The sequence below is a fragment of the Podarcis muralis genome, chromosome 8 (genome assembly GCF_964188315.1).
Source record: "Podarcis muralis chromosome 8, rPodMur119.hap1.1, whole genome shotgun sequence".
In the NCBI taxonomy this organism is placed as follows: domain Eukaryota; kingdom Metazoa; phylum Chordata; class Lepidosauria; order Squamata; family Lacertidae; genus Podarcis; species Podarcis muralis.
Genome location: NC_135662.1, coordinates 91,782,353 through 91,926,531, shown reverse-complemented (window position 1 = coordinate 91,926,531; position 144,179 = coordinate 91,782,353). Strand labels below are relative to the sequence as shown.

The 144,179-nt window shown below is 48.5% G+C and overlaps 1 long non-coding RNA gene across 2 annotated transcripts in view; it reads left to right on the top strand.

Moving 5' to 3' along the window:
• Positions 1–141,565: 141,565 nt before the first annotated feature.
• LOC144328771 (uncharacterized) overlaps positions 141,566–144,179 on the top strand; it is a 12,011-nt gene continuing 9,397 nt past the window's right edge. Inside the window, exon 1 of one of the 2 annotated variants that reach the window (XR_013394081.1) lies at positions 141,566–141,677. This is a non-coding gene — a long non-coding RNA (uncharacterized LOC144328771). The other variant, XR_013394082.1, reaches the window with a different exon arrangement.

Sequence of the window (144,179 nt, the reverse complement as noted above, 5' to 3'; positions counted from 1 at the left end):
CTCTAAATACATTGCTTTGAGGTGTGGGCTGGTATTTTGGACTGCTATCCAGTGCAGATAATACAGAGCTACGGTGATATTGTTTGCAGCTAAATACAATTTGTTGGAGATTAGTTAGGCATCTTTGGGTCCTTTAAACTTACCAGTGCAGACAATACTGAACTACCGTGTTATTGCTCGGAGCTCACGCATATAATCCAAGCTAGTTGGCGTTGATTTTACAGAACCAGGATAATTAAGGGTATCAAACTATGTCTGCTCAAGAGAACCAGCAAAATGCCGCTATATCTGGGGTGGCACAAGGGAACCAGGAGGGGTCCCAAGCTTTGTAATGCCTGCTGTATCTGGGGGGGGGGGGTTAGGGGGGGCACAAGGGAACAAAGAGGGGCCTCAGGCTTTCGTAGTGCCTAGTAACCCACAGGCTTTGGCACAGTTTTTCAATGCTTTTTAGACATTTTATAGGCAATATAGGCCCGCAGACCAGGTGGCAGCGGCACCTCTGGCGCTCACCCAAGAATGCATCCCAGATACGCCACCTAACGTTGTGGACTGCCCCGGCACCTCCGCGGCCACTGCAGCAGTGCTGAGAGCAGCCAATGACTCAACAGTGGGTCCTTTGTCCAAGATGGGTCAGGGTAGCCTCCTGTGCCCTGAAACCCACAGGCCTAGTCAGTGTTTCCTCTGCTTTTGAAACCTTTTACCAGCAATTCAGGCCCATGGTCCCCAAATAGTTATTTCTTCCGTCCAGCAATGAGGAGCTCCCTTGCACTTTGGCCTCCTTATTTAGGGTTCCACATTCGGGTAGCAATCCATTTATGCATCCTCACACATAATTACAGTCTACGTGTCCCTGGGTTTCCAATGACAGATCCTCGGGAGGTAGGGCTCATGCTCACAATTATAACCTTTCTGCCTCTCAGTATACCCCAGACTTTCCCTGTATTCTACAGCATTCACAACCTCAGTCTTTACCGCGGAAGGTGGCTCCAAAACATCATCGGAGGAAGAGACGCAGGGACAACAGGAAGTGGCAAAGGCTGCAGAACAGCACCAGTCTCCAATGATGGGCAAGGGAGAAAGAAGTCTAAGTAAGAAGAAGCATTCGGCCAAGAAGAGCAAAAGAAGTAAGCCTTCTTGTCAGGGGTTCAGGAGCAGAGGCAAGGGCAAGGGAGGAAACAGAGAGCGAAGGGGAGGAGGCAGAAGAAAGGATGAGCGATGACGACGACCCGAGATCTCCGAGTCTCTCCAGTGAGTCGGAGGATTCACAGAAAGGAGCTCCAGTAGCCAAGGCAAGGGGGGAGTTTAGGGGGGCACCCCAGGGAGATAGAGCCAGAGGGGAATCAGAGGAGAGCAGTTGGAGATCGGGTCCAGCGTCACCGCCAGAGAGCAGGGAAGAGGAAAGGAGCCAGGGGGCAAGCGCTGGCAGCTCACAGCAGGAGGGAGGGCACGAGTCAGGGGTGGCCACACCTCCATCTGGGAGCGAAGAAACGGTTAGACGGAAGGTGGAAGGTTGGGCGCGCGCGCCAAGTTCAAATGCACAGGAAGGAGGCGCAGTAGGCAGCCCGGAAAGAGAGCCGGGTCCTAAAGCCCGGCGCAAGGAGACAGGAGAGTCCGGGGGGTCAGCGTCCGAAGAATCCCGGAAGGAAGAGACCCAGGGGGGCAGAGGGACCCAGAGAAGAACAGTCAGGCGGAAAAGGTGGAGCAGGGCTAGGATATTAAGTTGGTGTACGAGGGGCGGAGATTCAGACGGAGCTTCGCCGATCTAGCTACTAGACGTAGGGTTGCACGCAGCAGCTTGAGAATGGAAACTGTAACTCAATAAAGACTTTTACTTAATGACCGTTGGCTAGCGTGATCCTCTGTGAGCTAGAATCTTGAAGCAACCCTGACAGTAAGCTCCGTCCCCTGTATTGTGGGCATCTACAGCCTCGAGGAGAGGAGAGAAGCAGGTGCCTACTAGTGAGCTCACGAACGGCAGCCGACATGACGGCTGAACAGCAGATAGCGGAACTCAGAGAAGCAGTGTCACAGCTGAATGCCGAGGCTCTCGCATCCAGGAAGAGAGAGGAGGACGCAGCTGCCGCCTACAGGGATCTCCAGGTCAGGTTGGAAGTGCTTACGAAGCAAGGGCAACAGACACCCAAACCAGAGGGGATTGGGTTGGGGAGACGCACAGGCGGTCTGGTCTCTCACTTCGATGGGAACCTGCAACAGTATCCCAATTTTAAAGCAGACGTACTGTGTGCACTGCAACTGCTGAGTAAAGATTTTAGAGATGAGCAAGAGAAAGTGGGGTTCATCATGTCTTATTTGCATGGGGATGCCAGAGCATGGCTGCGCAATTTATGGAGGGATAACGATCCGGCGCTCCAAAATGCGAATGCCTTTATTAAAGCGATGGATGCGTGTTTTTTATCAAGCATTGACGTGGATCTTGCTCGGCAACAGATTCATGGACTGAAGCAGGGAAGGGCCAGCGTACGGCAGTACCATGCCCGCTTTTTCGCCTTGGCCAGTGCCCTAGAATGGGACAGAGATGCGACCCCTGTAAGAGACCTTTTCTGGGAGGGACTAAACAGCTCTGTAAAAGATGAGATTGCGAGGGGGGAGAGACCCCGGACCACCCAGGAGGTCGTGCAGAGGGCGCTGGCAGTGGGGGTACGGCTGGAAGGACGTCCGTGGAGCAGGGACGAAGGGCGTGGAGGGCGCGAACCAGCCAGGGGCTCCTCCTTCTTTCCCAGAGAAGCAGCACGTACGCAATCCACGCCTCCGCCAGGGGGAGGAGCTGAACCGATGGAGGTTGGAGGTGCCAGGGCTCAGTCAGCAACCAGAGCCCTAGCACCAGCAGCAGTGAAAGCGAAGCCTCCTAGAGGGAACAGGAAGTGTTACGTCTGTGAGGAGCCAGGGCATATGGCGAAAGAGTGTCCCCAGAGGCTCCACAAGCTCACTGCAGCCTCAGCAATGGCGACTGCAGCAACGCAGCAAGGAGAACCACAGCAGGGAAACGACGCTGTCTGGCTGGAGGAAGAGGCACTGGGGCCCAGCCAGACGTATTAATGATGCAGTCCCCAGAGATTTTACAACCCGTGAACCCCCTCCCGCCCAAACCAGTGGTGAGGCTCACCGCGTCGCTCCAGCTGCCCAATGGCATCACCATGGACGTGCCAATCACCATTGACTCAGGCAGCAATGCGGACTTTATGGGGCAGGACTTCGTCAACCAGCATGCTATACAGTTGCTGCCGGCCACACTGCCCCTGCAGGTGGTCACGGTGGATGGCAGGGAGCTGCTAGGAGGGCAAGTGGTGCAGCAGACGCCACCGATGGTGATGCGACTTGGGAATCACCAAGAAGTCATCAGCTTCAACGTCACTCAATTGTCGGACACGCCCATTGTGTTGGGCATGAGTTGGCTGGACAAACACAGCCCAACGCTGGCTTGGTACCAGAGGCAGCTGACCTTCGGCTCTTCCTTTTGTGCTGAACACTGCATCGTGCCCAGGCAGGAAGGAGAGGAAGAGGAGTCACAGCTACTGCTAGGCACGCTGCAAGCGATTCCCCACAAGTACGCAGAATTTTTGGAAGTTTTCTGCGAGAAGGAGGCAGACAGGCTACCCCCTCACAGGCCATATGACTGCAAGATTGACCTGCTGCCAGGGGCGGCGCTGCCTAAGGGGAGACTGTATTCCATGTCAGAGGACGAGCTGCAAGAACTCAAGGAGTTCATAGATCATAATTTGGAGCGCGGTTTCAAAAAACACATTGGGAATAGAAATAAGCTCAACCAAAGCTTATTTGTCTTCTTTCTTCACATATGGAAGCGAAAAGACGGTGTTTTGTTATTTTAGTCTCATTATATACACTTTGCGATTTCTAGGCTAATGTTGCATTTTCACCAATGAACACAACTTGAAATAAGTGAAATCCAAGATTCTTCTTTCTAAGTAGATTCCTCTTTCTAAGTAGATGAAACCCAAAACATCCTCTTTTGTCTAGTTTAGACTTATTACACTTTGCTTTGCTACTTGTGGGTGAGTGAACACCGAATAAAACAATCCAAGTTTATTCGTCCTCTTTTCATTGAGATGGAACTAAAACACCTATGCTTGATTTTGGCTTATAACATACACATCAGTTTGATTATTGGGTGAGTGTGCTTTCTAACCCCAAAAACAACAATTGGAAATAAGCCCAGAGCTGTATCATCTTCTTTTTTCTTCCATCTACAGATGGAACCCAAAACTCCTTTTTGCTTTGGTTGGAGGTGATTCTAGTGCACGCCCAAAAAACACCTTGCGAATAGAAATAAGCTCAATCAAAGCTAATTTGTCTTCTTTCTTCACATATGGAAGCAAAAAGACGGTGTTTGGTTATTTTCGTCTCATTACATACACTTTGCGATTTCTGGGCTAATGTTGCATTTTACCAAAGAACACGACTTGAAATAAGTGAAAGCCAAGATTCTTCTTTCTAAGTCGATGAAACCCAAAACATCCTCTTTTGCCTAGTTTAGACTTATTACACTTTGCTTTGCTACTTGTGGGTGAGTGAACACCGAATGAAACAATCCAAGTTTATTCGTCCTCTTTCGATTGAGATGGAACCAAAGCAGCTATGCTTGATTTGGGCTGCTAACAAACATTTAACTGCGATTTTTGGGCGAATGCATTCTAAGCCCAAAAACAGCAACGGGAAATAAACCCCATCACAGCTTTATCATCTTCTTCTTATGCAGATGGAACCGAAAACACCATTTTTATTTGATTAGGGGTGATTCTGCTGCACACCCAAGAAGCACCATGCGAATTGAAATAAGTTCAATCAAAGCTTATTTGTCTTCTTTCTTCACATATGGAAGCGAAAAGACGGTGTTTTGTTATTTTCGTCTCATTACATACAGTGCGATTTCTGGGCTAATGTTGCATTTTCACCAAAGAACACAACTTGAAATAAGTGAAATCCAAGATTCTTCTTTCTAAGTAAATGAATCCCAAAACATCCTCTTTTGCCTAGTTTAGACCTATTACACTTTGCTTTGTTATTATGTGTGAATGAACACGGAAAGAACAATTAAAGCTTATTCGTGCTCTTTCGATCGAGATGGAACCAAAGCAGCTATGCTTGATTTGGGCTGCTAACAAACATTTAACTGCGATTTTTGGGTGCATGCATTCTAACCCCAAAAACAGCAACGGGTAATAAACCCAATCACAGCTTTATCATCTTCTTCTTATGCAGATGGAACCCAAAAATCCTTTTTGCTTTGGTTGGAGGTGATTCTAGTGCACACCCAAAAAACACCTTGCGAATTGTAATAAGCTCAATCAAAGCTTATTTGTCTTCTTTCTTCACATATGGAAGCGAAAAGACGGTGTTTTGTTATTTTCGTCTCATTACATACACTTTGCGATTTCTGGGATAATTTGCATTTTCACCAAAGAACACAACTTGTAATGTGAAATCAAAGGTTCTTCTTTCTAAGTAAATGAATCCCAAAACATCCTCTTTTGCCTAGTTTAGACTTATTACACTTTGCTTTGCTAATTATGTGTGAATGAACACGGAAAGAACAATTAAAGCTTATTCGTGCTCTTTCGATTGTGATGGAACCAAAGCAGCTATGCTTGATTTGGGCTGCTAACAAACATTTAACCTCGATTTTTGGGTGCATGCATTCTAACCCCAAAAACAGCAACGGGAAATAAACCCCATCTTCTTCTTCTTCTTATGCAGATGGAACCGAAAACACCATTTTTATTTGGTTAGGGGTGATTCTGGTGCACACCCAAGAAGCACCATGCGAATTCAAATAAGTTCAATCAAAGCTTATTTGTGTTCTTTCTTCGCATATGGAAGCGAAAAGACGGTGTTTTGTTATTTTGGTCTCATTACATACACTGCGGCCGTGTTCATTCACAAACAAATAGCAAAGCAAATAAGTCTAAACGGAAAAAGAGGATGTTTTGAGTTCCAACTACATAGAAAGAAAAATCCTGGCTTTCGCTTATTTCAAATTGTGTTCTTTAGTGTTAATGCAACATTGACCCAGAAATCGCAAAGTGCATGTAATGAGACGAAAATAACAAAACACCGGCTTTTCGCTTCCATATGTGTAGAAAGAAGACGAATAAGCTTTGATTGGGCTTATTTCAATTCGCATGGTGTTTTATAGGTGTGCACCAGAATCACCCCTAACCTAATAAAAATGGTGTTTTCGGTTCCATATGCATAAGAAGAAGATGATAACTCTGTGATTGGGTTTATTTCCTGTTGCTGTTTTTGGGGTTAGAATGCATTCACCCAAAAATCGCAGTTAGCAGCCCAAATCAAGCATAGCTGCTTTGGTTCCATTTCAATCGAAAGAGCACGAATAAGCTTTAATTGTTATTTCCGTGTTCATTCACACACAATTAGCAAAGCAAAGTGTAATAAGTCTAAACTAGGCAAAAGAGGATGTTTTGGGTTTCATTTACTTAGAAAGAAGAATCTTGGATTTCACTTATTTCAAGTCGTTCTTTGGTGAAAATGCAACAATACCCCCAGAAATCGCAAAGTGTATGTAATGAGACCAAAATAACAAAACACCGTCTTTTCGCTTCCATATGTGAAGAAAGAAGACAAATAAGCTTTGATTGAGCTTATTTCTATTCGCAAGGTGTTTTTTGGGTGTGCACTAGAATCAAGCATACTTCAGTTTGATTTTTGGGTGAATGTGCTTTCTAACCCCAAAAACAACAATTGGAAATAAGCCCAATCAGAGCTGTATCATCTTCTTTTTTCTTCCATCTACAGATGGAACCCAAAACTCCTTTTTGCTTTGGAGGTGATTCTAGTGCACACCCAGAAAACACCTTGCGAATAGAAATAAGCTCAATCAAAGCTTATTTGTCTTCTTTCTTCACATATGGAAGCGAAAAGACGGTGTTTTGTTATTTTAGTCTCATTATATACACTGCGATTTCTGGGCTAATGTTGCATTTTCACCAATGAACACAACTTGAAAGTGAAATTAGAAAGATTCTTCTTTCTAAGTAGATTCCTCTTTCTAAGTAGATGAAACCCAAAACATCCTCTTTTGTCTAGTTTAGACTCATTACACTTTGCTTTGCTACTTCTGGGTGAGTGAACACCGAATAAAACAATCCAAGTTTATTCGTCCTCTTTTCATTGAGATGGAACTAAAACACCTATGCTTGATTTTTGGCTTATAACATACACTTCAGTTTGATTATTGGGTGAGTGTGCTTTCTAACCCCAAAAACAACAATTGGAAATAAGCCCAGAGCTGTATCATCTTCTTTTTTCTTCCATCTACAGATGGAACCCAAAACTCCTTTTTGCTTTGGTTGGAGGTGATTCTAGTGCACGCCCAAAAAACACCTTGCGAATAGAAATAAGCTCAATCAAAGCTAATTTGTCTTCTTTCTTCACATATGGAAGCAAAAAGACGGTGTTTGGTTATTTTCGTCTCATTACATACACTTTGCGATTTCTGGGCTAATGTTGCATTTTCACCAAAGAACACGACTTGAAATAAGTGAAAGCCAAGATTCTTCTTTCTAAGTAGATGAAACCCAAAACATCCTCTTTTGCCTAGTTTAGACTTATTACACTTTGCTTTGCTACTTGTGGGTGAGTGAACACCGAATGAAACAATCCAAGTTTATTCGTCCTCTTTCGATTGAGATGGAACCAAAGCAGCTATGCTTGATTTGGGCTGCTAACAAACATTTAACTGCGATTTTTGGGTGAATGCATTCTAACCCCAAAAACAGCAACGGGAAATAAACCCCATCACAGCTTTATCATCTTCTTCTTATGCAGATGGAACCGAAAACACCATTTTTATTTGATTAGGGGTGATTCTGCTGCACACCCAAGAAGCACCTTGCGAATTGAAATAAGTTCAATCAAAGCTTATTTGTCTTCTTTCTTCACATATGGAAGCGAAAAGACGGTGTTTTGTTATTTTGGTCTCATTACATACACTTTGCGATTTCTGGGCTAATGTTGCATTTTCACCAAAGAACACAACTTGAAATAAGTGAAATCCATGATTCTTCTTTCTAAGTAAATGAATCCCAAAACATCCTCTTTTGCCTAGTTTAGACTTATTACACTTTGCTTTGTTATTATGTGTGAATGAACACAGAAAGAACAATTAAAGCTTATTCGTGCTCTTTCGATCGAGATGGAACCAAAGCTGCTATGCTTGATTTGGGCTGCTAACAAACATTTAACTGCGATTTTTGGGTGCATGCATTCTAACCCCAAAAACAGCAACGGGTAATAAACCCAATCACAGCTTTATCATCTTCTTCTTATGCAGATGGAACCCAAAACTCCTTTTTGCTTTGGTTGGAGGTGATTCTAGTGCACACCCAAAAAATACCTTGCGAATTGTAATAAGCTCAATCAAAGCTTATTTGTCTTCTTTCTTCACATATGGAAGCGAAAAGACGGTGTTTTGTTATTTTGGTCTCATTACATACACTTTGCGATTTCTGGGCTAATGTTGCTGTCAGGGGTTCAGGAGCAGAGACAAGGGCAAGGGAGGAAACAGAGAGCGAAGGGGAGGAGGCAGAAGAAAAGATGAGTGATGACGACGACCCGACTGACAGTTGCATTTTCACCAAAGAACACAACTTGAAATAAGTGAAATCCAAGATTCTTCTTTCTAAGTCGATGAAACCCAAAACATCCTCTTTTGCCTAGTTTAGACTTATTACACTTTGCTTTGCTACTTGTGGCTGAGTGAACACCGAATGAAACAATCAAAGTTTATTCGTCCTCTTTTCATTGAGATGGAACTAAAACACCTATGCTTGATTTTGGCTTATAACATACACTTCAGTTTGATTTTTGGGTGAATGTGCTTTCTAACCCCAAAAACAACAATTGGAAATAAGCCCAATCAGAGCTTTATCATCTTCTGTTTATGTAGATGGAACCCAAAACTCATTACATACACTTTGCGATTTCTGGGCTAATGTTGCATTTTCACCAAAGAACACAACTTGTAATGTGAAATCAAAGGTTCTTCTTTCTAAGTAAATGAATCCCAAAACATCCTCTTGCCTAGTTTAGACTTATTACACTTTGCTATGCTAATTATGTGTGAATGAACACGGAAAGAACAATTAAAGCTTATTCCTTTTCTTTCGATTGTGATGGAACCAAAGCAGCTATGCTTGATTTGGGCTGCTAACAAACATTTAACTGCGATTTTTGGGTGCATGCATTCTAACCCCAAACAGCAACGGGAAATAAACCCAATCACAGCCTTATCATCTTCTTCTTATGCAGATGGAACCCAAAACTCCTTTTTGCTTTGGTGGGAGGTGATTCTAGTGCACACCCCAAAAAAACCATGCGAATTGAAATAAGCTCAATCAAAGTGTATTTGTCTTCTTTCTTCACATATGGAAGCGAAAAGACGGTGTTTTGTTATTTTCGTCTCATTACATCCACTTTGCGATTTCTGGGCTAATGTTGCATTTTCACCAAAGAACACAACTTGAAATAAGTGAAATCCAAGATTCTTCTTTCTAAGTAGATGAAACCCAAAACATCCTCTTTTGCCTAGTTTAGACTTATTCCACTTTGCTTTGCTACTTGTGGCTGAGTGAACACCGAATGAAACAATCCAAGTTTATTCGTCCTCTTTTCATTGAGATGGAACTAAAACACCTATGCTTGATTTTGGCTTGTAACATACACTTCAGTTTGATTTTTGGGTGAATGTGCTTTCTAACCCCAAAAACAACAATTGGAAATAAGCCCAATCAGAGCTTTATCATCTTCTTTTTATGTAGATGGAACCCAAAACTCCTTTTTGCTTTGGTTGGAGGTGATTCTAGTGCACACCCAAAAAACACCTTGCGAATTGTAATAAGCTCAATCAAAGCTTATTTGTCTTCTTTCTTCACATATGGAAGCGAAAAGACGGTGTTTTCTTATTTTCGTCTCATTACATACACTTTGCGATTTCTGGGATAATTTGCATTTTCACCAAAGAAGACAACTTGTAATGTGAAATCAAAGGTTCTTCTTTCTAAGTAAATGAATCCCAAAACATCCTCTTTTGCCTAGTTTAGACTTATTACACTTTGCTTTGCTAATTATGTGTGAATGAACACGGAAAGAACAATTAAAGCTTATTCGTGCTCTTTCGATTGTGATGGAACCAAAGCAGCTATGCTTGATTTGGGCTGCTAACAAACATTTAACCTCGATTTTTGGGTGCATGCATTCTAACCCCAAAAACAGCAACGGGAAATAAACCCCATCACAGTTTTATCATCTTCTTCTTATGCAGATGGAACCGAAAACACCATTTTTATTTGGTTAGGGTTGATTCTGGTGCACACCCAAGAAGCACCATGCGAATTCAAATAAGTTCAATTAAAGCTTATTTGTCTTCTTTCTTCGCATATGGAAGCGAAAAGACGGTGTTTTGTTATTTTGGTCTCATTACATACACTGCGGCCGTGTTCATTCACAAACAAATAGCAAAGCAAATAAGTCTAAACGGAAAAAGAGGATGTTTTGAGTTCCAACTACATAGAAAGAAAAATCCTGGCTTTCGCTTATTTCAAATTGTGTTCTTTAGTGTTAATTCAACATTGACCCAGAAATCGCAAAGTGCATGTAATGAGACGAAAATAACAAAACACCGGCTTTTCGCTTCCATATGTGTAGAAAGAAGACGAATAAGCTTTGATTGGGCTTATTTCAATTCGCATGGTGTTTTATAGGTGTGCACCAGAATCACCCCTAACCTAATAAAAATGGTGTTTTCGGTTCCATCTGCATAAGAAGAAGATGATAAAGCTGTGATTGGGTTTATTTCCTGTTGCTGTTTTTGGGGTTAGAATGCATTCACCCAAAAATCGCAGTTAGCAGCCCAAATCAAGCATAGCTGCTTTGGTTCCATCTCAATCGAAAGAGCACGAATAAGCTTTAATTGTTATTTCCGTGTTCATTCACACACAATTAGCAAAGCAAAGTGTAATAAGTCTAAACTAGGCAAAAGAGGATGTTTTGGGTTTCATTTACTTAGAAAGAAGAATCTTGGATTTCACTTATTTCAAGTCGTTCTTTGGTGAAAATGCAACAATACCCCAGAAATCGCAAAGTGTATGTAATGAGACCAAAATAACAAAACACCGTCTTTTCGCTTCCATATGTGAAGAAAGAAGACAAATAAGCTTTGATTGAGCTTATTTCTATTCGCAAGGTGTTTTTTGGGTGTGCACTAGAATCAAGCATACTTCAGTTTGATTTTTGGGTGAATGTGCTTTCTAACCCCAAAAACAACAATTGGAAATAAGCCCAATCAGAGCTGTATCATCTTCTTTTTTCTTCCATCTACAGATGGAACCCAAAACTCCTTTTTGCTTTGGAGGTGATTCTAGTGCACACCCAAAAAACACCTTGCGAATAGAAATAAGCTCAATCAAAGCTTATTTGTCTTCTTTCTTCACATATGGAAGCGAAAAGACGGTGTTTTGTTATTTTAGTCTCATTATATACACTTTGCGATTTCTGGGCTAATGTTGCATTTTCACCAATGAACACAACTTGAAAGTGAAATTAGAAAGATTCTTCTTTCTAAGTAGATTCCTCTTTCTAAGTAGATGAAACCCAAAACATCCTCTTTTGTCTAGTTTAGACTTATTACACTTTGCTTTGCTACTTGTGGGTGAGTGAACACCGAATAAAACAATCCAAGTTTATTCGTCCTCTTTTCATTGAGATGGAACTAAAACACCTATGCTTGATTTTGGCTTATAACATACACTTCAGTTTGATTATTGGGTGAGTGTGCTTTCTAACCCCAAAAACAACAATTGGAAATAAGCCCAGAGCTGTATCATCTTCTTTTTTCTTCCATCTACAGATGGAACCCAAAACTCCTTTTTGCTTTGGTTGGAGGTGATTCTAGTGCACGCCCAAAAAACACCTTGCGAATAGAAATAAGCTCAATCAAAGCTAATTTGTCTTCTTTCTTCACATATGGAAGCAAAAAGACGGTGTTTGGTTATTTTCGTCTCATTACATACACTTTGCGATTTCTGGGCTAATGTTGCATTTTCACCAAAGAACACGACTTGAAATAAGTGAAAGCCAAGATTCTTCTTTCTAAGTAGATGAAACCCAAAACATCCTCTTTTGCCTAGTTTAGACTTATTACACTTTGCTTTGCTACTTGTGGGTGAGTGAACACCGTCAAACAATCCAAGTTTATTCGTCCTCTTTCGATTGAGATGGAACCAAAGCAGCTATGCTTGATTTGGGCTGCTAACAAACATTTAACTGCGATTTTTGGGTGAATGCATTCTAACCCCCAAAACAGCAACGGGAAATAAACCCCATCACAGCTTTATCATCTTCTTCTTATGCAGATGGAACCGAAAACACCATTTTTATTTGATTAGGGGTGATTCTGCTGCACACCCAAGAAGCACCTTGCGAATTGAAATAAGTTCAATCAAAGCTTATTTGTCTTCTTTCTTCACATATGGAAGCGAAAAGACGGTGTTTTGTCATTTTGGTCTCATTACGTACAGTTTGCGATTTCTGGGCTAATGTTGCATTTTCACCAAAGAACACAACTTGAAATAAGTGAAATCCAAGATTCTTCTTTCTAAGTAAATGAATCCCAAAACATCCTCTTTTGCCTAGTTTAGACTTATTACACTTTGCTTTGTTATTATGTGTGAATGAACACGGAAAGAACAATTAAAGCTTATTCGTGCTCTTTCGATCGAGATGGAACCAAAGCAGCTATGCTTGATTTGGGCTGCTAACAAACATTTAACTGCGATTTTTGGGTGCATGCATTCTAACCCCAAAAACAGCAACGGGTAATAAACCCAATCACAGCTTTATCATCTTCTTCTTATGCAGATGGAACCCAAAACTCCTTTTTGCTTTGGTTGGAGGTGATTCTAGTGCACACACAAAAAAAAGCATGCGAATTGAAATAAGCTCAATCAAAGTGTATTTGTCTTCTTTCTTCACATATGGAAGCGAAAAGACGGTGTTTTGTTATTTTCGTCTCATTACATACTGTCAGGGGTTCAGGAGCAGAGGCAAGGGCAAGGGAGGAAACAGAGAGCGAAGGGGAGGAGGCAGAAGAAAGGATGAGCGATGACGACGACCCGAGATCTCCGAGTCTCTCCAGTGAGTCGGAGGATTCACAGAAAGGAGCACCAGTGGCCAAGGCAAGGGGGGAGTTTAGGGGGGGCACCCCAGGGAGATAGAGCCAGAGGGGAATCAGAGGAGAGCAGTTGGAGATCGGGTCCAGCGTCACCGCCAGAGAGCAGGGAAGAGGAAAGGAGCCAGGGGGCAAGCGCTGGCAGCTCACAGCAGGAGGGAGGGCACGAGTCAGGGGTGGCCACACCTCCATCTGGGAGCGAAGAAACGGTTAGACGGAAGGTGGAAGGTTGGGCGCGCGCGCCAAGTTCAAATGCACAGGAAGGAGGCGCAGTAGGCAGCCCGGAAAGAGAGCCGGGTCCTAAAGCCCGGCGCAAGGAGACAGGAGAGTCCGGGGGGTCAGCGTCCGAAGAATCCCGGAAGGAAGAGACCCAGGGGGGCAGAGGGACCCAGAGAAGAACAGTCAGGCGGAAAAGGTGGAGCAGGGCTAGGATATTAAGTTGGTGTACGAGGGGCGGAGATTCAGACGGAGCTTCGCCGATCTAGCTACTAGACGTAGGGTTGCACGCAGCAGCTTGAGAATGGAAACTGTAACTCAATAAAGACTTTTACTTAATGACCGTTGGCTAGCGTGATCCTCTGTGAGCTAGAATCTTGAAGCAACCCTGACAGTAAGCTCCGTCCCCTGTATTGTGGGCATCTACAGCCTCGAGGAGAGGAGAGAAGCAGGTGCCTACTAGTGAGCTCACGAACGGCAGCCGACATGACGGCTGAACAGCAGATAGCGGAACTCAGAGAAGCAGTGTCACAGCTGAATGCCGAGGCTCTCGCATCCAGGAAGAGAGAGGAGGACGCAGCTGCCGCCTACAGGGATCTCCAGGTCAGGTTGGAAGTGCTTACGAAGCAAGGGCAACAGACACCCAAACCAGAGGGGATTGGGTTGGGGAGACGCACAGGCGGTCTGGTCTCTCACTTCGATGGGAACCTGCAACAGTATCCCAATTTTAAAGCAGACGTACTGTGTGCACTGCAACTGCTGAGTAAAGATTTTAGAGATGAGCAAGAGAAAGTGGGGTTCATCATGTCTTATTTGCATGGGGATGCCAGAGCATGGCTGCGCAATTTATGGAGGGATAACGATCCGGCGCTCCAAAATGCGAATGCCTTTATTAAAGCGATGGATGCGTGTTTTTTATCAAGCATTGACGTGGATCTTGCTCGGCAACAGATTCATGGACTGAAGCAGGGAAGGGCCAGCGTACGGCAGTACCATGCCCGCTTTTTCGCCTTGGCCAGTGCCCTAGAATGGGACAGAGATGCGACCCCTGTAAGAGACCTTTTCTGGGAGGGACTAAACAGCTCTGTAAAAGATGAGATTGCGAGGGGGGAGAGACCCCGGACCACCCAGGAGGTCGTGCAGAGGGCGCTGGCAGTGGGGGTACGGCTGGAAGGACGTCCGTGGAGCAGGGACGAAGGGCGTGGAGGGCGCGAACCAGCCAGGGGCTCCTCCTTCTTTCCCAGAGAAGCAGCACGTACGCAATCCACGCCTCCGCCAGGGGGAGGAGCTGAACCGATGGAGGTTGGAGGTGCCAGGGCTCAGTCAGCAACCAGAGCCCTAGCACCAGCAGCAGTGAAAGCGAAGCCTCCTAGAGGGAACAGGAAGTGTTACGTCTGTGAGGAGCCAGGGCATATGGCGAAAGAGTGTCCCCAGAGGCTCCACAAGCTCACTGCAGCCTCAGCAATGGCGACTGCAGCAACGCAGCAAGGAGAACCACAGCAGGGAAACGACGCTGTCTGGCTGGAGGAAGAGGCACTGGGGCCCAGCCAGACGTATTAATGATGCAGTCCCCAGAGATTTTACAGCCCGTGAACCCCCTCCCGCCCAAACCAGTGGTGAGGCTCACCGCGTCGCTCCAGCTGCCCAATGGCATCACCATGGACGTGCCAATCACCATTGACTCAGGCAGCAATGCGGACTTTATGGGGCAGGACTTCGTCAACCAGCATGCTATACAGTTGCTGCCGGCCACACTGCCCCTGCAGGTGGTCACGGTGGATGGCAGGGAGCTGCTAGGAGGGCAAGTGGTGCAGCAGACGCCACCGATGGTGATGCGACTTGGGAATCACCAAGAAGTCATCAGCTTCAACGTCACTCAATTGTCGGACACGCCCATTGTGTTGGGCATGAGTTGGCTGGACAAACACAGCCCAACGCTGGCTTGGTACCAGAGGCAGCTGACCTTCGGCTCTTCCTTTTGTGCTGAACACTGCATCGTGCCCAGGCAGGAAGGAGAGGAAGAGGAGTCACAGCTACTGCTAGGCACGCTGCAAGCGATTCCCCACAAGTACGCAGAATTTTTGGAAGTTTTCTGCGAGAAGGAGGCAGACAGGCTACCCCCTCACAGGCCATATGACTGCAAGATTGACCTGCTGCCAGGGGCGGCGCTGCCTAAGGGGAGACTGTATTCCATGTCAGAGGACGAGCTGCAAGAACTCAAGGAGTTCATAGATCATAATTTGGAGCGCGGTTTCATCCGAGAGTCCAAGGCGGTGGGAGGCAGCCCGGTGTTCTTCGTTAAGAAGCGGGATACGCCCCAAAAGAGGCTCGTAGTGGATTACAGGATCTTGAACAGTGTGACTAAGCCGTCGGACTTCCCCATGCCCCGAATTGACGACCTCCTCGCAAAGGTGCGGAAGGGCAGAGTGTTCACCAAGTTGGACCTGCGAGGTGCGTACAACCTCATTCGCATGCGGGAGGGAGACGAGTGGAAAACAGCCATGTTCACGCCACTGGGGTCCTACGAATATAGAGTTATGCCTTTTGGATTGCAAAATGGCTCCCACGTTTTTCAAGCATTCATGCATCACGTGTTGGCGGGACTTCTCTACAAGACGTGCGTCTGTTTCTTAGATGACATCCTGATCTTTTCGGAGTCGCAACAGGAGCATGACAAACACGTCAAGGAAGTACTGAACAGGCTGAAGCACCATAGGCTCTACGCCAAGCTGGAGAAGTGCCAATTTGACGTGACGGAGGTGGATTTTCTGGGCTACAAGCTGTCTGACAAGGGGCTCGCCATGGACAGCGCCAAGGTTCGAGCGGTGTTGGATTGGAAGAGCCCGCGCAACCGGAAGGAGGTCCAACGGTTTGTCGGCTTTGCGAACTTCTATCGCAAGTTTATCAAGGGCTTCGCTATGCAGACGGCGGCCATCACTGACACGCTTAGCTCCAAGAAAAAGAAGTTCATTTGGACAGAGCAGGCGGAACAGTCCTTTCAGGCACTCAAGCGTCTCTTCGCGTCGGAAGAGCAGCTGCTTCATGTCAACCCCAGCAAGCCGATGAGGGTGGAGACTGACGCCTCGGACAGAGCCGTGGGGGCGGTCCTGCTGCAGAAAGACCCGCAGGGGGTGTGGCGACCGGGAGCGTTTTACTCCAGGAAGCTCAGCAAGTCCGAGCAGAACTACACCATATGGGACAGGGAGTTGCTGGCCATTCATGCAGCGTTCAAGGCGTGGAGGCACTTTCTGATCGGCGCCAAGCAAACGGTGCAGGTTTGCACGGACCACAAGAACCTAGAGCACTGGCGCAAGGCACAGTTCCTGAACCAGAGGCAGATACGTTGGGCTGAGTTCTTTGCGAACTTCGACTTCCGAATAGAGTATGTCCCGGGGGACACCAACATCATGGCGGACGCTCTCTCCCGCAAGCCACAGTATCTGGAGGAAGCAACGCCAGCGGCCGCCATGCACATCTTCGCACCAACAGTGTGGGCGTGCGCCGCGGCAACCGTGGATCTGGAGGCGGTGCGACGAGCGTTGCAAGGGGACTCCTTCGCGCAAGCAAAGATCTCAGAGGTGCAAAGGGGCAAAGCAGCGGCCGACGGTTTCCAGCTAAGAGATGGATTGCTCATCCGTAAAGGGGCCATCTACGTGCCGGGAGACGAACTTCGCGCCAAGGTGCTGCAGCAGCTGCACGACGCGCCCACTGCAGGGCACTTCGGCAAGGAGAAGACGGTGGAACTAGTAGCCAGGGATTTCTGGTGGCCTGGAATGAGAAGGGAGGTCGCGGACTACGTGGCGAGGTGTGACACCTGCCAGAGGGCGAAGCCAGTGCTTAGACCGCCGGCCGGACTGTTGGAACCGCTGCAAACTCCGGCCGAACCTTGGGAGAGGGTGGCCCTGGACTTTGTCACGGATCTGCCCAGCTCGAGGGGCAAGACGGCAGTGCTGGTGGTGGTGGACTTGTTCTCCAAGATGGCACATTTCATTCCGTGTGCGAAGGTGGCCACGGCGGAACAAACCGCCAAACTGTTCATAGACCACGTGTTCAAGGTTCACGGTCTGCCACGGTCTATTCTGTCCGACCGGGGGCGGCAGTTCATCTCAAATTTCTGGCAGCGGCTGATGGGCTTCCTGAACGTCAAGATCAACCTGGCGTCGGCGAGACACCCGCAAACCAACGGGCAAGCAGAACGGGTCAATGCCATCATGCAGCAGTACTTGAGGTGCTATGCAAATCAACAGCCTGCGACGTGGGTGGATTACCTGCCGCTCGCCGAGTTCGCTTACAACAACACGAAGCACGTGTCCACGGGGGTCACACCGTTCTTCGCCAACAACGGGAGGCACCCCAGAACCTTCCCGGGACTGGAAAGGCTGGGGGAAGGGGAGCCGCAGACGGCAGATGCGTTCGCGTCGGAACTGCAGGAAGTCCACGATCAGCTGAGGCGCCACCTGGAGCTGGCCAAGCACGCATACAAGGTACAAGCGGACAAACGCAGAAGGGTTGGCGAAGAGCTACACGTGGGGGACTGGGTCTGGTTAGCAGCCCACGCAGTGCCGGCCAGGTCGTTGGCCAAGAAGAAACTAGGGCATAAGCAACTGGGGCCCTATCAAGTCGAAGAGCAGGTCAACCCGGTGGCCTTCAGGCTGGCGCTTCCGGAGGGTTCCAGAATGCATCCGGTATTCCACAGATCGGTGCTCACTCCCTACAAGGCACCGCACAGGTTTCAGGAACCCGGAACGGCGCAGAGTCCGGCCAGAGACAGAACAGGGCACGCAGGAGTGGCACAGAAGGAGCGCATCAACGAAGTCACAGAGATTTTGGATTCCAGATGGGGGGAAGAAGGGGTAGAATACTTTCTCGCCAGGGAGGGCACCCCGGCCAGTGCGAACAGTTGGGTGCCGGACTACGCCTTGGACGAACCTCTGCTCAAAGACGAGTTTCATGCCCTCTTCCCACATAGACCGATGCCAGCAGACTTTTTCAACGACTGGCTTTTCACACCCACGCTTTCGGGCAGCACGTTCCGGGGGTTCGACTCGGACGAGGACCCGATACGAGACGTCCGTTCCCCGGAGGGGTCGCCCTCGGGATCTGCCTCAGAACCCTCGTATTGGTGGGACGACAAACCAGAGGAACAGTGGCGCAGGAAGTGGCAAGAAGGTCCAGGCCGAGCAACGCCGCCTGGAGGAAGCGAGGGAGAGACGGACATGGACATTTTCGGGGACGATCCAGGTTTCGAGCACGGCGGCACAGAGATGGAAGCAGAGGTGACCGTCGTCGACGAGAGAAGGGAGGAAGAACCGGAAGACTTCGGAGGGAGGCCAGCTACGGGAACCGAACGGTACCCGACATTCGTCTCCTTGACGCAGCAGCACCCAGCTCCAGCACCGGAAGGAGGGGAAGGGGGAGTGGGGGGCTTCGAGGGGGGGATGGATGTCAGGGGTTCAGGAGCAGAGGCAAGGGCAAGGGAGGAAACAGAGAGCGAAGGGGAGGAGGCAGAAGAAAGGATGAGCGATGACGACGACCCGAGATCTCCGAGTCTCTCCAGTGAGTCGGAGGATTCACAGAAAGGAGCACCAGTGGCCAAGGCAAGGGGGGAGTTTAGGGGGGCACCCCAGGGAGATAGAGCCAGAGGGGAATCAGAGGAGAGCAGTTGGAGATCGGGTCCAGCGTCACCGCCAGAGAGCAGGGAAGAGGAAAGGAGCCAGGGGGCAAGCGCTGGCAGCTCACAGCAGGAGGGAGGGCACGAGTCAGGGGTGGCCACACCTCCATCTGGGAGCGAAGAAACGGTTAGACGGAAGGTGGAAGGTTGGGCGCGCGCGCCAAGTTCAAATGCACAGGAAGGAGGCGCAGTAGGCAGCCCGGAAAGAGAGCCGGGTCCTAAAGCCCGGCGCAAGGAGACAGTAGAGTCCTGGGGGTCAGCGTCCGAAGAATCCCGGAAGGAAGAGACCCAGGGGGGCAGAGGGACCCAGAGAAGAACAGTCAGGCGGAAAAGGTGGAGCAGGGCTAGGATATTAAGTTGGTGTACGAGGGGCGGAGATTCAGACGGAGCTTCGCCGATCTAGCTACTAGACGTAGGGTTGCACGCAGCAGCTTGAGAATGGAAACTGTAACTCAATAAAGACTTTTACTTAATGACCGTTGGCTAGCGTGATCCTCTGTGAGCTAGGATCTTGAAGCAACCCTGACACATACACTTTGCGATTTCTGGGCTAATGTTGCATTTTCACCAAAGAACACAACTTGAAATAAGTGAAATCCAAGATTCTTCTTTCTAAGTCGATGAAACCCAAAACATCCTCTTTTGCCTAGTTTAGACTTATTACACTTTGCTTTGCTACTTGTGGCTGAGTGAACACCGAATGAAACAATCCAAGTTTATTTGTCCTCTTTTCATTGAGATGGAACTAAAACACCTATGCTTGATTTTGGCTTATAACATACACTTCAGTTTGATTTTTGGGTGAATGTGCTTTCTAACCCCAAAAACAACAATTGGAAATAAGCCCAATCAGAGCTTTATCATCTTCTTTTTATGTAGATGGAACCCAAAACTCCTTTTTGCTTTGGTTGGAGGTGATTCTAGTGCACACCCAAAAAACACCTTGCGAATTGTAATAAGCTCAATCAAAGCTTATTTGTCTTCTTTCTTCACATATGGAAGCGAAAAGACGGTGTTTTGTTATTTTCGTCTCATTACATACACTTTGCGATTTCTGGGCTAATGTTGCATTTTCACCAAAGAACACAACTTGTAATGTGAAATCAAAGGTTCTTCTTTCTAAGTAAATGAATCCCAAAACATCCTCTTTTGCCTAGTTTAGACTTATTACACTTTGCTTTGCTAATTATGTGTGAATGAACACGGAAAGAACAATTAAAGCTTATTCGTGCTCTTTCGATTGTGATGGAACCAAAGCAGCTATGCTTGATTTGGGCTGCTAACAAACATTTAACTGCGATTTTTGGGTGCATGCATTCTAACCCCAAAAACAGCAACGGGAAATAAACCCCATCACAGCTTTATCATCTTCTTCTTATGCAGATGGAACCGAAAACACCATTTTTATTTGGTTAGGGGTGATTCTGGTGCACACCCAAGAAGCACCATGCGAATTCAAATAAGTTCAATCAAAGCTTATTTGTCTTCTTTCTTCACATATGGAAGCGAAAAGACGGTGTTTTGTTATTTTGGTCTCATTACATACACTGCGATTTCTGGGTTAATGTTGCATTTTCACCAAAGAACACGACTTGAAATAAGTGCACGCCAAGATTCTTCTTTCTATGTAGTTGGAACCCAAAACATCATCTTTTTCCTAGTTTAGACTTATTTGCTTTGCTATTTGTTTGTGAATGAGCACGGAAAGAACAATTAAAGCTTATTCGTGCTCTTTCGATTGAGATGGAACCAAAGCCCACTCAGAGCTTTATCATCTTCTTTTTATGCAGATGGAACCCAAAACGCCATCTCTCTCGCTGCTCTACCTGGAGCTCCGGGCAGCTGAAGGGGAGATTGTGTGCGACTCCTCTCTGGAATGCTGTAATTTGTGTTTTGTATGCCTGCTGCTATCTGTTAACCTTATGCAAATAAAGCATTGCTTATTCTTCATCCACTGGCGTGCTTATTGGCTCCAGATCCAGAAATAACCCTGCCCTTGGCAGAACATATACAGTGCTTTTTTCGGGGGGGGGGGGGGACGCAGAGGAATGCATAAAACATTTTGTGAATGTACTTTTGTCCATTTACTGTATTTATTTTTCCCGGTTTGAACTATAAAATGGTGATTTTCTTGAGTCAAAATGAGAGTACCCCCAATCATTTTTTTTTAGAAAAGAAGCACTGCATATATACAAACACATATACATATAGCCATTTTATTTTTATATATTTACAAACGGACACCTATATCTAGGTATGTATATTCTTGCATATAAACTTCCGTGGCCCACCCGCACCATCCCTCCGCCAAGGTGCACGAGAGGAAGGCCACTGGGGGAGAAAGGCAGGTGAGGGCGGGGCGGGGGGCAGGGCTGCACCCTGGGGAGAGCGGGGTCGAGAGAGCAACGTCGCAGCGCCTCTTCCGCTCTTTCCCCTCCCCTTCCTGTCCTCTTGCCTCTCCTCCGCTGGCACCTCCTTCCGGTAATCCTACCCTCGCCAAACATGGCGGCAGCACAGCCTCTTCCGCCCTTTCTTCTCCCCTTCCTGTCCTCTTGCCTCTCCTCCGCTGGCACCTCCTTCCGGTAATCCTACCCTCGCCAAACATGGCGGCAGTACAGCCTCTTCCGCCCTTTCCTCTCCTTTTCCTGTCCTCTTGCCTCTCCTCCGCTGGCACCTCCTTCCGGTAATCCTACCCTCGCCAAACATGGCGGCAGCACAGCTTTTCCGCCCGTTTCCATCCCCTTCCTGTGCTCATGCCTCTCCTCCGGTGGCACGTCCTTCCGGTACCCCCTGCCCTCGCCCAACATGGCGGCAGCACAGCCTCTTCCGCCCTTCCGAACTAGGAGTGCAGAAAAAGGTGAAACTGCCATGAAAAGGAGAGGAGGAGTGTGTGAGAGTGAGAGTGAGACAGGGAGCATCCTAGTAGAGATGGAAGGGGAACCCAAGGGTCATCTAGTCCAACCCTCTGCAAAGAAGCTCAGAGCTACAAATCAAGGCCAAAGTCTGGCAAAATGTTTGCAGTAAAAACCGCATGTTTTGCAGTGCCCCCCAAACGGAGTGGTTCCTAGCACATCAGGAGGAAGAGTCAAGACAACCAAAAGTGGATAAATAGGTTGTATTTATTAAATATAACAACTTGAGGATCGGCAAAACTAGTCAGATTCGACCAATGTAACCAAATCAAATTGTCTGGGCAGGTGTGCTTGTTCACCTCCACCCACAAACACACAAGTGCTCAAACAGAGCTCTTTGCAGATCCTTAAGAACCCAACCCAAATCAGAAAGATGTCACAACCCAAATCAGAAAGATGCATACCACCAGGTCTATACAACTGTTGGGCACAGAACATAATTCTGCCATGAGGGATATAAGCACCCACATTTTCAAACACAAACATCGTTGTAGAATGATTAGCTTTGTGTCTTGCCCATCCACCTTCTTAGGAAGGCTGCCCCCACTCCATAAGCACCTCTACAACATTCCAAACCAAACTATGATAAGCTCAGGGATGAGGAAGCACAGCTGATTGAGATATTTAGTGATCTCAACTGAATTTACCTCACCAGATTGTTATCCCCAAGATGGACGACCAGAATGTCAGGGTTAGGGTTAGGGCTAGGGCAGGGGATAGGTGGACGTTCAGGGTTAGGGTTAGTGCCTGGGGGTTTTTTCCCCATGCTTTTTAAGCTTCTAATGATATTGCTTCATTTTTATGAGACTGGATAATTCCCAAAAGTAAGCAGACTACCTGAAACGTAGCAAAACTAAGAGAAATGTTGTCAGGGGCTCAGGAGCAGAGGCACAGGGGAGAGAGGAAATGGAGAGCGAAGGGGAGGAATCTGAGGGCAGCGGAGGGCAGAATGACAGTGACCCGAGAGATTCCATGAGCCTCTCCAGTGAATCAGAAGATTCCCAGAAGGGGGCGCCGATGGCCAGGGCAAGGGGGGTCCCAGGGGGGACACACCAGAAGCAGGGGGCCAGCGGAGACTCCCAGAGCAGTAGCTGGAAATCAGGACCAGCTTCCCCACCGGAGCGTAGTGGGGGGGAAGAGTCCCATAGGTCAGGGCCAACGTCTCCTCCAGCAAGCAGGGAGGAGGAGTCAAGCCCAGCTAGCATTCCCGAAGAGGGGAGCAGTGACAGGAGCAGCATAACGGTCAGAAGGAAGGTGGCAGGCTGGGCGCGCGCGCCATGTTCAAATGTGCAGGCGAGCGGGACAGCTCAATCAAAGCTTATTTGTCTTCTTTCTTCACATATGGAAGCGAAAAGACGGTGTTTTGTTATTTTGGTCTCATTACATACACTTTGCGATTTCTGGGGTATTGTTGCATTTTCACCAAAGAACACAACTTGTAATGTGAAATCAAAGGTTCTTCTTTCTAAGTAAATGAATCCCAAAACATCCTCTTGCCTAGTTTAGACTTATTACACTTTGCTATGCTAATTATGTGTGAATGAACACGGAAAGAACAATTAAAGCTTATTCCTTTTCTTTCGATTGTGATGGAACCAAAGCAGCTATGCTTGATTTGGGCTGCTAACAAACATTTAACTGCGATTTTTGGGTGCATGCATTCTAACCCCAAACAGCAACGGGAAATAAACCCAATCACAGCCTTATCATCTTCTTCTTATGCAGATGGAACCCAAAACTCCTTTTTGCTTTGGTGGGAGGTGATTCTAGTGCACACCCCAAAAAAACCATGCGAATTGAAATAAGCTCAATCAAAGTGTATTTGTCTTCTTTCTTCACATATGGAAGCGAAAAGACGGTGTTTTGTTATTTTCGTCTCATTACATCCACTTTGCGATTTCTGGGCTAATGTTGCATTTTCACCAAAGAACACAACTTGAAATAAGTGAAATCCAAGATTCTTCTTTCTAAGTAGATGAAACCCAAAACATCCTCTTTTGCCTAGTTTAGACTTATTCCACTTTGCTTTGCTACTTGTGGCTGAGTGAACACCGAATGAAACAATCCAAGTTTATTCGTCCTCTTTTCATTGAGATGGAACTAAAACACCTATGCTTGATTTTGGCTTGTAACATACACTTCAGTTTGATTTTTGGGTGAATGTGCTTTCTAACCCCAAAAACAACAATTGGAAATAAGCCCAATCAGAGCTTTATCATCTTCTTTTTATGTAGATGGAACCCAAAACTCCTTTTTGCTTTGGTTGGAGGTGATTCTAGTGCACACCCAAAAAACACCTTGCGAATTGTAATAAGCTCAATCAAAGCTTATTTGTCTTCTTTCTTCACATATGGAAGCGAAAAGACGGTGTTTTCTTATTTTCGTCTCATTACATACACTTTGCGATTTCTGGGATAATTTGCATTTTCACCAAAGAAGACAACTTGTAATGTGAAATCAAAGGTTCTTCTTTCTAAGTAAATGAATCCCAAAACATCCTCTTTTGCCTAGTTTAGACTTATTACACTTTGCTTTGCTAATTATGTGTGAATGAACACGGAAAGAACAATTAAAGCTTATTCGTGCTCTTTCGATTGTGATGGAACCAAAGCAGCTATGCTTGATTTGGGCTGCTAACAAACATTTAACCTCGATTTTTGGGTGCATGCATTCTAACCCCAAAAACAGCAACGGGAAATAAACCCCATCACAGTTTTATCATCTTCTTCTTATGCAGATGGAACCGAAAACACCATTTTTATTTGGTTAGGGTTGATTCTGGTGCACACCCAAGAAGCACCATGCGAATTCAAATAAGTTCAATTAAAGCTTATTTGTCTTCTTTCTTCGCATATGGAAGCGAAAAGACGGTGTTTTGTTATTTTGGTCTCATTACATACACTGCGGCCGTGTTCATTCACAAACAAATAGCAAAGCAAATAAGTCTAAACGGAAAAAGAGGATGTTTTGAGTTCCAACTACATAGAAAGAAAAATCCTGGCTTTCGCTTATTTCAAATTGTGTTCTTTAGTGTTAATTCAACATTGACCCAGAAATCGCAAAGTGCATGTAATGAGACGAAAATAACAAAACACCGGCTTTTCGCTTCCATATGTGTAGAAAGAAGACGAATAAGCTTTGATTGGGCTTATTTCAATTCGCATGGTGTTTTATAGGTGTGCACCAGAATCACCCCTAACCTAATAAAAATGGTGTTTTCGGTTCCATCTGCATAAGAAGAAGATGATAAAGCTGTGATTGGGTTTATTTCCTGTTGCTGTTTTTGGGGTTAGAATGCATTCACCCAAAAATCGCAGTTAGCAGCCCAAATCAAGCATAGCTGCTTTGGTTCCATCTCAATCGAAAGAGCACGAATAAGCTTTAATTGTTATTTCCGTGTTCATTCACACACAATTAGCAAAGCAAAGTGTAATAAGTCTAAACTAGGCAAAAGAGGATGTTTTGGGTTTCATTTACTTAGAAAGAAGAATCTTGGATTTCACTTATTTCAAGTCGTTCTTTGGTGAAAATGCAACAATACCCCAGAAATCGCAAAGTGTATGTAATGAGACCAAAATAACAAAACACCGTCTTTTCGCTTCCATATGTGAAGAAAGAAGACAAATAAGCTTTGATTGAGCTTATTTCTATTCGCAAGGTGTTTTTTGGGTGTGCACTAGAATCAAGCATACTTCAGTTTGATTTTTGGGTGAATGTGCTTTCTAACCCCAAAAACAACAATTGGAAATAAGCCCAATCAGAGCTGTATCATCTTCTTTTTTCTTCCATCTACAGATGGAACCCAAAACTCCTTTTTGCTTTGGAGGTGATTCTAGTGCACACCCAAAAAACACCTTGCGAATAGAAATAAGCTCAATCAAAGCTTATTTGTCTTCTTTCTTCACATATGGAAGCGAAAAGACGGTGTTTTGTTATTTTAGTCTCATTATATACACTTTGCGATTTCTGGGCTAATGTTGCATTTTCACCAATGAACACAACTTGAAAGTGAAATTAGAAAGATTCTTCTTTCTAAGTAGATTCCTCTTTCTAAGTAGATGAAACCCAAAACATCCTCTTTTGTCTAGTTTAGACTTATTACACTTTGCTTTGCTACTTGTGGGTGAGTGAACACCTGTCAGGGGTTCAGGAGCAGAGGCAAGGGCAAGGAAGGAAACAGAGAGCGAAGGGGAGGAGGCAGAAGAAAGGATGAGCGATGACGACGACCCGAGATCTCCGAGTCTCTCCAGTGAGTCGGAGGATTCACAGAAAGGAGCACCAGTGGCCAAGGCAAGGGGGGAGTTTAGGGGGGCACCCCAGGGAGATAGAGCCAGAGGGGAATCAGAGGAGAGCAGTTGGAGATCGGGTCCAGCGTCACCGCCAGAGAACAGGGAAGAGGAAAGGAGCCAGGGGGCAAGCGCTGGCAGCTCACAGCAGGAGGGAGGGCACGAGTCAGGGGTGGCCACACCTCCATCTGGGAGCGAAGAAACGGTTAGACGGAAGGTGGAAGGTTGGGCGCGCGCGCCAAGTTCAAATGCACAGGAAGGAGGCGCAGTAGGCAGCCCGGAAAGAGAGCCGGGTCCTAAAGCCCGGCGCAAGGAGACAGGAGAGTCCGGGGGGTCAGCGTCCGAAGAATCCCGGAAGGAAGAGACCCAGGGGGGCAGAGGGACCCAGAGAAGAACAGTCAGGCGGAAAAGGTGGAGCAGGGCTAGGATATTAAGTTGGTGTACGAGGGGCGGAGATTCAGACGGAGCTTCGCCGATCTAGCTACTAGACGTAGGGTTGCACGCAGCAGCTTGAGAATGGAAACTGTAACTCAATAAAGACTTTTACTTAATGACCGTTGGCTAGCGTGATCCTCTGTGAGCTAGGATCTTGAAGCAACCCTGACAGTAAGCTCCGTCTCACGTATTGTGGGCATCTACAGCCTCGAGGAGAGGAGAGAAGCAGGTGCCTACTAGTGAGCTCACGAACGGCAGCCGACATGACGGCTGAACAGCAGATAGCGGAACTCAGAGAAGCAGTGTCACAGCTGAATGCCGAGGCTCTCGCATCCAGGAAGAGAGAGGAGGAGGCAGCTGCCGCCTACAGGGATCTCCAGGTCAGGTTGGAAGTGCTTACGAAGCAAGGGCAACAGACACCCAAACCAGAGGGGATTGGGTTGGGGAGACGCACAGGCGGTCTGGTCTCTCACTTCGATGGGAACCTGCAACAGTATCCCAATTTTAAAGCAGACGTACTGTGTGCACTGCAACTGCTGAGTAAAGATTTTAGAGATGAGCAAGAGAAAGTGGGGTTCATCATGTCTTATTTGCATGGGGATGCCAGAGCATGGCTGCGCAATTTATGGAGGGATAACGATCCGGCGCTCCAAAATGCGAATGCCTTTATTAAAGCGATGGATGCGTGTTTTTTATCAAGCATTGACGTGGATCTTGCTCGGCAACAGATTCATGGACTGAAGCAGGGAAGGGCCAGCGTACGGCAGTACCATGCCCGCTTTTTCGCCTTGGCCAGTGCCCTAGAATGGGACAGAGATGCGACCCCTGTAAGAGACCTTTTCTGGGAGGGACTAAACAGCTCTGTAAAAGATGAGATTGCGAGGGGGGAGAGACCCCGGACCACCCAGGAGGTCGTGCAGAGGGCGCTGGCAGTGGGGGTACGGCTGGAAGGACGTCCGTGGAGCAGGGACGAAGGGCGTGGAGGGCGCGAACCAGCCAGGGGCTCCTCCTTCTTTCCCAGAGAAGCAGCACGTACGCAATCCACGCCTCCGCCAGGGGGAGGAGCTGAACCGATGGAGGTTGGAGGTGCCAGGGCTCAGTCAGCAACCAGAGCCCTAGCACCAGCAGCAGTGAAAGCGAAGCCTCCTAGAGGGAACAGGAAGTGTTACGTCTGTGAGGAGCCAGGGCATATGGCGAAAGAGTGTCCCCAGAGGCTCCACAAGCTCACTGCAGCCTCAGCAATGGCGACTGCAGCAACGCAGCAAGGAGAACCACAGCAGGGAAACGACGCTGTCTGGCTGGAGGAAGAGGCACTGGGGCCCAGCCAGACGTATTAATGATGCAGTCCCCAGAGATTTTACAGCCCGTGAACCCCCTCCCGCCCAAACCAGTGGTGAGGCTCACCGCGTCGCTCCAGCTGCCCAATGGCATCACCATGGACGTGCCAATCACCATTGACTCAGGCAGCAATGCGGACTTTATGGGGCAGGACTTTGTCAACCAGCATGCTATACAGTTGCTGCCGGCCACACTGCCCCTGCAGGTGGTCACGGTGGATGGCAGGGAGCTGCTAGGAGGGCAAGTGGTGCAGCAGACGCCACCGATGGTGATGCGACTTGGGAATCACCAAGAAGTCATCAGCTTCAACGTCACTCAATTGTCGGACACGCCCATTGTGTTGGGCATGAGTTGGCTGGACAAACACAGCCCAACGCTGGCTTGGTACCAGAGGCAGCTGACCTTCGGCTCTTCCTTTTGTGCTGAACACTGCATCGTGCCTAGGCAGGAAGGAGAGGAAGAGGAGTCACAGCTACTGCTAGGCACGCTGCAAGCGATTCCCCACAAGTACGCAGAATTTTTGGAAGTTTTCTGCGAGAAGGAGGCAGACAGGCTACCCCCTCACAGGCCATATGACTGCAAGATTGACCTGCTGCCAGGGGCGGCGCTGCCTAAGGGGAAACTGTATTCCATGTCAGAGGACGAGCTGCAAGAACTCAAGGAGTTCATAGATCATAATTTGGAGCGCGGTTTCATCCGAGAGTCCAAGGCGGTGGGAGGCAGCCCGGTGTTCTTCGTTAAGAAGCGGGATACGCCCCAAAAGAGGCTCGTAGTGGATTACAGGATCTTGAACAGTGTGACTAAGCCGTCGGACTTCCCCATGCCCCGAATTGACGACCTCCTCGCAAAGGTGCGGAAGGGCAGAGTGTTCACCAAATTGGATCTGCGAGGTGCGTACAACCTCATTCGCATGCGGGAGGGAGACGAGTGGAAAACAGCCATGTTCACGCCACTGGGGACCTACGAATATAGAGTTATGCCTTTTGGATTGCAAAATGGCTCCCACGTTTTTCAAGCATTCATGCATCACGTGTTGGCGGGACTTCTCTACAAGACGTGCGTCTGTTTCTTAGATGACATCCTGATCTTTTCGGAGTCGCAACAGGAGCATGACAAACACGTCAAGGAAGTACTGAACAGGCTGAAGCACCATAGGCTCTACGCCAAGCTGGAGAAGTGCCAATTTGACGTGACGGAGGTGGATTTTCTGGGCTACAAGCTGTCTGACAAGGGGCTCGCCATGGACAGCGCCAAGGTTCGAGCGGTGTTGGATTGGAAGAGCCCGCGCAACCGGAAGGAGGTCCAACGGTTTGTCGGCTTTGCGAACTTCTATCGCAAGTTTATCAAGGGCTTCGCTATGCAGACGGCGGCCATCACTGACACGCTTAGCTCCAAGAAAAAGAAGTTCATTTGGACAGAGCAGGCGGAACAGTCCTTTCAGGCACTCAAGCGTCTCTTCGCGTCGGAAGAGCAGCTGCTTCATGTCAACCCCAGCAAGCCGATGAGGGTGGAGACTGACGCCCTGGACAGAGCCGTGGGGGCGGTCCTGCTGCAGAAAGACCCGCAGGGGGTGTGGCGACCGGGAGCGTTTTACTCCAGGAAGCTCAGCAAGTCCGAGCAGAACTACACCATATGGGACAGGGAGTTGCTGGCCATTCATGCAGCGTTCAAGGCGTGGAGGCACTTTCTGATCGGCGCCAAGCACACGGTGCAGGTTTGCACGGACCACAAGAACCTAGAGCACTGGCGCACGGCACAGTTCCTGAACCAAAGGCAGATACGTTGGGCTGAGTTCTTTGCGAACTTCGACTTCCGAATAGAGTATGTCCCGGGGGACACCAACATCATGGCGGACGCTCTCTCCCGCAAGCCACAGTATCTGGAGGAAGCAACGCCAGCGGCCGCCATGCACATCTTCGCACCAACAGTGTGGGCGTGCGCCGCGGCAACCGTGGATCTGGAGGCGGTGCGACGAGCGTTGCAGGGGGACTCCTTCGCGCAAGCAAAGATCTCAGAGGTGCAAAGGGGCAAAGCAGCGGCCGACGGTTTCCAGCTAAGAGAGGGATTGCTCATCCGTAAAGGGGCCATCTACGTGCCGGGAGACGAACTTCGCGCCAAGGTGCTGCAGCAGATGCACGACGCGCCCACTGCAGGGCACTTCGGCAAGGAGAAGACGGTGGAACTAGTAGCCAGGGATTTCTGGTGGCCTGGAATGAGAAGGGAGGTCGCGGACTACGTGGCGAGGTGTGACACCTGCCAGAGGGCGAAGCCAGTGCTTAGACCGCCGGCCGGACTGTTGGAACCGCTGCAAACTCCGGCCGAACCTTGGGAGAGGGTGGCCCTGGACTTTGTCACGGATCTGCCCAGCTCGAGGGGCAAGACGGCAGTGCTGGTGGTGGTGGACTTGTTCTCCAAGATGGCACATTTCATTCCGTGTGCGAAGGTGGCCACGGCGGAACAAACCGCCAAACTGTTCATAGACCACGTGTTCAAGGTTCACGGTCTGCCACGGTCTATTCTGTCCGACCGGGGGCGGCAGTTCATCTCAAATTTCTGGCAGCGGCTGATGGGCTTCCTGAACGTCAAGATCAACCTGGCGTCGGCGAGACACCCGCAAACCAACGGGCAAGCAGAGCGGGTCAATGCCATCATGCAGCAGTACTTGAGGTGTTATGCAAATCAACAGCCTGCGACATGGGTGGATTACCTGCCGCTCGCCGAGTTCGCTTACAACAACACGAAGCACGTGTCCACGGGGGTCACACCGTTCTTCGCCAACAACGGGAGGCACCCCAGAACCTTCCCGGGACTGGAAAGGCTGGGGGAAGGGGAGCCGCAGACGGCAGATGCGTTCGCGTCGGAACTGCAGGAAGTCCACGATCAGCTGAGGCGCCACCTGGAACTGGCCAAGCACGCATACAAGGTACAAGCGGACAAACGCAGAAGGGTTGGCGAAGAGCTACACGTGGGGGACTGGGTCTGGTTAGCAGCCCACGCAGTGCCGGCCAGGTCGTTGGCCAAGAAGAAACTAGGGCATAAGCAACTGGGGCCCTATCAAGTCGAAGAGCAGGTCAACCCGGTGGCCTTCAGGCTGGCGCTTCCGGAGGGTTCCAGAATGCATCCGGTATTCCACAGATCGGTGCTCACTCCCTACAAGGCACCGCACAGGTTTCAGGAACCCGGAACGGCGCAGAGTCCGGCCAGAGACAGAACAGGGCACGCAGGAGTGGCACAGAGGGAGCGCATCAACGAAGTCACAGAGATTTTGGATTCCAGATGGGGGGAAGAAGGGGTAGAATACTTTCTCGCCAGGGAGGGCACCCCGGCCAGTGCGAACAGTTGGGTGCCGGACTACGCCTTGGACGAACCTCTGCTCAAAGACGAGTTTCATGCCCTCTTCCCACATAGACCGATGCCAGCAGACTTTTTCGACGACTGGCTTTTCACACCCACGCTTTCGGGCAGCACGTTCCGGGGGTTCGACTCGGACGAGGACCCGATACGAGACGTCCGTTCCCCGGAGGGGTCGCCCTCGGGATCTGCCTCAGAACCCTCGTATTGGTGGGACGACAAACCAGAGGAACAGTGGCGCAGGAAGTGGCAAGAAGGTCCAGGCCGAGCAACGCCGCCTGGAGGAAGCGAGGGAGAGACGGACATGGACATTTTCGGGGACGATCCAGGTTTCGAGCACGGCGGCACAGAGATGGAAGCAGAGGTGACCGTCGTCGACGAGAGAAGGGAGGAAGAACCGGAAGACTTCGGAGGGAGGCCCGCTACGGGAACCGAACGGTACCCGACATTCGTCTCCTTGACGCAGCAGCACCCAGCTCCAGCACCGGAAGGAGGGGAAGGGGGAGTGGGGGGCTTCGAGGGGGGGATGGATGTCAGGGGTTCAGGAGCAGAGGCAAGGGCAAGGAAGGAAACAGAGAGCGAAGGGGAGGAGGCAGAAGAAAGGATGAGCGATGACGACGACCCGAGATCTCCGAGTCTCTCCAGTGAGTCGGAGGATTCACAGAAAGGAGCACCAGTGGCCAAGGCAAGGGGGGAGTTTAGGGGGGCACCCCAGGGAGATAGAGCCAGAGGGGAATCAGAGGAGAGCAGTTGGAGATCGGGTCCAGCGTCACCGCCAGAGAACAGGGAAGAGGAAAGGAGCCAGGGGGCAAGCGCTGGCAGCTCACAGCAGGAGGGAGGGCACGAGTCAGGGGTGGCCACACCTCCATCTGGGAGCGAAGAAACGGTTAGACGGAAGGTGGAAGGTTGGGCGCGCGCGCCAAGTTCAAATGCACAGGAAGGAGGCGCAGTAGGCAGCCCGGAAAGAGAGCCGGGTCCTAAAGCCCGGCGCAAGGAGACAGGAGAGTCCGGGGGGTCAGCGTCCGAAGAATCCCGGAAGGAAGAGACCCAGGGGGGCAGAGGGACCCAGAGAAGAACAGTCAGGCGGAAAAGGTGGAGCAGGGCTAGGATATTAAGTTGGTGTACGAGGGGCGGAGATTCAGACGGAGCTTCGCCGATCTAGCTACTAGACGTAGGGTTGCACGCAGCAGCTTGAGAATGGAAACTGTAACTCAATAAAGACTTTTACTTAATGACCGTTGGCTAGCGTGATCCTCTGTGAGCTAGGATCTTGAAGCAACCCTGACAACACCGAATAAAACAATCCAAGTTTATTCGTCCTCTTTTCATTGAGATGGAACTAAAACACCTATGCTTGATTTTGGCTTATAACATACACTTCAGTTTGATTATTGGGTGAGTGTGCTTTCTAACCCCAAAAACAACAATTGGAAATAAGCCCAGAGCTGTATCATCTTCTTTTTTCTTCCATCTACAGATGGAACCCAAAACTCCTTTTTGCTTTGGTTGGAGGTGATTCTAGTGCACGCCCAAAAAACACCTTGCGAATAGAAATAAGCTCAATCAAAGCTAATTTGTCTTCTTTCTTCACATATGGAAGCGAAAAGACGGTGTTTTGTTATTTTCGTCTCATTACATACACTTTGCGATTTCTGGGCTAATGTTGCATTTTCACCAAAGAACACGACTTGAAATAAGTGAAAGCCAAGATTCTTCTTTCTAAGTAGATGAAACCCAAAACATCCTCTTTTGCCTAGTTTAGACTTATTACACTTTGCTTTGCTACTTGTGGGTGAGTGAACACCGTCAAACAATCCAAGTTTATTCGTCCTCTTTCGATTGAGATGGAACCAAAGCAGCTATGCTTGATTTGGGCTGCTAACAAACATTTAACTGCGATTTTTGGGTGAATGCATTCTAACCCCCAAAACAGCAACGGGAAATAAACCCCATCACAGCTTTATCATCTTCTTCTTATGCAGATGGAACCGAAAACACCATTTTTATTTGATTAGGGGTGATTCTGCTGCACACCCAAGAAGCACCTTGCGAATTGAAATAAGTTCAATCAAAGCTTATTTGTCTTCTTTCTTCACATATGGAAGCGAAAAGACGGTGTTTTGTCATTTTGGTCTCATTACGTACAGTTTGCGATTTCTGGGCTAATGTTGCATTTTCACCAAAGAACACAACTTGAAATAAGTGAAATCCAAGATTCTTCTTTCTAAGTAAATGAATCCCAAAACATCCTCTTTTGCCTAGTTTAGACTTATTACACTTTGCTTTGTTATTATGTGTGAATGAACACGGAAAGAACAATTAAAGCTTATTCGTGCTCTTTCGATCGAGATGGAACCAAAGCAGCTATGCTTGATTTGGGCTGCTAACAAACATTTAACTGCGATTTTTGGGTGCATGCATTCTAACCCCAAAAACAGCAACGGGTAATAAACCCAATCACAGCTTTATCATCTTCTTCTTATGCAGATGGAACCCAAAACTCCTTTTTGCTTTGGTTGGAGGTGATTCTAGTGCACACACAAAAAAAAGCATGCGAATTGAAATAAGCTCAATCAAAGTGTATTTGTCTTCTTTCTTCACATATGGAAGCGAAAAGACGGTGTTTTGTTATTTTCGTCTCATTACATACACTTTGCGATTTCTGGGCTAATGTTGCATTTTCACCAAAGAACACAACTTGAAATAAGTGAAATCCAAGATTCTTCTTTCTAAGTCGATGAAACCCAAAACATCCTCTTTTGCCTAGTTTAGACTTATTACACTTTGCTTTGCTACTTGTGGCTGAGTGAACACCGAATGAAACAATCCAAGTTTATTTGTCCTCTTTTCATTGAGATGGAACTAAAACACCTATGCTTGATTTTGGCTTATAACATACACTTCAGTTTGATTTTTGGGTGAATGTGCTTTCTAACCCCAAAAACAACAATTGGAAATAAGCCCAATCAGAGCTTTATCATCTTCTTTTTATGTAGATGGAACCCAAAACTCCTTTTTGCTTTGGTTGGAGGTGATTCTAGTGCACACCCAAAAAACACCTTGCGAATTGTAATAAGCTCAATCAAAGCTTATTTGTCTTCTTTCTTCACATATGGAAGCGAAAAGACGGTGTTTTGTTATTTTCGTCTCATTACATACACTTTGCGATTTCTGGGCTAATGTTGCATTTTCACCAAAGAACACAACTTGTAATGTGAAATCAAAGGTTCTTCTTTCTAAGTAAATGAATCCCAAAACATCCTCTTTTGCCTAGTTTAGACTTATTACACTTTGCTTTGCTAATTATGTGTGAATGAACACGGAAAGAACAATTAAAGCTTATTCGTGCTCTTTCGATTGTGATGGAACCAAAGCAGCTATGCTTGATTTGGGCTGCTAACAAACATTTAACTGCGATTTTTGGGTGCATGCATTCTAACCCCAAAAACAGCAACGGGAAATAAACCCCATCACAGCTTTATCATCTTCTTCTTATGCAGATGGAACCGAAAACACCATTTTTATTTGGTTAGGGGTGATTCTGGTGCACACCCAAGAAGCACCATGCGAATTCAAATAAGTTCAATCAAAGCTTATTTGTCTTCTTTCTTCACATATGGAAGTGAAAAGACGGTGTTTTGTTATTTTGGTCTCATTACATACACTGCGATTTCTGGGTTAATGTTGCATTTTCACCAAAGAACACGACTTGAAATAAGTGCACGCCAAGATTCTTCTTTCTATGTAGTTGGAACCCAAAACATCATCTTTTTCCTAGTTTAGACTTATTTGCTTTGCTATTTGTTTGTGAATGAGCACGGAAAGAACAATTAAAGCTTATTCGTGCTCTTTCGATTGAGATGGAACCAAAGCCCACTCAGAGCTTTATCATCTTCTTTTTATGCAGATGGAACCCAAAACGCCATCTCTCTCGCTGCTCTACCTGGAGCTCCGGGCAGCTGAAGGGGAGATTGTGTGCGACTCCTCTCTGGAATGCTGTAATTTGTGTTTTGTATCCCTGCTGCTATCTGTTAACCTTATGCAAATAAAGCATTGCTTATTCTTCATCCACTGGCGTGCTTATTGGCTCCAGATCCAGAAATAACCCTGCCCTTGGCAGAACATATACAGTGCTTTTTTCGGGGGGGGGGGGACGCAGAGGAATGCATAAAACATTTTGTGAATGTACTTTTGTCCATTTACTGTATTTATTTTTCCCGGTTTGAACTATAAAATGGTGATTTTCTTGAGTCAAAATGAGAGTACCCCCAATCATTTTTTTTTAGAAAAGAAGCACTGCATATATACAAACACATATACATATAGCCATTTTATTTTTATATATTTACAAACGGACACCTATATCTAGGTATGTATATTCTTGCATATAAACTTCCGTGGCCCACCCGCACCATCCCTCCGCCAAGGTGCACGAGAGGAAGGCCACTGGGGGAGAAAGGCAGGTGAGGGCGGGGCGGGGGGCAGGGCTGCACCCTGGGGAGAGCGGGGTCGAGAGAGCAACGTCGCAGCGCCTCTTCCGCTCTTTCCCCTCCCCTTCCTGTCCTCTTGCCTCTCCTCCGCTGGCACCTCCTTCCGGTAATCCTACCCTCGCCAAACATGGCGGCAGCACAGCCTCTTCCGCCCTTTCTTCTCCCCTTCCTGTCCTCTTGCCTCTCCTCCGCTGGCACCTCCTTCCGGTAATCCTACCCTCGCCAAACATGGCGGCAGTACAGCCTCTTCCGCCCTTTCCTCTCCTTTTCCTGTCCTCTTGCCTCTCCTCCGCTGGCACCTCCTTCCGGTAATCCTACCCTCGCCAAACATGGCGGCAGCACAGCTTTTCCGCCCGTTTCCATCCCCTTCCTGTGCTCATGCCTCTCCTCCGGTGGCACGTCCTTCCGGTACCCCCTGCCCTCGCCCAACATGGCGGCAGCACAGCCTCTTCCGCCCTTCCGAACTAGGAGTGCAGAAAAAGGTGAAACTGCCATGAAAAGGAGAGGAGGAGTGTGTGAGAGTGAGAGTGAGACAGGGAGCATCCTAGTAGAGATGGAAGGGGAACCCAAGGGTCATCTAGTCCAACCCTCTGCAAAGAAGCTCAGAGCTACAATTCCCAGGTCTTCTTTGGGAATCCTATGGGAAGTAAGAGTTTCTACATTCATGAGCATTCACTTAGAGTGCGCTCATGTTTTTACTTTTTATTGAAAGCGGCCACTAGTGACTTGGGTGGAGTATAAATAATAAAATTATATTGCTAATTTAACCCTAACCCTAAGTAATAAAATTAAATTTCTCCTTCTGCTGTTCTTCTCTTACCGTAACTCAACCCCAACTCTAACTCCTAATCCTATTCTAACTCAAACCCAACTCTCACTGTAACCCTCTGCTTCTTTATGATTTGTTTCTGTGTTTCTGGTGTTTTGGCTTGGTTATGTCATAAAATTGAAGAAATACCACCAGAAGCACAAAAACCAAGAAATATTCCCAAAATGAGGCAAAACCAGGAGACATGAAAACCAAGCCAAATGAATGGAAAAGAAACAATCTCACCCAAAACCGCAGAACCATTCAAAGTAAAAGAAGCAAAACAATTAAATGCAAAAAAAAAAGCAAAACCACCCCAAATTAAACAAACCAGCAGAAAACAAAAAAGAAGCAGTAAAGCCACCAATTACAAAGCAAGGCCACAAGAAACTGGAAACCAGTTTTTAAAAAGCAAAACCAGAAACTCAACAAGCATGCAATTTATGGGAGTCCAAAAGCACTTCAAGCAACAGAAATTAACCAACATAGCATACTAGTTTTCACTTAGTCTTGGGTTTCTGGTGAATGTGCTTCGTTTGCAGCTGGCTTCATTTCTTTTCCATTGGTTTAGCTTGTTTTTTGGACTTTTGCTTTATTGCTTCTTTTGAGAAGTTTTCTTGTTTTTGCATTCTGGTGGTAATACTTTTGAATGCTGTCAGGGTTGCTTCAAGATCCTAGCTCACAGAGGATCACGCTAGCCAACGGTCATTAAGTAAAAGTCTTTATTGAGTTACAGTTTCCATTCTCAAGCTGCTGCGTGCAACCCTACGTCTAGTAGCTAGATCGGCGAAGCTCCGTCTGAATCTCCGCCCCTCGTACACCAACTTAATATCCTAGCCCTGCTCCACCTTTTCCGCCTGACTGTTCTTCTCTGGGTCCCTCTGCCCCCCTGGGTCTCTTCCTTCCGGGATTCTTCGGACGCTGACCCCCCGGACTCTCCTGTCTCCTTGCGCCGGGCTTTAGGACCCGGCTCTCTTTCCGGGCTGCCTACTGCGCCTCCTTCCTGTGCATTTGAACTTGGCGCGCGCGCCCAACCTTCCACCTTCCGTCTAACCGTTTCTTCGCTCCCAGATGGAGGTGTGGCCACCCCTGACTCGTGCCCTCCCTCCTGCTGTGAGCTGCCAGCGCTTGCCCCCTGGCTCCTTTCCTCTTCCCTGTTCTCTGGCGGTGACGCTGGACCCGATCTCCAACTGCTCTCCTCTGATTCCCCTCTGGCTCTATCTCCCTGGGGTGCCCCCCTAAACTCCCCCCTTGCCTTGGCCACTGGTGCTCCTTTCTGTGAATCCTCCGACTCACTGGAGAGACTCGGAGATCTCGGGTCGTCGTCATCGCTCATCCTTTCTTCTGCCTCCTCCCCTTCGCTCTCTGTTTCCTTCCTTGCCCTTGCCTCTGCTCCTGAACCCCTGACATCCATCCCCCCCTCGAAGCCCCCCACTCCCCCTTCCCCTCCTTCCGGTGCTGGAGCTGGGTGCTGCTGCGTCAAGGAGACGAATGTCGGGTACCGTTCGGTTCCCGTAGCGGGCCTCCCTCCGAAGTCTTCCGGTTCTTCCTCCCTTCTCTCGTCGACGACGGTCACCTCTGCTTCCATCTCTGTGCCGCCGTGCTCGAAACCTGGATCGTCCCCGAAAATGTCCATGTCCGTCTCTCCCTCGCTTCCTCCAGGCGGCGTTGCTCGGCCTGGACCTTCTTGCCACTTCCTGCGCCACTGTTCCTCTGGTTTGTCGTCCCACCAATACGAGGGTTCTGAGGCAGATCCCGAGGGCGACCCCTCCGGGGAACGGACGTCTCGTATCGGGTCCTCGTCCGAGTCGAACCCCCGGAACGTGCTGCCCGAAAGCGTGGGTGTGAAAAGCCAGTCGTCGAAAAAGTCTGCTGGCATCGGTCTATGTGGGAAGAGGGCATGAAACTCGTCTTTGAGCAGAGGTTCGTCCAAGGCGTAGTCCGGCACCCAACTGTTCGCACTGGCCGGGGTGCCCTCCCTGGCGAGAAAGTATTCTACCCCTTCTTCCCCCCATCTGGAATCCAAAATCTCTGTGACTTCGTTGATGCGCTCCTTCTGTGCCACTCCTGCGTGCCCTGTTCTGTCTCTGGCCGGACTCTGCGCCGTTCCGGGTTCCTGAAACCTGTGCGGTGCCTTGTAGGGAGTGAGCACCGATCTGTGGAATACCGGATGCATTCTGGAACCCTCCGGAAGCGCCAGCCTGAAGGCCACCGGGTTGACCTGCTCTTCGACTTGATAGGGCCCCAGTTGCTTATGCCCTAGTTTCTTCTTGGCCAACGACCTGGCCGGCACTGCGTGGGCTGCTAACCAGACCCAGTCCCCCACGTGTAGCTCTTCGCCAACCCTTCTGCGTTTGTCCGCTTGTACCTTGTATGCGTGCTTGGCCAGTTCCAGGTGGCGCCTCAGCTGATCGTGGACTTCCTGCAGTTCCGACGCGAACGCATCTGCCGTCTGCGGCTCCCCTTCCCCCAGCCTTTCCAGTCCCGGGAAGGTTCTGGGGTGCCTCCCGTTGTTGGCGAAGAACGGTGTGACCCCCGTGGACACGTGCTTCGTGTTGTTGTAAGCGAACTCGGCGAGCGGCAGGTAATCCACCCATGTCGCAGGCTGTTGATTTGCATAACACCTCAAGTACTGCTGCATGATGGCATTGACCCGCTCTGCTTGCCCGTTGGTTTGCGGGTGTCTCGCCGACGCCAGGTTGATCTTGACGTTCAGGAAGCCCATCAGCCGCTGCCAGAAATTTGAGATGAACTGCCGCCCCCGGTCGGACAGAATAGACCGTGGCAGACCGTGAACCTTGAACACGTGGTCTATGAACAGTTTGGCGGTTTGTTCCGCCGTGGCCACCTTCGCACACGGAATGAAATGTGCCATCTTGGAGAACAAGTCCACCACCACCAGCACTGCCGTCTTGCCCCTCGAGCTGGGCAGATCCGTGACAAAGTCCAGGGCCACCCTCTCCCAAGGTTCGGCCGGAGTTTGCAGCGGTTCCAACAGTCCGGCCGGCGGTCTAAGCACTGGCTTCGCCCTCTGGCAGGTGTCACACCTCGCCACGTAGTCCGCGACCTCCCTTCTCATTCCAGGCCACCAGAAATCCCTGGCTACTAGTTCCACCGTCTTCTCCTTGCCGAAGTGCCCTGCAGTGGGCGCGTCGTGCATCTGCTGCAGCACCTTGGCGCGAAGTTCGTCTCCCGGCACGTAGATGGCCCCTTTACGGATGAGCAATCCATCTCTTAGCTGGAAACCGTCGGCCGCTGCTTTGCCCCTTTGCACCTCTGAGATCTTTGCTTGCGCGAAGGAGTCCCCCTGCAACGCTCGTCGCACCGCCTCCAGATCCACGGTTGCCGCGGCGCACGCCCACACTGTTGGTGCGAAGATGTGCATGGCGGCCGCTGGCGTTGCTTCCTCCAGATACTGTGGCTTGCGGGAGAGAGCGTCCGCCATGATGTTGGTGTCCCCCGGGACATACTCTATTCGGAAGTCGAAGTTCGCAAAGAACTCAGCCCAACGTATCTGCCTTTGGTTCAGGAACTGTGCCGTGCGCCAGTGCTCTAGGTTCTTGTGGTCCGTGCAAACCTGCACCGTGTGCTTGGCGCCGATCAGAAAGTGCCTCCACGCCTTGAACGCTGCATGAATGGCCAGCAACTCCCTGTCCCATATGGTGTAGTTCTGCTCGGACTTGCTGAGCTTCCTGGAGTAAAACGCTCCCGGTCGCCACACCCCCTGCGGGTCTTTCTGCAGCAGGACCGCCCCCACGGCTCTGTCCGAGGCGTCAGTCTCCACCCTCATCGGCTTGCTGGGGTTGACATGAAGCAGCTGCTCTTCCGACGCGAAGAGACGCTTGAGTGCCTGAAAGGACTGTTCCGCCTGCTCTGTCCAAATGAACTTCTTTTTCTTGGAGCTAAGCGTGTCAGTGATGGCCGCCGTCTGCATAGCGAAGCCCTTGATAAACTTGCGATAGAAGTTCGCAAAGCCGACAAACCGTTGGACCTCCTTCCGGTTGCGCGGGCTCTTCCAATCCAACACCGCTCGAACCTTGGCGCTGTCCATGGCGAGCCCCTTGTCAGACAGCTTGTAGCCCAGAAAATCCACCTCCGTCACGTCAAATTGGCACTTCTCCAGCTTGGCGTAGAGCCTATGGTGCTTCAGCCTGTTCAGTACTTCCTTGACGTGTTTGTCATGCTCCTGTTGCGACTCCGAAAAGATCAGGATGTCATCTAAGAAACAGACGCACGTCTTGTAGAGAAGTCCCGCCAACACGTGATGCATGAATGCTTGAAAAACGTGGGAGCCATTTTGCAATCCAAAAGGCATAACTCTATATTCGTAGGTCCCCAGTGGCGTGAACATGGCTGTTTTCCACTCGTCTCCCTCCCGCATGCGAATGAGGTTGTACGCACCTCGCAGATCCAATTTGGTGAACACTCTGCCCTTCCGCACCTTTGCGAGGAGGTCGTCAATTCGGGGCATGGGGAAGTCCGACGGCTTAGTCACACTGTTCAAGATCCTGTAATCCACTACGAGCCTCTTTTGGGGCGTATCCCGCTTCTTAACGAAGAACACCGGGCTGCCTCCCACCGCCTTGGACTCTCGGATGAAACCGCGCTCCAAATTATGATCTATGAACTCCTTGAGTTCTTGCAGCTCGTCCTCTGACATGGAATACAGTTTCCCCTTAGGCAGCGCCGCCCCTGGCAGCAGGTCAATCCTGCAGTCATATGGCCTGTGAGGGGGTAGCCTGTCTGCCTCCTTCTCGCAGAAAACTTCCAAAAATTCTGCGTACTTGTGGGGAATCGCTTGCAGCGTGCCTAGCAGTAGCTGTGACTCCTCTTCCTCTCCTTCCTGCCTGGGCACGATGCAGTGTTCAGCACAAAAGGAAGAGCCGAAGGTCAGCTGCCTCTGGTACCAAGCCAGCGTTGGGCTGTGTTTGTCCAGCCAACTCATGCCCAACACAATGGGCGTGTCCGACAATTGAGTGACGTTGAAGCTGATGACTTCTTGGTGATTCCCAAGTCGCATCACCATCGGTGGCGTCTGCTGCACCACTTGCCCTCCTAGCAGCTCCCTGCCATCCACCGTGACCACCTGCAGGGGCAGTGTGGCCGGCAGCAACTGTATAGCATGCTGGTTGACAAAGTCCTGCCCCATAAAGTCCGCATTGCTGCCTGAGTCAATGGTGATTGGCACGTCCATGGTGATGCCATTGGGCAGCTGGAGCGACGCGGTGAGCCTCACCACTGGTTTGGGCGGGAGGGGGTTCACGGGCTGTAAAATCTCTGGGGACTGCATCATTAATACGTCTGGCTGGGCCCCAGTGCCTCTTCCTCCAGCCAGACAGCGTCGTTTCCCTGCTGTGGTTCTCCTTGCTGCGTTGCTGCAGTCGCCATTGCTGAGGCTGCAGTGAGCTTGTGGAGCCTCTGGGGACACTCTTTCGCCATATGCCCTGGCTCCTCACAGACGTAACACTTCCTGTTCCCTCTAGGAGGCTTCGCTTTCACTGCTGCTGGTGCTAGGGCTCTGGTTGCTGACTGAGCCCTGGCACCTCCAACCTCCATCGGTTCAGCTCCTCCCCCTGGCGGAGGCGTGGATTGCGTACGTGCTGCTTCTCTGGGAAAGAAGGAGGAGCCCCTGGCTGGTTCGCGCCCTCCACGCCCTTCGTCCCTGCTCCACGGACGTCCTTCCAGCCGTACCCCCACTGCCAGCGCCCTCTGCACGACCTCCTGGGTGGTCCGGGGTCTCTCCCCCCTCGCAATCTCATCTTTTACAGAGCTGTTTAGTCCCTCCCAGAAAAGGTCTCTTACAGGGGTCGCATCTCTGTCCCATTCTAGGGCACTGGCCAAGGCGAAAAAGCGGGTATGGTACTGCCGTACGCTGGCCCTTCCCTGCTTCAGTCCATGAATCTGTTGCCGAGCAAGATCCACGTCAATGCTTGATAAAAAACACGCATCCATCGCTTTAATAAAGGCATTCGCATTTTGGAGCGCCGGATCGTTATCCCTCCATAAATTGCGCAGCCATGCTCTGGCATCCCCATGCAAATAAGACATGATGAACCCCACTTTCTCTTGCTCATCTCTAAAATCTTTACTCAGCAGTTGCAGTGCACACAGTACGTCTGCTTTAAAATTGGGATACTGTTGCAGGTTCCCATCGAAGTGAGAGACCAGACCGCCTGTGCGTCTCCCCAACCCAATCCCCTCTGGTTTGGGTGTCTGTTGCCCTTGCTTCGTAAGCACTTCCAACCTGACCTGGAGATCCCTGTAGGCGGCAGCTGCGTCCTCCTCTCTCTTCCTGGATGCGAGAGCCTCGGCATTCAGCTGTGACACTGCTTCTCTGAGTTCCGCTATCTGCTGTTCAGCCGTCATGTCGGCTGCCGTTCGTGAGCTCACTAGTAGGCACCTGCTTCTCTCCTCTCCTCGAGGCTGTAGATGCCCACAATACGCGAGACGGAGCTTACTGTCAGGGTTGCTTCAAGATCCTAGCTCACAGAGGATCACGCTAGCCAACGGTCATTAAGTAAAAGTCTTTATTGAGTTACAGTTTCCATTCTCAAGCTGCTGCGTGCAACCCTACGTCTAGTAGCTAGATCGGCGAAGCTCCGTCTGAATCTCCGCCCCTCGTACACCAACTTAATATCCTAGCCCTGCTCCACCTTTTCCGCCTGACTGTTCTTCTCTGGGTCCCTCTGCCCCCCTGGGTCTCTTCCTTCCGGGATTCTTCGGACGCTGACCCCCCGGACTCTCCTGTCTCCTTGCGCCGGGCTTTAGGACCCGGCTCTCTTTCCGGGCTGCCTACTGCGCCTCCTTCCTGTGCATTTGAACTTGGCGCGCGCGCCCAACCTTCCACCTTCCGTCTAACCGTTTCTTCGCTCCCAGATGGAGGTGTGGCCACCCCTGACTCGTGCCCTCCCTCCTGCTGTGAGCTGCCAGCGCTTGCCCCCTGGCTCCTTTCCTCTTCCCTGTTCTCTGGCGGTGACGCTGGACCCGATCTCCAACTGCTCTCCTCTGATTCCCCTCTGGCTCTATCTCCCTGGGGTGCCCCCCTAAACTCCCCCCTTGCCTTGGCCACTGGTGCTCCTTTCTGTGAATCCTCCGACTCACTGGAGAGACTCGGAGATCTCGGGTCGTCGTCATCGCTCATCCTTTCTTCTGCCTCCTCCCCTTCGCTCTCTGTTTCCTTCCTTGCCCTTGCCTCTGCTCCTGAACCCCTGACAAATGCTTTGGGGGTTTCTGGTGAATCTGCTTTGTTTGGGATTTTAGTTGGCTTCTTTGCCAGTTTCCATTGATGTTGCTTTTACATGGTTCTTCTGCTTCTTTTCAGTAGGTTTTTGTGTTTTTAGTGGTTGACTTCATTGTTGGAATGGTCATTTCTGGTGGTTTTGCTTCATTTCTGGTGGTTTTCCTTTTATTCTTGGGATTATCAGATCTCATACAAATTAATATTCTCAAAGGTGCAAAACCCAAAAAACCTAGAAAGGAAGCAAACTCACCATCAATCCAGCACCCAATCTGTTATGTACTAACCTTGGATCCTAGAATGCAACAACAGATTGGTCTTTTCCTGCAGGCCAATCAGGCTCCAAGAGGGAAGCAGAGTTAGCCAGTCAGACGGTACTCATTGTGTAAATAATGTATATAAAAGCATGAGGTTGGGGGGCGGGGGCAATAAAGAGCATGAAATACATACAAGACTCTGAGTATATTTCACAATCGTAATTTATATAAAAGAATCTATGAAACGAAAACCACAGAAAAAATTCAACATAATCCCAAAAACAAACAAGAAACAACAGAAACAAACCACATCCACAAAAGATGAGAAAACCAGTTGAATAGAACCACAAGAAACCCACGCAGTAAACATCTCAGGGAAAAGCGAAATCACCCCACACCATGCAAAACTAAGGTTTAACTGGCTTTGGGGTTTCTGCGCAATTTACTTTTTCCCTCTTGTTGGGGGTTTCTGGTGGTATTTCTTCTGCTTCTCACATTTCTGCTTCTTTTCAATTGGTTTTGGGATTCTGGTGAATTTGGTAATGATTTGATTGAAGTCTCTGTCTGGCAATTTTCCTTTTTCATGAATTCCTTCCTTGTTGGGTTTCTGGTATCTCACTTTTGGTTTTCACATTTGTCAGGGCTGCCTCAGGTCCCAGCTCACAGAGGACCAACGCCAGTCCGTTGTTATATTAAATAGTCTTTATTAAAGTTCAGTCTCTCATTTACAGCCACGGCGCGCAGCTCTACGTCTTGAACCTAGACCGCCAAAGCTCCATCTGAATCTCCTCCCCCCAGGCACCAGTTCAAGACCCTAGCCTTGCTCCACCTCTTCCTCTGCTCCCTTTTCCTCTGGGTCCGCCTGTCCGTCGGGGCTTTCCCCTTTCTAGACTCTTCCGACACTGACTCTCCCGAGTCCTCCCTCTCCCTCCTGCGAGCTTTAGGACCTGGTTCCCAATCCTGGTTTCCTGCTGTCCCGCTCGCCTGCACATTTGAACATGGCGCGCGCGCCCAGCCTGCCACCTTCCTTCTGACCGTTATGCTGCTCCTGTCACTGCTCCCCTCTTCGGGAATGCTAGCTGGGCTTGACTCCTCCTCCCTGCTTGCTGGAGGAGACGTTGGCCCTGACCTATGGGACTCTTCCCCCCCACTACGCTCCGGTGGGGAAGCTGGTCCTGATTTCCAGCTACTGCTCTGGGAGTCTCCGCTGGCCCCCTGCTTCTGGTGTGTCCCCCCTGGGACCCCCCTTGCCCTGGCCATCGGCGCCCCCTTCTGGGAATCTTCTGATTCACTGGAGAGGCTCATGGAATCTCTCGGGTCACTGTCATTCTGCCCTCCGCTGCCCTCAGATTCCTCCCCTTCGCTCTCCATTTCCTCTCTCCCCTGTGCCTCTGCTCCTGAGCCCCTGACAACATTTCTCTTAGTTTTGCTACGTTTCAGGTAGTCTGCTTACTTTTGGGAATTATCCAGTCTCATAAAAATGAAGCAATATCATTAGAAGCTTAAAAAGCATGGGGAAAAAACCCCCAGGCACTAACCCTAACCCTGAACGTCCACCTATCCCCTGCCCTAGCCCTAACCCTAACCCTGACATTCTGGTCGTCCATCTTGGGGATAACAATCTGGTGAGGTAAATTCAGTTGAGATCACTAAATATCTCCATCAGCTGTGCTTCCTCATCCCTGAGCTTATCATAGTTTGGTTTGGAATGTTGTAGAGGTGCTTATGGAGTGGGGGCAGCCTTCCTAAGAAGGTGGATGGGCAAGACACAAAGCTAATCATTCTACAACGATGTTTGTGTTTGAAAATGTGGGTGCTTATATCCCTCATGGCAGAATTATGTTCTGTGCCCAACAGTTGTATAGACCTGGTGGTATGCATCTTTCTGATTTGGGTTGTGACATCTTTCTGATTTGGGTTGGGTTCTTAAGGATCTGCAAAGAGCTCTGTTTGAGCACTTGTGTGTTTGTGGGTGGAGGTGAACAAGCACACCTGCCCAGACAATTTGATTTGGTTACATTGGTCGAATCTGACTAGTTTTGCCGATCCTCAAGTTGTTATATTTAATAAATACAACCTATTTATCCACTTTTGGTTGTCTTGACTCTTCCTCCTGATGTGCTAGGAACCACTCCGTTTGGGGGGCACTGCAAAACATGCGGTTTTTACTGCAAACATTTTGCCAGACTTTGGCCTTGATTTGGAGTGAATCAGGCAATGTTGGGTTTTGGGGTGACCTTATGACCCCTGTCACTTACTTGGTTTGTCGGGCAAAATGCTAAAAAAATTCTACAATGTCTGGCAAAATGCTACAAAACTTTTGCCAGACTTTGGCACCAGTTTGGAGTGAACCGGACAATGATGGGTTTTTGATATTAATTATGAACCCCGGTTTGATGTATCAATTACTCTGTTTATGGGGTGTTACAAAATGTGGGGGTTTTGCTGCAAAACTTTTACCAAACATTAGTTTTGATGGGATCCCAGATTTGGGGGTTTGTAGTTAAATGAAGCATTCTTTCAGTGCTTCTCGGGAAATGTGCAGTTTCCGTCAGATCAAACTAATACTACTGGATAAAATTATATGGTTGTTGATTATCAGACAGTTCTCCCATTTATCAAGGAAAACGTCTGTTATGGGTGGCTTTTGCTTGGTGTGTGTGACTGTTGACAGACAGATTTGAAAAGGAACACAGCTTCCTCTGTTTGTCTCACAGTAACTTACTGGCCTTTTTGATTATGCAGTCGGCTCGCCCAACACTTCCAGTTGGATTCAGAGGACAGGAAATGATTCTGCTAAAGGCTTTCTGTGAATATACGGGTAATTCCAGTTGATTTGATTTAATGGTCACATAAAGGCACTTTCTTTGGTTATAAAATGATGTTGTGAGTCTTATATCTGAGCAGTCAATAAACTCCCTCCCCCACAGAAACGCTTGTCTTCTTCTTCTGCTTGGCATCCATACAGTACTTACATGTTTGTAAGAAAGACTAACCCCACCCCGAACCCCACCTCCAGCTTTCATCTTATTATTCTAGTGCAGTGTTTCCCAACCGGTGTTCCGCGGCACACTAATGTGCCGCGAGACCTTGCCTGGTGTGCCGTGGGAGGGAGGCGGGCGAGTCGGGCGGCGAGAGGCGGGGCGGCGGCGGCGAGGATCCGCGTCGAGCCGGGGGCGGCTCCGCGGTGGTGCCGCCGAGGTTTCTCTCTCCATTCTCCCCTCACACACACACACAGGAAATAACACAGGATCAGCTGACAGGACCCGGCCAATGGGGCGGCGGCGGGGCAGCGCGCGCAAAAGGGAGGAGCGCGAGACAGCGGACGAGGAGGAGGCCGGCATGTCCGGGCAGCAGCAGCAACAACAGCAGCAGCAACTCCCGGCGACGGCTCCTCAAGCCCCGGGCAACCCTACTCCCTCACTGGCCTCGGCCGCCCTCCTGCTCCACCCGCCTCCCCCGCCGCCGCCGGCCACCTCGGCCCCGCCGCCGCCCCCTCCTCCGCCCGCTATCGCCACCACCACCACAACAGCCGCCGCCGCCTCAGCTGGGCCCATGCCTGCTGGGAGCGGCGGCGGCAGCAGCAGCGCCCCGGCGCCCTTCCCTCACGGCGGCGACCCGGCCCTCCTGGTTCGGGAGGCGGGCGCGAAAGCCCCACCCCTCGGCGCTCGCCAGCTCCGCGCGTGTCCTTGCCTGGGCGAAGGTGCTTCTTGGACGGGAGGCTGCGGCGACCAAAGACCCCGGCGGCTGGCAGGAGGAAGCGGAGGAGGAGCGGGAGGCTGACCCCGAACTCGTGGGAGGAGGCGAGAGAGAGAAGGCGCTTGGGCAGCCACCCCAAGCCGGCGCACGCGGGCGCCCCTTTGGAGCTGCCCACCTGAGCGCACGGGACAGGAGCGGCGATTTGATTCGCGCCAGGCCACGCTTGCTGCGGAGGGAGGAGGAGAGCGGCGCCTTCCAGCCTCGTCTCGCTTCGTGACAGCGCCGACCGAGCCTGAGAGGGAGCAGATCCGAGGGGGATCTCCCCCACCCAGCCACCCCCTCGCCGCCCGCCCTGCTCCTGTCGTGGCAGCTGACGAGCCGACTCGCCCTGACCTGCGGGGTCCCCCACGCCGCCTCCGCTCACGGCGGCGACCCGGCCCTGAACGAGCAGGAGAAGGAGCTCAAGCGGCGCCTCAAGCGGCTCTACCCGGCCGTGGACGAGCAGGAGGAGGAGTTGGAGGAGTCCCTCAGTCCCTCGCTTTGCTGCCTCCTCCCCCCCACCCCCAAAGCTTGGAGGTTCCCCGGCAAGGGGGAGGGGAAAAAATTGAAACTTACACTTTCGTGTGTCCCTCCCGGCGTGACGCTGCGCGCTGACGTCACGGGGCTGTAATGGTGGTGTGCCTCGAGATTTTTTTCATCAATCAAGTGTGCCTTTGCCCAAAAAAGGTTGGGAAACACTGTTCTAGTGACTAGTCAGTGTTCATAGCAACACTTGCTTTTGTTCCTAGACAAACTGCCCTGAAAGACAGTTACTATGAACTACATGTGTCTTAGACAGGGCAGTTTGTCTAGGAACAAAAGCAAGTGTTGCTATGAACACTGACTAGTCACTAGAACAGTGTTTCCCAACCGGTGTTCCGCGGCACACTAGTGTGCTGCGAGACGTTGCCTGGTGTGCCGCGGGAAAAATTGGCGGGGGGTGGGGATAAAGGGGAAAAAATTATTCCCCCATCGCCAGGCGTGGGGCTGGGGCGGGGGAAGCCCGAGCTTCCCCCTCCCCCAGAACGGGACCCAGAGCCATGCCGAAGCTGCGCGCAGCTTTGGCATCGCTCTGGGAGCTTGCGGGGCTGGGGGAGGAGGAAGCCCTCCGCCAGCCTCCAAACTGTTATGTAGTGTAGTTTCACCCTGGGCCAACAGGGGGATACTGTATATAGTTTTCACTCAGGTCTGTAGATAGTTTTCACTCAGGTCCGCGGCAGTTATTTTAGGCGGGAACTCTGGGCTGTTGTGGTTACAATGTGACAGCCGGCTGCCTATAAATACAGGCCGGCTGAGCTGTTCACAGTCAGTTCTATTCCAGCTTACCATAATAAAGAGCTACTTGAAGAGATCGCTGTGCCGGCTGCTATGTCAACCCACGACTTAACACTGGCGACGAGGATGGGATGGATGGACATCAGAGCACAGCCAGATGCGGCCAGCCTCTGAACTGAGCTGAATCACTGAGCTGAATCACAGAGCGAAATCACTGAGCGAAATCACTGGGCAGAACCAGTTCAGAGCTGACTGTTCTGGCTAGAGCACTGTGTTCCATCCATCGCCCTTCACGCCGGCATCGGAATCATGGCTTCACTTGTGCCTCTACCGCCGTTTGCGCCAGCCTCTGAATCATGGGACTCCTACCTCGCTCGGTTTGACTGCTACCTCCAAGCCAACGAACTGACAGCAGTATCACAGGATCGGAAGCGGGGCCTATTCCTCAGCCTCTGTGGGCCTGAGGTGTTTGAGACGGCCCGAGCGTTGGTTGCGCCTGAAGCAGTCCAGGCATCACCATGGGACACGATCCAAGAGAAGCTCCGCAACCACTACGCACCAAAGCCGTCCAAGATTGCTGCCCGCCATGCGTTCTACCACAGGAACCAGGCAGAGGGGGAGTCAATCAACAACTACACCACCGCCCTGCGACAGGCTGCAATGCACTGTGAGTTCCGAGACTTAGACGATGCCCTGATGGATCGAATCGTCTGCGGGGTCCGGGACATCCATCTGCAACGGCGTCTCCTAGCCAAGCCAGACCTCACGCTACAGAAAGCCATTGAGGAGGCTGTGGCCTCAGAAGCTGCTGAACGCTCCGCTCAGGAGATCCGCAAGTCCAGCAGCCTGCGTCTTGCTAGGGAGCCCGTTCCGGTGCATCATGAAGAGGCCAGCAGTGAGGAGGCATCCTCCAGTGAAGACGATGATGTGCACCAGACAAAGCGGGAGCGCAGGAAGTTCCAACAGAAGTCCAAGGGCCAACCGGAATGTGCTGGCTGCGGAGGCAACCATTCCCGTGCCAAGTGTCGATTCAGAGACGCCATCTGTAGGAGGTGTTCCAGAAGGGGCCACATCGCTAAGGTCTGCCGATCGGCTCCGTCTGACACCCCCCCTTCATCGACTCGCAAGTCCAAGTCTTCACTCCAGTCTGCCAAGGAAAGTTGTTTCGCTCTCACCAACTGCCGCTGCCCGTCTGGAACCACGATTGGCCAAACCGACTCGCCTACGAGACGCAAGCTGAACGTCACGGTGCTCATTGAAGGAGCTCCATGTGACATGGAGATCGACACCGGGTCTGCCCTGTCCATCGTGTCATGGAGCACCATCAAAAGACTGGTACCCAGAGTGTCCAAAAGGCAACTCGACTCTCACCGCGTACACCTGAGAGACTACCAGGGAAACGACGTTCCCGTGGTAGGCGTTGGCCGGTTCCGGATCGCCTTCAAGGATTTTTCGGGCCTGCTCCGGTTGGTGGTGGTCGAAGGTCAGCGGCCAAGCCTCCTAGGGCTAGACTGGTTTGATGCCCTCGGCCTGGAAGTCACCGGCATCAACTGCATCTCTAACGCAGAGACTGAGGGTCTGGTCAAAGACTTTGCCGAGGTTTTTGACGGCACCTTGGGCCAATATACAGGTACGCCCATCTCCTTTAGCCTGGATCCACAAGTCGCCCCCATCAAGCTAAAGCCACGCCGGGTTCCCTTTGCTCTCAAGGCTAAGGTGGACGAACAACTGGACAAACTGATCGCCCAAGGAGTTTTGGAGCCGGTTGACCACGCAAAGTGGGAAACCCCCATCGTCACGCCTGTCAAGCCAGATGGGTCGGTGAGAATCTGCGCTGACTACAAGTGCACGATCAACAAGGCACTTCAGCAGCACGCTTATCCGGTTCCTGTTGTCCAACACCTGCTGCATTCCCTGGGTGAGGGTAAGGTCTTCGCTAAGCTGGACCTTGCCCAAGCCTATCAACAACTGCCAGTCGATGATGCCACTGCTGAAGCCCAGACGATCGTCACCCACCGGGGGGCATTCCGTTGCCGCCGGTTGCAGTTCGGGGTGAGTGTGGCTCCTGGCATCTTCCAAGGCCTTATGGAGCGTCTCCTGCAAGGGCTTCCGGGCGTGGTACCATATTTTGATGACGTCTTGGTGTCTGCAGACTCACACCAGCAGCTGTTCGAGCGCCTCCGTGCCGTGCTGACCAGGTTCCAGGAGGCCGGGCTCAAGGTAAAAAGGGAGAAGTGCCAGATCGCCGTTCCACAGGTAGAGTTCCTGGGCTATCTTATCGATGCCTCCGGTCTTCATCCAACCACATCCAAGATCCGCGCTATCCAGCAGGCCCCCACTCCAAAGAACAAAACGGAGTTGCAGGCGTTCCTGGGGCTGCTGAACTTTTATAACATGTTCCTGCCCCACAAAGCCACAGTGGCTGAGCCTCTTCACCGACTCCTTAGCACTAAGACGCCTTGGGCCTGGGGTCATCGGGAGACGGCGGCTTTCAACGCGGTCAAGGCTCTCCTTTCTTCGGACAGTGTGCTGGTACAGTACAGTGAATCCAGGCCGCTGGTCCTTGCCTGCGACGCCTCACCTTTTGGCATCGGGGCTGTCCTTAGTCACCGTTTTCCAGATGGAAGAGAAGCACCGCTCGCCTACTTTTCCAGGACACTATCTCCGACGGAACGGAATTACAGCCAGCTCGACAAGGAGGCATTGGCACTTGTGGCTGGAGTGAAGAGGTTTCATGAATACCTCTATGGCAGGACTTTTGACCTCATCACTGACCACAAGCCACTCCTGGGCCTCCTCGCCGGTGATCGTCCAACTCCACCGGTCCTCTCACCACGCTGTTTTCCTGGCTGCCTACCACTACCGGCTCATCCACCGCCCGGGGAAATCGATGGGCCATGCCGACGCCCTCAGCCGTTGCCCTCTTCCAGCATTTGTGGAAGACCCGGCTCCAGCTTCATCGCTCCTTCTGATTGAGGATCTTCCGGCAGCGCCTGTGTCGGCTGCCACTGTGGCCTCCGCATCTGCCCAGGATCGCACCATCAGCCGGGTGCTATGTCAACCCACGACTTAACACAAACCATGTCGGGAGACAGCGGGATGGCGCGCTGCGCCTCTCCCGCTGTCCCCCGAGTTTGCAGGGCTGGCGATGGGGAGGAGCAGGCTTCTCCCCCCGCCAGCCTTCCAGCCAAGTCGGGAGGCAGCGGCAAGGGCGCGCTGCGCCTCTCCCGCTGTCCCCCGAGTTTGCAGGGCTGGCGATGGGGAGGAGCAGGCTTCTCCCCCCGCCAGCCTTCCAGCCAAGTCGGGGGGCAGCGGCAAGGGCGCGCTGCGCCTCTCCCGCTGTCCCCTGAGTTTGCGGGGCTGGCGATGGGGAGGAGCAGGCTTCTCCCCCCGCCAGCCTTCCAGCCAAGTCGGGGGGCAGCGGCAAGGGCGTGCCGCGTTTGTCCGCTGTCCCGGACGGCTTTCAAAAGCCTGCCTTCAAAAGCCGTCCAGGACAGCGGAGAAACGCGCTGCATTTCTCCGCTCTCCCGGGAAGGCAGGCAGGGGGGACCAAAGGCTTTCGCCCCCACCCGCCTTCAGAAGAGGTCAAGGACCTTCAAAAGCCATCCGGGACAGCGGAGAAACGCGCTGCCTTTCTCCGCTCTCCCGGGAAGGCAGGCAGGGGGGAGCAAAGACTTTCGCCCCCGCCCACCTTCAGAAGAGGTCCAGGACCTCTTCTGAAGGCGGGCGGGGGGCGAAAATCTTTGTCCCCCCTGCCTGCCTTCCCAGGGGCTTTTAAATTGCCCCGGACAGCGGAGAAGTCCTCCGCTGTCCCGGGCGATTTTAAAATGCCGCCCGCCAGCATTTTAAGATTGCCCCGGACAGCGGAGAAGTCCTCCGCTGTCCCGGGGTTTTTTAAAATGCTGGGGGTGGGAAGAAAAGCCCTTGTCCCCCCCCCAGCCTTCAGAAGAGGTCGGGGGACAGACTGTCCCCGGACCTGGTCTGAAGGCGGTTTCCCTAGGAACGCATTAATTGATTTTCAATGCATTCCTATGGGAAACCGTGCATCGCAAGACGAAAAACTCGCAAGACGAAGAGACTTGCGGAACGAATTAATTTCGTCTTGCGAGGCACCACTGTATCCGGAGAGGCGGCCTTCAGGCGAGTTTTAATTTTAATTTTCCTTCTCCCACTTAATGCCCCACGCTCGCCCAAGCAGCTTGCAGTCCTCGGTAACCACGGCGACCCGAGGGAGGGGAGGGAACAGGGAAGTCGAGGGCGGCGGCGAGCCGCGATGACGTCAGTGGGCCGCGCCGCCTCGCCCTGGCACGGTGTGAGAGCCCCGGCTAGTGGTGCGAGCTTCAGAATAAGTGGGATCCGCGTGCGCGAGACCGAGATGGCGGGTAAGGAGCTCAGCCCTGGGCAGGAGGAAGCGGGGCCGCGCGTGCGGGCCACATCCCCACAGAGAGCGAGCCTCCCCCGGCCCACCACTCCGGGCAGGTCCACTCGCATGAGGGGGCGGCGATGGCGACGGCCGGCAGCTTGCCTGCAATGCCATCCCTCGAGCAGGCGAGGAGCCCGGAGGCTACCAGATGCGAGTCCTCTTTCCCACCCTGCTCGGGAGTCCAGAGCACTTGGTCGCATTCAGGATCTAGAGTGGGGAAGCGGGGCGTGTGTCTGGGCTGGACACATTGGGCTGCCTGTGCCGCTCGACCTGCGGGGAGAAATCAGGGTGGGAGTCATGACCGTGAGGCAGGGCTGCCAAGTGTGGCAGAAGAGGACACGGCCGTCGCACCTGTCCTTAGGTAGGAGCTTCTTCCGTGTCGACCTGCTGCCCTAAAGTCTTGGCTTTTTTCTTGGCTTTTTGGCGGTTGGCACAGAAGGAAGGCAAGGGGGAGGGGAAAAATTGAAACTTACACTTTCGTGCGTCCCTCCCGGCGTGACGCTGCGCGCTGACGTCACGGGGCTGTAATGGTGGTGTGCCTCGAGATTTTTTTTCATGAAACAAGTGTGCCTTTGCCCAAAAAAGGTTGGGAAACACTGCACTAGAACAGTGTTTCCCAACCTTTTTTGGGCAAAGGCACACTTGATTGATGAAAAAAATCTCGAGGCACACCACCATTACAGCCCCGTGACGTCAGCGCGCAGCGTCACGCCGGGAGGGACACACGAAAGTGTAAGTTTCAATTTTTTCCCCTCCCCCTTGCCGGGGAACCTCCAAGCTTTGGGGGTGGGGGAGGAGGAGGCAGCAAAGCGAGGGACTCCTCCAACTCCTCCTCCTGCTCGTCCACGGCCGGGTAGAGCCGCTTGAGGCGCCGCTTGAGCTCCTTCTCCTGCTCGTTCAGGGCCGGGTCGCCGCCGTGAGTGGAGGCAGCGTGGGGGACCCTGCAGGTCAGGGCGAGTCGGCTCGTCAGCTGCCACGACAGGAGCAGGGCGGGCGGCGAGGGGGTGGCTGGGTGGGGGAGATCCCCCTCGGATCTGCTCCCTCTCAGGCTCGGCCGGCGCTGTCACGAAGCGAGACGAGGCTGGAAGGCGCCGCTCTCCTCCTCCCTCCGCAGCGTGGCCTGGCGCGAATCAAATCGCCGCTCCTGTCCCGTGCGCTCAGGTGGGCAGCTCCAAAGGGGCGCCCGCGTGCGCCGGCTTGGGGTGGCTGCCCAAGCGCCTTCTCTCTCTCGCCTCCTCCCACGAGTTTGGGGTCAGCCTCCCGCTCCTCCTCCGCTTCCTCCTGCCAGCCGCCGGGGTCTTTGGTCGCCGCAGCCTCCCGTCCAAGAAGCACCTTCGCCCAGGCAAGGACGCGCGCGGAGCTGGCGGGCGCCGAGGGGTGGGGCTTTCGCGCCCGCCTCCCGAACCAGGAGGGCCGGGTCGCCGCCGTGAGGGAAGGGCGCCGGGGCGCTGCTGCTGCTGCTGCCGCCGCCGCTCCCAGCAGGCATGGGCCCAGCTGAGGCGGCGGCGGCTGTTGTGGTGGTGGTGGCGATAGCGGGCGGAGGAGGGGGCGGCGGCGGGGCCGAGGTGGCCGGCAGCGGCGGCGGCGGGGGAGGCGGGTGGAGCAGGAGGGCGGCCGAGGCCAGTGAGGGAGTAGGGTTGCCCGGGGCTTGAGGAGCCGTCGCCGGGAGTTGCTGCTGCTGTTGTTGCTGCTGCTGCCCGGACATGCCGGCCTCCTCCTCGTCCGCTGTCTCGCGCTCCTCCCTTTTGCGCGCGCTGCCCCGCCGCCGCCCCATTGGCCGGGTCCTGTCAGCTGATCCTGTGTTATTTCCTGTGTGTGTGTGTGAGGGGAGAATGGAGAGAGAAACCTCGGCGGCACCACCGCGGAGCCGCCCCCGGCTCGACGCGGATCCTCGCCGCCGCCGCCCCGCCTCTCGCCGCCCGACTCGCCCGCCTCCCTCCCACGGCACACCAGGCAAGGTCTCGCGGCACATTAGTGTGCCGCGGAACACCGGTTGGGAAACACTGCCTTAGAGAATAAAAAACTGAGGCAAATTTCCAGTCTAAACAGGCTACACAAAAAGAAACAGCAGCGATTCTTTATGTTTGACTTGTGCTTGAGCGCCTGATATCTCAGAAAATCAACACCAGTGTTGGGGTGGGTGGGTCAGGGCATTTCCAAAATGTTATGATAGATGGAGCCATGGATGTGGCCAAGGGGGGCCAACTAAATAAAAATACATAGCTAACTGAGGTTCTGACCCCCTAACAAAAGGCCTGCCTCCACTAACAAAAATCCTGGCTACGCCCATGGATGAAGCCAACTACAGTAACTCTGGTTTTGTCCCCACCCAGAAGTGTAGCATGTGTGGGCCGTGGGGGCACAAATTTGTGTCAGGGGGCACAAACAGGTGCCCCCACAGCAGGCTCCCTCATTGGTGCCTGGCTCCACGTGAGAAGGAGCTGACCTAAGCTGCTGTGCTTCTGCTGGCCACAGCTCTGTCCTTAGGTTAGGCCTGACCCAGGGAAGAGAGCAGGAGGGTGGGTGGCTGCAGTGCACCTCGCTCCCAGTCACAGCAGCAGCTCCGCCTCCGGGTCATGTCTGACCTGGCGCACTCAAGGAGCCTGAGCAGCAGCTTCCCTGCCCCTCTCCTCCCCTGGACAGGGGCATGTGGGGCATGCCCCTCCCCCCTTGTTGAGTTCTGCAAAGGCAGCCCTGAGACTGAGGAGGAAGGAGCTCACTGCTCATGCCAACCCTAGAGAGGATGTAAGAAAGAAGCAGGCTGTTGGAGGACAGCCAAGAAACAATTGAGCTTGGTGGAGCAGTGCCCCAGTCCCCCTTAAGGACGAGCCTCCACTGACAGGGAGCAAGAAGGAATTTGAAATGGGGAACTACAATATTGGCATGGGAACTACAATAGCTCAATGTTGCAATTTGTCTACCCTACTTAATATTTACCATTAAGGAAAGTATAAAGTCATGGAGTAAATCCTTTCAGGTTGTTGATGTGAAGCAGCAGACCTCAATCTGATACTGCAAATGTTATAGAATTATTGAATATTCAGAAGTATACCTCTCCACCACTCCTTAGTCAGGCTAGTTTTGGGCATTTATGGCAAGATTATCCCAAGTGGAAAGGAATAATGTATTTTCACTGTTATGTATTCAGTGGTCTGTCTTTGCTTCCCATTGTCTCAGGAATTGGGTAATTACCATCTCAAAGGAATGGCCAGACTACCAGGAAAGGCAATCAGATAAGGCATTATCAGATAACCTGGCAGACAGGAAAAACAACATTCAAATTTCTATTGTAGAAATTTTCCTTTTCTGTGATGTAGGTATGATGTTTGTGGGGGTGGTCTTGAGCTCCAGGGAAGGGAATTTCAAAATGGCAAGCACACATTGTTTGCGGTCCTCCTCCTCTCTCCTGCGTGTGGGGGGAGCACCCTGTTGCAACAGTTTAATAAAGATCAGGCTTACTAGCTGCTTTGCTTCTCAATATTCTCTGGTTGGCCTCTGTTATTTTCTCCTACCGATGGAGAACCTACAAGGTTCTCCAATACATAAAGGAATAAGGGCAGATTTTGTTTACAACAACACAAAGCCATCTGAAACTGTCAAATAAACTGCAAGAGCAGCAATGGAAAATTGCTTTCACACACTAAAAGTTCCCTGCAACTAGAAAGCCAGCAAAGCAGGGGAAAGGCTAGCTTTTTTAATTGACAAGTACCTTCTCTATGATGTGCTAGGCTTTGGTTTTTACGCATAGAAGTGTTATTCCTCACCTGTAGCTTGAGGTAGTATGGTCCATTTGGCCACCTCATTCTGCTGCATATGGAGAGTGCTGGAATTTTTAATTCTTAAGGAAACATTGTGTCTATTTTTCCCACATGAGATGTTTCTTTACTTATATCAATAATGTTATGAAAGACTTCAAGCTGATTAGCACTTGGTGGCTGTGAAGCTTTAAATACAAAACAGACACATAGTGAAAGGATTTCTACACACTGAATTTTTTTTTTATTTCACAGAGCAATTGCTTTCAGCTTTGCAGAGGAGCCCGTAGTATCCAAACTACAGTACTTCCGTGAGAGCTGTGAAGCAGAGCTCCCTCCACTGGCTCTGCTGTGACAGGACAGCTCCCTCAGGCCTCCTCTCCCCACAACTGTTATCTGGGGCAGCCATCAGTGGGAGAGCTTTGCTGGAGGTCCAGCTCCTTCAGGCACCTCCAGCCCCTGAACTGTGCCAGCTGGTCAACATAGGAACAACTGTTTAGTGATTTGTGACTGAGATTTGATATTCCTCTTCCCTCCCTGCCCCCTTTGCCTGTGGGTAGGGACCATCTTGCTTTGATTGCATTTAAGTTGTCTGGTGGCCTTGTTGGCTGAACAGCGAGGCACAAATGTTCCAAATAAATAAATCTCTATACACAGTATAGAAAATTAGTGATCTTTGTAATGTGTGATTTTGTAGTACTACTTTGTAGTAGGGTGGCCAGATACCACATAGTATTTGAGCAAGAACAGAAGACCAAATAAGTGAATAAGGCTAAAACCGGAGTGGGGGGTTGGGGGTGCAAATGTGATTTACAAATTATAGAATCATAGAATCATAGAATTATAGAATCATAGAATCATAGAGTTGGAATAGACCACAAGGGCCATTGAGTCCAACCCCCTGCCAAGCAGGAAACACCATCAGAGAACTCCTGACATATGGTTGTCAAGCCTCTGCTTAAAGACCTCCAAAGAAGGAGACTCCAGGACTTCCGGGTTAGCGCGATCGGCTAATGGCGGATTCCCTCCGAGCTCCGGAGGGAATCTGCTCGGTGGGGGCTGGGTCTTGCCGTGCCGGCGACACGGGGACCCTTAAAAACCACGGGCGCGAATGCTCGTGGACGTGGTGACTCAGCGGGCACCGTTAGCGCCCTCCCGATTCACGAAGGAGCCTTTTTAAAGGCTACGGAACGGGTGCCGGGGAGCGGTGTGGTGCTGTGAGTCCTCTGCTTCCCCTGCCGAGTGAAGCCGCATGCCATTTGCCGGAGAGCGCTGGCTTCTTCCTTTTAAAATTCGGACTCAAAATCAACAACCCGTGAGTAATTTGGAACTGAATTTAAATTACTTCATTTTGGATTTGGTACGAGCGGGGGAGGTGAAAAGAGGAGGTCCATCTCCCCCCCATTGTAAACAGTTTAACAGCAAGGAACTGCCAACTAAGGTTGTGAGAAGAGTTGTTTGTGACGTTTTGGTGACATATTAATTCCACGGATTTAAAGAGACTAAGATATTGTGCTGGAGGGCAAGAGTTTATGTGTTTGGATCAAGTACCACTTTTCCCGGACCGGGAGTAACCCGTGAGAAGAGGAAGCTTTTGACAGCTGTCAAATTAGCTGTCAAAGCTCGAAAAAACTGAAAGTTCTAATTCTAGCCGGTTATTTTGTTATAAAGTAATGAAAGTAAAGGAAGACTGTTACAAACAAAATTGACTTTTGGTTCGGAAGTGAAAGGAATACTAAGTAACTAGAATCCCTCTAGAGGGGATTCACGGACATTACAAGAATGGAGATTGGTCGGGAAATACGAGCTGAGTTGCAAGAGCTGGTCGTTCTCGTGGGAAAGCTGCGAGAGATCTATGAGCAAGGTCATGTTTTGTCTACAAGCCCTACAAAGTCGAAATCAACAGAAAATGTAGCTATTGAGATGGAAAAGGGCTTGATGCTCAAAACATAGGCAGCCGGACAAGAAAAGAAACCAAAAGCTGGACAAGAAAAGAAATTAAAGAAGGAAAAGGAGGAAATGATACTTGCTAAACAAGGGGCGACCGAAAAGATACAGAAGACAAAGGAAAGTCGAAGATCTACCAAGATGATTTTGAACCCGACCAGAGTGATAGCTGGGCTAGTTGGGATGTATGAACTTAAGAAACAGAATTGGAGCTTCACCTTTGAACAACTAGCCCTGGCTGAAAGAATTACTGCGAGGAATGAGAAAGTCCTTTATCGAATTTGGGGATTTAATACAAGAGATTTCCAAAGAAGCCGGCCGAGAGGGACTGAAAAGGACTTGAGAGCCTCGGACGTAAGGGCACCAGGCTAAAAGATAGATTAATGGCTCTTGGTTTGGGGCTGAAACCGGGGAGGGAAAAGGAGGGTGTGGGAGCCCAAAGGGGGCCTGTTTCATTATGCAGTGTTTAAAATGTTTTTTACGTCAATTATTATTTCTAAAATGGGGAATTCGTGGATGGGAACCAGGGACAACCTTAGGAATAGTACTCTTTTTTGCTATTTCTTTCTTCTTTTCTGTTTTCTGTACTCTTTTGCCTTTTCATCTTTTCATACAACTTAAAAGTTACTGTTTAAATTGATGTAATATAATGAAACAATGGTTAAAATTGATTATAAAGAAGTGTATTAATAATATACGGTTATGACACTGTCAGGGGCTCAGGGGCAGAACCACAGGGGAAAGAGCAGTTGGAGAGCGAAGGGGAGGAATCTGAGGGGAGCTTAGGAGGGTATGACAGTGACCCGAGAGATTCCATGAGTCTCTCTCTTCAACGGTCTAAAGTTACAGACGTAGGGATGCGCGCCACGGATGTAAAACCAACAATGAACTTCAATAAAGACCTTTGTATATAAAGAGACACTGGCGTTGGTCCTTTGTGAGCTGGGACCTGAGGCACCCCTGACAGACACTAAGGTTAAAAATTTGCTGGACAAAATAGTGGAAGTGGAATACAAGAAGGGGAGGTGTGGGGAAGTCAAGATAAGATGTCACTGAAAAGGAGGTTTAAAAGGTGGAATTTTTGTTCGTTTTTTTTTTTTCTTTTATTATGATGGTGTGTGCTTTCTATGTTTTTTTGATATATGCTTTGTACTTTTTGGAAATGATAATTGTCAGGGTTGCTTCAAGATCCTAGCCCACAGAGGATCACGCTAGCCAACGGTCATTAAGTAAAAGTCTTTATTGAGTTACAGTTTCCATTCTCAAGCTGCTGCGTGCAACCCTACGTCTAGTAGCTAGATCGGCGAAGCTCCGTCTGAATCTCCGCCCCTCGTACACCAACTTAATATCCTAGCCCTGCTCCACCTTTTCCGCCTGACTGTTCTTCTCTGGGTCCCTCTGCCCCCCTGGGTCTCTTCCTTCCGGGATTCTTCGGACGCTGACCCCCCGGACTCTCCTGTCTCCTTGCGCCGGGCTTTAGGACCCGGCTCTCTTTCCGGGCTGCCTACTGCGCCTCCTTCCTGTGCATTTGAACTTGGCGCGCGCGCCCAACCTTCCACCTTCCGTCTAACCGTTTCTTCGCTCCCAGATGGAGGTGTGGCCACCCCTGACTCGTGCCCTCCCTCCTGCTGTGAGCTGCCAGCGCTTGCCCCCTGGCTCCTTTCCTCTTCCCTGCTCTCTGGCGGTGACGCTGGACCCGATCTCCAACTGCTCTCCTCTGATTCCCCTCTGGCTCTATCTCCCTGGGGTGCCCCCCTAAACTCCCCCCTTGCCTTGGCCACTGGTGCTCCTTTCTGTGAATCCTCCGACTCACTGGAGAGACTTGGAGATCTCGGGTCGTCGTCATCGCTCATCCTTTCTTCTGCCTCCTCCCCTTCGCTCTCTGTTTCCTCCCTTGCCCTTGCCTCTGCTCCTGAACCCCTGACATCCATCCCCCCCTCGAAGCCCCCCACTCCCCCTTCCCCTCCTTCCGGTGCTGGAGCTGGGTGCTGCTGCGTCAAGGAGACGAATGTCGGGTACCGTTCGGTTCCCGTAGCGGGCCTCCCTCCGAAGTCTTCCGGTTCTTCCTCCCTTCTCTCGTTGACGACGGTCACCTCTGCTTCCATCTCTGTGCCGCCGTGCTCGAAACCTGGATCGTCCCCGAAAATGTCCATGTCCGTCTCTCCCTCGCTTCCTCCAGGCGGCGTTGCTCGGCCTGGACCTTCTTGCCACTTCCTGCGCCACTGTTCCTCTGGTTTGTCGTCCCACCAATACGAGGGTTCTGAGGCAGATCCCGAGGGCGACCCCTCCGGGGAACGGACGTCTCGTATCGGGTCCTCGTCAGAGTCGAACCCCCGGAACGTGCTGCCCGAAAGCGTGGGTGTGAAAAGCCAGTCGTCGAAAAAGTCTGCTGGCATCGGTCTATGTGGGAAGAGGGCATGAAACTCGTCTTTGAGCAGAGGTTCGTCCAAGGCGTAGTCCGGCACCCAACTGTTCGCACTGGCCGGGGTGCCCTCCCTGGCGAGAAAGTATTCTACCCCTTCTTCCCCCCATCTGGAATCCAAAATCTCTGTGACTTCGTTGATGCGCTCCTTCTGTGCCACTCCTGCGTGCCCTGTTCTGTCTCTGGCCGGACTCTGCGCCGTTCCGGGTTCCTGAAACCTGTGCGGTGCCTTGTAGGGAGTGAGCACCGATCTGTGGAATACCGGATGCATTCTGGAACCCTCCGGAAGCGCCAGCCTGAAGGCCACCGGGTTGACCTGCTCTTCGACTTGATAGGGCCCCAGTTGCTTATGCCCTAGTTTCTTCTTGGCCAACGACCTGGCCGGCACTGCGTGGGCTGCTAACCAGACCCAGTCCCCCACGTGTAGCTCTTCGCCAACCCTTCTGCGTTTGTCCGCTTGTACCTTGTATGCGTGCTTGGCCAGCTCCAGGTGGCGCCTCAGCTGATCGTGGACTTCCTGCAGTTCCGACGCGAACGCATCTGCCGTCTGCGGCTCCCCTTCCCCCAGCCTTTCCAGTCCCGGGAAGGTTCTGGGGTGCCTCCCGTTGTTGGCGAAGAACGGTGTGACCCCCGTGGACACGTGCTTCGTGTTGTTGTAAGCGAACTCGGCGAGCGGCAGGTAATCCACCCATGTCGCAGGCTGTTGATTTGCATAACACCTCAAGTACTGCTGCATGATGGCATTGACCCGCTCTGCTTGCCCGTTGGTTTGCGGGTGTCTCGCCGACGCCAGGTTGATCTTGACGTTCAGGAAGCCCATCAGCCGCTGCCAGAAATTTGAGATGAACTGCCGCCCCCGGTCGGACAGAATAGACCGTGGCAGACCGTGAACCTTGAACACGTGGTCTATGAACAGTTTGGCGGTTTGTTCCGCCGTGGCCACCTTCGCACACGGAATGAAATGTGCCATCTTGGAGAACAAGTCCACCACCACCAGCACTGCCGTCTTGCCCCTCGAGCTGGGCAGATCCGTGACAAAGTCCAGGGCCACCCTCTCCCAAGGTTCGGCCGGAGTTTGCAGCGGTTCCAACAGTCCGGCCGGCGGTCTAAGCACTGGCTTCGCCCTCTGGCAGGTGTCACACCTCGCCACGTAGTCCGCGACCTCCCTTCTCATTCCAGGCCACCAGAAATCCCTGGCTACTAGTTCCACCGTCTTCTCCTTGCCGAAGTGCCCTGCAGTGGGCGCGTCGTGCATCTGCTGCAGCACCTTGGCGCGAAGTTCGTCTCCCGGCACGTAGATGGCCCCTTTACGGATGAGCAATCCATCTCTTAGCTGGAAACCGTCGGCCGCTGCTTTGCCCCTTTGCACCTCTGAGATCTTTGCTTGCGCGAAGGAGTCCCCCTGCAACGCTCGTCGCACCGCCTCCAGATCCACGGTTGCCGCGGCGCACGCCCACACTGTTGGTGAGAAGATGTGCATGGCGGCCGCTGGCGTTGCTTCCTCCAGATACTGTGGCTTGCGGGAGAGAGCGTCCGCCATGATGTTGGTGTCCCCCGGGACATACTCTATTCGGAAGTCGAAGTTCGCAAAGAACTCAGCCCAACGTATCTGCCTTTGGTTCAGGAACTGTGCCGTGCGCCAGTGCTCTAGGTTCTTGTGGTCCGTGCAAACCTGCACCGTGTGCTTGGCGCCGATCAGAAAGTGCCTCCACGCCTTGAACGCTGCATGAATGGCCAGCAACTCCCTGTCCCATATGGTGTAGTTCTGCTCGGACTTGCTGAGCTTCCTGGAGTAAAACGCTCCCGGTCGCCACACCCCCTGCGGGTCTTTCTGCAGCAGGACCGCCCCCACGGCTCTGTCCGAGGCGTCAGTCTCCACCCTCATCGGCTTGCTGGGGTTGACATGAAGCAGCTGCTCTTCCGACGCGAAGAGACGCTTGAGTGCCTGAAAGGACTGTTCCGCCTGCTCTGTCCAAATGAACTTCTTTTTCTTGGAGCTAAGCGTGTCAGTGATGGCCGCCGTCTGCATAGCGAAGCCCTTGATAAACTTGCGATAGAAGTTCGCAAAGCCGACAAACCGTTGGACCTCCTTCCGGTTGCGCGGGCTCTTCCAATCCAACACCGCTCGAACCTTGGCGCTGTCCATGGCGAGCCCCTTGTCAGACAGCTTGTAGCCCAGAAAATCCACCTCCGTCACGTCAAATTGGCACTTCTCCAGCTTGGCGTAGAGCCTATGGTGCTTCAGCCTGTTCAGTACTTCCTTGACGTGTTTGTCATGCTCCTGTTGCGACTCCGAAAAGATCAGGATGTCATCTAAGAAACAGACGCACGTCTTGTAGAGAAGTCCCGCCAACACGTGATGCATGAATGCTTGAAAAACGTGGGAGCCATTTTGCAATCCAAAAGGCATAACTCTATATTCGTAGGTCCCCAGTGGCGTGAACATGGCTGTTTTCCACTCGTCTCCCTCCCGCATGCGAATGAGGTTGTACGCACCTCGCAGATCCAATTTGGTGAACACTCTGCCCTTCCGCACCTTTGCGAGGAGGTCGTCAATTCGGGGCATGGGGAAGTCCGACGGCTTAGTCACACTGTTCAAGATCCTGTAATCCACTACGAGCCTCTTTTGGGGCGTATCCCGCTTCTTAACGAAGAACACCGGGCTGCCTCCCACCGCCGTGGACTCTCGGATGAAACCGCGCTCCAAATTATGATCTATGAACTCCTTGAGTTCTTGCAGCTCGTCCTCTGACATGGAATACAGTTTCCCCTTAGGCAGCGCCGCCCCTGGCAGCAGGTCAATCTTGCAGTCATATGGCCTGTGAGGGGGTAGCCTGTCTGCCTCCTTCTCGCAGAAAACTTCCAAAAATTCTGCGTACTTGTGGGGAATCGCTTGCAGCGTGCCTAGCAGTAGCTGTGACTCCTCTTCCTCTCCTTCCTGCCAGGGCACGATGCAGTGTTCAGCACAAAAGGAAGAGCCGAAGGTCAGCTGCCTCTGGTACCAAGCCAGCGTTGGGCTGTGTTTGTCCAGCCAACTCATGCCCAACACAATGGGCGTGTCCGACAATTGAGTGACGTTGAAGCTGATGACTTCTTGGTGATTCCCAAGTCGCATCACCATCGGTGGCGTCTGCTGCACCACTTGCCCTCCTAGCAGCTCCCTGCCATCCACCGTGACCACCTGCAGGGGCAGTGTGGCCGGCAGCAACTGTATAGCATGCTGGTTGACAAAGTCCTGCCCCATAAAGTCCGCATTGCTGCCTGAGTCAATGGTGATTGGCACGTCCATGGTGATGCCATTGGGCAGCTGGAGCGACGCGGTGAGCCTCACCACTGGTTTGGGCGGGAGGGGGTTCACGGGCTGTAAAATCTCTGGGGACTGCATCATTAATACGTCTGGCTGGGCCCCAGTGCCTCTTCCTCCAGCCAGACAGCGTCGTTTCCCTGCTGTGGTTCTCCTTGCTGCGTTGCTGCAGTCGCCATTGCTGAGGCTGCAGTGAGCTTGTGGAGCCTCTGGGGACACTCTTTCGCCATATGCCCTGGCTCCTCACAGACGTAACACTTCCTGTTCCCTCTAGGAGGCTTCGCTTTCACTGCTGCTGGTGCTAGGGCTCTGGTTGCTGACTGAGCCCTGGCACCTCCAACCTCCATCGGTTCAGCTCCTCCCCCTGGCGGAGGCGTGGATTGCGTACGTGCTGCTTCTCTGGGAAAGAAGGAGGAGCCCCTGGCTGGTTCGCGCCCTCCACGCCCTTCGTCCCTGCTCCACGGACGTCCTTCCAGCCGTACCCCCACTGCCAGCGCCCTCTGCACGACCTCCTGGGTGGTCCGGGGTCTCTCCCCCCTCGCAATCTCATCTTTTACAGAGCTGTTTAGTCCCTCCCAGAAAAGGTCTCTTACAGGGGTCGCATCTCTGTCCCATTCTAGGGCACTGGCCAAGGCGAAAAAGCGGGCATGGTACTGCCGTACGCTGGCCCTTCCCTGCTTCAGTCCATGAATCTGTTGCCGAGCAAGATCCACGTCAATGCTTGATAAAAAACACGCATCCATCGCTTTAATAAAGGCATTCGCATTTTGGAGCGCCGGATCGTTATCCCTCCATAAATTGCGCAGCCATGCTCTGGCATCCCCATGCAAATAAGACATGATGAACCCCACTTTCTCTTGCTCATCTCTAAAATCTTTACTCAGCAGTTGCAGTGCACACAGTACGTCTGCTTTAAAATTGGGATACTGTTGCAGGTTCCCATCGAAGTGAGAGACCAGACCGCCTGTGCGTCTCCCCAACCCAATCCCCTCTGGTTTGGGTGTCTGTTGCCCTTGCTTCGTAAGCACTTCCAACCTGACCTGGAGATCCCTGTAGGCGGCAGCTGCGTCCTCCTCTCTCTTCCTGGATGCGAGAGCCTCGGCATTCAGCTGTGACACTGCTTCTCTGAGTTCCGCTATCTGCTGTTCAGCCGTCATGTCGGCTGCCGTTCGTGAGCTCACTCGTAGGCACCTGCTTCTCTCCTCTCCTCGAGGCTGTAGATGCCCACAATACGAGAGACGGAGCTTACTGTCAGGGTTGCTTCAAGATCCTAGCTCACAGAGGATCACGCTAGCCAACGGTCATTAAGTAAAAGTCTTTATTGAGTTACAGTTTCCATTCTCACGCTGCTGCGTGCAACCCTACGTCTAGTAGCTAGATCGGCGAAGCTCCGTCTGAATCTCCGCCCCTCGTACACCAACTTAATATCCTAGCCCTGCTCCACCTTTTCCGCCTGACTGTTCTTCTCTGGGTCCCTCTGCCCCCCTGGGTCTCTTCTTTCCGGGATTCTTCGGACGCTGACCCCCCGGACTCTCCTGTCTCCTTCCGCCGGGCTTTAGGACCCGGCTCTCTTTCCGGGCTGCCTACTGCGCCTCCTTCCTGTGCATTTGAACTTGGCGCGCGCGCCCAACCTTCCACCTTCCGTCTAACCGTTTCTTCGCTCCCAGATGGAGGTGTGGCCACCCCTGACTCGTGCCCTCCCTCCTGCTGTGAGCTGCCAGCGCTTGCCCCCTGGCTCCTTTCCTCTTCCCTGTTCTCTGGCGGTGACGCTGGACCCGATCTCCAACTGCTCTCCTCTGATTCCCCTCTGGCTCTATCTCCCTGGGGTGCCCCCCTAAACTCCCCCCTTGCCTTGGCCACTGGTGCTCCTTTCTGTGAATCCTCCGACTCACTGGAGAGACTCGGAGATCTCGGGTCGTCGTCATCGCTCATCCTTTCTTCTGCCTCCTCCCCTTCGCTCTCTGTTTCCTTCCTTGCCCTTGCCTCTGCTCCTGAACCCCTGACAACTGCATCGTGCCCAGGCAGGAAGGAGAGGAAGAGGAGTCACAGCTACTGCTAGGCACGCTGCAAGCGATTCCCCACAAGTACGTGTTGTGTTGTGTTCTTTGGTGAAAATGCAAATTAGCCCAGAAATCGCAAAGTGTATGTAATGAGACCAAAATGACAAAACACCGTCTTTTCGCTTCCATATGTGTAGAAAGAAGACGAATAAGCTTTGATTGGGCTTATTTCAATTCGCATGGTGTTTTATAGGTGTGCACCAGAATCACCCCTAACCTAATAAAAATGGTGTTTTCGGTTCCATCTGCATAAGAAGAAGATGATAAAGCTGTGATTGGGTTTATTTCCTGTTGCTTTTTTTGGGGTTAGAATGCATTCACCCAAAAATCGCAGTTAGACGCCCAAATCAAGCATAGCTGCTTTGGTTCCATCTCAATCGAAAGAGCACGAATAAGCTTTTATTGTTATTTCCGTGTTCATTCACACACAATTAGCAAAGCAAAGTGTAATAAGTCTAAACTAGGCAAAAGAGGATGTTTTGGGTTTCATCTACTTAGAAAGAATAATCTTGGATTTCACTTATTTCAAGTCGTTCTTTGGTGAAAATGCAACAATACCCCAGAAATCGCAAAGTGTATGTAATGAGACCAAAATAACAAAACACTGTCTTTTCGCTTCCGTATGTGAAGAAAGAAGACAAATAAGCTTTGATTGAGCTTATTTCTATTCGCAAGGTGTTTTTTGGGTGTGCACTAGAATCAAGCATACTTCAGTTTGATTTTTGGGTGAATGTGCTTTCTAACCACAAAAACAACAATTGGAAATAAGCCCAATCAGAGCTGTATCATCTTCTTTGTTCTTCCATCTACAGATGGAACCCAAAACTCCTTTTTGCTTTGGAGGTGATTCTAGTGCACACCCAAAAAACACCTTGCGAATAGAAATAAGCTCAATGAAAGCTAATTTGTCTTCTTTCTTCACATATGGAAGCGAAAAGCGGGGTTTTGTTATTTTCGTCTCATTATATACACTTTGCGATTTCTGGGCTAATGTTGCATTTTCACCAAAGAACACGACTTGAAATAAGTGAAAGCCAAGATTCTTCTTTCTAAGTAGATGAAACCCAAAACATCCTCTTTTGCCTAGTTTAGACATTACACTTTGCTTTGCTACTTGTGGGTGAGTGAACACGGAATGAAACAATCCAAGTTTATTCGTCCTCTTTCGATTGAGATGGAACCAAAGCAGCTATGCTTGATTTGGGCTGCTAACAAACATTTAACTGCGATTTTTGGGTGAATGCATTCTAACCCCAAAAACAGCAACGGGAAATAAACCCCATCACAACTTTATCATCTTCTTCTTATAAAGATGGAACCGAAAACACCATTTTTATTTGATTAGGGGTGATTCTGCTGCACACCCAAGAAGCACCATGCGAATTGAAATAAGTTCAATCAAAGCTTATTTGTCTTCTTTCTTCACATATGGAAGCGAAAAGACGGTGTTTTGTCATTTTGGTCTCATTACATACAGTTTGCGATTTCTGGGCTAATGTTGCATTTTCACCAAAGAACACAACTTGAAATAAGTGAAATCCAAGATTCTTCTTTCTAAGTAAATGAATCCCAAAACATCCTCTTTTGCCTAGTTTAGACTTATTACACTTTGCTTTGTTATTATGTGTGAATGAACACGGAAAGAACAATTAAAGCTTATTCGTGCTCTTTCGATCGAGATGGAACCAAAGCAGCTATTCTTGATTTGGGCTGCTAACAAACATTTAACTGCGATTTTTGGGTGCATGCATTCTAACCCCAAAAACAGCAACGGGTAATAAACCCAATCACAGCTTTATCATCTTCTTCTTATGCAGATGGAACCCAAAACTCCTTTTTGCTTTGGTTGGAGGTGATTCTAGTGCACACACAAAAAAAAGCATGCGAATTGAAATAAGCTCAATCAAAGCTTATTTGTCTTCTTTCTTCACATATGGAAGCGAAAAGACGGTGTTTTGTTATTTTCGTCTCATTACATACACTTTGCGATTTCTGGGCTAATGTTGCATTTTCACCAAAGAACACAACTTGAAATAAGTGAAATCCAAGATTCTTCTTTCTAAGTAAATGAATCCCAAAACAGCCTCTTTTGCCTAGCTTAGACTTATTACACTTTGCTTTGTTATTATGTGTGAATGAACACGGAAAGAACAATTAAACCTTATTCGTGCTCTTTCGATCGAGATGGAACCAAAGCAGCTATGCTTGATTTGGGCTGCTAACAAACATTTAACTGCGATTTTTGGGTGCATGCATTCTAACCCCAAAAACAGCAACGGGTAATAAACCCAATCACAGCTTTATCATCTTCTTCTTATGCAGATGAAACCCAAAACTCCTTTTTGCTTTGGTTGGAGGTGATTCTAGTGCACACACAAAAAAAAGCATGCGAATTGAAATAAGCTCAATCAAAGCTTATTTGTCTTCTTTCTTCACATATGGAAGCGAAAAGACGGTGTTTTGTTATTTTCGTCTCATTACATAAACATTGCGATTTCTGGGCTAATGTTGCATTTTCACCAAAGAACACGACTTGAAATAAGTGAAAGCCAAGATTCTTCTTTGTAAGTAGATGAAACCCAAAACATCCTCTTTTGCCTAGTTTAGACTTATTACACTTTGCTTTGCTACTTGTGTGTGAATGAACACGGAAAGAACAATTAAAGCATATTCGTGCTCTTTCGATTGAGATGGAACCAAAGCAGCTATGCTTGATTTGGGCTGCTGAGAAACATTTAACTGCGATCTTTGGGTGAATGCATTCTAACCCCAAAAACAGCAACGGGAAATAAACCCCATCACAGCTTTATCATCTTCTTATGTAGATGGAACCCAAAATTCCTTTTTGCTTTGGTTGGAGGTGATTCTAGTGCACACCCAAAAAACACCTTGCGAATTGTAATAAGCTCAATCAAAGCTTATTTGTCTTCTTTCTTCACATATGGAAGCGAAAAGACGGTGTTTTGTTATTTTCGTCTCATTACATACACTTTGCGATTTCTGGGCTAATGTTGCATTTTCACCAAAGAACACGACTTGAAATAAGTGAAATCCAAGATTCTTCTTTCTAAGTAAATGAATCCCAAAACATCCTCTTTTGCCTAGTTTAGACTTATTACACTTTGCTTTGCTAATTATGTGTGAATGAACACGGAAAGAACAATTAAAGCTTATTCGTGCTCTTTCGATTGTGATGGAACCAAAGCAGCTATGCTTGATTTGGGCTGCTAACAAACATTTAACTGCGATTTTTGGGTGCATGCATTCTAACCCCAAAAACAGCAACGGGAAATAAACCCCATCACAACTTTATCATCTTCTTCTTATGCAGATGGAACCGAAAACACCATTTTTATTTGATTAGGGGTGATTCTGCTGCACACCCAAGAAGCACCATGCGAATTCAAATAAGTTCAATCAAAGCTTATTTGTCTTCTTTCTTCACATATGGAAGCGAAAAGACGGTGTTTTGTTATTTTCGTCTCATTATATACACTTTGCGATTTCTGGGCTAATGTTGCATTTTCACCAAAGAACACGACTTGAAATAAGTGAAAGCCAAGATTCTTCTTTCTAAGTAGATGAAACCCAAAACATCCTCTTTTGCCTAGTTTAGACATTACACTTTGCTTTGCTACTTGTGGGTGAGTGAACACCGAATGAAACAATCCAAGTTTATTCGTCCTCTTTCGATTGAGATGGAACCAAAGCAGCTATGCTTGATTTGGGCTGCTAACAAACATTTAACTGCGATTTTTGGGTGCATGCATTGTAACCCCAAAAACAGCAACGGGTAATAAACCCAATCACAGCTTTATCATCTTCTTCTTATGCAGATGGAACCCAAAACTCCTTTTTGCTTTGGTTGGAGGTGATTCTAGTGCACACACAAAAAAAAGCATGCGAATTGAAATAAGCTCAATCAAAGCTTATTTGTCTTCTTTCTTCACATATGGAAGCGAAAAGACGGTGTTTTGTTATTTTCGTCTCATTACATACACTTTGCGATTTCTGGGCTAATGTTGCATTTTCACCGAAGAACACTTGAAATAAGTGAAATCCAAGATTCTTCTTTCTAAGTAAATGAATCCCAAAACATCCTCTTTTGCCTAGTTTAGACTTATTACACTTTGCTTTGCTAATTATGTGTGAATGAACACGGAAAGAACAATTAAAGCTTATTCGTGCTCTTTCGATTGTGATGGAACCAAAGCAGCTATGCTTGATTTGGGCTGCTAACAAACATTTAACTGCGATTTTTGGGTGCATGCATTCTAACCCCAAAAACAGCAACGGGAAATAAACCCCATCACAGCTTTATCATCTTCTTCTTATGCAGATGGAACCGAAAACACCATTTTTATTTGGTTAGGGGTGATTCTGGTGCACACCCAAGAAGCACCATGCGAATTCAAATAAGTTCAATCAAAGCTTATTTGTCTTCTTTCTTCACATATGGAAGCGAAAAAACGGTGTTTTGTTATTTTGGTCTCATTACATACACTGCGGCCGTGTTCATTCACAAACAAATAGCAAAGCAAATGTCTAAACTAGGAAAAAGAGGATGTTTTGAGTTCAAACTACATAGAAAGAAAAATCCTGGCTTTCGCTTATTTCAAGTTGTGTTCTTTAGTGTTAATGCAACATTGACCCAGAAATCGCAAAGTGCATGTAATGAGACGAAAATAACAAAACACCGGCTTTTCGCTTCCATATGTGTAGAAAGAAGACGAATAAGCTTTGATTGGGCTTATTTCAATTCGCATGGTGTTTTATAGGTGTGCACCAGAATCACCCCTAACCTAATAAAAATGGTGTTTTCGGTTCCATCTGCATAAGAAGAAGATGATAAAGCTGTGATTGGGTTTATTTCCTGTTGCTGTTTTTGGGGTTAGAATGCATTCACCCAAAAATCGCAGTTAGCAGCCCAAATCAAGCATAGCTGCTTTGGTTCCATCTCAATCGAAATAGCACGAATAAGCTTTAATTGTTATTTCCGTGTTCATTCACACACAATTAGCAAAGCAAAGTGTAATAAGTCTAAACTAGGCAAAAGAGGATGTTTTGGGTTTCATATACTTAGAAAGAAGAATCTTGGATTTCACTTATTTCAAGTCGTTCTTTGGTGAAAATGCAACAATACCCCAGAAATCGCAAAGTGTATGTAATGAGACCAAAATAACAAAACACCGTCTTTTCGCTTCCATATGTGAAGAAAGAAGACAAATAAGCTTTGATTGAGCTTATTTCTATTCGCAAGGTGTTTTTTGGGTGTGCACTAGAATCACCTCCAACCAAAGCAAAAAGGAGTTTTGGGTTCCATCTACATAAGAAGAAGATGATAAAGCTGTGATGGGGTTTATTTCCCGTTGCTGTTTTTGGGGTTAGAATGCATTCACCCAAAGATCGCAGTTAAGTGTTTGTCAGCAGCCCAAATCAAGCATAGCTGCTTGTGGCTGAGTGTACACCGAATGAAACAATTCAAGTTTATTTGTCCTCTTTTCATTGAGATGGAACTAAAACACCTATGCTTGATTTTGGCTTATAACATACACTTCAGTTTGATTTTTGGGTGAATGTGCTTTCTAACCCCAAAAACAACAATTGGAAATAAGCCCAATCAGAGCTTTATCATCTTCTTTTTATGTAGATGGAACCCAAAACTCCTTTTTGCTTTGGTTGGAGGTGATTCTAGTGCACACCCAAAAAACACCTTGCGAATTGTAATAAGCTCAATCAAAGCTTATTTGTCTTCTTTCTTCACATATGGAAGCGAAAAGACGGTGTTTTGTTATTTTCGTCTCATTACATACACTTTGCGATTTCTGGGCTAATTTGCATTTTCACCAAAGAACACAACTTGTAATGTGAAATCAAAGGTTCTTCTTTCTAAGTAAATGAATCCCAAAACATCCTCTTTTGCCTAGTTTAGACTTATTACACTTTGCTTTGCTAATTATGTGTGAATGAACACGGAAAGAACAATTAAAGCTTATTCGTGCTCTTTCGATTGTGATGGAACCAAAGCAGCTATGCTTGATTTGGGCTGCTAACAAACATTTAACTGCGATTTTTGGGTGCATGCATTCTAACCCCAAAAACAGGAACGGGAAATAAACCCCATCACAGCTTTATCATCTTCTTCTTATGCAGATGGAACCGAAAACACCATTTTTATTTGGTTAGGGGTGATTCTGGTGCACACCCAAGAAGCACCATGCGAATTCAAATAAGTTCAATCAAAGCTTATTTGTCTTCTTTCTTCACATATGGAAGCGAAAAGACGGTGTTTTGTCATTTTGGTCTCATTACATACACTTTGCGATTTCTGGGCTAATTTGCATTTTCACCAAAGAACACAACTTGAAATAAGTGAAATCCAAGATTCTTCTTTCTAAGTAAATGAATCCCAAAACATCCTATTTTGCCTAGTTTAGACTTATTATACTTTGCTTTGTTATTATGTGTGAATGAACACGGAAAGAACAATTAAAGCTTATTCGTGCTCTTTCGATCGAGATGGAACCAAAGCACCTATGCTTGATTTGGGCTGCTAACAAACATTTAACTGCGATTTTTGGGTGCATGCATTCTAACCCCAAAAACAACAATTGGAAATAAGCCCAATCAGAGCTTTATCATCTTCTTTTTATGTAGATGGAACCCAAAACTCCTTTTTGCTTTGGTTGGAGGTGATTCTAGTGCACACCCAAAAAACACCTTGCGAATTGTAATAAGCTCAATCAAAGCTTATTTGTCTTCTTTCTTCACATATGGAAGCGAAAAGACGGTGTTTTGTTATTTTGGTCTCATTACATACACTTTGCGATTTCTGGGATAATTTGCATTTTCACCAAAGAACACAACTTGTAATGTGAAATCAAAGGTTCTTCTTTCTAAGTAAATGAATCCCAAAACATCCTCTTGCCTAGTTTAGACTTATTACACTTTGCTTTGCTAATTATGTGTGAATGAACACGGAAAGAACAATTATAGCTTATTCGTTTTCTTTCGATTGTGATGGAACCAAAGCAGCTATGCTTGATTTGGGCTGCTAACAAACATTTAACTGCGATTTTTGGGTGCATGCATTCTAACCCCAAAAACAGCAACGGGAAATAAACCCAATCACAGCTTTATCATCTTCTTCTTATGCAGATGGAACCCAAAACTCCTTTTTGCTTTGGTTGGAGGTGATTCTAGTGCACACCCCAAAAAAACCATGCGAATTGAAATAAGCTCAATCAAAGTGTATTTGTCTTCTTTCTTCACATATGGAAGCGAAAAGACGGTGTTTTGTTATTTTCGTCTCATTACATACACTTTGCGATTTCTGGGATAATGTTGCATTTTCACCAAAGAACACAACTTGAAATAAGTGAAATCCAAGATTCTTCTTTCTAAGTAGATGAAACCCAAAACATCCTCTTTTGCCTAGTTTAGACTTATTACACTTTGCTTTGCTACTTGTGGCTGAGTGAACACCGAATGAAACGATCCAAGTTTATTCGTCCTCTTTTCATTGAGATGGAACTAAAACACCTATGCTTGATTTTGGCCTATAACATACACTTCAGTTTGATTTTTGGGTGAATGTGCTTTCTATCCCCAAAAACAATTGGAAATGAGCCCAATCAGAGCTTTATCATCTTCTTTTTATGTAGATGGAACCCAAAATTCCTTTTTGCTTTGGTTGGAGGTGATTCTAGTGCACACCCAAAAAACACCTTGCGAATTGTAATAAGCTCAATCAAAGCTTATTTGTCTTCTTTCTTCACATATGGAAGCGAAAAGACGGTGTTTTGTTATTTTCGTCTCATTACATACACTTTGCGATTTCTGGGCTAATTTGCATTTTCACCAAAGAACACAACTTGTAATGTGAAATCAAAGGTTCTTCTTTCTATGTAAATGAATCCCAAAACATCCTCTTCTGCCTAGTTTAGACATTACACTTTGCTTTGCTAATTATGTGTGAATGAACACGGAAAGAACAATTAAAGCTTATTCGTGCTCTTTCGATTGTGATGGAACCAAAGCAGCTATGCTTGATTTGGGCTGCTAACAAACATTTAACTGCGATTTTTGGGTGCATGCATTCTAACCCCAAAAACAGCAACGGGAAATAAACCCCATCACAGCTTTATCATCTTCTTCTTATGCAGATGGAACCGAAAACACCATTTTTATTTGGTTAGGGGTGATTCTGGTGCACACCCAAGAAGCACCATGCGAATTCAAATAAGTTCAATCAAAGCTTATTTGTCTTCTTTCTTCGCATATGGAAGCGAAAACACGGTGTTTTGTTATTTTGGTCTCATTACATACACTGCGGCCGTGTTCATTCACAAACAAATAGCAAAGCAAATAAGTCTAAACGGAAAAAGAGGATGTTTTGAGTTCCAACTATATAGAAAGAAAAATCATGGCTTTCGCTTATTTCAAATTGTGTTCTTTAGTGTTAATGCAACATTGACCCAGAAATCGCAAAGTGCACGTAATGAGACGAAAATAACAAAACACCGTCTTTTCGCTTCCATATGTGTAGAAAGACGAATAAGCTTTGATTGGGCTTATTTCAATTCGCATGGTGTTTTATAGGTGTGCACCAGAATCACCCCTAACCTAATAAAAATGGTGTTTTCGGTTCCATCTGCATAAGAAGAAGATGATAAAGCTGTGATTGGGTTTATTTCCTGTTGCTGTTTTTGGGGTTAGAATGCATTCACCCAAAAATCGCAGTTAGCAGCCCAAATCAAGCATAGCTGCTTTGGTTCCATCTCAATCGAAAGAGCACGAATAAGTTTTTATTGTTATTTCCGTGTTCATTCACACACAATTAGCAAAGCAAAGTGTAATAAGTCTAAACTAGGCAAAAGAGGATGTTTTGGGTTTCATATACTTAGAAAGAAGAATCCTGGATTTCACTTATTTCAAGTCGTTCTTTGGTGAAAATGCAACAATACCCCAGAAATCGCAAAGTGTATGTAATGAGACCAAAATAACAAAACACCGTCTTTTCGCTTCAATATGTGAAGAAAGAAGACAAATAAGCTTTGATTGAGCTTATTTCTAGTCGCAAGGTGTTTTTTGGGTGTGCACTAGAATCACCTCCAACCAAAGCAAAAAGGAGTTTTGGGTTCCATCTACATAAGAAGATGATAAAGCTGTGATGGGGTTTATTTCCCGTTGCTGTTTTTGGGGTTAGAATGCATTCACCCAAAGATCGCAGTTAAATGTTTGTCAGCAGCCCAAATCAAGCATAGCTGCTTTGGTTCCATCTCAATCGAAAGAGCACGAATAAGCTTTAATTGTTCTTTCCGTGTTCATTCACACACAAGTAGCAAAGCAAAGTGTAATAAGTCTAAACTAGGCAAAAGAGGATGTTTTGGGTTTCATCTACTTAGAAAGAAGAATCTTGGCTTTCACTTATTTCAAGTCGTGTTCTTTGGTGAAAATGCAACATTAGTCCAGAAATCGCAAAGTGTATGTAATGAGACGAAAATAACAAAACACCGTCTTTTCGCTTCCATATGTGAAGAAAGAAGACAAATAAGCTTTGATTGAACTTATTTCTATTCGCATGGTGCTTCGTGGGTGTGCACCAGAATCACCCCTAACCAAATAAAAATGGTGTTTTCGGTTCCATCTGCATAAGAAGATAAAGCTGTGATGCGGTTTATTTCCCGTTGCTGTTTTTGGGGCTAGAATGCATTCACCCAAAAATCGCAGTTAAATGTTTGTCAGCAGCCCAAATCAGTCATAGCTGCTTTGGTTCCATCTCAATCGAAAGAGCACGAATAAGCTTTAATTGTTCTTTCCGTGTTCATTCACACACAAGTAGCAAAGCAAAGTGTAATAAGTCTAAACTAGGCAAAAGAGGATGTTTTGGGTTTCATCTACTTAGAAAGAAGAATCTTGGCTTTCGCTTATTTCAAGTCGTGTTCTTTGGTGAAAATGCAACATTAGCCCAGAAATCGCAAAGTGTATGTAATGAGACGAAAATAACAAAACACCGTCTTTTCGCTTCCATATGTGAAGAAAGAAGACAAATAAGCTTTGATTGAACATTTCTATTCGCATGGTGCTTCTTGGGTGTGCACTAGAATCACCTCCAACCAAAGCAAAAAGGAGTTTTGGGTTCCATCTGCATAAGAAGATTATAAAGCTGTGATTGGGTTTATTCCCCGTTGCTGTTTTTGGGTTTAGAATGCATTCACCCAAAAATCGCAGTTAAATGTTTGTTAGCAGCCCAAATCAAGCATACCTGCTTTGGTTCCAACTCAATCGAAAGAGCACGAAAAAGCTTTAATTGGTATTTCCGTGTTCATTCACACACAATTAGCAAAGCAAAGTGTAATAAGTCTAAACTAGGCAAAAGAGGATGTTTTGGGTTTCATTTACTTAGAAAGAAGAATCTTGGATTTCACTTATTTCAAGTTGTGTTCTTTGGTGAAAATGCAAATTAGCCCAGAAATCGCAAAGTGTATGTAATGAGACCAAAATGACAAAACACCGTCTTTTCGCTTCCATATGTGTAGAAAGAAGACGAATAAGCTTTGATTGGGCTTATTTCAATTCGCATGGTGTTTTATAGGTGTGCACCAGAATCACCCCTAACCTAATAAAAATGGTGTTTTCGGTTCCATCTGCATAAGAAGAAGATGATAAAGCTGTGATTGGGTTTATTTCCTGTTGCTGTTTTTGGGGTTAGAATGCATTCACCCAAAAATCGCAGTTAGACGCCCAAATCAAGCATAGCTGCTTTGGTTCCATCTCAATCGAAAGAGCACGAATAAGCTTTTATTGTTATTTCCGTGTTCATTCACACACAATTAGCAAAGCAAAGTGTAATAAGTCTAAACTAGGCAAAAGAGGATGTTTTGGGTTTCATCTACTTAGAAAGAATAATCTTGGATTTCACTTATTTCAAGTCGTTCTTTGGTGAAAATGCAACAATACCCCAGAAATCGCAAAGTGTATGTAATGAGACCAAAATAACAAAACACTGTCTTTTCGCTTCCGTATGTGAAGAAAGAAGACAAATAAGCTTTGATTGAGCTTATTTCTATTCGCAAGGTGTTTTTTGGGTGTGCACTAGAATCAAGCATACTTCAGTTTGATTTTTGGGTGAATGTGCTTTCTAACCACAAAAACAACAATTGGAAATAAGCCCAATCAGAGCTGTATCATCTTCTTTGTTCTTCCATCTACAGATGGAACCCAAAACTCCTTTTTGCTTTGGAGGTGATTCTAGTGCACACCCAAAAAACACCTTGCGAATAGAAATAAGCTCAATGAAAGCTAATTTGTCTTCTTTCTTCACATATGGAAGCGAAAAGCGGGGTTTTGTTATTTTCGTCTCATTATATACACTTTGCGATTTCTGGGCTAATGTTGCATTTTCACCAAAGAACACGACTTGAAATAAGTGAAAGCCAAGATTCTTCTTTCTAAGTAGATGAAACCCAAAACATCCTCTTTTGCCTAGTTTAGACATTACACTTTGCTTTGCTACTTGTGGGTGAGTGAACACGGAATGAAACAATCCAAGTTTATTCGTCCTCTTTCGATTGAGATGGAACCAAAGCAGCTATGCTTGATTTGGGCTGCTAACAAACATTTAACTGCGATTTTTGGGTGAATGCATTCTAACCCCAAAAACAGCAACGGGAAATAAACCCCATCACAACTTTATCATCTTCTTCTTATAAAGATGGAACCGAAAACACCATTTTTATTTGATTAGGGGTGATTCTGCTGCACACCCAAGAAGCACCATGCGAATTGAAATAAGTTCAATCAAAGCTTATTTGTCTTCTTTCTTCACATATGGAAGCGAAAAGACGGTGTTTTGTCATTTTGGTCTCATTACATACAGTTTGCGATTTCTGGGCTAATGTTGCATTTTCACCAAAGAACACAACTTGAAATAAGTGAAATCCAAGATTCTTCTTTCTAAGTAAATGAATCCCAAAACATCCTCTTTTGCCTAGTTTAGACTTATTACACTTTGCTTTGTTATTATGTGTGAATGAACACGGAAAGAACAATTAAAGCTTATTCGTGCTCTTTCGATCGAGATGGAACCAAAGCAGCTATTCTTGATTTGGGCTGCTAACAAACATTTAACTGCGATTTTTGGGTGCATGCATTCTAACCCCAAAAACAGCAACGGGTAATAAACCCAATCACAGCTTTATCATCTTCTTCTTATGCAGATGGAACCCAAAACTCCTTTTTGCTTTGGTTGGAGGTGATTCTAGTGCACACACAAAAAAAAGCATGCGAATTGAAATAAGCTCAATCAAAGCTTATTTGTCTTCTTTCTTCACATATGGAAGCGAAAAGACGGTGTTTTGTTATTTTCGTCTCATTACATACACTTTGCGATTTCTGGGCTAATGTTGCATTTTCACCAAAGAACACAACTTGAAATAAGTGAAATCCAAGATTCTTCTTTCTAAGTAAATGAATCCCAAAACAGCCTCTTTTGCCTAGCTTAGACTTATTACACTTTGCTTTGTTATTATGTGTGAATGAACACGGAAAGAACAATTAAACCTTATTCGTGCTCTTTCGATCGAGATGGAACCAAAGCAGCTATGCTTGATTTGGGCTGCTAACAAACATTTAACTGCGATTTTTGGGTGCATGCATTCTAACCCCAAAAACAGCAACGGGTAATAAACCCAATCACAGCTTTATCATCTTCTTCTTATGCAGATGAAACCCAAAACTCCTTTTTGCTTTGGTTGGAGGTGATTCTAGTGCACACACAAAAAAAAGCATGCGAATTGAAATAAGCTCAATCAAAGCTTATTTGTCTTCTTTCTTCACATATGGAAGCGAAAAGACGGTGTTTTGTTATTTTCGTCTCATTACATAAACATTGCGATTTCTGGGCTAATGTTGCATTTTCACCAAAGAACACGACTTGAAATAAGTGAAAGCCAAGATTCTTCTTTGTAAGTAGATGAAACCCAAAACATCCTCTTTTGCCTAGTTTAGACTTATTACACTTTGCTTTGCTACTTGTGTGTGAATGAACACGGAAAGAACAATTAAAGCATATTCGTGCTCTTTCGATTGAGATGGAACCAAAGCAGCTATGCTTGATTTGGGCTGCTGACAAACATTTAACTGCGATCTTTGGGTGAATGCATTCTAACCCCAAAAACAGCAACGGGAAATAAACCCCATCACAGCTTTATCATCTTCTTATGTAGATGGAACCCAAAATTCCTTTTTGCTTTGGTTGGAGGTGATTCTAGTGCACACCCAAAAAACACCTTGCGAATTGTAATAAGCTCAATCAAAGCTTATTTGTCTTCTTTCTTCACATATGGAAGCGAAAAGACGGTGTTTTGTTATTTTCGTCTCATTACATACACTTTGCGATTTCTGGGCTAATGTTGCATTTTCACCAAAGAACACGACTTGAAATAAGTGAAATCCAAGATTCTTCTTTCTAAGTAAATGAATCCCAAAACATCCTCTTTTGCCTAGTTTAGACTTATTACACTTTGCTTTGCTAATTATGTGTGAATGAACACGGAAAGAACAATTAAAGCTTATTCGTGCTCTTTCGATTGTGATGGAACCAAAGCAGCTATGCTTGATTTGGGCTGCTAACAAACATTTAACTGCGATTTTTGGGTGCATGCATTCTAACCCCAAAAACAGCAACGGGAAATAAACCCCATCACAACTTTATCATCTTCTTCTTATGCAGATGGAACCGAAAACACCATTTTTATTTGATTAGGGGTGATTCTGCTGCACACCCAAGAAGCACCATGCGAATTCAAATAAGTTCAATCAAAGCTTATTTGTCTTCTTTCTTCACATATGGAAGCGAAAAGACGGTGTTTTGTTATTTTCGTCTCATTATATACACTTTGCGATTTCTGGGCTAATGTTGCATTTTCACCAAAGAACACGACTTGAAATAAGTGAAAGCCAAGATTCTTCTTTCTAAGTAGATGAAACCCAAAACATCCTCTTTTGCCTAGTTTAGACATTACACTTTGCTTTGCTACTTGTGGGTGAGTGAACACCGAATGAAACAATCCAAGTTTATTCGTCCTCTTTCGATTGAGATGGAACCAAAGCAGCTATGCTTGATTTGGGCTGCTAACAAACATTTAACTGCGATTTTTGGGTGCATGCATTGTAACCCCAAAAACAGCAACGGGTAATAAACCCAATCACAGCTTTATCATCTTCTTCTTATGCAGATGGAACCCAAAACTCCTTTTTGCTTTGGTTGGAGGTGATTCTAGTGCACACACAAAAAAAAGCATGCGAATTGAAATAAGCTCAATCAAAGCTTATTTGTCTTCTTTCTTCACATATGGAAGCGAAAAGACGGTGTTTTGTTATTTTCGTCTCATTACATACACTTTGCGATTTCTGGGCTAATGTTGCATTTTCACCGAAGAACACGACTTGAAATAAGTGAAATCCAAGATTCTTCTTTCTAAGTAAATGAATCCCAAAACATCCTCTTTTGCCTAGTTTAGACTTATTACACTTTGCTTTGCTAATTATGTGTGAATGAACACGGAAAGAACAATTAAAGCTTATTCGTGCTCTTTCGATTGTGATGGAACCAAAGCAGCTATGCTTGATTTGGGCTGCTAACAAACATTTAACTGCGATTTTTGGGTGCATGCATTCTAACCCCAAAAACAGCAACGGGAAATAAACCCCATCACAGCTTTATCATCTTCTTCTTATGCAGATGGAACCGAAAACACCATTTTTATTTGGTTAGGGGTGATTCTGGTGCACACCCAAGAAGCACCATGCGAATTCAAATAAGTTCAATCAAAGCTTATTTGTCTTCTTTCTTCACATATGGAAGCGAAAAAACGGTGTTTTGTTATTTTGGTCTCTTTACATACACTGCGGCCGTGTTCATTCACAAACAAATAGCAAAGCAAATGTCTAAACTAGGAAAAAGAGGATGTTTTGAGTTCAAACTACATAGAAAGAAAAATCCTGGCTTTCGCTTATTTCAAGTTGTGTTCTTTAGTGTTAATGCAACATTGACCCAGAAATCGCAAAGTGCATGTAATGAGACGAAAATAACAAAACACCGGCTTTTCGCTTCCATATGTGTAGAAAGAAGACGAATAAGCTTTGATTGGGCTTATTTCAATTCGCATGGTGTTTTATAGGTGTGCACCAGAATCACCCCTAACCTAATAAAAATGGTGTTTTCGGTTCCATCTGCATAAGAAGAAGATGATAAAGCTGTGATTGGGTTTATTTCCTGTTGCTGTTTTTGGGGTTAGAATGCATTCACCCAAAAATCGCAGTTAGCAGCCCAAATCAAGCATAGCTGCTTTGGTTCCATCTCAATCGAAATAGCACGAATAAGCTTTAATTGTTATTTCCGTGTTCATTCACACACAATTAGCAAAGCAAAGTGTAATAAGTCTAAACTAGGCAAAAGAGGATGTTTTGGGTTTCATATACTTAGAAAGAAGAATCTTGGATTTCACTTATTTCAAGTCGTTCTTTGGTGAAAATGCAACAATACCCCAGAAATCGCAAAGTGTATGTAATGAGACCAAAATAACAAAACACCGTCTTTTCGCTTCCATATGTGAAGAAAGAAGACAAATAAGCTTTGATTGAGCTTATTTCTATTCGCAAGGTGTTTTTTGGGTGTGCACTAGAATCACCTCCAACCAAAGCAAAAAGGAGTTTTGGGTTCCATCTACATAAGAAGAAGATGATAAAGCTGTGATGGGGTTTATTTCCCGTTGCTGTTTTTGGGGTTAGAATGCATTCACCCAAAGATCGCAGTTAAGTGTTTGTCAGCAGCCCAAATCAAGCATAGCTGCTTGTGGCTGAGTGTACACCGAATGAAACAATTCAAGTTTATTTGTCCTCTTTTCATTGAGATGGAACTAAAACACCTATGCTTGATTTTGGCTTATAACATACACTTCAGTTTGATTTTTGGGTGAATGTGCTTTCTAACCCCAAAAACAACAATTGGAAATAAGCCCAATCAGAGCTTTATCATCTTCATTTTATGTAGATGGAACCCAAAACTCCTTTTTGCTTTGGTTGGAGGTGATTCTAGTGCACACCCAAAAAACACCTTGCGAATTGTAATAAGCTCAATCAAAGCTTATTTGTCTTCTTTCTTCACATATGGAAGCGAAAAGACGGTGTTTTGTTATTTTCGTCTCATTACATACACTTTGCGATTTCTGGGCTAATTTGCATTTTCACCAAAGAACACAACTTGTAATGTGAAATCAAAGGTTCTTCTTTCTAAGTAAATGAATCCCAAAACATCCTCTTTTGCCTAGTTTAGACTTATTACACTTTGCTTTGCTAATTATGTGTGAATGAACACGGAAAGAACAATTAAAGCTTATTCGTGCTCTTTCGATTGTGATGGAACCAAAGCAGCTATGCTTGATTTGGGCTGCTAACAAACATTTAACTGCGATTTTTGGGTGCATGCATTCTAACCCCAAAAACAGGAACGGGAAATAAACCCCATCACAGCTTTATCATCTTCTTCTTATGCAGATGGAACCGAAAACACCATTTTTATTTGGTTAGGGGTGATTCTGGTGCACACCCAAGAAGCACCATGCGAATTCAAATAAGTTCAATCAAAGCTTATTTGTCTTCTTTCTTCACATATGGAAGCGAAAAGACGGTGTTTTGTTATTTTGGTCTCATTACATACACTGCGATTTCTGGGTTAATGTTGCATTTTCACCAAAGAACACGACTTGAAATAAGTGCACGCCAAGATTCTTCTTTCTATGTAGTTGGAACCCAAAACATCATCTTTTTCCTAGTTTAGACTTATTTGCTTTGCTATTTGTTTGTGAATGAGCACGGAAAGAACAATTAAAGCTTATTCGTGCTCTTTCGATTGAGATGGAACCAAAGCCCACTCAGAGCTTTATCATCTTCTTTTTATGCAGATGGAACCCAAAACGCCATCTCTCTCGCTGCTCTACCTGGAGCTCCGGGCAGCTGAAGGGGAGATTGTGTGCGACTCCTCTCTGGAATGCTGTAATTTGTGTTTTGTATGCCTGCTGCTATCTGTTAACCTTATGCAAATAAAGCATTGCTTATTCTTCATCCACTGGCGTGCTTATTGGCTCCAGATCCAGAAATAACCCTGCCCTTGGCAGAACATATACAGTGCTTTTTTCGGGGGGGGGGGGGACGCAGAGGAATGCATAAAACATTTTGTGAATGTACTTTTGTCCATTTACTGTATTTATTTTTCCCGGTTTGAACTATAAAATGGTGATTTTCTTGAGTCAAAATGAGAGTACCCCCAATCATTTTTTTTTAGAAAAGAAGCACTGCATATATACAAACACATATACATATAGCCATTTTATTTTTATATATTTACAAACGGACACCTATATCTAGGTATGTATATTCTTGTATATAAACTTCCGTGGCCCACCCGCACCATCCCTCCGCCAAGGTGCACGAGAGGAAGGCCACTGGGGGAGAAAGGCAGGTGAGGGCGGGGCGGGGGGCAGGGCTGCACCCTGGGGAGAGCGGGGTCGAGAGAGCAACGTCGCAGCGCCTCTTCCGCTCTTTCCCCTCCCCTTCCTGTCCTCTTGCCTCTCCTCCGCTGGCACCTCCTTCCGGTAATCCTACCCTCGCCAAACATGGCGGCAGCACAGCCTCTTCCGCCCTTTCTTCTCCCCTTCCTGTCCTCTTGCCTCTCCTCCGCTGGCACCTCCTTCCGGTAATCCTACCCTCGCCAAACATGGCGGCAGTACAGCCTCTTCCGCCCTTTCCTCTCCTTTTCCTGTCCTCTTGCCTCTCCTCCGCTGGCACCTCCTTCCGGTAATCCTACCCTCGCCAAACATGGCGGCAGCACAGCTTTTCCGCCCGTTTCCATCCCCTTCCTGTGCTCATGCCTCTCCTCCGGTGGCACGTCCTTCCGGTACCCCCTGCCCTCGCCCAACATGGCGGCAGCACAGCCTCTTCCGCCCTTCCGAACTAGGAGTGCAGAAAAAGGTGAAACTGCCATGAAAAGGAGAGGAGGAGTGTGTGAGAGTGAGAGTGAGACAGGGAGCATCCTAGTAGAGATGGAAGGGGAACCCAAGGGTCATCTAGTCCAACCCTCTGCAAAGAAGCTCAGAGCTACAATTCCCAGGTCTTCTTTGGGAATCCTATGGGAAGTAAGAGTTTCTACATTCATGAGCATTCACTTAGAGTGCGCTCATGTTTTTACTTTTTATTGAAAGCGGCCACTAGTGACTTGGGTGGAGTATAAATAATAAAATTATATTGCTAATTTAACCCTAACCCTAAGTAATAAAATTAAATTTCTCCTTCTGCTGTTCTTCTCTTACCGTAACTCAACCCCAACTCTAACTCCTAATCCTATTCTAACTCAAACCCAACTCTCACTGTAACCCTCTGCTTCTTTATGATTTGTTTCTGTGTTTCTGGTGTTTTGGCTTGGTTATGTCATAAAATTGAAGAAATACCACCAGAAGCACAAAAACCAAGAAATATTCCCAAAATGAGGCAAAACCAGGAGACATGAAAACCAAGCCAAATGAATGGAAAAGAAACAATCTCACCCAAAACCGCAGAACCATTCAAAGTAAAAGAAGCAAAACAATTAAATGCAAAAAAAAAAAGCAAAACCACCCCAAATTAAACAAACCAGCAGAAAACAAAAAAGAAGCAGTAAAGCCACCAATTACAAAGCAAGGCCACAAGAAACTGGAAACCAGTTTTTAAAAAGCAAAACCAGAAACTCAACAAGCATGCAATTTATGGGAGTCCAAAAGCACTTCAAGCAACAGAAATTAACCAACATAGCATACTAGTTTTCACTTAGTCTTGGGTTTCTGGTGAATGTGCTTCGTTTGCAGCTGGCTTCATTTCTTTTCCATTGGTTTAGCTTGTTTTTTGGACTTTTGCTTTATTGCTTCTTTTGAGAAGTTTTCTTGTTTTTGCATTCTGGTGGTAATACTTTTGAATGCTTTGGGGGTTTCTGGTGAATCTGCTTTGTTTGGGATTTTAGTTGGCTTCTTTGCCAGTTTCCATTGATGTTGCTTTTACATGGTTCTTCTGCTTCTTTTCAGTAGGTTTTTGTGTTTTTAGTGGTTGACTTCATTGTTGGAATGGTCATTTCTGGTGGTTTTGCTTCATTTCTGGTGGTTTTCCTTTTATTCTTGGGATTATCAGATCTCATACAAATTAATATTCTCAAAGGTGCAAAACCCAAAAAACCTAGAAAGGAAGCAAACTCACCATCAATCCAGCACCCAATCTGTTATGTACTAACCTTGGATCCTAGAATGCAACAACAGATTGGTCTTTTCCTGCAGGCCAATCAGGCTCCAAGAGGGAAGCAGAGTTAGCCAGTCAGACGGTACTCATTGTGTAAATAATGTATATAAAAGCATGAGGTTGGGGGGCGGGGGCAATAAAGAGCATGAAATACATACAAGACTCTGAGTATATTTCACAATCGTAATTTATATAAAAGAATCTATGAAACGAAAACCACAGAAAAAATTCAACATAATCCCCAAAACAAACAAGAAACAACAGAAACAAACCACATCCACAAAAGATGAGAAAACCAGTTGAATAGAACCACAAGAAACCCACGCAGTAAACATCTCAGGGAAAAGCGAAATCACCCCACACCATGCAAAACTAAGGTTTAACTGGCTTTGGGGTTTCTGCGCAATTTACTTTTTCCCTCTTGTTGGGGGTTTCTGGTGGTATTTCTTCTGCTTCTCACATTTCTGCTTCTTTTCAATTGGTTTTGGGATTCTGGTGAATTTGGTAATGATTTGATTGAAGTCTCTGTCTGGCAATTTTCCTTTTTCATGAATTCCTTCCTTGTTGGGTTTCTGGTATCTCACTTTTGGTTTTCACATTTGTCAGGGCTGCCTCAGGTCCCAGCTCACAGAGGACCAACGCCAGTCCGTTGTTATATTAAATAGTCTTTATTAAAGTTCAGTCTCTCATTTACAGCCACGGCGCGCAGCTCTACGTCTTGAACCTAGACCGCCAAAGCTCCATCTGAATCTCCTCCCCCCAGGCACCAGTTCAAGACCCTAGCCTTGCTCCACCTCTTCCTCTGCTCCCTTTTCCTCTGGGTCCGCCTGTCCGTCGGGGCTTTCCCCTTTCTAGACTCTTCCGACACTGACTCTCCCGAGTCCTCCCTCTCCCTCCTGCGAGCTTTAGGACCTGGTTCCCAATCCTGGTTTCCTGCTGTCCCGCTCGCCTGCACATTTGAACATGGCGCGCGCGCCCAGCCTGCCACCTTCCTTCTGACCGTTATGCTGCTCCTGTCACTGCTCCCCTCTTCGGGAATGCTAGCTGGGCTTGACTCCTCCTCCCTGCTTGCTGGAGGAGACGTTGGCCCTGACCTATGGGACTCTTCCCCCCCACTACGCTCCGGTGGGGAAGCTGGTCCTGATTTCCAGCTACTGCTCTGGGAGTCTCCGCTGGCCCCCTGCTTCTGGTGTGTCCCCCCTGGGACCCCCCTTGCCCTGGCCATCGGCGCCCCCTTCTGGGAATCTTCTGATTCACTGGAGAGGCTCATGGAATCTCTCGGGTCACTGTCATTCTGCCCTCCGCTGCCCTCAGATTCCTCCCCTTCGCTCTCCATTTCCTCTCTCCCCTGTGCCTCTGCTCCTGAGCCCCTGACAACATTTCTCTTAGTTTTGCTACGTTTCAGGTAGTCTGCTTACTTTTGGGAATTATCCAGTTTCATAAAAATGAAGCAATATCATTAGAAGCTTAAAAAGCATGGGAAAAAAACCCCCAGGCACTAACCCTAACCCTGAACGTCCACCTATCCCCTGCCCTAGCCCTAACCCTAACCCTGACATTCTGGTCGTCCATCTTGGGGATAACAATCTGGTGAGGTAAATTCAGTTGAGATCACTAAATATCTCCATCAGCTGTGCTTCCTCATCCCTGAGCTTATCATAGTTTGGTTTGGAATGTTGTAGAGGTGCTTATGGAGTGGGGGCAGCCTTCCTAAGAAGGTGGATGGGCAAGACACAAAGCTAATCATTCTACAACGATGTTTGTGTTTGAAAATGTGGGTGCTTATATCCCTCATGGCAGAATTATGTTCTGTGCCCAACAGTTGTATAGACCTGGTGGTATGCATCTTTCTGATTTGGGTTGTGACATCTTTCTGATTTGGGTTGGGTTCTTAAGGATCTGCAAAGAGCTCTGTTTGAGCACTTGTGTGTTTGTGGGTGGAGGTGAACAAGCACACCTGCCCAGACAATTTGATTTGGTTACATTGGTCGAATCTGACTAGTTTTGCCGATCCTCAAGTTGTTATATTTAATAAATACAACCTATTTATCCACTTTTGGTTGTCTTGACTCTTCCTCCTGATGTGCTAGGAACCACTCCGTTTGGGGGGCACTGCAAAACATGCGGTTTTTACTGCAAACATTTTGCCAGACTTTGGCCTTGATTTGGAGTGAATCAGGCAATGTTGGGTTTTGGGGTGACCTTATGACCCCTGTCACTTACTTGGTTTGTCGGGCAAAATGCTAAAAAAATTCTACAATGTCTGGCAAAATGCTACAAAACTTTTGCCAGACTTTGGCACCAGTTTGGAGTGAACCGGACAATGATGGGTTTTTGATATTAATTATGAACCCCGGTTTGATGTATCAATTACTCTGTTTATGGGGTGTTACAAAATGTGGGGGTTTTGCTGCAAAACTTTTACCAAACATTAGTTTTGATGGGATCCCAGATTTGGGGGTTTGTAGTTAAATGAAGCATTCTTTCAGTGCTTCTCGGGAAATGTGCAGTTTCCGTCAGATCAAACTAATACTACTGGATAAAATTATATGGTTGTTGATTATCAGACAGTTCTCCCATTTATCAAGGAAAACGTCTGTTATGGGTGGCTTTTGCTTGGTGTGTGTGACTGTTGACAGACAGATTTGAAAAGGAACACAGCTTCCTCTGTTTGTCTCACAGTAACTTACTGGCCTTTTTGATTATGCAGTCGGCTCGCCCAACACTTCCAGTTGGATTCAGAGGACAGGAAATGATTCTGCTAAAGGCTTTCTGTGAATATACGGGTAATTCCAGTTGATTTGATTTAATGGTCACATAAAGGCACTTTCTTTGGTTATAAAATGATGTTGTGAGTCTTATATCTGAGCAGTCAATAAACTCCCTCCCCCACAGAAACGCTTGTCTTCTTCTTCTGCTTGGCATCCATACAGTACTTACATGTTTGTAAGAAAGACTAACCCCACCCCGAACCCCACCTCCAGCTTTCATCTTATTATTCTAGTGCAGTGTTTCCCAACCGGTGTTCCGCGGCACACTAATGTGCCGCGAGACCTTGCCTGGTGTGCCGTGGGAGGGAGGCGGGCGAGTCAGGCGGCGAGAGGCGGGGCGGCGGCGGCGAGGATCCGCGTCGAGCCGGGGGCGGCTCCGCGGTGGTGGTGCCGAGGTTTCTCTCTCCATTCTCCCCTCACACACACACACACACAGGAAATAACACAGGATCAGCTGACAGGACCCGGCCAATGGGGCGGCGGCGGGGCAGCGCGCGCAAAAGGGAGGAGCGCGAGACAGCGGACGAGGAGGAGGCCGGCATGTCCGGGCAGCAGCAGGAACAACAGCAGCAGCAACTCCCGGCGACGGCTCCTCAAGCCCCGGGCAACCCTACTCCCTCACTGGCCTCGGCCGCCCTCCTGCTCCACCCGCCTCCCCCGCCGCCGCCGGCCACCTCGGCCCCGCCGCCGCCCCCTCCTCCGCCCGCTATCGCCACCACCACCACAACAGCCGCCGCCGCCTCAGCTGGGCCCATGCCTGCTGGGAGCGGCGGCGGCAGCAGCAGCAGCAGCGCCCCGGCGCCCTTCCCTCACGACGGCGACCCGGCCCTCCTGGTTCGGGAGGCGGGCGCGAAAGCCCCACCCCTCGGCGCTCGCCAGCTCCGCGCGTGTCCTTGCCTGGGCGAAGGTGCTTCTTGGACGGGAGGCTGCGGCGACCAAAGACCCCGGCGGCTGGCAGGAGGAAGCGGAGGAGGAGCGGGAGGCTGACCCCGAACTCGTGGGAGGAGGCGAGAGAGAGAAGGCGCTTGGGCAGCCACCCCAAGCCGGCGCACGCGGGCGCCCCTTTGGAGCTGCCCACCTGAGCGCACGGGACAGGAGCGGCGATTTGATTCGCGCCAGGCCACGCTTGCTGCGGAGGGAGGAGGAGAGCGGCGCCTTCCAGCCTCGTCTCGCTTCGTGACAGCGCCGACCGAGCCTGAGAGGGAGCAGATCCGAGGGGGATCTCCCCCACCCAGCCACCCCCTCGCCGCCCGCCCTGCTCCTGTCGTGGCAGCTGACGAGCCGACTCGCCCTGACCTGCGGGGTCCCCCACGCCGCCTCCGCTCACGGCGGCGACCCGGCCCTGAACGAGCAGGAGAAGGAGCTCAAGCGGCGCCTCAAGCGGCTCTACCCGGCCGTGGACGAGCAGGAGGAGGAGTTGGAGGAGTCCCTCAGTCCCTCGCTTTGCTGCCTCCTCCCCCCCACCCCCAAAGCTTGGAGGTTCCCCGGCAAGGGGGAGGGGAAAAAATTGAAACTTACACTTTCGTGTGTCCCTCCCGGCGTGACGCTGCGCGCTGACGTCACGGGGCTGTAATGGTGGTGTGCCTCGAGATTTTTTTCATCAATCAAGTGTGCCTTTGCCCAAAAAAGGTTGGGAAACACTGTTCTAGTGACTAGTCAGTGTTCATAGCAACACTTGCTTTTGTTCCTAGACAAACTGCCCTGAAAGACAGTTACTATGAACTACATGTGTCTTAGACAGGGCAGTTTGTCTAGGAACAAAAGCAAGTGTTGCTATGAACACTGACTAGTCACTAGAACAGTGTTTCCCAACCGGTGTTCCGCGGCACACTAGTGTGCTGCGAGACGTTGCCTGGTGTGCCGCGGGAAAAATTGGCGGGGGGTGGGGATAAAGGGGAAAAAATTATTCCCCCATCACCAGGCGTGGGGCTGGGGCGGGGGAAGCCCGAGCTTCCCCCTCCCCCAGAACGGGACCCAGAGCCATGCCGAAGCTGCGCGCAGCTTTGGCATCGCTCTGGGAGCTTGCGGGGCTGGGGGAGGAGGAAGCCCTCCGCCAGCCTCCAAACCATGTCGGGAGACAGCGGGATGGCGCGCTGCGCCTCTCCCGCTGTCCCCCGAGTTTGCAGGGCTGGCGATGGGGAGGAGCAGGCTTCTCCCCCCGCCAGCCTTCCAGCCAAGTCGGGAGGCAGCGGCAAGGGCGCGCTGCGCCTCTCCCGCTGTCCCCCGAGTTTGCAGGGCTGGCGATGGGGAGGAGCAGGCTTCTCCCCCCGCCAGCCTTCCAGCCAAGTCGGGGGGCAGCGGCAAGGGCGCGCTGCGCCTCTCCCGCTGTCCCCTGAGTTTGCGGGGCTGGCGATGGGGAGGAGCAGGCTTCTCCCCCCGCCAGCCTTCCAGCCAAGTCGGGGGGCAGCGGCAAGGGCGTGCCGCGTTTGTCCGCTGTCCCGGACGGCTTTCAAAAGCCTGCCTTCAAAAGCCGTCCAGGACAGCGGAGAAACGCGCTGCATTTCTCCGCTCTCCCGGGAAGGCAGGCAGGGGGGACCAAAGGCTTTCGCCCCCACCCGCCTTCAGAAGAGGTCAAGGACCTTCAAAAGCCATCCGGGACAGCGGAGAAACGCGCTGCCTTTCTCCGCTCTCCCGGGAAGGCAGGCAGGGGGGAGCAAAGACTTTCGCCCCCGCCCACCTTCAGAAGAGGTCCAGGACCTCTTCTGAAGGCGGGCGGGGGGCGAAAATCTTTGTCCCCCCTGCCTGCCTTCCCAGGGGCTTTTAAATTGCCCCGGACAGCGGAGAAGTCCTCCGCTGTCCCGGGCGATTTTAAAATGCCGCCCGCCAGCATTTTAAGATTGCCCCGGACAGCGGAGAAGTCCTCCGCTGTCCCGGGGTTTTTTAAAATGCTGGGGGTGGGAAGAAAAGCCCTTGTCCCCCCCCCAGCCTTCAGAAGAGGTCGGGGGACAGACTGTCCCCGGACCTGGTCTGAAGGCGGTTTCCCTAGGAACGCATTAATTGATTTTCAATGCATTCCTATGGGAAACCGTGCATCGCAAGACGAAAAACTCGCAAGACGAAGAGACTTGCGGAACGAATTAATTTCGTCTTGCGAGGCACCACTGTATCCGGAGAGGCGGCCTTCAGGCGAGTTTTAATTTTAATTTTCCTTCTCCCACTTAATGCCCCACGCTCGCCCAAGCAGCTTGCAGTCCTCGGTAACCACGGCGACCCGAGGGAGGGGAGGGAACAGGGAAGTCGAGGGCGGCGGCGAGCCGCGATGACGTCAGTGGGCCTCGCCGCCTCGCCCTGGCACGGTGTGAGAGCCCCGGCTAGTGGTGCGAGCTTCAGAATAAGTGGGATCCGCGTGCGCGAGACCGAGATGGCGGGTAAGGAGCTCAGCCCTGGGCAGGAGGAAGCGGGGCCGCGCGTGCGGGCCACATCCCCACAGAGAGCGAGCCTCCCCCGGCCCACCACTCCGGGCAGGTCCACTCGCATGAGGGGGCGGCGATGGCGACGGCCGGCAGCTTGCCTGCAATGCCATCCCTCGAGCAGGCGAGGAGCCCGGAGGCTACCAGATGCGAGTCCTCTTTCCCACCCTGCTCGGGAGTCCAGAGCACTTGGTCGCATTCAGGATCTAGAGTGGGGAAGCGGGGCGTGTGTCTGGGCTGGACACATTGGGCTGCCTGTGCCGCTCGACCTGCGGGGAGAAATCAGGGTGGGAGTCATGACCGTGAGGCAGGGCTGCCAAGTGTGGCAGAAGAGGACACGGCCGTCGCACCTGTCCTTAGGTAGGAGCTTCTTCCGTGTCGACCTGCTGCCCTAAAGTCTTGGCTTTTTTCTTGGCTTTTTGGCGGTTGGCACAGAAGGAAGGCAAGGGGGAGGGGAAAAATTGAAACTTACACTTTCGTGCGTCCCTCCCGGCGTGACGCTGCGCGCTGACGTCACGGGGCTGTAATGGTGGTGTGCCTCGAGATTTTTTTCATGAAACAAGTGTGCCTTTGCCCAAAAAAGGTTGGGAAACACTGCACTAGAACAGTGTTTCCCAACCTTTTTTGGGGAAAGGCACACTTGATTGATGAAAAAAATCTCGAGGCACACCACCATTACAGCCCCGTGACGTCAGCGCGCAGCGTCACGCCGGGAGGGACACACGAAAGTGTAAGTTTCAATTTTTTCCCCTCCCCCTTGCCGGGGAACCTCCAAGCTTTGGGGGTGGGGGAGGAGGAGGCAGCAAAGCGAGGGACTCCTCCAACTCCTCCTCCTGCTCGTCCACGGCCGGGTAGAGCCGCTTGAGGCGCCGCTTGAGCTCCTTCTCCTGCTCGTTCAGGGCCGGGTCGCCGCCGTGAGTGGAGGCAGCGTGGGGGACCCTGCAGGTCAGGGCGAGTCGGCTCGTCAGCTGCCACGACAGGAGCAGGGCGGGCGGCGAGGGGGTGGCTGGGTGGGGGAGATCCCCCTCGGATCTGCTCCCTCTCAGGCTCGGTCGGCGCTGTCACGAAGCGAGACGAGGCTGGAAGGCGCCGCTCTCCTCCTCCCTCCGCAGCAAGCGTGGCCTGGCGCGAATCAAATCGCCGCTCCTGTCCCGTGCGCTCAGGTGGGCAGCTCCAAAGGGGCGCCCGCGTGCGCCGGCTTGGGGTGGCTGCCCAAGCGCCTTCTCTCTCTCGCCTCCTCCCACGAGTTCGGGGTCAGCCTCCCGCTCCTCCTCCGCTTCCTCCTGCCAGCCGCCGGGGTCTTTGGTCGCCGCAGCCTCCCGTCCAAGAAGCACCTTCGCCCAGGCAAGGACGCGCGCGGAGCTGGCGAGCGCCGAGGGGTGGGGCTTTCGCGCCCGCCTCCCGAACCAGGAGGGCCGGGTCGCTGCCGTGAGGGAAGGGCGCCGGGGCGCTGCTGCTGCTGCTGCCGCCGCCGCTCCCAGCAGGCATGGGCCCAGCTGAGGCGGCGGCGGCTGTTGTGGTGGTGGTGGCGATAGCGGGCGGAGGAGGGGGCGGCGGCGGGGCCGAGGTGGCCGGCAGCGGCGGGGGAGGCGGCGGCAGGTGGAGCAGGAGGGCGGCCGAGGCCAGTGAGGGAGTAGGGTTGCCCGGGGCTTGAGGAGCCGTCGCCGGGAGTTGCTGCTGCTGTTGTTGCTGCTGCTGCCCGGACATGCCGGCCTCCTCCTCGTCCGCTGTCTCGCGCTCCTCCCTTTTGCGCGCGCTGCCCCGCCGCCGCCCCATTGGCCGGGTCCTGTCAGCTGATCCTGTGTTATTTCCTGTGTGTGTGTGTGAGGGGAGAATGGAGAGAGAAACCTCGGCACCACCACCGCGGAGCCGCCCCCGGCTCGACGCGGATCCTCGCCGCCGCCGCCCCGCCTCTCGCCGCCCGACTCGCCCGCCTCCCTCCCACGGCACACCAGGCAAGGTCTCGCGGCACATTAGTGTGCCGCGGAACACCGGTTGGGAAACACTGCCTTAGAGAATAAAAAACTGAGGCAAATTTCCAGTCTAAACAGGCTACACAAAAAGAAACAGCAGCGATTCTTTATGTTTGACTTGTGCTTGAGCGCCTGATATCTCAGAAAATCAACACCAGTGTTGGGGTGGGTGGGTCAGGGCATTTCCAAAATGTTATGATAGATGGAGCCATGGATGTGGCCAAGGGGGGCCAACTAAATAAAAATACATAGCTAACTGAGGTTCTGACCCCCTAACAAAAGGCCTGCCTCCACTAACAAAAATCCTGGCTACGCCCATGGATGAAGCCAACTACAGTAACTCTGGTTTTGTCCCCACCCAGAAGTGTAGCATGTGTGGGCCGTGGGGGCACAAATTTGTGTCAGGGGGCACAAACAGGTGCCCCCACAGCAGGCTCCCTCATTGGTGCCTGGCTCCACGTGAGAAGGAGCTGACCTAAGCTGCTGTGCTTCTGCTGGCCACAGCTCTGTCCTTAGGTTAGGCCTGACCCAGGGAAGAGAGCAGGAGGGTGGGTGGCTGCAGTGCACCTCGCTCCCAGTCACAGCAGCAGCTCCGCCTCCGGGTCATGTCTGACCTGGCGCACTCAAGGAGCCTGAGCAGCAGCTTCCCTGCCCCTCTCCTCCCCTGGACAGGGGCATGTGGGGCATGCCCCTCCCCCCTTGTTGAGTTCTGCAAAGGCAGCCCTGAGACTGAGGAGGAAGGAGCTCACTGCTCATGCCAACCCTAGAGAGGATGTAAGAAAGAAGCAGGCTGTTGGAGGACAGCCAAGAAACAATTGAGCTTGGTGGAGCAGTGCCCCAGTCCCCCTTAAGGACGAGCCTCCACTGACAGGGAGCAAGAAGGAATTTGAAATGGGGAACTACAATATTGGCATGGGAACTACAATAGCTCAATGTTGCAATTTGTCTACCCTACTTAATATTTACCATTAAGGAAAGTATAAAGTCATGGAGTAAATCCTTTCAGGTTGTTGATGTGAAGCAGCAGACCTCAATCTGATACTGCAAATGTTATAGAATTATTGAATATTCAGAAGTATACCTCTCCACCACTCCTTAGTCAGGCTAGTTTTGGGCATTTATGGCAAGATTATCCCAAGTGGAAAGGAATAATGTATTTTCACTGTTATGTATTCAGTGGTCTGTCTTTGCTTCCCATTGTCTCAGGAATTGGGTAATTACCATCTCAAAGGAATGGCCAGACTACCAGGAAAGGCAATCAGATAAGGCATTATCAGATAACCTGGCAGACAGGAAAAACAACATTCAAATTTCTATTGTAGAAATTTTCCTTTTCTGTGATGTAGGTATGATGTTTGTGGGGGTGGTCTTGAGCTCCAGGGAAGGGAATTTCAAAATGGCAAGCACACATTGTTTGCGGTCCTCCTCCTCTCTCCTGCGTGTGGGGGGAGCACCCTGTTGCAACAGTTTAATAAAGATCAGGCTTACTAGCTGCTTTGCTTCTCAATATTCTCTGGTTGGCCTCTGTTATTTTCTCCTACCGATGGAGAACCTACAAGGTTCTCCAATACATAAAGGAATAAGGGCAGATTTTGTTTACAACAACACAAAGCCATCTGAAACTGTCAAATAAACTGCAAGAGCAGCAATGGAAAATTGCTTTCACACACTAAAAGTTCCCTGCAACTAGAAAGCCAGCAAAGCAGGGGAAAGGCTAGGTTTTTTAATTGACAAGTACCTTCTCTATGATGTGCTAGGCTTTGGTTTTTACGCATATGTCAGGGTTGCTTCAAGATCCTAGCTCACAGAGGATCACGCTAGCCAACGGTCATTAAGTAAAAGTCTTTATTGAGTTACAGTTTCCATTCTCAAGCTGCTGCGTGCAACCCTACGTCTAGTAGCTAGATCGGCGAAGCTCCGTCTGAATCTCCGCCCCTCGTACACCAACTTAATATCCTAGCCCTGCTCCACCTTTTCCGCCTGACTGTTCTTCTCTGGGTCCCTCTGCCCCCCTGGGTCTCTTCCTTCCGGGATTCTTCGGACGCTGACCCCCCGGACTCTCCTGTCTCTTTGCGCCGGGCTTTAGGACCCGGCTCTCTTTCCGGGCTGCCTACTGCGCCTCCTTCCTGTGCATTTGAACTTGGCGCGCGCGCCCAACCTTCCACCTTCCGTCTAACCGTCTCTTCGCTCCCAGATGGAGGTGTGGCCACCCCTGACTCGTGCCCTCCCTCCTGCTGTGAGCTGCCAGCGCTTGCCCCCTGGCTCCTTTCCTCTTCCCTGTTCTCTGGCGGTGACGCTGGACCCGATCTCCAACTGCTCTCCTCTGATTCCCCTCTGGCTCTATCTCCCTGGGGTGCCCCCCTAAACTCCCCCCTTGCCTTGGCCCCTGGTGCTCCTTTCTGTGAATCCTCCGACTCACTGGAGAGACTCGGAGATCTCGGGTCGTCGTCATCGCTCATCCTTTCTTCTGCCTCCTCCCCTTCGCTCTCTGTTTCCTTCCTTGCCCTTGCCTCTGCTCCTGAACCCCTGACATCCATCCCCCCCTCGAAGCCCCCCACTCCCCCTTCCCCTCCTTCCGGTGCTGGAGCTGGGTGCTGCTGCGTCAAGGAGACGAATGTCGGGTACCGTTCGGTTCCCGTAGCGGGCCTCCCTCCGAAGTCTTCCGGTTCTTCCTCCCTTCTCTCGTCGACGACGGTCACCTCTGCTTCCATCTCTGTGCCGCCGTGCTCGAAACCTGGATCGTCCCCGAAAATGTCCATGTCCGTCTCTCCCTCGCTTCCTCCAGGCGGCGTTGCTCGGCCTGGACCTTCTTGCCACTTCCTGCGCCACTGTTCCTCTGGTTTGTCGTCCCACCAATACGAGGGTTCTGAGGCAGATCCCGAGGGCGACCCCTCCGGGGAACGGACGTCTCGTATCGGGTCCTCGTCCGAGTCGAACCCCCGGAACGTGCTGCCCGAAAGCGTGGGTGTGAAAAGCCAGTCGTCGAAAAAGTCTGCTGGCATCGGTCTATGTGGGAAGAGGGCATGAAACTCGTCTTTGAGCAGAGGTTCGTCCAAGGCGTAGTCCGGCACCCAACTGTTCGCACTGGCCGGGGTGCCCTCCCTGGCGAGAAAGTATTCTACCCCTTCTTCCCCCCATCTGGAATCCAAAATCTCTGTGACTTCGTTGATGCGCTCCTTCTGTGCCACTCCTGCGTGCCCTGTTCTGTCTCTGGCCGGACTCTGCGCCGTTCCGGGTTCCTGAAACCTGTGCGGTGCCTTGTAGGGAGTGAGCACCGATCTGTGGAATACCGGATGCATTCTGGAACCCTCCGGAAGCGCCAGCCTGAAGGCCACCGGGTTGACCTGCTCTTCGACTTGATAGGGCCCCAGTTGCTTATGCCCTAGTTTCTTCTTGGCCAACGACCTGGCCGGCACTGCGTGGGCTGCTAACCAGACCCAGTCCCCCACGTGTAGCTCTTCGCCAACCCTTCTGCGTTTGTCCGCTTGTACCTTGTATGCGTGCTTGGCCAGTTCCAGGTGGCGCCTCAGCTGATCGTGGACTTCCTGCAGTTCCGACGCGAACGCATCTGCCGTCTGCGGCTCCCCTTCCCCCAGCTTTTCCAGTCCCGGGAAGGTTCTGGGGTGCCTCCCGTTGTTGGCGAAGAACGGTGTGACCCCCGTGGACACGTGCTTCGTGTTGTTGTAAGCGAACTCGGCGAGCGGCAGGTAATCCACCCATGTCGCAGGCTGTTGATTTGCATAACACCTCAAGTACTGCTGCATGATGGCATTGACCCGCTCTGCTTGCCCGTTGGTTTGCGGGTGTCTCGCCGACGCCAGGTTGATCTTGACGTTCAGGAAGCCCATCAGCCGCTGCCAGAAATTTGAGATGAACTGCCGCCCCCGGTCGGACAGAATAGACCGTGGCAGACCGTGAACCTTGAACACGTGGTCTATGAACAGTTTGGCGGTTTGTTCCGCCGTGGCCACCTTCGCACACGGAATGAAATGTGCCATCTTGGAGAACAAGTCCACCACCACCAGCACTGCCGTCTTGCCCCTCGAGCTGGGCAGATCCGTGACAAAGTCCAGGGCCACCCTCTCCCAAGGTTCGGCCGGAGTTTGCAGCGGTTCCAACAGTCCGGCCGGCGGTCTAAGCACTGGCTTCGCCCTCTGGCAGGTGTCACACCTCGCCACGTAGTCCGCGACCTCCCTTCTCATTCCAGGCCACCAGAAATCCCTGGCTACTAGTTCCACCGTCTTCTCCTTGCCGAAGTGCCCTGCAGTGGGCGCGTCGTGCATCTGCTGCAGCACCTTGGCGCGAAGTTCGTCTCCCGGCACGTAGATGGCCCCTTTACGGATGAGCAATCCATCTCTTAGCTGGAAACCGTCGGCCGCTGCTTTGCCCCTTTGCACCTCTGAGATCTTTGCTTGCGCGAAGGAGTCCCCCTGCAACGCTCGTCGCACCGCCTCCAGATCCACGGTTGCCGCGGCGCACGCCCACACTGTTGGTGCGAAGATGTGCATGGCGGCCGCTGGCGTTGCTTCCTCCAGATACTGTGGCTTGCGGGAGAGAGCGTCCGCCATGATGTTGGTGTCCCCCGGGACATACTCTATTCGGAAGTCGAAGTTCGCAAAGAACTCAGCCCAACGTATCTGCCTTTGGTTCAGGAACTGTGCCGTGCGCCAGTGCTCTAGGTTCTTGTGGTCCGTGCAAACCTGCACCGTGTGCTTGGCTCCGATCAGAAAGTGCCTCCACGCCTTGAACGCTGCATGAATGGCCAGCAACTCCCTGTCCCATATGGTGTAGTTCTGCTCGGACTTGCTGAGCTTCCTGGAGTAAAACGCTCCCGGTCGCCACACCCCCTGCGGGTCTTTCTGCAGCAGGACCGCCCCCACGGCTCTGTCCGAGGCGTCAGTCTCCACCCTCATCGGCTTGCTGGGGTTGACATGAAGCAGCTGCTCTTCCGACGCGAAGAGACGCTTGAGTGCCTGAAAGGACTGTTCCGCCTGCTCTGTCCAAATGAACTTCTTTTTCTTGGAGCTAAGCGTGTCAGTGATGGCCGCCGTCTGCATAGCGAAGCCCTTGATAAACTTGCGATAGAAGTTCGCAAAGCCGACAAACCGTTGGACCTCCTTCCGGTTGCGCGGGCTCTTCCAATCCAACACCGCTCGAACCTTGGCGCTGTCCATGGCGAGCCCCTTGTCAGACAGCTTGTAGCCCAGAAAATCCACCTCCGTCACGTCAAATTGGCACTTCTCCAGCTTGGCGTAGAGCCTATGGTGCTTCAGCCTGTTCAGTACTTCCTTGACGTGTTTGTCATGCTCCTGTTGCGACTCCGAAAAGATCAGGATGTCATCTAGGAAACAGACGCACGTCTTGTAGAGAAGTCCCGCCAACACGTGATGCATGAATGCTTGAAAAACGTGGGAGCCATTTTGCAATCCAAAAGGCATAACTCTATATTCGTAGGTCCCCAGTGGCGTGAACATGGCTGTTTTCCACTCGTCTCCCTCCCGCATGCGAATGAGGTTGTACGCACCTCGCAGATCCAATTTGGTGAACACTCTGCCCTTCCGCACCTTTGCGAGGAGGTCGTCAATTCGGGGCATGGGGAAGTCCGACGGCTTAGTCACACTGTTCAAGATCCTGTAATCCACTACGAGCCTCTTTTGGGGCGTATCCCGCTTCTTAACGAAGAACACCGGGCTGCCTCCCACCGCCTTGGACTCTCGGATGAAACCGCGCTCCAAATTATGATCTATGAACTCCTTGAGTTCTTGCAGCTCGTCCTCTGACATGGAATACAGTTTCCCCTTAGGCAGCGCCGCCCCTGGCAGCAGGTCAATCTTGCAGTCATATGGCCTGTGAGGGGGTAGCCTGTCTGCCTCCTTCTCGCAGAAAACTTCCAAAAATTCTGCGTACTTGTGGGGAATCGCTTGCAGCGTGCCTAGCAGTAGCTGTGACTCCTCTTCCTCTCCTTCCTGCCTGGGCACGATGCAGTGTTCAGCACAAAAGGAAGAGCCGAAGGTCAGCTGCCTCTGGTACCAAGCCAGCGTTGGGCTGTGTTTGTCCAGCCAACTCATGCCCAACACAATGGGCGTGTCCGACAATTGAGTGACGTTGAAGCTGATGACTTCTTGGTGATTCCCAAGTCGCATCACCATCGGTGGCGTCTGCTGCACCACTTGCCCTCCTAGCAGCTCCCTGCCATCCACCGTGACCACCTGCAGGGGCAGTGTGGCCGGCAGCAACTGTATAGCATGCTGGTTGACAAAGTCCTGCCCCATAAAGTCCGCATTGCTGCCTGAGTCAATGGTGATTGGCACGTCCATGGTGATGCCATTGGGCAGCTGGAGCGACGCGGTGAGCCTCACCACTGGTTTGGGCGGGAGGGGGTTCACGGGCTGTAAAATCTCTGGGGACTGCATCATTAATACGTCTGGCTGGGCCCCAGTGCCTCTTCCTCCAGCCAGACAGCGTCGTTTCCCTGCTGTGGTTCTCCTTGCTGCGTTGCTGCAGTCGCCATTGCTGAGGCTGCAGTGAGCTTGTGGAGCCTCTGGGGACACTCTTTCGCCATATGCCCTGGCTCCTCACAGACGTAACACTTCCTGTTCCCTCTAGGAGGCTTCGCTTTCACTGCTGCTGGTGCTAGGGCTCTGGTTGCTGACTGAGCCCTGGCACCTCCAACCTCCATCGGTTCAGCTCCTCCCCCTGGCGGAGGCGTGGATTGCGTACGTGCTGCTTCTCTGGGAAAGAAGGAGGAGCCCCTGGCTGGTTCGCGCCCTCCACGCCCTTCGTCCCTGCTCCACGGACGTCCTTCCAGCCGTACCCCCACTGCCAGCGCCCTCTGCACGACCTCCTGGGTGGTCCGGGGTCTCTCCCCCCTCGCAATCTCATCTTTTACAGAGCTGTTTAGTCCCTCCCAGAAAAGGTCTCTTACAGGGGTCGCATCTCTGTCCCATTCTAGGGCACTGGCCAAGGCGAAAAAGCGGGCATGGTACTGCCGTACGCTGGCCCTTCCCTGCTTCAGTCCATGAATCTGTTGCCGAGCAAGATCCACGTCAATGCTTGATAAAAAACACGCATCCATCGCTTTAATAAAGGCATTCGCATTTTGGAGCGCCGGATCGTTATCCCTCCATAAATTGCGCAGCCATGCTCTGGCATCCCCATGCAAATAAGACATGATGAACCCCACTTTCTCTTGCTCATCTCTAAAATCTTTACTCAGCAGTTGCAGTGCACACAGTACGTCTGCTTTAAAATTGGGATACTGTTGCAGGTTCCCATCGAAGTGAGAGACCAGACCGCCTGTGCGTCTCCCCAACCCAATCCCCTCTGGTTTGGGTGTCTGTTGCCCTTGCTTCGTAAGCACTTCCAACCTGACCTGGAGATCCCTGTAGGCGGCAGCTGCGTCCTCCTCTCTCTTCCTGGATGCGAGAGCCTCGGCATTCAGCTGTGACACTGCTTCTCTGAGTTCCGCTATCTGCTGTTCAGCCGTCATGTCGGCTGCCGTTCGTGAGCTCACTAGTAGGCACCTGCTTCTCTCCTCTCCTCGAGGCTGTAGATGCCCACAATACAAGAGACGGAGCTTACTGTCAGGGTTGCTTCAAGATCCTAGCTCACAGAGGATCACGCTAGCCAACGGTCATTAAGTAAAAGTCTTTATTGAGTTACAGTTTCCATTCTCAAGCTGCTGCGTGCAACCCTACGTCTAGTAGCTAGATCGGCGAAGCTCCGTCTGAATCTCCGCCCCTCGTACACCAACTTAATATCCTAGCCCTGCTCCACCTTTTCCGCCTGACTGTTCTTCTCTGGGTCCCTCTGCCCCCCTGGGTCTCTTCCTTCCGGGATTCTTCGGACGCTGACCCCCCGGACTCTCCTGTCTCTTTGCGCCGGGCTTTAGGACCCGGCTCTCTTTCCGGGCTGCCTACTGCGCCTCCTTCCTGTGCATTTGAACTTGGCGCGCGCGCCCAACCTTCCACCTTCCGTCTAACCGTCTCTTCGCTCCCAGATGGAGGTGTGGCCACCCCTGACTCGTGCCCTCCCTCCTGCTGTGAGCTGCCAGCGCTTGCCCCCTGGCTCCTTTCCTCTTCCCTGTTCTCTGGCGGTGACGCTGGACCCGATCTCCAACTGCTCTCCTCTGATTCCCCTCTGGCTCTATCTCCCTGGGGTGCCCCCCTAAACTCCCCCCTTGCCTTGGCCCCTGGTGCTCCTTTCTGTGAATCCTCCGACTCACTGGAGAGACTCGGAGATCTCGGGTCGTCGTCATCGCTCATCCTTTCTTCTGCCTCCTCCCCTTCGCTCTCTGTTTCCTTCCTTGCCCTTGCCTCTGCTCCTGAACCCCTGACAGCATAGAAGTGTTATTCCTCACCTGTAGCTTGAGGTAGTATGGTCCATTTGGCCACCTCATTCTGCTGCATATGGAGAGTGCTGGAATTTTTAATTCTTAAGGAAACATTGTGTCTATTTTTCCCACATGAGATGTTTCTTTACTTATATCAATAATGTTATGAAAGACTTCAAGCTGATTAGCACTTGGTGGCTGTGAAGCTTTAAATACAAAACAGACACATAGTGAAAGGATTTCTACACACTGAATTTTTTTTTTATTTCACAGAGCAATTGCTTTCAGCTTTGCAGAGGAGCCCGTAGTATCCAAACTACAGTACTTCCGTGAGAGCTGTGAAGCAGAGCTCCCTCCACTGGCTCTGCTGTGACAGGACAGCTCCCTCAGGCCTCCTCTCCCCACAACTGTTATCTGGGGCAGCCATCAGTGGGAGAGCTTTGCTGGAGGTCCAGCTCCTTCAGGCACCTCCAGCCCCTGAACTGTGCCAGCTGGTCAACATAGGAACAACTGTTTAGTGATTTGTGACTGAGATTTGATATTCCTCTTCCCTCCCTGCCCCCTTTGCCTGTGGGTAGGGACCATCTTGCTTTGATTGCATTTAAGTTGTCTGGTGGCCTTGTTGGCTGAACAGCGAGGCACAAATGTTCCAAATAAATAAATCTCTATACACAGTATAGAAAATTAGTGATCTTTGTAATGTGTGATTTTGTAGTACTACTTTGTAGTAGGGTGGCCAGATACCACATAGTATTTGAGCAAGAACAGAAGACCAAATAAGTGAATAAGGCTAAAACCGGAGTGGGGGGTTGGGGGTGCAAATGTGATTTACAAATTATAGAATCATAGAATCATAGAATCATAGAGTTGGAATAGACCACAAGGGCCATTGAGTCCAACCCCCTGCCAAGCAGGAAACACCATCAGAGCACTCCTGACATATGGTTGTCAAGCCTCTGCTTAAAGACCTCCAAAGAAGGAGACTCCAGGACTTCCGGGTTAGCGCGATCGGCTAATGGCGGATTCCCTCCGAGCTCCGGAGGGAATCTGCTCGGTGGGGGCTGGGTCTTGCCGTGCCGGCGACACGGGGACCCTTAAAAACCACGGGCGCGAATGCTCGTGGACGTGGTGACTCAGCGGGCACCGTTAGCGCCCTCCCGATTCACGAAGGAGCCTTTTTAAAGGCTACGGAACGGGTGCCGGGGAGCGGTGTGGTGCTGTGAGTCCTCTGCTTCCCCTGCCGAGTGAAGCCGCATGCCATTTGCCGGTGAGCGCTGGCTTCTTCCTTTTAAAATTCGGACTCAAAATCAACAACCCGTGAGTAATTTGGAACTGAATTTAAATTACTTCATTTTGGATTTGGTACGAGCGGGGGAGGTGAAAAGAGGAGGTCCATCTCCCCCCCATTGTAAACAGTTTAACAGCAAGGAACTGCCAACTAAGGTTGTGAGAAGAGTTGTTTGCGACGTTTTGGTGACATATTAATTCCACGGATTTAAAGAGACTAAGATATTGTGCTGGAGGGCAAGAGTTTATGTGTTTGGATCAAGTACCACTTTTCCCGGACCGGGAGTAACCCGTGAGAAGAGCCTGTTGAGGATTTACAGGAAGCTTTTGACAGCTGTCAAATTAGCTGTCAAAGCTCGAAAAAACTGAAAGTTCTAATTCTAGCCGGTTATTTTGTTATAAAGTAATGAAAGTAAAGGAAGACTGTTACAAACAAAATTGACTTTTGGTTCGGAAGTGAAAGGAATACTAAGTAACTAGAATCCCTCTAGAGGGGATTCACGGACATTACAAGAATGGAGATTGGTCGGGAAATACGAGCTGAGTTGCAAGAGCTGGTCGTTCTCGTGGGAAAGCTGCGAGAGATCTATGAGCAAGGTCATGTTTTGTCTACAAGCCCTACAAAGTCGAAATCAACAGAAAATGTAGCTATTGAGATGGAAAAGGGCTTGATGCTCAAAACATGGGCAGCCGGACAAGAAAAGAAACCAAAAGCTGGACAAGAAAAGAAATTAAAGAAGGAAAAGGAGGAAATGATACTTGCTAAACAAGGGGCAACCGAAAAGATACAGAAGACAAAGGAAAGTCGAAGATCTACCAAGATGATTTTGAACCCGACCAGAGTGATAGCTGGGCTAGTTGGGATGTATGAACTTAAGAAACAGAATTGGAGCTTCACCTTTGAACAACTAGCCCTGGCTGAAAGAATTACTGCGAGGAATGAGAAAGTCCTTTATCGAATTTGGGGATTTAATACAAGAGATTTCCAAAGAAGCCGGCCGAGAGGGACTGAAAAGGACTTGAGAGCCTCGGACGTAAGGGCACCAGGCTAAAAGATAGATTAATGGCTCTTGGTTTGGGGCTGAAACCGGGGAGGGAAAAGGAGGGTGTGGGAGCCCAAAGGGGGCCTGTTTCATTATGCAGTGTTTAAAATGTTTTTTACGTCAATTATTATTTCTAAAATGGGGAATTCGTGGATGGGAACCAGGGACAACCTTAGGAATAGTACTCTTTTTTGCTATTTCTTTCTTCTTTTCTGTTTTCTGTACTCTTTTGCCTTTTCATCTTTTCATACAACTTAAAAGTTACTGTTTAAATTGATGTAATATAATGAAACAATGGTTAAAATTGATTATAAAGAAGTGTATTAATAATATACGGTTATGACACTGTCAGGGGCTCAGGGGCAGAACCACAGGGGAAAGAGCAGTTGGAGAGCGAAGGGGAGGAATCTGAGGGGAGCTTAGGAGGGTATGACAGTGACCCGAGAGATTCCATGAGTCTCTCTCTTCAACGGTCTAAAGTTACAGACGTAGGGATGCGCGCCACGGATGTAAAACCAACAATGAACTTCAATAAAGACCTTTGTATATAAAGAGACACTGGCGTTGGTCCTTTGTGAGCTGGGACCTGAGGCACCCCTGACAGACACTAAGGTTAAAAATTTGCTGGACAAAATAGTGGAAGTGGAATACAAGAAGGGGAGGTGTGGGGAAGTCAAGATAAGATGTCACTGAAAAGGAGGTTTAAAAGGTGGAATTTTTGTTCGTTTTTTTTTTCTTTTATTATGATGGTGTGTGCTTTCTATGTTTTTTTGATATATGCTTTGTACTTTTTGGAAATGATAATAAATATTATTTAAAAAAAAAACAAAGAAGGAGACTCCACCACACTCCTTGGCAGCAAATTCCACTGTCGAACAGCTCTTACTGTCAGGAAGTTCTTCCTAATGTTTAGGTGGAATCTTCTTTCTTGTAGTTTGAATCTATTGCTCCGTGTCTGCTTCTCTGGAGCAGCAGAAAACAACCTTTCTCCCTTCTCTATATGACATCCTTTTATATATTTGAACATGGCTATCATATCACCCCTTAACCTCCTCTTCTCCAGGCTAAACATGCCCAGCTCCCTTAGCCATTCCTCATAAGGCATCGTTTCCAGGCCTTTGACCATTTCGGTTGCCCTCCTCTGGACACGTTCCAGTTTGTCAGTGTCCTTCTTGAACTGTGGTGCCCAGAACTGGACACAGTACTCCAGGTGAGGTCTGACCAGAGCAGAATACAGTGGCACTATTACTTCCCTTGATCTAGATGCTATACTCCTATTGATGCAGCCCAGAATTGCATTGGCTTTTTTAGCTGCCGCGTCACACTGTTGGCTCATGTCAAGTTTGTGGTCAACCAAGACTCCTAGATCCTTTTCACATGTACTGCTCTCAAGCCAGGTGTCCCCCATCTTGTATTTGTGCCTCTCATTTTTTTTGCCCAAGTGCAATACTTTACATTTCTCCCTGTTAAAGTTCATCTTGTTTGTTTTGGCCCAGTTCTCTAATCTGTCAAGGTCGTTTTGAAGTGTGATCCTGTCCTCTGGGGTGTTGGCCACCCCTCCCAGTTTGGTGTCATCTGCAAATTTGATCAGGATGCCCTTGAGTCCATCATCCAAGTCGTTGATAAAGATATTGAATAAGACCGGGCCCAAGACAGAACCCTGTGGCACCCCACTAGTCACTCTTCTCCAGGATGAAGAGAAACCTTTGGGTTCGTTCGGTCAGTCAGCCAGTTACAAATCCACTGAGTGGTAGCATAGTCAAGACCGCATTTTACCAGCTTCTCTACAAGAATATCATGGGGCACCTTGTCGAATGCCTTGCTGAAATCAAGGTAGGCTACATCCACTGCGTTCCCTTCATCTACCAGGCTTGTAATTCTGTCAAAAAACGAGATCAGGTTAGTCTGACATGACTTATTTTTCAGAAATCCATGCTGACTATTGGTGATCACAGCATTCCTGTCTAGGTGCTCACAGACTGTTTGCTTAATGATCTGCTCCAGAATCTTCCCTGGTATTGATGTCAGACTGACTGGGTGATAATTATTTGGGTCCTCTCTTTTCCCCTTTTTGAAAATAGGGACAACATTTGCCCTCCTCCAGTCTGCCGGGACATCGCCTGTTCTCCAGGTATTCTCAAAGATGACTGCCAGTGGTTCTGAGATCACATCTGCCAGTTCTTTTAATACTCTTGGATGCAGTTCATCTGGCCCTGGAGACTTGAATACATCTAAACTAGTTATTCTGGGCTGTGTTTCCTCGGCTGAATCATTTGCTCCAAATTCTTCAGGTCGGGCATTGTTTTCTTTATCGGAGAAGATTGAGGCAAAGAAGGCATTGAGGAGTTCAGCCCTTTCTGTGTCCCCTGTTTGCATTTCACCATCTTCTCCTCTGAGTGACCCCACTGTTTCTTTGTTCTTCCTTTTGCTACGGACATACCCATAATAGCCTTTTTTGTTGCTTTTAACCTCTCTAGCAAGCCTGAGTTCATTCTGTGCTTTAGCTTTTCTGACTTTCTGTCTACATGTGCTGGCTATTTGTTTGAATTCCTCTTTGGTCGTTTGCCCCTTTTCCATTTTTTGTACACATCCTTTTTAAATCTTAACTCAGTTAAAAGTTCTTTAGATAGCCACCCTGGCTTCTTTAGGCACCTTCCATCTTTCCGTCTCATTGGTATTGCCTGAAGTTGTGCTTTTACTATCTCCCTCTTAACAGACTCCCAGCCATCATGAACTCCCTTTCCTTTTAGTATTACTGTCCATGGGATCTCACCCAGCACTTCCCTAAGTTTTATGAAGTCGGCTTTCTTAAAGTCAAGAAATTGAGTCCTAGTATGCTTGGCTGCTCCTTTCCGCTGTATAGTAAACTTCAGAAGAGCATGATCACTCGCGCCTAATGATCCTTCCACTTCTACCCCACTAACCAGGTCATCAACATTGGTTAGGACCAGATCTAAAATGGCTGTTCCTCTTGTTGCTTCTCCCACTTTCTGGACAATGAAGTTGTCTGCAAGGCCAGTGAGGAATCTGTTTGACCGTATGCTCTTGGCTGAGTTTGACATCCAACAAATAACCGGGTAATTGAAGTCCCCCATTACTACTATCTCCCTTCCTTTTGCATGCTTGGCCATCTGTTCCAGGAAGGCATCATCTATGTCCTCCGTTTGGCTTGGGGATCTATAGTAAACTCCCACAATGAGGTCTCTGTTATAGAAATAGATTGTATCCCTCCATTATTACATTCCAATCGTGGGACTTATCCCACCAGGTTTCAGTGATTCCTATTATGTCATATTTAGTTTGCTGTACCAAGAGCTCAAGCTCATCTTGTTAATTTCCCATGCTTTGCGCATTAGTGTACAGACATTGAAGTCCATTAATCATTCCCCCGTGTCTCTTATTTAAGGATTTTTTCCTCCCACCACTAGGTCTGCGTGCTGTTTGCTCCATTTGGTCTATGACATTTGGATGATCATCTTCATCAATTGATAGACTCCTACCTTCAGGAGCACTGTCTCCCTCCCCCACATTAGTCAGTTTAAAGCCCTCCTGATGAGGTTTCTGAGATTTTTGGCAAAAACATTCCTCCCAACCGTTGTGAGGTGCAGCCCATCGCTTGCCAGAAGTCCATCTTCAAGAAACTGCAGTCCGTGATCTAAGAATCCAAACCGTTCCTGTTTACACCATTTGCGAAGCCAGCTGTTCACTTCCACTATTTTTCCCTCTCTCCCTGGGCCACGTCGTTCAACTGGGAGGACAGATGAGATGACAATTTGTGCATTTAATTGCTTCAATTTCCTGCTCAGAGCCTTGTAGTCTCTTTTGATCTTCTGGAGGCTATTGCTTGCAGTGTCATTGGTTCCCACATGAACCATGAGGAAGAGGTATTTGTCAGTGGGTTTTATGATTCCTTGCAGTCGTTCAGTTACATCTTGGATCTTAGCCCCAGGGAGACAGCACACCTCCTAAGACATCTTGTCAGGCCCACGGATCACTGCTTCTGTTCCCCTCAGTAGGGAATCCCCTATCACCACTACACGCCTCCTCTTAGGTTTAGTCGGGGTTCTTCCGTGAGCTGTCCGTTCCAAGGTCGCCTGCACATTCCCGGAGGACTGACTTTGCTGCTCATCTTCATATACCTGATCGACTGTAATGAGGGAGAGATCCTCAAATGGAGTCTGTTCTTCGTCTTCCATGCTAGGGGAGAGGACTTCAAAGCGATTGTGTATTTCTAAACAATCAGAGCGAACCCTGGGCCTCCTACTTCTTTGAGTCACGTTTCTCCATATATCTGGCACCTGTGTTGGTGAACTAGCCTCCTTCTCAGGGGTGTCCCCTGTCTCCTCCTTGGTGGAGACGGTGTTCTCTGTTGCTTCCAAGAAGAGCTCCAGCTCTTTAATTCTTTGGAGCGTAGCTACATGTTCCTCCAGTTGCTGGACTTTGTCTTCTAAGAGGGCAATCAACATACAATTGCTGCAGGTAAAGCTGCCTGCAACCTTTGGCAAGATGGCAAACATTGTGCAGGAACCGCAGGCGACTGCAGCTGTTCCCTCACCCTCCATCTTGAAAACGTGTCGTTGGGGGTGGCTACAGTGGTCCTCCATCTTAAAAAGCGTGAAGACAGGACAAATAACCCCCCCAAAAAACCTAGGTCTCCCCCAACAAACGTTTGAGACTAGCTCCCCTAAATCTAAAAGATGGATCAAACTGCGCACGCCGCTGCCCTGCAAGCTCTGATAAGCTCCTCCCACAGCTAATCACCTGACTCAACAGAAACCCTGCCCCCTCTGACCTTTGCACAGGGAGAGCAGCTAATCAGCCACAAACACACACACAAGAAAACCCTTATGTGCTATAAGAAATTATGTGCTATAAGAAACCAAGAAACCTCCTGCTGGGTCAGACCAAAAGCCAAGAGCCTTTCTTCCTCCAGTACCCAATCAGATGCCTCCAGGAAAGCCAGCAACAGCCCTCCACAATTGTTGCTTCCCAGCAACTAGAATTCAGAGACATACTGCCTTTGTACAAGGATCTATCACTTCTCCTTTGGGCAGACCACTCCTCCATGATTTTGTCTGATTCCCCTATAAGCCAGTGACCATGAGCACATCCTGTGGCTTTTTAGTACCATGCATTCATTATGCATAGCATGAATAAATACTTTGTTCTATTCTGCTGCCCACTTATTCCAATCCAAATTGTACATTTTAAAAACTTCTCTATAAGTTAAGAATGCACATTGTCAGGGGCTCAGGAGCAGAGGCACAGGGGAGAGAGGAAATGGAGAGCGAAGGGGAAGAATCTGAGGGCAGCGGAGGGGAGAATGACAGTGACCCGAGAGATTCCATGAGCCTCTCCAGCGAATCAGAAGATTCCCAGAAGGGGGCGCCGACGGTCAGGGCAAGGGGGGTCCCAGGGGGGACACACCAGAAGCAAGGGGCCAGCGGGGACTCCCAAAGCAGCAGCTGGAGATCAGGACCAGCTTCCCCACCAGAGCGTAGTGGGGGGGAAGAGTCCCATGTGTCTGGGCCAGCGTCTCCTCCAGCAGGGAGGGAAGAGGAGTCAGGGCTGACCACGCCTCTATCGGAGAGTGGGGGAACGGAGGGGAGGTCAGACCCAGCTAGCCAGCGTCTCCTCCAGCAGGGAGGGAAGAGGAGTCAGGGCTGACCACGCCTCTATCGGAGGGGGAAGCAGTGACAGGAGCAGTGTAACGGTCAGGAGGAAGGTGGCCGGCTGGGCGCGCGCGCCAGGTTCGAATGTACAGGCGCGCGGGACAGCAGAAAACCCGGATTGGGAACCAGGTCCTAAAGCCCGCCGGAGGCAGGGGGAAGACTCAGGGGACTCAGCGTCAGAAGAGTCTAGGAAGGGCAAGACCCCAGCGGACAGGCGGACCCAGAGGAGGAAAGAGCAAAGGAAGAGGTGGAGCAAGGCTAGAGTCTTAAACTGGTGTCTGGGGGGAGGAGATTCAGACGGAGCTTCGGCGGTCTAGAGTTTGAGACGTAGAGCTGCGCGCCGCGGCTGTAAAAGCGAAAATGAGCTTCAATAAAGACTGTTTTATATAACAACGAACTGGCGTTGGTCCTTTGTGAGCTGGGACCTAGGGCAGCTCTGACACACATGATTTGCAGTGCATGTTTAAAGGTAAAGGTAAAGGTACCCCTGCCCGTACGGGCCAGTCTTGACAGACTCTAGGGTTGTGCACCCATCTCACTTAAGAGGCCGGGGGCCAGCGCTGTCCGGAGACACTTCCAGGTCACGTGGCCAGCGTGACATCGCTGCTCTGGCGAGCCAGAGCCGCACACGGAAACGCCGTTTACCTTCCCGCTAGTAAGCGGTCCCTATTTATCTACTTGCACCCGGGGGTGCTTTCGAACTGCTAGGTTGGCAGGCGCTGGGACCGAACAACGGGAGCGCACCCCGCCGCGGGGATTCGAACCGCCGACCTTTTGATCGGCAAGCCCTAGGCACTGAGGCTTTTACCCACAGCGCCACCCGCGTCCCAGTGCATGTTTACTCAGGAGTAAAACTTAAGTTTAGTAGGACTTGCCTAGGAGTGTATATAAGACGACAGCCATATTCTGCTTTTGTTGGTCATGGGGAAATGCACTGAACTATTGATTCTATATGGATGCTTCAGTTTTGAATCCTGCACTGCACTACATGACCCTTGGGGTGCCTTCCAACTCTATGATTCTATGAGTCCCTCCCCATGGTTGCTGACCCACTTTCTGGTGCCTGAGATTTCATCAGTTATTTTGCACACACTTTGAAGGCTCATCTTTTACTAGAATCCGTTTGTTGAAATGAAACCTGAGGTTACCCAGATGCTGAATTCTACATCCACCCTCTAAATTTTGATGGCTTTTCCTTCACTTGCCCCACCTAAGTCACGCTTGGTCCCAGACAAAAACAAAACTTTATGGTCCAATACTGTGGTGAAATTTATCAGTGTGAATTGTTTTCTTCATTTTTTGGGAACAGATGTGGTGAAGCAGTGGGGAAAAATAAGTGCCTGCTTACTGCTGACCAAAGGGAATATCAACAAGAATTGAAAAAGAACTACAAGAAGTTGAAAGAGAACCTCAGACCAATGATCGAGAGGAAGATCCCAGAGCTGTATAAACCTATTGTGAAAGTTAACAGTATTTCAAGGTATAAGAATAGCCCTTTCCCCCACATGCCCAATAACCATAGCAAAATACAACAAAGGATGGGGGTAAGCAATATGGTTCACTCCAGATGATCAGCCTCAGTTATCATGGCCAATGGTCATTTTCTTCTTATTTATTTTAGGGGCTTATTCTAGTTTTAGGAAATATGAAAATCTGCCTCCACAGAACAGTTAAGAGCAGCTTCATGAAAAGGAGCTATCTACTTGCAGTGGATCAAATACTAGAGGATATGCAAATGTTGTTTGAAGTCGAAAGATTTCTGTCAGGGGTTCAGGAGCAGAGGCAAGGGCAAGGGAGGAAACAGAGAGCGAAGGGGAGGAGGCAGAAGAAAAGATGAGCGATGACGACGACCCGAGATCTCCGAGCCTTTCCAGTGAATCGGAGGATTCACAGAAAGGAGCACCAGTGGCCAGGGCAAGGGGGGAGTTTAGGGGGGCACCCCAGGAAGATAGAGCCAGAGGGGACTCAGAGGAGAGCAGTTGGAGATCGGGACCAGCGTCACCGCCAGAGAACAGAGAAGAGGAAGGGAGCCAGGGGGCAAGCGCTGGCAGCTCAGAACAGGAGGGAGGGCACGAGTCAGGAGTGGCCACACCTCCATCTGGGAGCGAAGAGACGGTTAGACGGAAGGTGGAAGGTTGGGCGCGCGCGCCAAGTTCAAATGCACAGGAAGGCGACGCAGTAGGCATCCCGGAAAGGGAGCCGGGTCCTAAAGCCCGGCGCAAGGAGACAGGAGGGTCCGGGGGGTCAGCGTCAGAAGAATCCCGGAAGGAAGAGACCCAGGGGGGCAGAGGGACCCAGAGAAGAACAGTCAGGCGGAAAAGGTGGAGCAGGGCTAGGATATTAAGTTGGTGTACGAGGGGCGGAGATTCAGACGGAGCTTCGCCGGTCTAGCTACTAGACGTAGAGTTGCACGCAGCAGCTTGAGAATGGAAACTGTAACTCAATAAAGACTTTTACTTAATGACCGTTGGCTAGCGTGATCCTCTGTGAGCTGGGATCGGGAAGCAACCCTGACAGTAAGCTCCGTCTCATAGAATTGTGGGCATCTACAGCCGCGAGGAGAGGAGAGAAGCAGGTGCCTACTAGCGAGCTCACGAACGGCAGCCGACATGACGGCTGAACAGCAGATAGCGGAACTCAGAGAAGCAGTGTCACAGCTGAATGCCGAGGCTCTCGCATCCAGGAAGAGAGAGGAGGACGCAGCTGCCGCCTACAGGGATCTCCAGGTCAGGTTGGAAGTGCTTACGAAGCAAGGGCAACAGACACCCAAACCAGAGGGGATTGGGTTGGGGAGACGCACAGGCGGTCTGGTCTCTCACTTCGATGGGAACCTGCAACAGTATCCCAATTTTAAAGCAGACGTACTGTGTGCACTGCAACTGCTGAGTAAAGATTTTAGAGATGAGCAAGAGAAAGTGGGATTCATCATGTCTTATTTGCATGGGGATGCCAGAGCATGGCTGCGCAATTTGTGGAGGGATAACGATCCGGCGCTCCAAAATGCGAATGCCTTTATTAAAGCGATGGATGCGTGTTTTTTATCAAGCATTGACGTGGATCTTGCTAGGCAACAGATTCATGGACTGAAACAGGGAAGGGCCAGCGTACGGCAGTACCATGCCCGCTTTTTCGCCTTGGCAAGTGCCCTAGAATGGGACAGAGATGCGACTCCTGTAAGAGACCTGTTCTGGGAGGGATTAAACAGCTCTGTGAAAGATGAAATTGCGAGGGGGGAGAGACCCCGGACCACCCAGGAGGTCGTGCAGAGGGCGCTGGCAGTGGGGGTGCGGCTGGAAGGACGTCCGTGGAGCAGGGACGAAGGGCGTGGAGGGCGCGAAACAGCCAGGGGCTCCTCCTTCTTTCCCAGAGAAGCAGCGCGTACGCAATCCACGCCTCCGCCAGGAGGAGGAGCTGAACCTATGGAGGTTGGAGGTGCCAGGGCTCAGTCAGCAACCAGAGCCCTAGCACCAGCAGCAGTGAAAGCGAAGCCTCCTAGAGGGAACAGGAAGTGTTACGTCTGTGAGGAGCCAGGGCATATGGCGAAAGAGTGTCCCCAGAGGCTCAACAAGCTCACTGCAGCCTCAGCAATGGTGACTGCAGCAACGCAGCAAGGAGGAGCACAGCAGGGAAACGACGCAGTCTGGCTGGAGGAAGAGGCACTGGGGCCCAGCCAGACGTATTAATGATGCAGTCCCCAGAGATTTTACAGCCCGTGAACCCCCTCCCGCCCAAACCAGTGGTGAGGCTCACCGCATCGCTCCAGCTGCCCAATGGCATCACCATGGACGTGCCAATCACCATTGACTCAGGCAGCAATGCGGACTTTATAGGGCAGGACTTTGTCAACAAGCATGCTATACAGTTGCTGCCGGCCACACTGCCCCTGCAGGTTGTCACGGTGGACGGCAGGGAGCTGCTAGGGGGGCAAGTGGTGCAGCAAACGCCACCAATGGTGATGCGACTTGGGAATCACAAAGAAGTCATAAGCTTCAACGTCACTCAATTATCGGACACGCCCATTGTGTTGGGCATGAGTTGGCTGGACAAGCACAGCCCAACGCTGGCTTGGTACCAGAGGCAGCTGACCTTCGGCTCTTCTTTTTGTGCTGAACACTGCATCGTGCCCAGGCAGGAAGGAGAGGAAGAGGAGTCACAGCTGCTGCTAGGCACGCTGCAAGCGATTCCCCACAAGTACGCAGAATTTTTGGAAGTTTTCTGCGAGAAGGAGGCAGACCGGCTACCACCTCACAGGCCATATGACTGCAAGATTGACCTGCTGCCAGGAGCGGCGCTGCCTAAGGGGAGACTGTATTCCATGTCAGAGGACGAACTGCAAGAACTCAAGGAGTTCATAGATCATAATTTGGAGCGCGGTTTCATCCGGGAGTCCAAGGCAGCGGGAGGCAGTCCGGTGTTCTTCGTTAAGAAGCGGGATACGCCCCAAAAGAGACTTGTAGTGGATTACAGGATCTTGAACAGTGTGACTAAGCCATCGGACTTCCCCATGCCCCGAATTGACGACCTCCTCGCAAAGGTGCGGAAGGGCAGAGTGTTCACCAAGTTGGACCTGCGAGGGGCGTACAACCTCATTCGCATGCGGGAGGGAGATGAGTGGAAAACAGCCATGTTCACGCCACTGGGGACCTACGAATATAGAGTTATGCCGTTTGGATTGCAAAATGGCGCCCACGTTTTTCAAGCATTCATGCATCACGTGTTGGCGGGACTTCTCTACAAGACGTGCGTCTGTTTCTTAGATGACATCCTGATCTTTTCGGAGTCGCAACAGGAGCATGACAAACACGTCAAGGAAGTGCTGAACAGGCTAAAGCAACATAGGCTCTACGCCAAGCTGGAGAAGTGCCAATTTGACGTGACGGAGGTGGATTTTCTGGGCTACAAGCTGTCTGACAAGGGGCTCGCCATGGACAGCGCCAAGGTTCGAGCGGTGTTGGATTGGAAGAGCCCACGCAACCGGAAGGAGGTCCAACGGTTTGTCGGCTTTGCGAACTTCTATCGCAAGTTTATCAAGGGCTTCGCTATGCAGACGGCGGCCATCACTGACACGCTTAGCTCCAAGAAAAAGAAGTTCATTTGGACAGAGCAGGCGGAACAGTCCTTTCAGGCACTCAAGCGTCTCTTCGCGTCGGAAGAGCAGCTGCTTCACGTCAACCCCAGCAAGCCGATGAGGGTGGAGACAGACGCCTCGGACAGAGCCGTGGGGGCGGTCCTGCTGCAGAAAGACCCACAAGGGGTGTGGCGACCGGGAGCGTTTTACTCCAGGAAGCTCAGCAAGTCCGAGCAGAACTACACCATATGGGACAGGGAGTTGCTGGCCATTCATGCAGCGTTCAAGGCGTGGAGGCACTTTCTGATCGGCGCCAAGCACACGGTGCAGGTTTGCACGGACCACAAGAACCTAGAGCACTGGCGCACGGCACAGTTCCTGAACCAGAGGCAGATACGTTGGGCTGAGTTCTTTGCGAACTTCGACTTCCGAATAGAGTATGTCCCGGGGGACACCAACATCATGGCGGACGCTCTCTCTCGTAAGCCACAGTATCTGGAGGACGCAACGCCAGCGGCCGCCATGCACATCTTCGCACCAACAGTGTGGGCGTGCGCCGCGGCAACCGTGGACCTGGAGGCGGTGCGACGAGCGTTGCAGGGGGACTCCTTCGCACAAGCAAAGATGGCAGAGGTGCAAAGGGGCAAGGCAGCGGCCGACGGTTTCCAGCTAAGAGATGGATTGCTCATCCGTAAAGGGGCCATCTACGTGCCGGGAGACGAACTTCGCGCCAAGGTGCTGCAGCAGCTGCACGACGCGCCCACGGCTGGGCACTTCGGCAAGGAGAAGACGGTGGAATTAGTCGCCAGGGATTTCTGGTGGCCTGGAATGAGAGGGGAGGTCGCGGACTACGTGGCGAGGTGTGACACCTGCCAGAGGGCGAAGCCAGTGCATAGACCGCCGGCCGGACTGTTGGAACCGCTGCAAACTCCGGTCGAACCTTGGGAGAGAGTGGCCCTGGACTTTGTCACGGATCTGCCCAGCTCGAGGGGCAAGACGGAAGTGCTGGTGGTGGTGGACCTGTTTTCCAAGATGGCACATTTCATTCCGTGTGCGAAGGTGACCACGGCGGAGCAAACCGCCAAACTGTTCATAGACCACGTGTTCAAGGTTCACGGTCTGCCACGGTCTATTCTGTCCGACCGGGGGCGGCAGTTCATCTCGAATTTCTGGCAGAAGCTGATGGGCTTCCTGAACGTCAAGATCAACCTGGCGTCGGCGAGACACCCGCAGACCAACGGGCAAGCCGAGCGGGTCAATGCCATCATGCAGCAGTACTTGAGGTGTTATGCAAATCAACAGCCTGCGACGTGGGTGGATTACCTGCCGCTCGCCGAGTTCGCCTACAACAACACGAAACACGTGTCCACGGGGATCACGCCGTTCTTCGCCAACAACGGGAGGCACCCCAGAACTTTTCCGGGACTGGAAAGGCTGGGGGAGGGGGAGCCGCAGACGGCAGATGCATTCGCGTCGGAGCTGCAGGAAGTCCACGATCAGCTGAGGCGCCACCTGGAGCTGGCCAAGCACGCATACAAGGTACAAGCGGACAAGAGTAGAAGGGTTGGCGAAGAGCTCCACGTGGGAGACTGGGTCTGGTTAGCAGCCCACGCAGTGCCGGCCAGGTCGTTGGCCAAGAAGAAACTAGGGCATAAGCAACTGGGGCCCTATCAAGTCGAAGAGCAGATCAACCCGGTGGCCTTCAGGCTGGCGCTTCCGGAGGGTTCCAGAATGCATCCGGTGTTCCACAGATCGGTGCTCACTCCCTACAAGGCACCGCACAGGTTTCAGGAACCCGGAACGGCGCCGAGTCCGGTAAGAGACAGAACAGGGCGCGCAGGAGGGGCACAGAAGGAGCGCATCAACGAAGTCACAGAGATTTTGGATTCCAGATGGGGGGAAGAAGGGGTAGAATACTTTCTCGCCAAGGAGGGCACCCCGGCCAGTGCGAACAGCTGGGTGCCGGGCTACGCCTTGGACGAACCTCTGCTCAAAGACGAGTTTCATGCCCTCTTCCCACATAGACCAATGCCAGCAGACTTTTTCGACGACTGGCTTTTCACGCCCACGCTTTCGGCCAGCACGTTCCGGGGGTTCGACTCGGACGAGGACCCGACACGAGACGTCCGTTCCCCGGAGGGGTCACCCTCGGGATCTGCCTCAGAACCCTCGTATTGGTGGGACGACAGACCAGAGGAGCAGTGGCGCAGGAAGTGGCAAGAAGGTCCAGGACGAGCAACGCCGCCAGGAGGAAGTGAGGGAGAGACGGACATGGACGTTTTCGGGGACGACCCTGGTTTCGAGCACGGCGGCACAGAGATGGAAGCAGAGGTGACCGTCGTCGACGAGAGCAGGGAGGAAGAACCGGAAGACTTCGGAAGGAGGCCCGCTACGGGAAGCGAACGGTACCCGACATTCGTTCCCTTGACACAGCAGCACCCAACTCCAGCACCGGAAGGAGGGGAAGGGGGAGTGGGGGGCTTCGAGGGGGGGATGGATGTCAGGGGTTCAGGAGCAGAGGCAAGGGCAAGGGAGGAAACAGAGAGCGAAGGGGAGGAGGCAGAAGAAAAGATGAGCGATGACGACGACCCGAGATCTCCGAGCCTTTCCAGTGAATCGGAGGATTCACAGAAAGGAGCACCAGTGGCCAGGGCAAGGGGGGAGTTTAGGGGGGCACCCCAGGAAGATAGAGCCAGAGGGGACTCAGAGGAGAGCAGTTGGAGATCGGGACCAGCGTCACCGCCAGAGAACAGAGAAGAGGAAGGGAGCCAGGGGGCAAGCGCTGGCAGCTCACAACAGGAGGGAGGGCACGAGTCAGGAGTGGCCACACCTCCATCTGGGAGCGAAGAGACGGTTAGACGGAAGGTGGAAGGTTGGGCGCGCGCGCCAAGTTCAAATGCACAGGAAGGCGACGCAGTAGGCAGCCCGGAAAGGGAGCCGGGTCCTAAAGCCCGGCGCAAGGAGACAGGAGGGTCCGGGGGGTCAGCGTCAGAAGAATCCCGGAAGGAAGAGACCCAGGGGGGCAGAGGGACCCAGAGAAGAACAGTCAGGCGGAAAAGGTGGAGCAGGGCTAGGATATTAAGTTGGTGTACGAGGGGCGGAGATTCAGACGGAGCTTCGCCGGTCTAGCTACTAGACGTAGAGTTGCACGCAGCAGCTTGAGAATGGAAACTGTAACTCAATAAAGACTTTTACTTAATGACCGTTGGCTAGCGTGATCCTCTGTGAGCTGGGATCGGGAAGCAACCCTGACAATTTCCCTTCTTTCTGTACTCAACAATCACATCTTCTAAGGGAGGGGATATTGAAACTACTTGCAGAAAAACTGATATTTTATTATAAATTGACATGGATATTTTCACGCACAGAGAAAACAGCTTTGTGTTTTCTCTAAATTCTAAAGGCCAGTTCACAATATTGCATTGTCAACACAATGTTCCCTCTATGTATGTATGTATGTATGTATGTATGGGTATCTATGAAACTTCATCTGTGGATGTTTGACCATACCAAGCTCAAGGAAATGTTCCTGAATGCAACCCAAAGCCCCTTCTGCGCAATCATGAATTTCCATCAATGTTACATATAAGCACATTCACCAAGCAGCAGATACGAACAGTTAACCAAAACAAATCAACCCATTTTTTAAGCACATTTCTATTGCATTTATTGTGATAAGAAACTTACAGACATTTGTATCTAGATTCCAGCTTATATAAAATTATTGTTGTTTGAATGGGAATAATCTTATTGCTTGATGGAAAGTACTGCAATGGATGGATCTGGTAATAACTTTTCTCATGGAAGTGGATGCCATTATGCTTTTTAACAAGTAAGATAAATTTGCAGGAGGATAAAGCAATGCTCTGTAATATTTAAATCTCATTGGATGGAGGCCACACAAATGCAAAATGGAGACCACTCAAGTGAGAACAATAAAACTCCATTTACTGCAAAAGTTATATTTCTTCCTATGGGCTACAGGGATTCATTCTAGTTACAGATAGGTAGCCGTGTTGGTCTGCCATAGTCAAAACAAAAAAAAATTCCTTCCAGTAGCACCTTAAAGACCAACTAAGTTAGTTCTTGGTATGAGCTTTCGTGTGCATGCACACTTCTTCAGATACACTGAAACAGAAGTTGGCAGATATATAGTGAGAAGGTGGAGAGGGGTATTACTCAGAAGGGTGGTGGGAATGGGTGATTGGCAGATAGGGATTCATTCTAGTTAGAATATTTTATTATTGTAATTATAATTGTTATTTAAAAGTAGCACTATATTTCTTCTAATACTTGAAATACAGTGTTGGTTCCTGACTTTTATTTTTGCTTCATGTTGGGTGGGACTCATTTCCCTTCAGTTCAGTGTTCACGAGAGGCAAGGTAAAAACTTTGCAAATTTGTATACATATATGTATATGGTAGGGACGCGGGTGGCGCTGTGGTCTAAGCCACTGAGCCTCTTGGGCTTGCTGATCAGAAGGTCGGTAATTCGAATCCCTGTGACAGGGTGAGCTCCCATTGCTATCGGGCACCTGCTCTCTCTCCAAACCTGGCTTTCCATCAACGAGGCCCAAAGAATGGTGATGTTTGGATAAGAGGCCAGCGCATTCCCCTCCGAGAGATCCAAGATATATTGATGTAGTAAAGGTGCGGCCTGAGACCGGAATTGATGGCGCGGACCCTGGCCCAATGCACAATGCTGTGCCCGCTTATCCAGATGCGCGCCCTCATAGCTCCTGCACCCTAGGGTCCCCGTTAACGGCATGGTTTCTATCCCAGTGGACAGTGCAGGGCCTATAATCCCAAATGTGCACCACAACGTCACCTGAAAGCAAAAGAAGGTAACGAAGCCAGGTCAAGTATACTGTGAACAATCTCAAGGTCTTACAATATATCCCTTAAATGCATCAGACTTCCACTGCCCCCAAGTCCTTCATCCTTTCAGCTGAGAGTCCCAAATGCAGTGCTGTGGTGGCGGCCCCAATCCTAAAGGAGTTAGCCGCGAATTCAGCTGAGGATAAACCGCAGGCAGCCATCTCTCTTTGCATAATGCGCGTGGACTGGTGCCGTGCAAGGCGGGAGCCATCCAAATGTATAAGGAATGGACCTGAGACGGTTGGTCTCACGTGCATGAAATGTTTAGTGTCCTTTACCGCTGAACAGTTTTGGAACATTGGACATGCAGGACTAAATTGGATCTGGACAAGGTCATGTCTCTCAAACTAACCCCGGGCAGCGGATTCTGGTTGGCCCTTACAAACTACTACGCCAATGCGCATAGCACCAAAGGCAATGGAGTATGCAGCTGAAAATAACCGGGCCTTGTCCTCGGACCAACAGTTACTTCTTATTTTATTTTATTTAAATTATTTTTATTTTATTTAATTATTTGGAATTGGCATAGAATGTCATAAGGGCCTTCTACCATCACTTTTAGGAGGCTGCAGCCTGCGCCAGCCCTACAACAACAACAACAACAACAATAATAATAGTAATAATAATAATAAGTTATTATTTGTACCCCACCCATCTGGCTGTGTTTCCCCAGCCACTCTGGGCGGCTTCCATAGAAATCAAACATACACTAAAATATCACACATTAAAAAAAAAACAAAAAACAACTTCCCTGAACAGCAGCCCTACAGTGCCCTTCACACTAAGAAGTCCACGCCAGGGTCTATGGATTAAACAACCTTACAGAAAAAGGGAGATTGCCGCTGTCAGGGGTTCAGGGAGAGAGGCACAGATGAGGGAGGAGACTGAGAGCGAGGGGGAAGAATCCCGGAACGAGGAGGAGGAGGATGACAATGACTTGAGGGTTTCCATGAGTCTTTCAAGTGAATCGGAGGATTCCCAAAAGGGGCGCCCCTGGTCAGGCCAAGGGGAGTCACAGGGGGGACTCGTCAGGAGCAGGGGAGCAGCAGGGGAACCCCGAGTGGGAGTTGGAGATCGGGGCCGGCTTCCCCGCCGGAACGGAGTGAAGAGGGTGGAGTTCCCAGTGTGACAGACGAAGCAGAGCAGGAAGCAGAGAGGGGAAGGAGATCGGGGCAAGACGTCCTGCCGGAAGGGGCGGAGAGTAGTAGAGAGAGTAGTGTAACTGTCAAGAGGAAGGTCAGAGGTAGCGAACGAGCGCCAAGTTCAAATGTGGAGGCACGCGGAAATGCGGAGAGCCCGGAGGAGGAGCCTGGTCCCAAAGCACGGAGGAGGGGGGAGCGGGCGTCTGGGGACTCAGCGTCAGGGGAATCCAGGAGGGGAGGAACCCAGGGGGGCAGAAAGACCCTGCGGAAAAGGAAGGACAGGAAGAGGTGGACCAGCACAAGCCTCTTAAACTGGTGTAGAGGCGGGACTGATTCAGAGGGGACTTCAGCGGTCTAAGCGTAACAGATGTGGGGCTGCGCGCCTCGGCTGTGGAACAAACAATGTACTTCAATAAAGACTTTTGTAAATAAAGTGGACTTGGCGTTGGTCTCTTGTGAGCTGGGACCTGAGGCGGCCCTGACAGCCGCCTACTGGATGTTTAATAGTCTTTGCTGCACGACCCTAGCACCCTCCAATGTACCAAGTATTGCAGAGCTTCAGCCTTGGTAGGAGGTGTGTCAAGCCTAGGATTTTCTAGTTTGCCTTGAGGTGTGTCAAACCTAGCATTTATTCATTCATTTTTTAATATTTTATTTATTTATTTATTTATTTATTTATTTATTTATTTATTTATTTGCCTTGGAACTCCATAAAGTCCAACCAAGCCTTTTTATAAGATCTAAGCGTGGACGGGGCTCCTGAAGCTAATACTCCTTTCAGGACATCACGTTCCCAAGGCTCCAAAGGTGCTCCCGGAATGGCTGTGGCAATTTGCTGCGCCTGAGCATCTGTGATCTCATTGTTAACCCTAGGGGTAAATTTGGTAGAGAAATAGATGTTTAATTCTAAGCACAAAAGGACAAAGGTCCGGGGCAGATCTGCCACTCTAGGAGAGTGTGATAATTGCTTTGACAGGACACTGACAACCATTTGATTGTCGGTCCAGAAGCATACCTGGTGATTCCTGAACTCGTCAGCACACAAATGCCATTGTACTTTTCCAGGAACTTCAACCCAACCTTCAGGTCTGACTTGACCACTTTAGAGAGGCGCACTCAGTGTTGCGGAGCACGCTGTCCCGCTGACAGCTTAGCCAATCGCCCACAAAAGGGGCGGCCAGGGAACACTACCCAGCATGCAAAGTTGAGGTGACCGAAGCGCGAATTGACTCTGGCCAAGGGTTCTTGAGGGGAATTTGCAGAATTAATGCAAGCCTCTCCCTTGGTAGGCGGGATGTCTGTGCAATTGTGTCCAATTCAATACCCAAAATAGGTTATGGTCAAAACTGGACCCTCTGTTTTGTCCGCCACCAAAGGTACCCCAAGCTCCTCAGCCAGGGAGGTGAAAGCCTCTAAAGGGGAAGCGCACTCAGGGCTATTACTAATGATGGAGGGGAGAGAGTTATCGAGGTAATGGTTCACCCTTTCAGAACCAGTTCTAAAGCGAAGCCCAGTCCAAAATTGCACTAAATGTCTCAAAGGCTGCACAAGCTGCTGAGCACCCTATCGGAATAGATTTGTCTATGGAATAAGCCCCCTCAAATCTAAAACCTAGCCATAGAGATTCCTCAGGGTGAATTGGCAGGAGACGGAAAGTCGACTCAATGGCGCACTTAGCCAAGAGCGCGCCCCTGCTGAACCTTCGCATACGCTTTATAGCCTGATCAAAGGAGGCATACTTCACAGAACAAGGCTTCTGTGGTATTGCATCATTGACTGAGCCACCTCTAGGGTAGGATAGGTTGTGGATCATAGGATACTCTCCTGGAGACAATGCCTAAAGATGAAATGAGTAAACCTGCTATAGGTGGCTCCCTGAAGGGGCCGGCCACCCTCCCGGCCAGACATTTCTTTAATTTCTTTTTTGCAATAGCTGGCATTTCCCAATGAAACGAGGATCTTGAAGCACTAACAGAAACTCTTCCCAGGGTACTTTGCTGCCTCTATTTTAGGTTATTTATCGAGAAGGGTTCTAAGAGGTGAGAGCTTAACAGAAGAGAACACCACAGTCAAGGGCCAAATTCATACCAGTTTGTGGCTGTTCTTTTTGGCGGGTCTGTGAGCTTTTCAAGACCCCTGGTGGAAATGCCCCCTGCTGCCCGGAAAGGGGTGTTTACCTTTAAAACATGAAGACGCTGGGTGGTTACCTAGGCACTTCTCACCTTCATGCGCATACTTACAATTTGGCCCCTGGCACACACCCGTGTTGTACTCCCAGCAAACCTCATGGTGAGAGACTCGCTTAGCTTCAAATCTTCCAACTTTCCTTTTTCCACATAGGGACCTGTCAGGGGCTCAGGAGCAGAGGCACAGGAGAGTGAGGAAATAGAGACCGAGGGGGAGGAATCTGAAGGAAATGTTAGCGATGACAGCCGTCCGAGGTCTCTGAGTCTCTCCAGCGACTCGGAGGATTCACAGAAAGGGGCTCCCATGGTCAGAGCAAGGGGGGTGCCTAGGGGGACACCCCAGGAAGAAGGGGCAAGAGAGCGGCAGTTGGAAATCAGGACCAGCTTCTCCACCAGAGCGCAGTAGGGGGGAGGAGTCCCAGGCATCGGGATCAGGCGGCGCACCGCCAGCGGGAGGACATGAGTCAGGATTGGCCACACCTCCATCGGAGAGCGAGGAAACGGTCAAAAGGAAGGTCGGAGGCTGGGCGCGCGCGCCAAGTTCAAATGTACAAGAGGGCGGCGCAGTGGGCAGCCCGGATAGGGAGCCAGGTCCTAAAGCCCGCCGAAAGGAGGGAGGAGACTCAGGGGGGTCAGCGTCAGCGTCAGAAGAGTCCAGGGCGGAAGGGACCCTGGGGGGTAGAAGGACCCAGAGGAGAAAGGAGAAATGGAAGAGGTGGAGTAAGGCTAGAGTCTTAAACTGGTGTACAGGGGGCGGAGACTCAGATGGAGCTTCGCCGGTCTAACCTCTAGACGTAGAGATGCACGCTAGGGCTTGAAAATGGAAACTGTACTTCAATAAAGACTTTTGTACATTACTACCGGCTAGCGTTGGTCCTCTGTGAGCTGGGACCTGGAGGCAGTCTCTGACAGGACCCATATGCTCCATCCAGTCATTCTGGTCGCTCGGAACCCAGCAGGTGGTGGGCAGCAGAAAGCTATTCTGAATTGTCCTCGGCATCAGAAGGCTTACTTCTTTTGCTCTTCTTGGCCGAATGCTTCTTCTTACTTAGACTTCTTTCTCCCTTGCCCCATCATTGGAGACTGGTGCTGTTCTGCAGCCTTTGCCACTTCCTGTTGTCCCTGCGTCTCTTCCTCCGATGATGTTTTGGAGCCACCTTCCGCGGTAAAGACTGAGGTTGTGAATGCTGTAGAATACAGGGAAAGTCTGGGGTATACTGAGAGGCAGAAAGGTTATAATTGTGAGCATGAGCCCTACCTCCCGAGGATCTGTCATTGGAAACCCAGGGACACGTAGACTGTAATTATGTGTGAGGATGCATAAATGGATTGCTACCCGAATGTGGAACCCTAAATAAGGAGGCCAAAGTGCAAGGGAGCTCCTCATTGCTGGACGGAAGAAATCACTATTTGGGGACCATGGGCCTGAATTGCTGGTAAAAGGTTTCAAAAGCAGAGGAAACACTGACTAGGCCTGTGGGTTTCAGGGCACAGGAGGCTACCCTGACCCATCTTGGACAAAGGACCCACTGTTGAGTCATTGGCTGCTCTCAGCACTGCTGCAGTGGCCGCGGAGGTGCCGGGGCAGTCCACAACGTTAGGTGGCGTATCTGGGATGCATTCTTGGGTGAGCGCCAGAGGTGCCGCTGCCACCTGGTCTGCGGGCCTATATTGCCTATAAAATGTCTAAAAAGCATTGAAAAACTGTGCCAAAGCCTGTGGGTTACTAGGCACTACGAAAGCCTGAGGCCCCTCTTTGTTCCCTTGTGCCCCCCCTAACCCCCCCCCCCCAGATACAGCAGGCATTACAAAGCTTGGGACCCCTCCTGGTTCCCTTGTGCCACCCCAGATATAGCGGCATTTTGCTGGTTCTCTTGAGCAGACATAGTTTGATACCCTTAATTATCCTGGTTCTGTAAAATCAACGCCAACTAGCTTGGATTATATGCGTGAGCTCCGAGCAATAACACGGTAGTTCAGTATTGTCTGCACTGGTAAGTTTAAAGGACCCAAAGATGCCTAACTAATCTCCAACAAATTGTATTTAGCTGCAAACAATATCACCGTAGCTCTGTATTATCTGCACTGGATAGCAGTCCAAAATACCAGCCCACACCTCAAAGCAATGTATTTAGAGGAATACTGAGTCTATAATAAACAGAAGAGAACCTTTGATAATATAAGCAGCTATTCAGCAAGCTAGAGGTAGAATTATAAATTGTAACCCAGCAGTGAAAAATGATAAATTGACTTATGCAACAAACCTATAAGCAAAGCAAAGCTCCCCAGAGCCCTTAAGCACTATTATCAAAATCAACCAAATGAATTAAATTGCCAGATTAAATATATACTTACAAACTAACAGATGAAATGCCAGAAAGAGATGAACGTAGAAGAGGCATGAGCTATTTACTTTAGATTCCCTATAAACCTGTATGCACAGATTATTTTGCAGGCGAAGAAATCCTTTAATAAATCAAATGATATACAACCCGGATCTCTTTTTCCTTATAACTATGAATTGACTATACCAAATTATAAAACTTAATGCCTAGGCAGAGAGTAAATGACACAGCTCCTCAGAGCACCGCAAGCTGAATGAAATAGTTTGAATTCCAATATACTGTGCACTAATGCTTCAATTTAATTTAAATGCGTTTCGTATATTCCCAGAATGAAATTCTCAAGAGTGTAAGTATAAACAAAAGCAGTCAAATTAATTAGAGGATATCAATTCTAAGATCAGCCTAGCCAGAGACGCTGTAGCCAGCTCTATACAAGCTTATGGGGTTCCCTGCAGCCCCTTGTGCGCTCTTATTTAAGCTAGGCTCTTTTAGTAATTGCGCTATCATCCTTTGTTTATATTGCTTATGTTTATTACCTTTGTTTATATTGCTTTTGAATTTAAAACCAACGAGAAAGTGAGGGGCACTCGAAAAGGAGATAGCTCCCACGTGGTTTTGCCTCTCCTAAAATGGCTGCCACCGCAAGGCCACGTGGGCAATCAAAATGGCGGCTGTGATGCGTTCCCGTTGCCTAGCGACAATGAACACGTGCGAAAACACTTAACGCTAGCCCTTTAACACTGAAAAATTCCGCAGCCTCAAGAGCAAAACCTGCAGGCATTCCCCACGTACCCCTTATGAACGTTAATTATTCCCCTGGTTTTCTCGCCGGTTAAGCTTAAAAGGGTGGGTTTGTAAAATTACTTCCCACGTGGAATGTCTACAGTAAAATGGCGGCCGCCCGGAAGGGCACGTGGGCGGATGAAATGGCGGCCGTGTTCATTCACAAACAAATAGCAAAGCAAATAAGTCTAAACTAGGAAAAAGAGGATGTTTTGAGTTCCAACTACATAGAAAGAAAAATCCTGGCTTTCGCTTAAAATGCATTCACCCAAAAATCGCAGTTAAATGTTTGTCAGCAGCCCAAATCAAGCATAGCTGCTTTGGTTCCATCTCAATCGAAAGAGCACGAATATGCTTTAATTGTTCTTTCCGTGTTCATTCACACACAAGTAGCAAAGCAAAGTGTAATAAGTCTAAACTAGGCAAAAGAGGATGTTTTGGGTTTCATCTACTTAGAAAGAAGAATCTTGGCTTTCACTTATTTCAAGTCGTGTTCTTTGGTGAAAATGCAACATTAGCCCAGAAATCGCAAAGTGTATGTAATGAGACGAAAATAACAAAACACCGTCTTTTCGCTTCCATATGTGAAGAAGGAAGACAAATAAGCTTTGATTGGGCTTATTTCTATTCGCATGGTGCTTCTTGGGTGTGCACTAGAATCACCTCCAACCAAAGCAAAAAGGAGTTTGGGGTTCCATCTGCATAAGAAGATTATAAAGCTGTGATTGGGTTTATTCCCCGTTGCTGTTTTTGGGTTTAGAATGCATTCACCCAAAAATCGCAGTTAAATGTTTGTTAGCAGCCCAAATCAAGCATACCTGCTTTGGTTCCATCTCAATCGAAAGAGCACGAATAAGCTTTAATTGTTATTTCCGTGTTCATTCACACACAATTAGCAAAGCAAAGTGTAATAAGTCTAAACTAGGCAAAAGAGGATGTTTTGGGTTTCATCTACTTAGAAAGAAGAATCTTGGCTTTCACTTATTTCAAGTCGTGTTCTTTGGTGAAAATGCAACATTAGCCCAGAAATCGCAAAGTGTATGTAATGAGACCAAAATAACAAAACACCGTCTTTTCGCTTCCATATGTGAAGAAAGAAGACAAATAAGCTTTGATTGAGCTTATTTCTATTCGCAAGGTGTTTTTTGGGTGTGCACTAGAATCACCTCCAACCAAAGCAAAAAGGAGTTTTGGGTTCCATCTACATAAGAAGAAGATGATAAAGCTGTGATGGGGTTTATTTCCCGTTGCTGTTTTTGGGGTTAGAATGCATTCACCCAAAGATCGCAGTTAAATGTTTGTCAGCAGCCCAAATCAAGCATAGCTGCTTTGGTTCCATCTCAATCGAAAGAGCACGAATAAGCTTTAATTGTTCTTTCCGTGTTCATTCACACACAAGTAGCAAAGCAAAGTGTAATAAGTCTAAACTAGGCAAAAGAGGATGTTTTGGGTTTCATCTACTTAGAAAGAAGAATCTTGGCCTTCACTTATTTCAAGTCGTGTTCTTTGGTGAAAATGCAACATTAGCCCAGAAATCGCAAAGTGTATGTAATGAGACGAAAATAACAAAACACCGTCTTTTCGCTTCCATATGTGAAGAAAGAAGAAAAATAAGCTTTGATTGAACTTATTTCGATTCGCATGGTGCTTCTTGGGTGTGCACCAGAATCACCCCTAACCAAATAAAAATGGTGTTTTCTGTTCCATCTGCATAAGAAGATAAAGCTGTGATTGGGTTTATTTCCCGTTGCTGTTTTTGGGGTTAGAATGCATTCACCCAAAAATCGCAGTTAAATGTTTGTTAGCAGCCCAAATCAAGCATACTTCAGTTTGATTTTTGGGTGAATGTGCTTTCTAACCCCAAAAACAACAATTGGAAATAAGCCCAATCAGAGCTGTATCATCTTCTTTTTTCTTCCATCTACAGATGGAACCCAAAACTCCTTTTTGCTTTGGAGGTGATTCTAGTGCACACCCAAAAAACACTTTGCGAATAGAAATAAGCAAAATCAAAGCTTATTTGTCTTCTTTCTTCACATATGGAAGCGAAAAGACGGTGTTTTGTTATTTTGGTATCATTATATACACTTTGCGATTTCTGGGCTAATGTTGCATTTTCACCAATGAACACAACTTGAAATAAGTGAAATCCAAGATTCTTCTTTCTAAGTAGATTCCTCTTTCTAAGTAGATGAAACCCAAAACATCCTCTTTTGTCTAGTTTAGACTTATTACACTTTGCTTTGCTACTTGTGGGTGAGTGAACACCGAATAAAACAATCCAAGTTTATTCGTCCACTTTTTATTGAGATGGAACTAAAACACCTATGCTTGATTTTGGCTTATAACATACACTTCAGTTTGATTATTGGGTGAGTGTGCTTTCTAACCCCAAAAACAACAATTGGAAATAAGCCCAGAGCTGTATCATCTTCTTTTTTCTTCCATCTACAGATGGAACCCAGAACTCCTTTTCGCTTTGGTTGGAGGTGATTCTAGTGCACGCCCAAAAAACACCTTGCGAATAGAAATAAGCTCAATCAAAGCTAATTTGTCTTCTTTCTTCACATATGGAAGCGAAAAGACGGTGTTTTGTTATTTTCGTCTCATTACATACACTTTGCGATTTCTGGGCTAATGTTGCATTTTCACCAAAGAACACGACTTGAAATAAGTGAAAGCCAAGATTCTTCTTTCTAAGTAGATGAAACCCAAAACATCCTCTTTTGCCTAGTTTAGAGTTATTACACTTTGCTACTTGTGGGTGAGTGAACACCGAATGAAACAATCCAAGTTTATTCGTCCTCTTTCGATTGAGATGGAACCAAAGCAGCTATGCTTGATTTGGGCTGCTAACAAACATTTAACTGCGATTTTTGGGTGAATGCATTCTAACCCCAAAAACAGCAACGGGAAATAAACCCCATCACAGCTTTATCATCTTCTTCTTATGCAGATGGAACCGAAAACACCATTTTTATTTGATTAGGGGTGATTCTGCTGCACACCCAAGAAGCACCATGCGAATTGAAATAAGTTCAATCAAAGCTTCTTTGTCTTCTTTCTTCACATATGGAAGCGAAAAGACGGTGTTTTGTCATTTTGGTCTCATTACATACACTTTGCGATTTCTGGGCTAATTTGCATTTTCACCAAAGAACACAACTTGAAATAAGTGAAATCCAAGATTCTTCTTTCTAAGTAAATGAATCCCAAAACATCCTATTTTGCCTAGTTTAGACCTATTACACTTTGCTTTGCTAATTATGTGTGAATGAACACGGAAAGAACAATTAAAGCTTATTCGTGCTCTTTCGATTGTGATGGAACCAAAGCAGCTATGCTTGATTTGGGCTGCTAACAAACATTTAACTGCGATTTTTGGGTGAATGCATTCTAACCCCAAAAACAGCAACGGGAAATAAACCCCATCACAGCTTTATCATCTTCTTCTTATGCAGATGGAACCGAAAACACCATTTTTATTTGATTAGGGGTGATTCTGCTGCACACCCAAGAAGCACCATGCGAATTGAAATAAGTTCAATCAAAGCTTCTTTGTCTTCTTTCTTCACATATGGAAGCGAAAAGACGGTGTTTTGTCATTTTGGTCTCATTACATACACTTTGCGATTTCTGGGCTAATTTGCATTTTCACCAAAGAACACAACTTGAAATAAGTGAAATCCAAGATTCTTCTTTCTAAGTAAATGAATCCCAAAACATCCTATTTTGCCTAGTTTAGACTTATTATACTTTGCTTTGTTATTATGTGTGAATGAACACGGAAAGAACAATTAAAGCTTATTCGTGCTCTTTCGATCGAGATGGAACCAAAGCACCTATGCTTGATTTGGGCTGCTAACATTTAACTGCGATTTTTGGGTGCATGCATTCTAACCCCAAAAACAACAATTGGAAATAAGCCCAATCAGAGCTTTATCATCTTCTTTTTATGTAGATGGAACCCAAAACTCCTTTTTGCTTTGGTTGGATTCTAGTGCACACCCAAAAAACACCTTGCGAATTGTAATAAGCTCAATCAAAGCTTATTTGTCTTCTTTCTTCACATATGGAAGCGAAAAGACGGTGTTTTGTTATTTTGGTCTCATTACATACACTTTGCGATTTCTGGGATAATTTGCATTTTCACCAAAGAACACAACTTGTAATGTGAAATCAAAGGTTCTTCTTTCTAAGTAAATGAATCCCAAAACATCCTCTTGCCTAGTTTAGACTTATTACACTTTGCTTTGCTAATTATGTGTGAATGAACACGGAAAGAACAATTAAAGCTTATTCGTTTTCTTTCGATTGTGATGGAACCAAAGCAGCTATGCTTGATTTGGGCTGCTAACAAACATTTAACTGCGATTTTTGGGTGCATGCATTCTAACCCCAAAAACAGCAACGGGAAATAAACCCAATCACAGCTTTATCATCTTCTTCTTATGCAGATGGAACCGAAAACTCCTTTTTGCTTTGGTTGGAGGTGATTCTAGTGCACACCCCAAAAAAACCATGCGAATTGAAATAAGCTCAATCAAAGTGTATTTGTCTTCTTTCTTCACATATGGAAGCGAAAAGACGGTGTTTTGTTATTTTCGTCTCATTACATACACTTTGCGATTTCTGGGATAATGTTGCATTTTCACCAAAGAACACAACTTGAAATAAGTGAAATCCAAGATTCTTCTTTCTAAGTAGATGAAACCCAAAACATCCTCTTTTGCCTAGTTTAGACTTATCACACTTTGCTTTGCTACTTGTGGCTGAGTGAACACCGAATGAAACAATCCAAGTTTATTCGTCCTCTTTTCATTGAGATGGAACTAAAACACCTATGCTTGATTTTGGCCTATAACATACACTTCAGTTTGATTTTTGGGTGAATGTGCTTTCTATCCCCAAAAACAATTGGAAATGAGCCCAATCAGAGCTTTATCATCTTCTTTTTATGTAGATGGAACCCAAAATTCCTTTTTGCTTTGGTTGGAGGTGATTCTAGTGCACACCCAAAAAACACCTTGCGAATTGTAATAAGCTCAATCAAAGCTTATTTGTCTTCTTTCTTCACATATGGAAGCGAAAAGACGGTGTTTTGTTATTTTCGTCTCATTACATACACTTTGCGATTTCTGGGCTAATTTGCATTTTCACCAAAGAACACAACTTGTAATGTGAAATCAAAGGTTCTTCTTTCTATGTAAATGAATCCCAAAACATCCTCTTCTGCCTAGTTTAGACATTACACTTTGCTTTGCTGATTATGTGTGAATGAACACGGAAAGAACAATTAAAGCTTATTCGTGCTCTTTCGATTGTGATGGAACCAAAGCAGCTATGCTTGATTTGGGCTGCTAACAAACATTTAACTGCGATTTTTGGGTGCATGCATTCTAACCCCAAAAACAGCAACGGGAAATAAACCCCATCACAGCTTTATCATCTTCTTCTTATGCAGATGGAACCGAAAACACCATTTTTATTTGGTTAGGGGTGATTCTGCTGCACACCCAAGAAGCACCATGCGAATTCAAATAAGTTCAATCAAAGCTTATTTGTCTTCTTTCTTCGCATATGGAAGCGAAAACACGGTGTTTTGTTATTTTGGTCTCATTACATACACTGCGGCCGTGTTCATTCACAAACAAATAGCAAAGCAAATAAGTCTAAACGGAAAAAGAGGATGTTTTGAGTTCCAACTATATAGAAAGAAAAATCATGGCTTTCGCTTATTTCAAATTGTGTTCTTTAGTGTTAATGCAACATTGACCCAGAAATCGCAAAGTGCACGTAATGAGACGAAAATAACAAAACACCGTCTTTTCGCTTCCATATGTGTAGAAAGACGAATAAGCTTTGATTGGGCTTATTTCAATTCGCATGGTGTTTTATAGGTGTGCACCAGAATCACCCCTAACCTAATAAAAATGGTGTTTTCGGTTCCATCTGCATAAGAAGAAGATGATAAAGCTGTGATTGGGTTTATTTCCTGTTGCTGTTTTTGGGGTTAGAATGCATTCACCCAAAAATCGCAGTTAGGAGCCCAAATCAAGCATACCTGCTTTGGTTCCATCTCAATCGAAAGAGCACGAATAAGCTTTTATTGTTATTTCCGTGTTCATTCACACACAATTAGCAAAGCAAAGTGTAATAAGTCTAAACTAGGCAAAAGAGGATGTTTTGGGTTTCATATACTTAGAAAGAAGAATCTTGGATTTCACTTATTTCAAGTCGTTCTTTGGTGAAAATGCAACAATACCCCAGAAATCGCAAAGTGTATGTAATGAGACCAAAATAACAAAACACCGTCTTTTCGCTTCAATATGTGAAGAAAGAAGACAAATAAGCTTTGATTGAGCTTATTTCTAGTCGCAAGGTGTTTTTTGGGTGTGCACTAGAATCACCTCCAACCAAAGCAAAAAGGAGTTTTGGGTTCCATCTACATAAGAAGATGATAAAGCTGTGATGGGGTTTATTTCCCGTTGCTGTTTTTGGGGTTAGAATGCATTCACCCAAAGATCGCAGTTAAATGTTTGTCAGCAGCCCAAATCAAGCATAGCTGCTTTGGTTCCATCTCAATCGAAAGAGCACGAATAAGCTTTAATTATTCTTTCCGTGTTCATTCACACACAAGTAGCAAAGCAAAGTGTAATAAGTCTAAACTAGGCAAAAGAGGATGTTTTGGGTTTCATCTACTTAGAAAGAAGAATCTTGGCTTTCACTTATTTCAAGTCGTGTTCTTTGGTGAAAATGCAACATTAGTCCAGAAATCGCAAAGTGTATGTAATGAGACGAAAATAACAAAACACCGTCTTTTCGCTTCCATATGTGAAGAAAGAAGACAAATAAGCTTTGATTGAACTTATTTCTATTCGCATGGTGCTTCGTGGGTGTGCACCAGAATCACCCCTAACCAAATAAAAATGGTGTTTTCGGTTCCATCTGCATAAGAAGATAAAGCTGTGATGCGGTTTATTTCCCGTTGCTGTTTTTGGGGCTAGAATGCATTCACCCAAAAATCGCAGTTAAATGTTTGTCAGCAGCCCAAATCAGTCATAGCTGCTTTGGTTCCATCTCAATCGAAAGAGCACGAATAAGCTTTAATTGTTCTTTCCGTGTTCATTCACACACAAGTAGCAAAGCAAAGTGTAATAAGTCTAAACTAGGCAAAAGAGGATGTTTTGGGTTTCATCTACTTAGAAAGAAGAATCTTGGCTTTCGCTTATTTCAAGTCGTGTTCTTTGGTGAAAATGCAACATTAGCCCAGAAATCGCAAAGTGTATGTAATGAGACGAAAATAACAAAACACCGTCTTTTCGCTTCCATATGTGAAGAAAGAAGACAAATAAGCTTTGATTGAACATTTCTATTCGCATGGTGCTTCTTGGGTGTGCACTAGAATCACCTCCAACCAAAGCAAAAAGGAGTTTTGGGTTCCATCTGCATAAGAAGATTATAAAGCTGTGATTGGGTTTATTCCCCGTTGCTGTTTTTGGGTTTAGAATGCATTCACCCAAAAATCGCAGTTAAATGTTTGTTAGCAGCCCAAATCAAGCATACATGCTTTGGTTCCAACTCAATCGAAAGAGCACGAAAAAGCTTTAATTGGTATTTCCGTGTTCATTCACACACAATTAGCAAAGCAAAGTGTAATAAGTCTAAACTAGGCAAAAGAGGATGTTTTGGGTTTCATTTACTTAGAAAGAAGAATCTTGGATTTCACTTATTTCAAGTTGTGTTCTTTGGTGAAAATGCAAATTAGCCCAGAAATCGCAAAGTGTATGTAATGAGACCAAAATGACAAAACACCGTCTTTTCGCTTCCATATGTGTAGAAAGAAGACGAATAAGCTTTGATTGGGCTTATTTCAATTCGCATGGTGTTTTATAGGTGTGCACCAGAATCACCCCTAACCTAATAAAAATGGTGTTTTCGGTTCCATCTGCATAAGAAGAAGATGATAAAGCTGTGATTGGGTTTATTTCCTGTTGCTGTTTTTGGGGTTAGAATGCATTCACCCAAAAATCGCAGTTAGCCGCCCAAATCACGCATAGCTGCTTTGGTTCCATCTCAATCGAAAGAGCACGAATAAGCTTTTATTGTTATTTCCGTGTTCATTCACACACAATTAGCAAAGCAAAGTGTAATAAGTCTAAACTAGGCAAAAGAGGATGTTTTGGGTTTCATCTACTTAGAAAGAATAATCTTGGATTTCACTTATTTCAAGTCGTTCTTTGGTGAAAATGCAACAATACCCCAGAAATCGCAAAGTGTATGTAATGAGACCAAAATAACAAAACACTGTCTTTTCGCTTCCGTATGTGAAGAAAGAAGACAAATAAGCTTTGATTGAGCTTATTTCTATTCGCAAGGTGTTTTTTGGGTGTGCACTAGAATCAAGCATACTTCAGTTTGATTTTTGGGTGAATGTGCTTTCTAACCACAAAAACAACAATTGGAAATAAGCCCAATCAGAGCTGTATCATCTTCTTTGTTCTTCCATCTACAGATGGAACCCAAAACTCCTTTTTGCTTTGGAGGTGATTCTAGTGCACACCCAAAAAACACCTTGCGAATAGAAATAAGCTCAATGAAAGCTAATTTGTCTTCTTTCTTCACATATGGAAGCGAAAAGCGGGGTTTTGTTATTTTCGTCTCATTATATACACTTTGCGATTTCTGGGCTAATGTTGCATTTTCACCAAAGAACACGACTTGAAATAAGTGAAAGCCAAGATTCTTCTTTCTAAGTAGATGAAACCCAAAACATCCTCTTTTGCCTAGTTTAGACATTACACTTTGCTTTGCTACTTGTGGGTGAGTGAACACGGAATGAAACAATCCAAGTTTATTCGTCCTCTTTCGATTGAGATGGAACCAAAGCAGCTATGCTTGATTTGGGCTGCTAACAAACATTTAACTGCGATTTTTGGGTGAATGCATTCTAACCCCAAAAACAGCAACGGGAAATAAACCCCATCACAACTTTATCATCTTCTTCTTATAAAGATGGAACCGAAAACACCATTTTTATTTGATTAGGGGTGATTCTGCTGCACACCCAAGAAGCACCATGCGAATTGAAATAAGTTCAATCAAAGCTTATTTGTCTTCTTTCTTCACATATGGAAGCGAAAAGACGGTGTTTTGTCATTTTGGTCTCATTACATACAGTTTGCGATTTCTGGGCTAATGTTGCATTTTCACCAAAGAACACAACTTGAAATAAGTGAAATCCAAGATTCTTCTTTCTAAGTAAATGAATCCCAAAACATCCTCTTTTGCCTAGTTTAGACTTATTACACTTTGCTTTGTTATTATGTGTGAATGAACACGGAAAGAACAATTAAAGCTTATTCGTGCTCTTTCGATCGAGATGGAACCAAAGCAGCTATTCTTGATTTGGGCTGCTAACAAACATTTAACTGCGATTTTTGGGTGCATGCATTCTAACCCCAAAAACAGCAACGGGTAATAAACCCAATCACAGCTTTATCATCTTCTTCTTATGCAGATGGAACCCAAAACTCCTTTTTGCTTTGGTTGGAGGTGATTCTAGTGCACACACAAAAAAAAGCATGCGAATTGAAATAAGCTCAATCAAAGCTTATTTGTCTTCTTTCTTCACATATGGAAGCGAAAAGACGGTGTTTTGTTATTTTCGTCTCATTACATACACTTTGCGATTTCTGGGCTAATGTTGCATTTTCACCAAAGAACACAACTTGAAATAAGTGAAATCCAAGATTCTTCTTTCTAAGTAAATGAATCCCAAAACAGCCTCTTTTGCCTAGCTTAGACTTATTACACTTTGCTTTGTTATTATGTGTGAATGAACACGGAAAGAACAATTAAACCTTATTCGTGCTCTTTCGATCGAGATGGAACCAAAGCAGCTATGCTTGATTTGGGCTGCTAACAAACATTTAACTGCGATTTTTGGGTGCATGCATTCTAACCCCAAAAACAGCAACGGGTAATAAACCCAATCACAGCTTTATCATCTTCTTCTTATGCAGATGAAACCCAAAACTCCTTTTTGCTTTGGTTGGAGGTGATTCTAGTGCACACACAAAAAAAAGCATGCGAATTGAAATAAGCTCAATCAAAGCTTATTTGTCTTCTTTCCTCACATATGGAAGCGAAAAGACGGTGTTTTGTTATTTTCGTCTCATTACATAAACATTGCGATTTCTGGGCTAATGTTGCATTTTCACCAAAGAACACGACTTGAAATAAGTGAAAGCCAAGATTCTTCTTTGTAAGTAGATGAAACCCAAAACATCCTCTTTTGCCTAGTTTAGACTTATTACACTTTGCTTTGCTACTTGTGTGTGAATGAACACGGAAAGAACAATTAAAGCATATTCGTGCTCTTTCGATTGAGATGGAACCAAAGCAGCTATGCTTGATTTGGGCTGCTGACAAACATTTAACTGCGATCTTTGGGTGAATGCATTCTAACCCCAAAAACAGCAACGGGAAATAAACCCCATCACAGCTTTATCATCTTCTTATGTAGATGGAACCCAAAATTCCTTTTTGCTTTGGTTGGAGGTGATTCTAGTGCACACCCAAAAAACACCTTGCGAATTGTAATCAGCTCAATCAAAGCTTATTTGTCTTCTTTCTTCACATATGGAAGCGAAAAGACGGTGTTTTGTTATTTTCGTCTCATTACATACACTTTGCGATTTCTGGGCTAATGTTGCATTTTCACCAAAGAACACGACTTGAAATAAGTGAAATCCAAGATTCTTCTTTCTAAGTAAATGAATCCCAAAACATCCTCTTTTGCCTAGTTTAGACTTATTACACTTTGCTTTGCTAATTATGTGTGAATGAACACGGAAAGAACAATTAAAGCTTATTCGTGCTCTTTCGATTGTGATGGAACCAAAGCAGCTATGCTTGATTTGGGCTGCTAACAAACATTTAACTGCGATTTTTGGGTGCATGCATTCTAACCCCAAAAACAGGAACGGGAAATAAACCCCATCACAGCTTTATCATCTTCTTCTTATGCAGATGGAACCGAAAACACCATTTTTATTTGGTTAGGGGAGATTCTGGTGCACACCCAAGAAGCACCATGCGAATTCAAATAAGTTCAATCAAAGCTTATTTGTCTTCTTTCTTCACATATGGAAGCGAAAAAACGGTGTTTTGTTATTTTGGTCTCTTTACACTGCGGCCGTGTTCATTCACAAACAAATAGCAAAGCAAATGTCTAAACTAGGAAAAAGAGGATGTTTTGAGTTCCAACTACATAGAAAGAAAAATCCTGGCTTTCGCTTATTTCAAGTTGTGTTCTTTAGTGTTAATGCAACATTGACCCAGAAATCGCAAAGTGCATGTAATGAGACGAAAATAACAAAACACCGGCTTTTCGCTTCCATATGTGTAGAAAGAAGACGAATAAGCTTTGATTGGGCTTATTTCAATTCGCATGGTGTTTTATAGGTGTGCACCAGAATCACCCCTAACCTAATAAAAATGGTGTTTTCGGTTCCATCTGCATAAGAAGAAGATGATAAAGCTGTGATTGGGTTTATTTCCTGTTGCTGTTTTTGGGGTTAGAATGCATTCACCCAAAAATCGCAGTTAGCAGCCCAAATCAAGCATAGCTGCTTTGGTTCCATCTCAATCGAAATAGCACGAATAAGCTTTAATTGTTATTTCCGTGTTCATTCACACACAATTAGCAAAGCAAAGTGTAATAAGTCTAAACTAGGCAAAAGAGGATGTTTTGGGTTTCATATACTTAGAAAGAAGAATCTTGGATTTCACTTATTTCAAGTCGTTCTTTGGTGAAAATGCAACAATACCCCAGAAATCGCAAAGTGTATGTAATGAGACCAAAATAACAAAACACCGTCTTTTCGCTTCCATATGTGAAGAAAGAAGACAAATAAGCTTTGATTGAGCTTATTTCTATTCGCAAGGTGTTTTTTGGGTGTGCACTAGAATCACCTCCAACCAAAGCAAAAAGGAGTTTTGGGTTCCATCTACATAAGAAGAAGATGATAAAGCTGTGATGGGGTTTATTTCCCGTTGCTGTTTTTGGGGTTAGAATGCATTCACCCAAAGATCGCAGTTAAGTGTTTGTCAGCAGCCCAAATCAAGCATAGCTGCTTGTGGCTGAGTGTACACCGAATGAAACAATTCAAGTTTATTTGTCCTCTTTTCATTGAGATGGAACTAAAACACCTATGCTTGATTTTCGCTTATAACATACACTTCAGTTTGATTTTTGGGTGAATGTGCTTTCTAACCCCAAAAACAACAATTGGAAATAAGCCCAATCAGAGCTTTATCATCTTCTTTTTATGTAGATGGAACCCAAAACTCCTTTTTGCTTTGGTTGGAGGTGATTCTAGTGCACACCCAAAAAACACCTTGCGAATTGTAATAAGCTCAATCAAAGCTTATTTGTCTTCTTTCTTCACATATGGAAGCGAAAAGACGGTGTTTTGTTATTTTCGTCTCATTATATACACTTTGCGATTTCTGGGCTAATTTGCATTTTCACCAAAGAACACAACTTGTAATGTGAAATCAAAGGTTCTTCTTTCTAAGTAAATGAATCCCAAAACATCCTCTTTTGCCTAGTTTAGACTTATTACACTTTGCTTTGCTAATTATGTGTGAATGAACACGGAATGAACAATTAAAGCTTATTCGTGCTCTTTCGATTGTGATGGAACCAAAGCAGCTATGCTTGATTTGGGCTGCTAACAAACATTTAACTGCGATTTTTGGGTGCATGCATTCTAACCCCAAAAACAGGAACGGGAAATAAACCCCATCACAGCTTTATCATCTTCTTCTTATGCAGATGGAACCGAAAACACCATTTTTATTTGGTTAGGGGTGATTCTGGTGCACACCCAAGAAGCACCATGCGAATTCAAATAAGTTCAATCAAAGCTTATTTGTCTTCTTTCTTCACATATGGAAGCGAAAAGACGGTGTTTTGTTATTTTGGTCTCATTACATACACTGCGATTTCTGGGTTAATGTTGCATTTTCACCAAAGAACACGACTTGAAATAAGTGCACGCCAAGATTCTTCTTTCTATGTAGTTGGAACCCAAAACATCATCTTTTTCCTAGTTTAGACTTATTTGCTTTGCTATTTGTTTGTGATTGAGCACGGAAAGAACAATTAAAGCTTATTCGTGCTCTTTCGATTGAGATGGAACCAAAGCCCACTCAGAGCTTTATCATCTTCTTTTTATGCAGATGGAACCCAAAACGCCATCTCTCTCGCTGCTCTACCTGGAGCTCCGGGCAGCTGAAGGGGAGATTGTGTGCGACTCCTCTCTGGAATGCTGTAATTTGTGTTTTGTATGCCTGCTGCTATCTGTTAACCTTATGCAAATAAAGCATTGCTTATTCTTCATCCACTGGCGTGCTTATTGGCTCCAGATCCAGAAATAACCCTGCCCTTGGCAGAACATATACAGTGCTTTTTTCGGGGGGGGGGGGGACGCAGAGGAATGCATAAAACATTTTGTGAATGTACTTTTGTCCATTTACTGTATTTATTTTTCCCGGTTTGAACTATAAAATGGTGATTTTCTTGAGTCAAAATGAGAGTACCCCCAATCATTTTTTTTTAGAAAAGAAGCACTGCATATATACAAACACATATACATATAGCCATTTTATTTTTATATATTTACAAACGGACACCTATATCTAGGTATGTATATTCTTGTATATAAACTTCCGTGGCCCACCCGCACCATCCCTCCGCCAAGGTGCACGAGAGGAAGGCCACTGGGGGAGAAAGGCAGGTGAGGGCGGGGCGGGGGGCAGGGCTGCACCCTGGGGAGAGCGGGGTCGAGAGAGCAACGTCGCAGCGCCTCTTCCGCTCTTTCCCCTCCCCTTCCTGTCCTCTTGCCTCTCCTCCGCTGGCACCTCCTTCCGGTAATCCTACCCTCGCCAAACATGGCGGCAGCACAGCCTCTTCCGCCCTTTCTTCTCCCCTTCCTGTCCTCTTGCCTCTCCTCCGCTGGCACCTCCTTCCGGTAATCCTACCCTCGCCAAACATGGCGGCAGTACAGCCTCTTCCGCCCTTTCCTCTCCTTTTCCTGTCCTCTTGCCTCTCCTCCGCTGGCACCTCCTTCCGGTAATCCTACCCTCGCCAAACATGGCGGCAGCACAGCTTTTCCGCCCGTTTCCATCCCCTTCCTGTGCTCATGCCTCTCCTCCGGTGGCACGTCCTTCCGGTACCCCCTGCCCTCGCCCAACATGGCGGCAGCACAGCCTCTTCCGCCCTTCCGAACTAGGAGTGCAGAAAAAGGTGAAACTGCCATGAAAAGGAGAGGAGGAGTGTGTGAGAGTGAGAGTGAGACAGGGAGCATCCTAGTAGAGATGGAAGGGGAACCCAAGGGTCATCTAGTCCAACCCTCTGCAAAGAAGCTCAGAGCTACAATTCCCAGGTCTTCTTTGGGAATCCTATGGGAAGTAAGAGTTTCTACATTCATGAGCATTCACTTAGAGTGCGCTCATGTTTTTACTTTTTATTGAAAGCGGCCACTAGTGACTTGGGTGGAGTATAAATAATAAAATTATATTGCTAATTTAACCCTAACCCTAAGTAATAAAATTAAATTTCTCCTTCTGCTGTTCTTCTCTTACCGTAACTCAACCCCAACTCTAACTCCTAATCCTATTCTAACTCAAACCCAACTCTCACTGTAACCCTCTGCTTCTTTATGATTTGTTTCTGTGTTTCTGGTGTTTTGGCTTGGTTATGTCATAAAATTGAAGAAATACCACCAGAAGCACAAAAACCAAGAAATATTCCCAAAATGAGGCAAAACCAGGAGACATGAAAACCAAGCCAAATGAATGGAAAAGAAACAATCTCACCCAAAACCGCAGAACCATTCAAAGTAAAAGAAGCAAAACAATTAAATGCAAAAAAAAAAGCAAAACCACCCCAAATTAAACAAACCAGCAGAAAACAAAAAAGAAGCAGTAAAGCCACCAATTACAAAGCAAGGCCACAAGAAACTGGAAACCAGTTTTTAAAAAGCAAAACCAGAAACTCAACAAGCATGCAATTTATGGGAGTCCAAAAGCACTTCAAGCAACAGAAATTAACCAACATAGCATACTAGTTTTCACTTAGTCTTGGGTTTCTGGTGAATGTGCTTCGTTTGCAGCTGGCTTCATTTCTTTTCCATTGGTTTAGCTTGTTTTTTGGACTTTTGCTTTATTGCTTCTTTTGAGAAGTTTTCTTGTTTTTGCATTCTGGTGGTAATACTTTTGAATGCTTTGGGGGTTTCTGGTGAATCTGCTTTGTTTGGGATTTTAGTTGGCTTCTTTGCCAGTTTCCATTGATGTTGCTTTTACATGGTTCTTCTGCTTCTTTTCAGTAGGTTTTTGTGTTTTTAGTGGTTGACTTCATTGTTGGAATGGTCATTTCTGGTGGTTTTGCTTCATTTCTGGTGGTTTTCCTTTTATTCTTGGGATTATCAGATCTCATACAAATTAATATTCTCAAAGGTGCAAAACCCAAAAAACCTAGAAAGGAAGCAAACTCACCATCAATCCAGCACCCAATCTGTTATGTACTAACCTTGGATCCTAGAATGCAACAACAGATTGGTCTTTTCCTGCAGGCCAATCAGGCTCCAAGAGGGAAGCAGAGTTAGCCAGTCAGACGGTACTCATTGTGTAAATAATGTATATAAAAGCATGAGGTTGGGGGGCGGGGGCAATAAAGAGCATGAAATACATACAAGACTCTGAGTATATTTCACAATCGTAATTTATATAAAAGAATCTATGAAACGAAAACCACAGAAAAAATTCAACATAATCCCCAAAACAAACAAGAAACAACAGAAACAAACCACATCCACAAAAGATGAGAAAACCAGTTGAATAGAACCACAAGAAACCCACGCAGTAAACATCTCAGGGAAAAGCGAAATCACCCCACACCATGCAAAACTAAGGTTTAACTGGCTTTGGGGTTTCTGCGCAATTTACTTTTTCCCTCTTGTTGGGGGTTTCTGGTGGTATTTCTTCTGCTTCTCACATTTCTGCTTCTTTTCAATTGGTTTTGGGATTCTGGTGAATTTGGTAATGATTTGATTGAAGTCTCTGTCTGGCAATTTTCCTTTTTCATGAATTCCTTCCTTGTTGGGTTTCTGGTATCTCACTTTTGGTTTTCACATTTGTCAGGGCTGCCTCAGGTCCCAGCTCACAGAGGACCAACGCCAGTCCGTTGTTATATTAAATAGTCTTTATTAAAGTTCAGTCTCTCATTTACAGCCACGGCGCGCAGCTCTACGTCTTGAACCTAGACCGCCAAAGCTCCATCTGAATCTCCTCCCCCCAGGCACCAGTTCAAGACCCTAGCCTTGCTCCACCTCTTCCTCTGCTCCCTTTTCCTCTGGGTCCGCCTGTCCGTCGGGGCTTTCCCCTTTCTAGACTCTTCCGACACTGACTCTCCCGAGTCCTCCCTCTCCCTCCTGCGAGCTTTAGGACCTGGTTCCCAATCCTGGTTTCCTGCTGTCCCGCTCGCCTGCACATTTGAACATGGCGCGCGCGCCCAGCCTGCCACCTTCCTTCTGACCGTTATGCTGCTCCTGTCACTGCTCCCCTCTTCGGGAATGCTAGCTGGGCTTGACTCCTCCTCCCTGCTTGCTGGAGGAGACGTTGGCCCTGACCTATGGGACTCTTCCCCCCCACTACGCTCCGGTGGGGAAGCTGGTCCTGATTTCCAGCTACTGCTCTGGGAGTCTCCGCTGGCCCCCTGCTTCTGGTGTGTCCCCCCTGGGACCCCCCT